The sequence below is a fragment of the Sprattus sprattus genome (assembly GCF_963457725.1).
Source record: "Sprattus sprattus genome assembly, chromosome: 13".
NCBI lineage: Eukaryota > Metazoa > Chordata > Actinopteri > Clupeiformes > Clupeidae > Sprattus > Sprattus sprattus.
The window spans coordinates 25,185,939-25,330,117 of record NC_137911.1 but is presented as its reverse complement, the minus strand read 5'-3'; the positions used below and the strand labels follow the sequence as shown (position 1 = coordinate 25,330,117).

General features: G+C 40.9%; 3 protein-coding genes and 1 pseudogene across 4 annotated transcripts; 1 reads left to right on the top strand and 3 right to left on the bottom strand.

Moving 5' to 3' along the window:
- Window positions 1-43,328: 43,328 nt before the first annotated feature.
- LOC308373900 (ladderlectin-like) lies at window positions 43,329-44,700 on the bottom strand (annotated as a pseudogene). Its single transcript has 5 exons — window positions 44,566-44,700; window positions 44,237-44,287; window positions 43,893-43,990; window positions 43,621-43,755; window positions 43,329-43,451 (listed from the first exon to the last, which is right to left on the bottom strand). The product of its transcript is annotated as a ladderlectin-like (transcript).
- A 45,352-nt stretch (window positions 44,701-90,052) lies between these two features.
- Window positions 90,053-103,094, bottom strand: marc1 (mitochondrial amidoxime reducing component 1; the record flags this gene model as incomplete). Its single annotated transcript, XM_080850253.1, has 13 exons — window positions 102,684-103,094; window positions 102,264-102,434; window positions 101,103-101,268; window positions 99,771-99,911; window positions 99,434-99,495; window positions 99,263-99,334; window positions 98,768-98,886; window positions 97,681-97,696; window positions 91,994-92,156; window positions 91,019-91,159; window positions 90,742-90,803; window positions 90,571-90,642; window positions 90,053-90,179 (listed from the first exon to the last, which is right to left on the bottom strand). Exons 1-13 carry the CDS (start codon window positions 102,932-102,934, stop codon window positions 90,053-90,055), a joined length of 1,563 nt encoding a protein of 520 aa, XP_080706379.1. The 5' UTR covers window positions 102,935-103,094.
- A 4,607-nt stretch (window positions 103,095-107,701) lies between these two features.
- tmem62 (transmembrane protein 62) lies at window positions 107,702-118,559 on the bottom strand (the record flags this gene model as incomplete). Its single annotated transcript, XM_080849714.1, has 14 exons — window positions 107,702-111,273; window positions 111,469-111,587; window positions 112,238-112,333; window positions 112,637-112,721; window positions 113,998-114,111; window positions 114,438-114,597; window positions 115,076-115,231; window positions 115,371-115,493; window positions 116,004-116,128; window positions 116,527-116,668; window positions 117,029-117,074; window positions 117,488-117,625; window positions 117,742-117,853; window positions 118,374-118,559. 14 exons carry the CDS (start codon window positions 118,557-118,559, stop codon window positions 110,953-110,955), a joined length of 1,923 nt encoding a protein of 640 aa, XP_080705840.1. The 3' UTR covers window positions 107,702-110,952.
- A 7,172-nt stretch (window positions 118,560-125,731) lies between these two features.
- On the top strand, window positions 125,732-139,410 carry ttbk2a (tau tubulin kinase 2a; the record flags this gene model as incomplete). Its single annotated transcript, XM_080849839.1, has 15 exons — window positions 125,732-125,800; window positions 127,021-127,168; window positions 128,979-129,052; window positions 129,538-129,678; window positions 129,845-129,949; window positions 130,255-130,320; window positions 130,488-130,580; window positions 132,177-132,302; window positions 132,586-132,743; window positions 133,238-133,460; window positions 133,755-133,963; window positions 134,377-134,899; window positions 136,554-136,967; window positions 137,721-138,628; window positions 138,981-139,410. The coding sequence occupies 15 exons, from the start codon at window positions 125,732-125,734 to the stop codon at window positions 139,408-139,410; spliced, it is 3,687 nt and encodes a 1,228-aa protein (XP_080705965.1).
- Between the last annotated feature and the right edge of the window lie 4,769 nt (window positions 139,411-144,179).

Sequence of the window (144,179 nt, the reverse complement as noted above, 5' to 3'; positions counted from 1 at the left end):
TTCACTGACACCTGCGCCAAATCCAAGGAACCTCTTCTCTCTGTCCCTCTCAATTTACCTGTAACTAGGAACATTAAGAAACCTTCCATTATCTACTTTTTTTTCTCTCCATCTCTCCATCTTTCTCTCTCACACTCAATCTCTCTTCTTCACTCCATTTTTATCTTCTTTTTTCAATATTTTCATTCTCTCTTTATCCAGAGCCACTCTTGTTCACTCTTCTTTCCTTCTTCCACTCTTCTTTCCTTCTTCCATTTGTCTTTCCTTCTTCCACTCTTCTTGCCTTTCTTTTTTCCTTCTTCCACACTTCTTTCCTTCTTCCACTTTTCTTTCCTTTCTTCAGTCTTCTTTCCTTCTTCCACTCTTCTTTCCTTCTTTCACTCTTCTTTCCTTTCTTCTTTCCTTCTTTCACTCTTCTTTCTTTTCTTCTTTCCTTCTTCCACTTTTCTTTCCTTCTTTCACTCTTTCCCTTTTCTTTCCTTCTTCCACTCTTCTTTCCTTTCTTATTTCCTTCTTTCACTCTTCTTTCTTTTCTTGTTCCTTTCTTAACTTTCATGCACTGGTATTTCCTTCAGGAAATGCATTTTGTAGTTTGAAACAAAAAAAATCCAAAACATTGTTGGTAAAATATATATGCCCATGGTTCCATAATCCGTCCATGATCATATTTTGTAAGTTGGTTGGTATAAATAAATTGACCCTTTGTACTTGACACATAAAAATTATGTTTTGAGCTTGGAGTGACGTTTCAGATATCATATGACACTTTGTGTAAGCAGTTTCAAATAAACACAAACACATTTTTAAACTGCAAAAATGATTTTTCCCAGCCTTGATATTTGAAGAAGGTAGTACACATGACACTTTTTTTTTGCCCTCAGCAGAATATACTATACTTATATATATACTATATTTCCAAATTATATCATAAGGTATTTGTTAACTCTGTAGGAGCTGATACCACAGAGGTCAAATACTACAGAGTGGCTGTAGTGAGTCTGGGGCTGCTGTGTGCTCTCCTACTGTCAGTCATGATATGGATGGGCACCAAATACACTGCAGAGAGAAACCAGCAACAGAGGTTCAGTTATGAAACACATGATACACAATATTTTGCAAGTTGGTTGGTATAAATAAACTGACCCTTTGTACTTAATACATAAAAATTAACTACTTGAGGCACAACAACATAGCAATCCAAACAACATCTACCTTTTGAACTGGTATATGTGTCTTGCATTTGCACTTTGAAGAGCAGTGCCTTTAGAATGTTCAATGTCTTCGTGATAATTTGCAAAAAGTGTTTTATGAAATTGAGAACTGAGTGAAAGGCTAGAAAAATAAGCTTAAAGTATAGCTAATAGTTTTGCACTTTGGTGTGAGGTTTTGCTCTTTGAGTGACACATTTCTGATATCGTATATGATGTAAACATTTTGTGTGTAAGTCATGAGAGGATATTCTAGCTAATACAGCCAGTTATCAAGCCAGTCAGCCTTGATTGTTTTTCCGATGGCAGGTGACAAAAGGCCATGGTTCCACACTCAGAATCACACAGACATATTGTATTAATCAGGTGCTGTGAGCAGCTGTATTGGGATGGTGGTTAATCACAAAACCATGTTTACTTTCACATCCTTGTGCTGATAACAAAAACTTGCCTGCAATAGTTGCTGCTGCTTTTCTAGTTGTTGTTACACAACAGATACATTAAGTTAACCGCAGTGAAGAATGTTGGATTGTTAAAGACAACATTTTCACTGCTACAAAAGAGAAGGCCTTCTTTGATATTTTAGTGTGAGGAACTGCCTCTGTTAGTTAGGCAACTGTGTTGGAATAGTTGGAATCTCCTGCAGAATGAAATACTAAATTACATTCAAGACACTGTGATCCCCTATTTAAATATTATTTCTATGTCTAATGAAAACAATATTATTCATACGGCTAGCCTTATTCAACCCCTTACTACACTCTAGTGTGATAAATCTGTACGTGGTAATGCTTCAGTCAGACTTTTTACTTTGGTGAATATGTGAATGCAGAATATTCTAGTGCATGTAGGTAGAAACCAAGTAGGTGGATAATTAGCCAACATTATAGCATCAAACATCAACAACCTTTTACCAGAATTATGGACTGTTCCCTTAAAGTACTCTATTATTTGTGCTTTATATATTGCAGCACATGTTTTTGCCATACTCTATTAAGTGTACTTTACTGTCACACTGTTACTCTACAAGGCATGAGTCTAAGAAAGATGGGAGTGTTTATCACAGATTTATCACACTAGAGTGTAGTAAGGGGTTGAATAAGGCTAGCCGTATGAATAATATTGTTTTCATTAGACATAGAAATAATATTTAAATAGGGGATCACAGTGTCTTGAATGTAATTTAGTATTTCATTCTGCAGGAGATTCCAACTATTTGTTCATTTGTATGTGTGTAGTTTTGTGATTTGTTTTAAATGAGACCTAAAGTTTCAGAAAACGGTTGTAAGTAATTGAAGAAAATGCACTAGAGCTGCTTGCTGAGGACCTGTGAGAGTTTCTGATGTTTTTTTTCGTATTGCACAGTTGTGCCCTGCGGCTGGCCACTTCTCTTTCTAGCTCGGTTGAAGCCACTTGGCACTGCTCCTTGAAGAATGTGTGGCAACGCACTCTAAAATTGCACTCGGGATTGCAAGTATATTTATTCAACAACAATCAGCTTGTCTTGGCATTTAAGACAGAGGCACGGACCCACTGTCAGAGAGAGAGCGCGCCCGGGCCCACTCCCAGACTGCAGCAGACAAGATAGAAGCAAAATCACAAGGTTTATATAGAAAGAAGTTAGTGTCTCTGACGCCAAAACCCCTTGTCAGCAGGGATAACCACGTGGTGGGTCTCTGACATCCAAAGTCATCTTACTTTACTTTTTGCAACGTAATGCATCAGCAAGGCAGAAAAGAAGGAATCCTAGTTCTTCTCATCATATGATAACCACACATACTTGATTCAAAGGTTAGTATACATATTTCCCTATCACTTTCAGTACCCTAAATGCCCTTGCATTTGTTGATTGTTGATTATATTTCAATTCATTCATTTTTCAATATAATCATCTTTTACAGTAAAGCACTAGAAATGCAGTTGACCCACAGTTATTTTGCTGATCACAGATAGTGTTGTGTTACTTCCTCTGTGAAAGTTGGGTGCACTGATATAAAAAGTGTAAAAGTGACAGACGATTCTATGTGGCCGTCAAATGTGATACAGTACAGACTGGTTAAAGTTTCATGAACGTACGAAAATATGATGAAAATGAGTCCAACAGGTGGTAACTTGAATGAAGACGAAGACATTTATGCCAATCAGAATGAATTTGTTTATGAAGACATTTATACTAATCCTGAAACCATCAGAGCTCAGACAGATGGTATTGACAGAAAAACACAAGGGGGAAAGCCCCCAGGTAAGTTTTTTTTTCCTGAAAATGAAACATTGTGCTGTCATGGTACTCTGTATTTCATAACTACTTACACACATTTTTTGGAACTAGGTCAAATTTATTCAAAACTTTATAAACGTTTTTGAAATGTAATTTTAGTGTCAAATGTAGACTGCAATATGTAAACACACATTTGCAGTACTGTAACTTTTTTGTTTTTGTTTTTCCAAAAACACTTCTGGGTCGAAGTGTTGCGCATAGACAGTGCACGTTTCACATAGCTAGTTCTAGTATATACAATATACAGAGGGGTTTACTTAAAATCATCATATACAGACAGCTGAACTGAGAACTAGGGTGCTGAGGGTTGTAGCAGTAACACTTTACAATGCCTTACAGATGGTCACTTGTAAGTGTTTAAAAGTGATTGTAAAACAGATTATACACAATACTTTGCACAATATAGGATATAGGAGGTGGGTAGGGTAAGCAACAGCTGTACTGAAATAAAAGTATTCTTACTTTATAATAATAGTGACTCACGAAGTAGTGAAAGTACTCATTAAAATGACTTGAGTAAGAGTAAAAATGTATCTCATAAAATGATACTTAAGTTGTGAGTAACTTCACGTGATGATATTTGTACACCTACTAGACATACTATGTATGATATTCAAATGTGGGGTCTTGCACAGTTGTCTAGTGAACACAATTTAACATATTGAATGAATGTAACATTTAAGTAAGTCACATTCCGAATGAACTGAAAAAAAAGGAAAATATTAAAATGATAAATTATAGGCTTTAGGGCTGGGTGACCCAAAAAGATAAATAAAAAACAATAACACCAAAATGTCACACAAATATTAACGCAAGCAACTAAAGCACATAAAGCTGTTTGACGCTTGTTGCTTGATGCTGTTAGACGAGGTATTGGTTAATGGTGTTGTCACTTTAAGATATTTTATTTAGGCTACGTTCTCATATTTTGACTTTATCAAGATGATAAATGAGAGGACTTCTCTGTGTGTGGTTGGGACATAGTCTTTGTCATAGTTTGTCATGTTGTCTTTGATCAACCAAAGAGGACACAGGTTACTCCTATGCTGGTCACCCTATACTGGCTCCCTATAGCTGCTTAAATTCAATTTAAATCCCTCACTCCGGCTCACAAGGACAGCCACTGGATCAGCACCTGACTATTTAAATGCTATGATACAGCTCGATTCCTCCTGTCAAGTGCCCTGGATCAATACAGCTGTGCCATTGACGCGAGAACAAGAGGCCAATGCAGCATCTACGAAGGCCTATATGTTAATGCAGTCGACGTTGTAGGCTAGAAGTGTGCGTCTGTGAATAGAAAATTATTTAACATAAAAGTAGCAAGACTTGTGTAGCTGTCACGGATGTCAGGATAGACATGGACTTAACGGTGATAGAGTTTATTACAAGTCAGCCAAAAACAGTTCACAGGCAAACGGCATCAGAAGGTAAACTGAACAGACTGGAGATAGCACTTAAACCGTACAAGGAACTAAGTAGCCCAAACAACGCTCAGATCATCCTTAGAATGAAGTTTATTCAGACTAAAAGGAGCAAACTTATAAACATGGGCTGATTTGAACCCCACTCCCTACTCAATACATGACAAACACATATGTCTGCCAATGAAGCTGCTTGCAGCTAGATATCTAGATAGCAATCTACACTTTTGCGAGGTAACTAACTATCTTGTTAAGGCCCGTGTGTCTCATATCATATGTAACGCATTTGTCGTGGTTTGCAAAACATAAACCTATGTCGTTTTTTTTTTTGCAATAATCTTGTTGCAACACTTCTGTCAAGCTGAAGTTCAGTTAAAGGTTAGTGATGCAATAAATAATGCCAGTCATGGTGCCCTGGTGTGCTCTGTCATTTCTGCTTATCATCAGCTTGCCTTATTCGTGAGCCTGTCGACGAAAAAAAAAAAACCGCTGAAAAAGGTTCTCCATAAGTGGCCTCGCAACAACTAGGTCTACATGGGGAATGGATAGATCTACTTAAAATAACTAATGATTATAAACCATGTGAAGGAGCCCATTGGTGGTCTGTTAGAATAATTTCATTATTTGAATGAACTCTATCTTACCCCCCTCTGTCAATATAGCCTCGCCAATTGTGAATAATAGCAATAATGGACTTCTTTCAACATTGAGCCTCCTAATTAGACCTAGGCTAATACTTGGAGACTATCTTAGGCCACTTTTATTTCGTAATAGGTGGTTGACGCACCTCCTTAACATGTAATAATGTTTATTGTTTGGGGAAAATAGTATGCAGAGAGAAGTTCGCAAAGAATTAGCTGGGAACAATGTCTTTGTCAAAAAGTCTGAAGAGGAAAGTTGACAACCAAAACAGCCTATGAAGGGAAATGGAAAGACCATTTTGCTTTCATCTTACCCGGTTTCACTAATGGAAAGCCCATGTGTCTCATATCATATATGTAACGAAGTTGTCGCGGTTTGCAAAACATAAACCTATGTATGTCTTTTTTTTTTCGCAAATAATCTTGTTGCAACACTTCTGTCGAGCTGAAGTTCGGTTAAAGATGAGTGATGAAATTAAGAATGCAAGTCATGGTGCCCTGGTGTTCATAGTCATTTCTGCTTACCATCAGCTTGCCTTATTCGTGAGCCTGTCGACTGGTGTAAAAAAAAAATGACTATGCTATGATCAGAACAATCTGACGGGCCAAAAAAACCCCGCTGGCGGGCCAGAATTGGCCAGGGGGGCGCCTGTTGCTGACCCATGCCCTACAAGTCATGATCAGATGAAAATGAATCGGGATAAGTTCAGGTATTGCACATCTTTAGCATACCACCCAAACATCCACTAGAATGCAGGAAATAACATAATAACACATATCTACTTAAAGAAACATTTCCTTGGGGTGGACCTTCAGCTTTGTCTTTGCTTTACAGAATGTAACCAATGTTGTCCATCTCCATTAGGCCGCCCCTATCGACGACTTTGGGCCCCACAAACAACCAGAGTACAGGACACAACATGGGTACAACGCCAAAGATATTTGAGCCACCAACTATTGTGGCGGCGTGCGCAGCTACATTTTGGTCACCCCGACAAAATCTCACTCCAGGGTTTTTTGAAAAGTTGGCAGCTCTGGTTAAGCTCTGGTTAAGATAACATCCCCAAACAGTTATAGTTAATGTCAACTAGTATTATGACCACTTCTAGTACATAACTAGTCTCTTCAACAAATGTGTTAATGTTAAAATCAAAATGTTAATGTTGATGTCAAAATGTTAATGTTACTGTCTGGAATTGCACACTGAGCTATTCCCTGGCAAACGCCAGCAAGTAGCCTACTTAAGATTGATACCTCGCCAGAGATGGAATAAAGAATACGAATAAATAATCTTTATAGGTTATTAGCTAGCGGGTAATATTATATACAGATCTTACCCAGCGGTGAAAGAACCTGACTAGTTTAAAAGGTTGTGCTGGTGGTATTTAATGAAGTAAAGTAAAGTACTCATATAAAAAAAAAACTTAAGTACAGTAACGAAGTATTTCTACTTCGTTACTATACAACACTGCCAAAAATACTTAAACCTTGGGATTTGGAGGAGCGGGACTCATTTCATTTTTTTTTTTTTTTTTTTACTTGCTGATGCATTATGTTGCAAAAAGCATAGTAAAATGAGCACGGACATCAGAGACCCACCACAAGGTAATCCCTGCTGACAAGAGGTTTACACAGTAGTGTGGTAAATCTAAAACACCCATCTTTGATAAATGCAAACGCACGTACACACAAACTGTGTATAAGTCAATATGTGGTCTATCAGTAAGATCTTTCACTTCCTGAGTATGTAAATGCAGCATATTCCAGTGTGAGGTGAATATAGCACATTTCAGTTTCGGTGTTCTCACAGTCCTCCTTCAGAACTTGTACATACAGTATGTTTTGCATCTTGAAAAGTGTTCCAAATATTCAATGTTCAATGGCATTTACACAATATTTTGTAAGTTGGTTGGTATAAATAAATTAGCCCTTTGTTCTTGATACATTAAGAAACACCTTCTTGGGTCACAGGAACATAACATCACAACCAATCTACCTTTTGAACCATTTTTTGTTTGCATTTGCATTTTGAAGGGTAGTGGCGTAAAAAAAATGCAGGCATATTGTCCATTGTCTGTGTAGTGTTTTGCAAAAAGTCCTTTATGATATTGAATGAGAACTGAGTGAAAGGTTGAGAATTAGCTTATAGTATAGCTTACAGTTTTGCAGAATAGGTGGAATTTCTTTTACCTTTGAGTGACACGTTTCAAATATCGTATGACATGTAAACATTTTGTGTGTAAGCAGTTAAACTGCTTTTTTGTAAATGTATCAAATGATTTGTTCATAGCTTTGATATTGGTGGAGTGTTGTAGGCCTACACATGACACGTATTTTCTACCCTCAGCAGAAAATACTAAGTGTTTTCCAAATGATTTCATGAGGTGTTTGTTAATTCTGTAGGAGCTGATACCACAGAGGTCAAATACTACAGAGTGGCTGTAGTGAGTCTGGGGCTGCTGTGTGCTCTACTACTGGTTGTCATCATATGGATGGTCATCAAACACACTGCAGAGAGAGACCAGCAACAAAGGAATATGGACCAACTGGAAATAAACAAAACCCAAGTGGACCAAGAAAATCATCGGATGACTTCAGAGAATAATGCTTTGATGAACAAAAACAGCATTTTGACAGCTGAGAAAAAGAAGCTGCAAAACACCGGTCGTGAGTATTTTAGTATAAGTGACTAACCTCTGTTGCGATTTGCCCAGATATGGCCATGTCTTTTTTTCTGAAAGACTTCTTGAATATGTGAAAACAGCATATTCTAGTGGGTAAACAAGTATAGTATATAGTATAACCATATAGGTAGATAATTAGACAACACTTTAACATCACATACTGTAGATACCAATTGCTAGAAGTGAACACTGACATCGACATTGACGATTATATAGTCATGGATGTGGTGGCTCAGTCACTTTTTATGTGCTATGTAGAAAGGTTAATTTTCTTTCAGCCTCTTCCATACTAGAAGCTATTTTTAATGATGTGTTTCTGTACATAGCATTTTGAAATGCTGTCTGCTGGAACATACAGGTCATTGTAGCACTGGAAATGCAAATGAAGCACTGGGCAATACTTCAGCCCACATGGTTTTAGAAAACAGAACAAAAATGAATTGGAGAAAGAGAAGGCCTGTTTTCTAATCAGTTCACTTTATCAATTTCAGCTTATTGCTCCTCACATTCATTCCTCTATCTGTCGGTAATGTGTGTGTGCTCAAAAATATTGGTCACACTTTATAGCTTTAAATAATAGAAACAATTCTCTCACTGCTCCTAGATTTTACTGGTCCAATATCAAATCATGTCAAATCAAACTTACGGCGCATTTCATACCAGGAGGCAACACAATGTGCCTCACAGAAGGAAAATGGGGGGAGGAGGGGGGTTACAAACACTTGTAAAGAGACACAGATTTCCCAGAGATAAATAAACGGATACATATTACAGCAAATAATAGGTGAGATTAAAGAAGTGTGTCTTAAGTGCACGTTTAAAGGTTTCCACTGTTCTAGCCATTAGAGTATTCCAAAGGCTAGGTAGCCTGGATACCAGCCTGAACTCCGCCCACAACATTTTTGGTCTGGGAGATTCAGTCTGGACTTGAGCTAGTTGGGAGAGATTCAAAGTCTCGGAAAAGTGATCTGAACAATCAAATTGTAAGGGCGGGCTTTATACGTTGATGGACAGATGACCAACCAACGCTTGAGTTGATTAGATAGATAGAATATACATTGAACAAAGATGGCGCCGTCTCGGGAGCTTAGTGGGACATATTTTATATGATTTAAGCTATTTACACGACTTTTTTTATGTCTACATTGACTCGGTTAGTTGTGTATGTGCAACACGAATGTTGCCGAGGATTGTAGGTCTTAACTGAAGCACTCTAGACCATTATTGATAGGTTATGCTAACGCGTAGACAAAAAAAACATTGAAACAAATGGTAGCTTCTAGCCTTGGGTGCTAATTATGTAACGTGAGCAGGCATATCTCAACAGATATTGACAGCGCATTCATTTTGAAAGAGGAACAGAGAAACGCGATCAAGGCATTTGTCGATTGCTAAGATGTTTTTGCCGTCCTTCCTACGGGATCAGGTAAAAGTTTAATCTATTAGATGGTAATACTACGTTGCTCTGATTTGTTCTAGGTATCCAATTCAGCGAAGAGGCATTTTCTTTCCTGGTTCGTTGAAACACGCCCCATAATCACAGCCCAATGGTTCAGTATCAGACTCATATTCTGACTAGAATAATGAGTATGACATCGTCAGGCTAAAGGCTAGGGGCATAGAAACTAAAAGCTGCTTCTCCATGTCTCTTTGTGATGGCTTTTGGAACTGTTAGGAGTACAGTGCCAGAAGACCTCAAGGATCTACTGGGTGTGTACCTTGTGAGCATGTCGGTTATATATTGAGGTGCATTACTATGGAGTGATTTGTAGACTAGTAGGAGAATCTTGAAATCTATTCTGAAACTAACTGGTAACCAGTGCAGTGATTTTAATACTTGTGCGATGTGCGCTCTCCGTCTTGTTTTTATGAGGTCTTGCGCTGCATTCTGTATTGTTTCTTATTGACTAATGGCTTTTTTTGGTAGACCAGACAAAAGCAAGCAACAAAAGTCTAGCCTGCTCGTGATAAAAGCGTACATCAGTCTTTCAATGACAGCCTGAGAGAGAAACGGTTGCACCTTAGCAATGTTTCTTAAGTCATAAAAATATGTTTTAATTATATTTTTAACATGGGTTTCAAAATTGAGATCTGAGTCAAATATGACACCTAGGTTTCTGGCCTGGTGTTTGGTGTTAAGTGCTTGTGTTTTTCAATGTGCAGGTAGTTTTTCTCTTTCTGCTTTTTCTGCTTTAAAATACCCTAATTATTACCATTGCAGGGATTCCTGATGGTTTGAGATGTTTTGGTTCCAGTATTTACTACATTTCAACCAGCCGGAAAACTTGGAGTGACAGCAGACAGCACTGCATGGATCTAGGGGGAGATCTGGTGATCATTGACAGTGAGGAGGAACAGGTGGGAGACAAACACACTTAGCCTAAAAAATACACATAGGGGAAATAGAAAAGAGAGATATTTGAATATTTGAGAGAGATACTTGAAAGACCATAGCAGCACAGTTTTGTTGTGTAGAAAACGAATCAGCTAAGAGCCACGTGTATGTCATTACCTGCATGATAACAGATTCCTTTTGGACCTGCCTTTTTTTTTACATGTTCATGGCAGAAATTTGTCTCAGGATTTAAGAACAGAGTTTGGATTGGTGCTATGGAGACAGAGGGAACCTGGAAATGGGTAGATGGGAAAGTCCTGGGTAATGCAGGGTAAGATCACTGGATCTCACTCCTCAAAGATATTGAATTTCAGTATAATGTTAAGATCTCCAGTCATGTTTTTGTAATTTGTGATTTCATTTCATGTTGAAATGTTATTCTGAAACCTTAACCATCAGCAGCCTAACAAAGCATGAGATATAGAGCATATTAATCTCTCTCATTTCAGGTACTGGAAGAAGGGAGAACCAAATGACGCGGGAGGAGAAGAAGACTGTATGGAGATCAGATTCCTGGGTGCCCCTCTGAATAATTGGAATGACGTCATTTGCAGTTTGTCAAATTTTTATATTTGTGAGAAAGCAATGTGATTTCAATTAAAAACATCTGTTTTTTGTATCAATCAGGTATTTTTGCTTAGGAGAAGCAGTATGAGACAGAAAAGAGATGATACATGTTTTCGCAAAAATCCACCATAATTGAGAAAAAGATATTCTAGCTACCCCACCCAAAACATCTTTCAACAGTCTTCTTGTCATTAGGTAGTTAAATGCACTTAATTGTGAAAGTTTTTTCCTCATCCCCAAACATCAAGGATGTCTTGAGAGAGAAGCAGAGGAGGTAATATTGAGATGTGTACATATTTAGTAAAAATGGAGCTTGATTTGAGACCCTGTTGAGATCTCTCCTTTAACACCATAGGAGAAATTTGGTCCATATAGAAGTATACATTTAAGCTCAAATGCCCTTCTCATTTCATTGCTGTCTAGGGTAAACTGAAATATCTCTTTTAAGATCTATTGACCTGCTGATATACAAACTCTCTTGTATCAATGATGCCAGACTACCCATGAATCTTTAACTGCTGGGTTCCATGTTAATTATGTGCTTTAAACAGTTTACATCAATGTTTTTTGAAAGCATAAAAGATGTCCCTGTACTCACTCACTTGCTTTTTCTGTTGTAGTTATTCTCAGACTGTCCACCAGATGACACAAATGTGCATCTAATGTAAAGATGACTTTAGGCCTACAATAATGACAGCAGAATGTAAAAAAATAAACGAAACAAATACAAAGATGTATTCTTTTCCATATTTGTTTTTGTCCATGCCGAGGAGCGACTACAGAGATGCTAAAGAGCTGCGGGTCGCTGACCCCTGGTTTAATCAAACACTTAACATAGCAATGTGATGTGTATATTACAGTTACAGTTAGTCATTTGACAGACACTGTTATTCAAAACAACATTATAAATGACCCTTCTCCCTGCAGTTTCACCTGCCGTAAATATCAGGTAAGTATCACTGGGGGAAAAGGGAAATGTTTTGTTTTCATTCAATTGCGTATTATGCATGGTATAGATGATGATTATGATGTTGTTAAAATGATAGGTCATTGACCAACACAATGATTTAGACATTACAAATCACCCACAGGAAATCCCCATACACATGAAAGGTGCATAAGAAAACCCATCAGTGGTCAAAACCCATTTATTTCCAACCCAATACCGGAATTTGTATGTTCATCAACACATCCGTCAATAGTGTAAAGGAACTCATGAATAAATAATGTGGAAGATCAAGCTAAAACTAATTTTCCTAAAAAAAAGAACCATAGTGGGTTAAACATTCATATTTGTGTTCATCACCACAAGTCACATTTAACAAACACAAAAATAAACCTGAATGTCATTCCCATTTCCAAGTGATCTGCCGCGCGGGGTTCTGGCGCTGGACGATGCTGGTGCACCTGGGCATGCTGGCGCTGCTAGTGACATGAAGCAGCAACAAAGAAGGAAATAAAAAGGAGAATGGAAAGACCTGACTGCTCGCCCTGCAGTAAACTCCTGTGAGTCGCTTTTAGCAAATGACAATGAGACTCACACTCATGGGTGGGGCTGGGGGAAGTGGGCCGCCCATTTCATGACATAGAGAAGTCCCATACGATTGACTCTACGTCAGCATCATCCTAACAAGGTTTTGGATGATTTTAAACAGTAGATGGTTTTTAGTGGCATCTAGTGGTGAGGTTCCACTCTTCCATTTATAAGCGTGTGAGAGTACCTAGTGGCCTAAGGGCACTAAAACACTTTTTGAAGAAACATAGCCATCAGTCTCCTCCTACACAATTAATTGTAGACATGGCAGATATAGTTTTAGCTTCCATCCCACCTCTTTGAAACAGGGACTGATAGTAACAGGAATCAGGATTTAGTTTATTAAACATATTCCATAGTCAATAATTATATCTCATCCTTAATGGTAATTGTAAGTGTAACCTAGTGGCAGGACTCTCAAGTGTCACGCATTGAGCGTGACAGTCACTCATTTCGGTCTTTAGTCACGCATTCCCGCCACACATCGTATTTCTCACGCTGAAAAAAAACCTCTAGGCTGTTTAATGTGCCGTAGCGCGCAAACATGACCTGGCCATGGAGGAATCAAGCACGTCTCCCCGAATCCCCTCGAGTTCTGCCGTGAGGTACACAATAGCCAATCAAAAAAATATGTATCTTTTTTATCTGGGTAAGATTTAATCCAGCAACCAATGGAAATAAAGCATCATGGAATGACTTGACTGCAGTTAGAGAATATTTCCCAGATAATTAGCAAAAGATTTTAATGAGTGTTTGTAGCCAACACAGTTTTAGGCTACAGTCTGCCTTTTTACTATAGCTTTGACTCCTAACTTCGAAGAAACAGTGAAGGTGATGGCTAGAACAAAAGGGAGAAAAGTCCAGGAGCAGCCACCTACAAGACCTCTTTTGATAGTGAATGGACCTGTAAATGGCCATTTATTACTGTAGGAAGCACCAGTTCATAATACTGGTGCTCTATCTGCCGCCAAGAGAACTCCTGTGCCCATCAAGGTGTGTGGGATGTCATAATTCTCTCTCTCTCTCTCTCTCTGAAATCGAATACATACTTTGTAATTGGTCGAATTGTCAGTGCCATGTGTCAAATCTTTCCTGCAAGTCTGAGCAATTATTATTAACAACAACAAAACACTCATAATAATATGGGGGGGGGGGTCTGGTCTGTGGGCATATGGAATACGGCGGGCCGGGGCGTGGTCGGGGGATGTGTCACTCTTGCCTGTCTTCAAAACTTGAGAGCCCTGTAGTGGTATTTAGGTCTTGGCTCTGGTTTGCGACTACGCCACCTGGTGACTTTCACACCAAGATATAGGTTAGGTGTAATTGTACCTTCTGTCAGAGACAAGTGGGTTCTCACCCAGGTAAGTTCCAGTGACGACAGCGACAAGGTATTTCCATATAAAATAACAGTGTTTATTAATACAAGGCTAAAATACAGAGGGAGAGGATGTGGCTGCCACCAGAATGGTAAGGGACACTGAAGGGGTCTATGGAGAGCAGCTGTTGCAGGGGGTTACCCGTCCTGAAAAAGGGAGTGAGACCGCCACACTACCCGTATTCATGGATCCTAGTGCCTACTCACACTTCCACACACACACACACACAACCACACGACACACGTAGGCACAGGCACTGCAAAAGGAATCACTGCAAATGGTGAGGTGCACATTACCACTCTAAATGAATGCAGTGCTGAAGAAGAGATCTGGGGACCCGCCCCGTGGAACAGTTGCAACTCTCTCTGTGGTGGGAGAGGGGATAATAATAAGAGTATAATAAAAGCAACACGCTAAACCTAGCTCACACCTAGGTTTACAGTAGGTCAAACAAACAAACACAAACAAAACAAAACCTACAAAAGGCAAAAGCTGAAATTAAACAATTAAACAATTCATTAACAAGAGCTACAGTTTACCTTTACCCGTCTTCCTATATATTACAGTGAGGTGTGCTCGCTCGTTGTGTTTGCACAACTTTCCTAAGGGTTAAAAAGAGCTGATCTCTGTAGAGACAGTTAGTGAAGAGACTAGGTGGAACTCCAGTAGCTCAGCCAAGTCTCGTTCTCTCCCTTGATGATCATCACTGAAAGATTAAAACCTGACCATTGATTTTTTTTCATCACTTTCACTGAGTCTCTGATAATTGGGATTGAAATAATACCCTTTAGGACTTCCGTACAGCCAATTCCTGAGAGTGAGGAGAATCTGCAGTGATGACCAAGACCGGGCCCTGAACAAGTTAAATTCTGCCCCGAGTGACAAAAAGAAAAAGGACCATTCTGTGATCTGCTGCACCACCTACACACCCACCCTAAAAACGACCATTCAACAACTATTTGACTTTTTCAATCAGTAAGCAGTAACCAATCCTATCCAACCTCCTATTTGGGATTTGTCACACCGACATCACCTTTAGAACCGATACATCAGCATCTGTGTTGCAATAATTTGCAAAAGTGTGAAAATTCAAACTTAAGGGAAAGGCAGAGAGTTATCTTATGATTGTGAAGAGCTGGTGAGGGGTGAGGGGTTTCTTTGAGTGTAGAGGAAGGGAGGCTTAAAGCATTTCACCATGACACACACTGTTGTACCCGCAGCCTCCCACTTCTCTTTCTAGCTCGGTTCATTTCAAACCTCTGCACATTTCTGTGAAGAACGTAGTTCACACATTTTGCAACACATTAACACACCCTGTTTCAAATTTTTTTTTTGTCCTGTATTCACAATTTTAATTAAAAAATGTGTACGAAATAAAAAGTATGTGAATACAATTTTCTTGCCTTGCCTTGGTTTCGCCACCATGTCAGGACCTGTCCAATGGTGAATTTAGCACTGAAGATAGCAAAGGGTCGACCAGGCCAATCAAAACAAACCACATGGCCTCTGTAAACAAGAGCACATGTCTAGGGGGCAGGGAGATGTCAGTGAGACATGGCTGGTACATGATCACAACCACCTCCAGTGTCTCATGAAGGAATCAATCTCCCTATAAGACGGGAAGCAGCAGAGACCACTTTGATTGCTCTGTGGTGGGAAGATTTAATGGCCACACCTCTATCCCCAGATCCAGTGGGGGACTGCCCGGTGTTCCGAAAGCCCAATATTCCGAAATCTCAATATTCCGAAAATGTGAACCCCTCCCCCCAGATAGCCTCCTTCCTTCTAAAACCTTCTGTACCCTGGTATCACCCCATAGGTGAACCCCTCACCCCACTGTATCCCCCTTCCTCTCACCTATAGGGTGTGGTCATCCCCTCCCCTATTGCATTCTACCTGACTGAAATGTATAAATACCAACGCATTCTGCTATCAGGTAGGCCTTTCTCTGAGCACCAGCGGAGAATGGTTTCCACGCCGAAATGAACTCCATAAACCTGACTTCAACTCTCAGGTCCCCTCTTCAACTTTAGCGTGCTCATTTAGATTCTATCAAAAGAAAATACATCAAAACAAAGTTGGCTACCTATCTGTCTGTGGCTGTCTGTGTGGCTCTTAGACAGAGTGTTGGTGAGTGTTCTAGCAGGAGGAACTGCCTACTGCTGCTCAGACGAGCATGTTCAAGTGGCAAGTTAAAATGACACACTGTTACAGTTTCTTTACAACTACTTACACACGTTCTCTAACATTAGGTCTCATTTTGTAAACCTCTACACGTATCTCCTGCAAAATGAAAACTGGATTAAATTCTAAAATCCCATTTTCAAAATCTAACTTTTGCATGAAATGGCAAAAACAACCATTCAACAACTATTTGACTTAGAACCTAATGGAAAGGCAGAGAGTTATCTTATGGTTGTGAAGAGCTGGTGAGTTGTTTGAGTGTAGAGGAGGAACAAAGGGAGGCTTATCCAGCCTCCTATTTGGGATTTGTCACACCGACATCACCTTTAGAACCGATACATCAGCATCTGTGTTGCAATAATTTGCAAAAGTGTGAAAATTCTAACTTTCTCATTTTCATTTCCATCTGTTTTTGCTCAATAGCAATCTCCTTCACCTCTGAAGCCAAATCAGTCGAACTTACTAAGGTGCTATCAGAAAAAATACTAAAAGTATAGTAAATACACTTATGAACTAACACTGGCGCCTTAGCACCAAGTACACAAAAAAGATGCAATTCTAGTGCAAAGTGAATATAGCACCTAATATTAATTATTTACAGCCTAAAATTAGAGGAACATATCCTCTCCTGCCTTAAGACTTCAGGTCATGTCTTGGCCAATGTCCAAACAATCAACGTATTAAACTTCATTCCATAAGTGACAGTATGTGACAGCACTATGACAGACAAAAGTGAATGAAAGATGCTAAAAATATCACTCAGCCTCATCATTTGCCAATAACCAGGTAAGTGGATAATTAGCCAACATTATAACATCAAACATCAACAAGCTTTTGGCAGAATCATGGACTGTTCCTTTAAAGTACTGTATTATTTGTGTGTTATATATTGCAGTGTATGTTTTTACCATCCTCTATGAAGTGTACTTTACTGTTACACTATAACTGTACAAGGCATAACCCTAAGAGAGATGGGAGTATTTTGTCACAGATTTATCACACTAGAGTCTAGTAAGGGGTTGAATAAGGCTAGCTGTTTAAATAGAGTTGTTTTCATTAGAGAGAGAAATTTGATTTTGATAGGGAATCACAGTGGGTTGATTGTAGTACTTCATTCAGCAGGAGATTCCAGCTATTTGTGCATTTAATGTGTGCAGTTTTGTGATTTGTTTTTAATGAGACCTATTGTTTCAGAAAACGTGGGTAAGCAGTTGATGAAAATGCACTAGAGCTGCTAGCTGACGACCTGTGAGGCGTCTTTCCTCTCTGCACAGCTGTGACCCGCAGTTTCCCGCTTCTCTTTCTAGCCCGGTTCAAGCCACTTCACACTGTTCTATGAAGAACGTTGTTCACACCTTTGTTAGTGTTACAATCCTCAGCACCCTTTATGCCCTGGTATTTGTCAATTGTTGCTTATATTTCAATTCATTCATATTTCAACATAATGATTTTTGCACTGGAAGCACTAGAAATGCAGTTGGCCCACATCTCTTTGCAAAAAATACTGTAACTTGTTGTTGATTTGCAGTGTCAATGCAGTGTTTCATTTAGCAGATGTAAGGTCAGAACATCAAGTTTTTTCTAATTTCTCACACAGAAAACCTTTACATCTGGCACAATTTCTGAAAGCTGCCACTCAAAGAGCACCACCAAAACCACACAAAATCGGCAAACTATCAGCCCTGAAAAAACATTACCAACTTCCTAAGAAAACAATCATATCTTGAATGTTTTTGCCTTTTGGAGGCACTGCAATTGCATGAGATGCGATGTTAACCTAATGAACCCAGGAAGATGTTCCAGCTTACACATATTTTTTTCCACCAGCTGTAGCATACTGACCACAGATAGTAGTTGTGTGACTTCCTCTTTGGTTGAACTGAAATAAAAATTGTAGAAGTGACAGTAGATTCTATGTTGCCATTAAATATGATACAGTGCAGGCTGGATGGATAGAGCTTCATGAAATATCGAAAATATGAGAAAAACAGGAGGTAACTTGAATGAAGATGAAGCAATTTATGCCAATCAGGAAACAATCGGAGCTCAGACAGATGGGTATGACAGAAAAAAACAAGAGGAAAAGCTCCAAGGTAAGAATTTTTCCTGAAAATGAAACATTGCGCTGACATGGTACTCTGTTTTTCACAACTGATTGTTTTCTGAAACTAGGTGTCTTTTTTTCGAAACTCTATAAACCCGAAATCTAATTTTAGTGTCAAATGTGGACTGCAATATGTAAACACACAATTACAGTACTTTTTAATTTTTTATTTAAACATCTGTGTTGCACATAGACAGCGCACCTTTTACAAAGCTAGTTATACAATGTACAATATACAGAAGAGTTTACTGAAAAACAACATATACAGACAACTGAAAAAAAATATTTTAACAAAAAAATGCAAGGCTGTTTAGGGTGCTGAGGATTGTAACAGTAGTACTTTACAATACACCTTACAACCACATCTGAAAGTGTTTGTACAAACAGATCATACACAATACTTTGCGGAATATAGGATGTAAAAACGTACTTTTCACAAAACTGCAGAAGTGGGGGTAAGCAACTCTACTAATAAATAAAAGTATTATACTCAAATATGGGGTTTTGCCCAATTGTCTAATAAACACAATCTAACATAGCCAACGGCACATTTAATTAAATCACATAACCAAATACAAATAATACTTCATAATTAATTATTGTAGGCTAAAGGGCTGCTGCTGGTCATTTGAGTGCCCCGAAAAAAGATAAATAAATAAAAAATAAACAGTTTTATTATAGTTATCAATGCTTATCTCTTAGCATATTTAATATGTTAACAATAACACAAACACAACTAAAGCAAATAAAAGGCCTATACCCTACAGGCTGTATAGGTATTCTCTTCTTTATCCAGTTGAAATTGCAAATACCATATTTTGCTTATCCTTAAATGCGTTGGTTACTTTGTATGTTTTAGCTGTTTGATGCTTGATTCTGTTTGATGGTATTGATTAATGGTGTATTGTCACCTTAAGATATTTGGTTTAGGCTACATTCTCATATTTTGACTTTTTACCAAAATGATAAATGGGAAGACTGTTTTAGCTCTATGTGATTGCGACATAGTCTTTTCATAGTTTGACATGTTGGGACATACTCTTGGGTCTTTGATCAACCAAAGAGGACACATGTAACTACTCTGCTGGTCACCCTTCACTGGCTCCATATAGCTGCTTGAATTAATTGAAATCCCTCATTCTGGCTCACAAGATCAGCCACTGGATCAGCAACTGCCTATTTAAATGTTATGATTAAGCTCCCCCCTCTTTGCTCCAATGATGAGCGTTGTTGTCTCTTCCGTCTCCCCGCAGCAAAAGATCGCTGTTGAAATTGTGTTTGTTAACGGTGACTCTGTATCCTGAGTCAGCCATTTTACTTATCCTGCAAAGAAGAGAGTCTCATTGCGTGAGAGATAAGCACATAGGTAAAAAAAAAAAAACTGTTTGTTGCCTTCCAAAGTAAAATGTGTATTATCAAGGTTTTTTGATTGTTGTGTCTGAACAGTTATAGACAAGTTTGATAAACATTTCACACATGTTTTAGTGCTTAAGTAAGCTACACTAAGAGTCTATATAGCTAGCATGATTTTAGCTCAAAACTGCTGGATGATGCATTTTTTCCAAAAATGTGGGATTGGGTTGATTTGTGCCAAATGGCCTGGGTTAAGTTGTGCCTGTGATCTGTGAAGAGAATTGCAGTCAATTTGGTCTTCATTTGAATTTTTTTTGTACTGAACATGTGCACATTTTAGTTGGAAGCATTACTGTCATGGCCTTGCTTTAAAGTCACTTTAAGTAAAAACTGGCACAACTCACCCCACTCTCCCCTACCACAAGTAATGCTATGTGCTAAAGTGACATCTCAAGCGGGATAACCTACATAGCCTTTTAACTGACTGATTCCCTATGAGTTATCACTCTAAGAATAAACCACACACTCACACAAACTTAAATGCTGGCAAGCGCATATACAAGGCTTGAAACATTCAATGTAGCCAGTACCATTTTCAGCTTTCTAACATTAGCTTAAAACAGCATAACAGAACATTTGCTAATCGCTAACAAGATACTAGCGGCGAAAACTAGCGAAACCTCTTGATATGTGCTTACTTTGACACTATGACAAACTAGTTTGTCAACAACTGTCCTAACACAGGCAAACATCAAACAAGTGCAACACAAGACGAAGCAAGGCGGCAAATAAGCTACTTAAACATAGCCTAGTAGGCCTACCTGCCTCTGAAAAAGGGACTCCTTGTAAACTGCCTCCATTTTTGTGTTCTCACAGTCCTCCTTCAGAACTTGTACATACAGTATGTTTTGCATTTTGAAAAGTGTTCCAAATATTCAATGTTTAATATCAAACAAAGAGATTTCAGATATGTTGTGTGTAAGCAACAGTAAGAGGTATAGCATCAAGAAAATCACAGTTTTTTACAACTGCTCACACACGTTTTCTGAAACTCTTTACACTCCTCTCTTTGTTAGGAATTTCTTTTGAGGTAATACTGTTACAGTGCACTTCATAGAGCAATCTAGCAAAACTGTTTACAATAGACTGAATATATGAGCACACAAATACAGTACTTCCAAATCATTTCAGTAATTATTCCTCAGTTCTCTGAATCAGAATTGACAGTGCACCTTTTGCATTTTCAGTGCTAAAATAATTCATGATGACAAACTGAAATATACAACTGTATTTAGTCAAAACACATAATGCAGGTAATTTAGGGTGCGTAGGGTTGTAACAGTGTGTTCAGTTATGAAACACATGATACACAATATTTTGTTTGTTGGTTGGTATAAATAAATTAACCCTTTGTACTTGATACATTAAAGGCCTACTTGGGTTATAGAAACACAACATCACAACCAATCTCTACCTTTTTATGGCACTATTTTGAAGGGTATTGCCATAAAAACTGCAGACTAGTGTTCGATGTCTGTGTAATATTTTGCAAAAAGTGTTTTATGATATTGAGAACTGAGTGAACAGCTGATAACAATTTTGCAGATTAGGTGTGAGGTTTTGCTCTTTGAGTGACATGTTTCAAATATCATATGACATGTAAACATGTTGTGTGTAAGCAGTTAAACTGATATTTTGTAAATCTATCAAAGTATTTGTTCATAGCATTGATATTGGTGGAGTGTTGTACACATGACACTTATTTTTTTACCCTCAGCAGAATATACTAAGTGATGAATGATTTCATAAAGTATTTTTTAACTCTGTAGGAGCTGATACCACAAAGGTCAAATACTACAGAGTGGCTGTAGTGAGCCTGGGGCTGCTGTGTGCTCTCCTACTGGCTGTCATTATATGGATGGGCACCAAATACACTGCAGAGAGAGACCAGCAAGTAATGAATATGGACCAACTGAAATTAACTAACTACAACTTGACCGAAGAGAAAGACCACTGCCAGGCAAGAAACACCAACCTTACTGCTGAGAAAATTTTTGTGATGGCTAAAATCAACACTCTAACTGCAGAGAAAGAGATGCTTCAAAACGCCTCTGGTGAGTATTACACAATAACTGACCTCTGCAGCTCAGATGAGCATTTAGAATAGTCGACCTTACAGTCTTTTTTCAAATACGTACACACCTTCTGTGTTTCATTTTTTAAACGCTCTACACACAAAAGGCAGAACAACTGATATCTCCTGCAACATGAAACATGCACTGGAACAAGAATCTCATGTTCAAAATAAAATGGCAAACACAGCTATTCATACAGTTAAAACATTTCAAAAATAAAGATTAAAGTGGTACATTTGGGAGAAAAAACTATCCATGATTAAAGTTGTAAACCTACGAGGTATAATAGACCGTCATATTCCTTTAGAACTGGTACATGTGTAGACTTTTGAAGGACAGCGCCATAAAATGGCACACAAGTTTTAAATGCGTTGTGTCTTTGGAAATATATCATGTTAGCTTTTTGTTGTTAGAAAATTTGTTTAGCAGAATAAGTTTGGTTCTTTGAGTGTCGGGTTTCAAAGATTGTGTCACATGGAAGATTTCTGTTAATAATCAGTTGTTAAAAAATGTGTTGTCCTCTTATTACTTAAAATACCCCAATACCGTAAATTCAGTACAATGCAATAAATACAGCAGAGAACTGGCTGGAGATCCGCATGGTGAACGAATGCCTGAAAATAAATGTTTGACCTTTTGCCTCTGCATAATAATGAAACACTGACACTTCAAGGTTGGAGGTGTTCCGATTCCAGTTGTTACTACATTTCAACCAGCCTGAAAACCTGGAGTGACAGCAGACAGCACTGCATGGATCTAGGGGGGGATCTGGTGATCATTGACAGTGAAGAGGAACAGGTGGGAGACAAACACACTTAGCCAAGAAATACATGGAGTGGATATAGAAAAGAGAGATAATTGAGTATTTGAGAGAGATACTTGAAAGACCATAGCAGCACAGTTCTGTTGTGTAGAAATCTAATCAGCTAAGAACCACGTTTACGTCCTTACCTGCATGATAACACATTTGTTTTAGACCTGACTGTTTGTTTACGTTCTTGGCAGAAATTAATCTCAGGATTTAAGAAGAGAGTTTGGATTGGTGCTATGAAGACAGACGGAGCCTGGAAATGGGTAGATGGCAAAGTCCTGGGTAATGCAGGGTAAGATCACTGGAACTCCCTCCTCAAAGATAATGAATTGCTGAATAATGTTAAGATCTCCAGTCATGTTTGTGTAATTTGTGATTTCTATTAAAAAATGATTTCTGAAACCTTTACCATCAGCAGCCTAACAGAGCATGAAATATACAGCATATGAATAAATCTCTTGCCTTGTATAATTTCAGGTACTGGGCTGAGGGAGAACCAAATGGCCTGCAAGGAGAAAACTGTGTAGAGATGATATATAAATTTGACCCTCTGAGAAGCTGGAATGACTACATTTGCAGTGAGAAAAAGATTTATATTTGTGAGAAAGCAATGTGATTTCAATTAAAAACATCTGTCCTTTTTTGAGTCTTCCCATAGGACGATTTTAGTTTTCAAAGATTTTGATAACTCATAAAAAAAATCTAGATGTGATTTCATTGTTGTTTCAAATTTGCCAAATCCCCAAACATCAAGGATGTCTAGAGAGAGAAACAGAGGAGGTAATATTGAGATGTCTAAATATTTCGTAAAAATGGAGCATGATTTGTGACCCTGTTGAAATCTCTCCTTTAACACCATAGGAGAAATTGGCTCCATATAGAAAAATAGATTTAAGCTTTAGTCTCCCTTTTCATCTCATTGCTGTGTAGGATAAACTAAGAGATCTCTTTTTAGATTTTGTCTTCTGAACGTGTTTCTAATTCTACTAGGATTTCTGTAATGGACATCTATTGACCTGCTGATATACAAACACCCTTGTATCAATGATGCCAGAATACCCATGAATCTTTAACTGCTGGGTTTCATGTGAATGATACCTTGTATTAATCAGGTGCTGTGAGCAGTTTTACAGAAATGTTTTTTGAACTCGAACCTACCTGTAGTCATTAACTTTTTTTATTAGTAGTTATTCTCAGAGTGTCCACCAGATGACGCAAAATGTGCATATAATGTAAGAATGAATTTAGGCATACAAAAGTGACAGCAAAATGTAAAAAAAAAAATGAATAAAACAAATAAAAACATTTATTCTTTTCCATATTCTTTGTCAATGCCGAGGAGCCACTAGAGAGGGGCTAAAGAGCTGCGGGTCGCTGACCCCTGGTTTAATCAAACACTTAACATAGCAAGTTGTCCACAGATGTGTACATTCAGTACACATTTAGTCATTTGACAGGTGCTGTTATTCAAAACAACAATGAGCCTTCTCCATGCAGTTTCACCTGCCGTACATATCAGATAAGATGCTGGGAAAAGAGGGAAATGTTTTGTTTTCATTTAAATGGGTATTATGCATGGTCACGATATACATGATTATGATGTTGTTGAAATGATAGGTCATTAAAATGATATAGACATCAAACAATTCACCCATTGGAAATCCCCACATCCTGTGTAGAGTGTGCATGTGTAGAGTGCTTAAAAAAAAAACATTTATTCACCATCACATGTTACAAAAACGGGAATTTGTATATTTGTGAATAAATCCACTTATGTGGAAGGTCATGTAAAACTATTTTTCCTAAATAAAGAACTACAGTGATCAAAACAAATCAGAATGTTTTCCATCACCACAAGTCACATTCAACAAACCCAAATCAAACCTAAATGTCGTTCCATACCTTTACGCATTACTATCAGAATTAAAACATTTCTAAACAGTGGCGAAAACAACAGCCTCCTATTCCAAATTTGATATCAAATCCATTAGACTGCCAATTGATTTCCAAGTGATCTGCCGTGCGGGGTTCTGGTGCTGGACGGTGCTGGTGCACCTGGGCATGCTGGCGCTGCTAGTGACATGGAGCAGCAAAAAAAGAAGAAAAGAAAAGGGAGAATGGAAAGACCTGACTGCTCGCCCTGCAGTAAACTCCTGTGAGTCGCCATCAGCAAATGACAATGAGACTCACACTCAGGGGTGGGGGCTGGGGGAAGTGGACCGCCCATTTCATGATATAGGGAAGTCCCATACGGTTGACTCTACGTCAGCATCAGCCTAACAAGGCTCAGGATGATTTTATACAGTAGATGGCTTGTTGAGCTATTTTCAACCCATAAAATGCACAAAATGAATTTCTTTTAACATTGACACACGCAATGATGTGTTTCATCACAGTAAAGTCATAGCAGTTAGTTTACAGTTCAAAACAACACATTTAAGGGTGCAGTTACACCTTAACTTGAACTGTGCTGTCCATTCATTCAGGGAGTTTCACATGATACTTTGAAAATTAAATGCAGAGTTGCTAATAGGAGTCACAAGATAACTTACTGAGCAGTTATCTTACTGTAAGGAAAAAGGCCTGAAGAATCAGTTTACTGATGAACACATATCCACCAGCATCACTCTTAAAGGTGAGGGAGTAGTTTTTAGTGGCATCTAGTGGTGAGGTTCCACTCTGTTATTTATAAGCGTGAGAAAGTACCTACTGTATGATGGCTGTCAAATGCCATAACAACGTGAAAAGCCCCATCTCAAGCCAGTTTTATGGTTTGTCCGTTCTGGGCCACTTACTAACTAAGCTAATAAATGGCCAACAATTCATAGTTACAGGTAATTTTATACACTAATGAAAACATAGGTTTGACGACTATATTCCATTTTCTAGTATCTACACACTGTACCGTTAATAAGTTAAGACTGTTCAAAGAGGTTTTGGAGAAGGGTAGCTAGAGGATTGTTTTCTCAATTATGTTGGATTTTTACAATAAAGTGTCTCATCTCATTTCTGTCTCAAACTGTTTTTCCTAAGCACAAATATGTTATTGATACAAAAGACAGATGTTTTTAATTGAACTCAAATTGCTTTCTCACAAATATAAAAATTTGACCAACTGCAAGGGCCGTCATTCCAGTTTCTCAGAGGGACATGAATCAAAAAGATCTCTGCACATCCATCTTTATATCCAGTACGATAGCCATTTGGTTCTCCCTCAGCCCAGTGCCTGAAATTAGACAAGGCAAGAGATTTATTCATATGCTGTACATTTCATGCTCTGTTAGGCGGCTCATGGTTAGGGTTTTTTGGTAATACATTTTTTACATGAAATCACAAATAACACAAACATGACTGGAGATCTTAACATTATTCAGCAATTCATTATCTTTGAGGAGTGAGTTCCAGTGATCTTACCCTGCATTACCCAGGACTTTGCCATCTACCCATTTCCAGGTTCTCTCTGTCTCCATAGCTCCAATCCAAGCTCTCTTCTTAAATCCTGAAACGAATATCTGCCAAGAACATGTAAACAAACAGTCAGGTCCAAAACAAATGTGTTATCATGCAGGTAAGGACATACACGTGGTTCTTTGCGGATTCGATTTCTACACAACCGAACTGTGCTGCTATGGTCTTTCACAAGTATCACTCTCAAATACTCAAATATCTCTCTTTTCTATTTCCCCTCTGTCTATTTTCTTGGCTAAGTGTGTTTGTCTCCCACCTGTTCCTCCTCACTGTCAATGATCACCAGATGCCCCCCTAGATCCATGCAGTGCTGTCTGCTGTCATCCCAGGTTTTACGGTTGGTTGAAATGTAGTAACAACTGGAATCGGAACAATTCCAACCTTGAGCTTTGTAGGTTCCTTATTTTCATTATTATGTGGAAGCAAAAAGTGAGATATTAATCAAGCATTCAATCACCCTGAGGATCTCATGCTAAGGTAAGTAAAAAATAAAAGAAGCTCTCTGATGTATGTATTGCATTGTACTGAATTCATGGTATTAGGGCATTTTAAGTACTTAGAGGACAACACATTTTTTAACAAAAGATTATAAACAGAAATCTTTCATGTGACACAATCTTTGAAACACGTCCCTCAAAGAACCAGACTAATTCTGTAAAACGAATTTGCTAAAAGCAAAAAGCTAATTTGCTATACTTTTGTTATACTTTTTGAATTTCCAATGATAATTTTGGAAAACACCTCACACAAGATTTATTTCCAAGGACACAACACATTTTAAACTTGGCACTTCATGGCACTGTCCTTAAAAAGTTTATACATGTACCAGTTCTAAATGAATATGACTGTGTATTATACCTCGTAAGTTTACAACTAAAATCGTGGAGGTATATGTAGGTATTTGTAAAAAGACTGTAAGGTCGGCTATTGTAAATGCTCATCTGAGCTGCAGAGGTCAGTTATTGTGGAATACTTACTACAGGCCTTTTGAAGTATCTCTTTCTCCGCCATCAAATCATTTTTCTCTGTAGTTAGTTTGATGTTTCTTGCCTGGAAGTAGTCTCTTTCTTGGGTTAGGTTGGTGTTTCTTAATTGCAGTTTGTCCATATTCCTTTGTTGCTGGTCTCTCTCTTTGGTTAGGTTGGTGTTTCTTAATTGCAGTTCGTCCATATTCCTTTGTTGCTGGTCCCTCTCTGCAGTTGGTTTGGAGACTATCCTTATAATGACAACCAGAAGGAGAGCACACAGCAGCCCCAGACTCACTACAGCCACTCTGTAGTATTTGATCTCTGTGGTATCAGCTCCTACAGAGTTAACAAATACTTAGTATATTCTACAGAAGGTAAAAATAGATAACACTCCACAAATATCAAGGCTATGAACAAATAATTTGATACAATTACAAAAATGTGTTGGTGTTTATTTGAAACTGCTTACACATTGTTTATGTGTCATACAATATCTGAAACTTTTCACTCAAGGAGCAAAACCTTACACCAAATCTGCAAAACTATAAGCGTATTACTTCACTCAGTTCTCAATTTCATGAAATACTTTTTGCAAAACATAACACAGACATTGAACACTCCGTCTGCATGTTTACGGCACTGCCCTTCAAAATGCAAATGCAAGACATGTATACCAGTTCCAAAAGAATGACATTGGTTTAAGGTTATGTTGCCATGACCCAAGTTGGTCTTTTTTATGTATTTGTTAAGGACAAAGGGTCAATTTATTTAAACCAACCAACTTCCAAAATAATGTGTATGATGTGTTTCATAACTTCATCACATTGTTACAACCCACAGCACCCTTTCTAGCACTGACACTGCAAAAGGTGCACTGTCAATGTTTCGGTACTGTACTGTATTTGTGTGTTCATATATTCAGTCTATTATAGAAAGTTTCGTCAGATTGTTCTATGAACCATAACTTCAAAAGTCATTCCTAACAAAGACATCAGTTTCATAAATCATGTAAAAGAAGTTGTAAAAAACAGACTACAATTACAGCGCAATGTTTCATTTTCAGGATAAAAAATACTTACCCAGGTGCTGTCCCGCTTGTTTTTTTCTGTCATTACCATCTGTCTGAGTTTTGATTGTTTCCGGATCAGTATAAATATCTTCATTTACGGTTTCATTAGTATTTGCATAAAGCTCTAACTGGTCTGTATTATTCATATTTGATGGCGACGAAGAATTCACTGCCTCCTTTATATCTCAGTGCAACCACCTGTAAAAGAGGAAGTCACACAAAACTTTCCGTAATCAGTAGGCTACAGCTGGTTTGAAAAAAAAAATGTGTAAGCTGGAACATCTTACTGGGCTCATTAAGTTAACATCACATCTCATGCAATTGCAGTGCCTCAAATAGGCACACACATTGAAGATCTGATTGTTGTCTTAGAAGGTTCGTAAATTCTTTCAAAACGTATTTTATGAAAGTGAAAACTAAATTCGGGCTGAGAATTAGCTGATAGTTCTGCAGATTTGGTGTGGTTTGGTTTTGCTCTTTGAGTGGTTATCTTTCACCCCTATTTATATCAGTACTCTTACATTCATCATATCTGTTATCAGCAAGCAGCTGGTTGGTTAAACAAATATGTATCTCCTGCTAAATGAAACACTGCATTCACACTGCAAATCATAAATGTATGTCCATTTACAAAAACATTTATTGATGAAATCACTAATTACATGGTTGTGTGGTAAATCTAAAACACCCTATCTTTGATAACAAGTGTCTTTTGTAGTTACAGAGCACTCCATAGAGCATTCTGGCAATCCAGCACTTCAACAAGTTACAGTATATTTTTTTCAAAGAACTGTGGGCCAACTGCATTTCTAGTGCTTCTAGTGCTTTACTGAAAAAGATCATTATATTGAAAATATGAATTCATTGAAAAATCCTGCTGATCCAATCTTGCCAAATGAAGTACTACATTCCAGACACTGTTATCTCCTATCAAAATCAAATTGTCTATCTATAACGGCAAACAATACTATTTTATACAGCTAGCCTTATTCAACCACTTACTAGACTCTAGTGTGATAAATCTGTGATAAAAACACTCCCATCTTTCTTAGGCTTATGCCTTGTAGAGTTACAGTGTAACAGTAAGGTGCACTTCATAGAGGATGGCAAAAACATTTACTGCAATATATAAAACACAAATATTACAGTACTTTAAAGGGTCAGTCCATGATTCTGGCAAAGGGTTGTATACTGTATGTTGAATATGATAATGTTGGCTCATCCACCTACTTGCTTATTGGCAGATTTCAAATCAGACACCTAAACTTTGAGGCTGAGTGAGTTTTTAGCATCTTTCATTCACTTTTGTCGGTTAGGTGCATCCAACTTTGTGGAACTGCAAAATAAAAAAAAAGCTGTTATACGTTGATTGCTTGGACATGGGCCAGGACGTACACAGAAATTCAAAGGCAAGAGGCTAATACACAGTTGCCTTACCAGCAGAGGCAGTTCCTCACACTACAATATCAAAGAAGGCCTTCTCTTTTGCAGCACTTTTTGAGACGTAACCTAAACTTCCCCAATCCTTATCACTGAGAAACACTCTCCTATTAATAAAAGGGAATATCACTGTCTGTAATCTATCACTACCGCAATCTTCTCTTTTTTACCTCTCTCCCCCACAGCTGGTCTTCTTCAACATCCCATTCAACTTTTACCTTTGCTGGAGCCTCCACCTGCGCTGCTATGGCAACTCCCTCATCTCGCACTTCTGCCGTTCGGGGTGCCGGAGCTGGACGATGCTGGTGCACCTGGGCATGCTGGCGCTGCTGCTGTGGCAGGCCTACTCCTGCTACTTCCTGCTGGAGGCGTACGGCGTGCTGGCTTTCTTCCTGTCGCCCGTACGCACCTGGGCGCTGCTGCTGGGCCTCCTGCTGGTGTACCGTGCTTGGAAGGGCCCCGTCCCCAACCTCCACAGCCACAGCAAAGCCAGCCTGGCCTCATGACCCTGTGTTCATGTGTCAGCCTATTAGGACAGTCTAGGTGTTGTAGTGTACAAATGGTGACTTTGTGATTGCTGTGTCATAACCTTTATGGATTGCTGTGATTCTATATGCACTGTTCACGTTTGGATTGCTGTGATCCTTTTCTTACATTCACCGTGTGGAATTGCACAGACTACTCTGCTCACACAGACTGCCTATGAGGGCTAGTTAATTGCTAAAATCATTTGCACCTGAACAATTATGAACGTGATCAAGGGGCGGAGAGTAGGCCTATAAAATGGCGGAGATGCCAACAGACTGGGTGCCCGGCTGGGACCCGCGGGACCGTGGCGGACGACGGAAGAGAGGAAAAGCACAGAAAAGGAAACGAAACGAAACGAAACGGGACGGAACGGACGGACAGACGGACGGGTGGAACGAGAAGAAAGGAAGAGCGGGCTGTCACGGAAGAAGCAGGCCAGAACATGCCATCACGGGGAGCTGTAGGCTTATTGGGATAATCAATGCTCAACGTTCCCGAGCCAAGGAACGTAAGCGTTTCTTCCTGTGTGTGTGTAGTTTGTATTGTTGCTGTGTACGTGGCTAAAGCGGAGTGTTGATCCCTTGCCCTGGTTTTCCGAGGTCTGCTGTTGCCGTTACCGGAACCGAATAAACGACACCGACGAAGAATTAAAGACACCACGGAGAACCAACGTTATAGACTTTCCAACGCTCACGATGTCCTGCGTAAAGGAAAGTATACTACCACCCTGATCCCAATGCAATGTGTATTAACCTGCCTGAGTCCTGATGACTTGTTTTTTTTTTACCTTGCTGCATGTGAAGGCCACGACTGACGTCACTGGGAGATCCCAGGGAAGCCCTTCGTCGGGACGGGGCGCCGCCCACGACGCCATACACTAAGCTCCACACCAAGATCGCGGCTGGGTGGACTACAACTAGTCCACTGCTGACCGACGGCTTGTGACTGACAACGTTGTGGAGATTGCTTGCAGTTAAAGCTGCTTTTAGAACAGAAATTATATTTAACATTTTTATCCAAATAAAGTATATATATTTATTATCTATCGTGTGGTACTTCTATGTCCTGGGCATTCCGCAATTGAAGGCGAGGGTCATACGGCTGACACATGCTAATGCTAACAGGCCGGTTTGGACTTTTGCATTCATTTGGGCTGCATCCTAACTTCCACAGTGATGATGATTTCTTTTGGTAGGATCAATATTATTTGAGGGTTTTTTCTTTCTCTACTGCTCTGTATCCTTCCCCTCCCCCTCACCCTGTCACGTTCAAGTTCAAGTGCATGTGCTTTATTTTTCACATAAAGGAACAGGTAGTGAAATGTAAAAAAGGTTCTACGCTCTACACTGTCCAAAAAGAAAAAGGAAATAATTGAATAAGGAAAGAATGCTGAATATAAAAACTAAGTAGTCTCACTGCCTGTGGGTAAAAACTCCTCCTTAGTCTCTCAGTCCTCGAATTGAGTCTGCAGAGGTTTCTACCCGACGGCAACAAGGTTAAGAGGCTGGCATTGGGGTGTGAGTCATCCCTCATGCTATTTCTTTCCCTCGACTCTACCCTCTTGTGGTAAATATCATGCATGGTGGGTAGGGACGCTATGATAGTCCGTTCGCCTGCACACCACCGTCTGTTGGTTAGCCTGGTCTTGGTCTACAGCTTCCGTACCATCCTGTGAGGACGCTCTCCACAGCTGAGGAGTAGAAGGTCCTCAGTATGGATGGGCAGACCTTAAACTTCCTCAGTCTCCGGAGTTCCTTCACACTATTGAGGAATTTATTGATTTAACATTGTTGTGACGGAAAATAAATGGGTCACTGATTGGTTATCCAGTGGGTGAATTGTTTAATGTCTACATCAGTGTGTATCATTTTAACAACATCATAATCATGTATATCGTGACCATGCATAATGCGCATTTAAATGAAAACAAAGCATTTCCCTCTTCCCCCAGTCTCTGTTACTTATCTGATATTTACGGCAGGTAAAACTGCATGGAGAGGGGGCATCTTCAGTGTAATTGAATAACAGTGTCTGTCAAATGACTTACTGTAACTGTTATATACGTACACATCTGTGGACAACTTGCTGTGAGTTTAGTGTTTGATTAGACCAGGGGTCAGCAACCCGCAGCTCTTTAGCCCCTCTCTAGTGGCTCCTCGGCATTGACAAAAACAAATATGGAAATGAATACATTTAAAAATGTGTTTTATTTATGTTTTTACATTTTGCTTACAGGCCTTAAGACATTTTTTACATAAGATGCACTTTTTGTGCCATCTGATGGACACTCTGGGAACAACCACTAATGAAAAAGCTATTTAGTGAATACAGGGATGTGCAAGTTAACATTTTCTTTGCTTTCAAAAATGATTTATGTAAACCTGCTCAAAGCACCTGATTCATAAAAGGCATCATTAACATGGAGCCCAGCAGTTAAAGATTCATGGGTAGTCTGGCTTCATTGATACAAGGGAGTTAATATATAAGCAGGTCCATCAAAGACATCCTAGTGCAATTAAAAACAATTAAGACAACACAATCTAAACAGAGATCTACTTATTATCTCCTCAGTTTACCCTAGACAGCAATGAGATGAAAAGGGAGATTAAAGCTCCTCAGATTTATACATGAACCTCCTCTGGTGTTACAGGAGAGCTCTCAACAGGGTCACAAATCATGCTCAATTTTTACCAAATATTTAATATAATGTATAATTTCTCCATATAACCTCCTCTGTTTCTCTCTCAAGACGTCCTTGAGATTGGGCATGAGGCACACATTTTCACAATGAAGTGCATTTAACTAGCCTATGACAAGAAGTCTGTTCAAAGATGTTTTGGAGAGGGTCTTGATCTTTTGTCAATTATGGTATATTTTTACAATGCATTTCTGTCTCAAACTGTTTCTCCCAAGCACAAATATCTGACATTAGACAACAATGATATCACATCTACGTTTCCTGAACTATCAAAATCTTCTCAAACTAAAATTATCCTATGAGAAGACTCGAAAAATCACAGATGTTTTTAAACGAAATCACATTGCTTTCTCACAAATATATATTTTGTCCGCACTGCAAGTGACGTCATTCCAGTTTTTCCAAGGGCCACCCTGAAGCTGGATCTCTACACAGCCTTCTTCTCCTCCCACGTCATTTGGTTCATCCTGAGCCCAGTACCTGAAATTAGACAAGGCAGGAGATTTATTCATATGCTGTGTATTAGATGTTTTGTTAGGCTGCTTATGGTTAAGGTTTCAGAATACAATTTTTACATGAAATTACACAAACATGACTGGAGATCTTAACAGTATACAGCAATTGAGGAGTGAGTTCCAGTGACCTTACCCTGCATTACCCATGACTTTGCCATCTACCCATTTCCAGGCTCCATCTGTCTGTCCAAACTCTCTTCTTTAATCCTGAGAACAATTTCTGCCATGAACAGGTAAACAAACAGTCAGGTCCAAAACGAATCTGTTGTCATGCAGGTAAGGACATACACGTGGTTCTTAGCTGATTAGTTTTCTACACAACAAAACTGTGCTGCTATGGTCTTTTGAGTATCTCTCTCAAATACTCAAATATCTCTGTTTTCTATTTCCCTTCTGTGTATTTTTTGGCTGAGTGTGTTTGTCTCCCACCTGTTCCTCCTCACTGTCAATGATCACCAGATCCCCCCCTAGATCCATGCAGTGCTGTCTGCTGTCACTCCAGGTTTTCAGGTTGGTTGAAATGTAGTAACAACTGGAATCGGAACACCTCCAACCTTGAGGTGTCAGAGTTACATTATTATGTGGACGCAAAAAGAGACACATTTATTTTTATTGCTATTCTCACTTTGTACTCTCATATAAGGGATTCATGCATGCATCCACCCTGAGGATCTCCTGCTAAGGAAAGTTAAAATATGCTCACTGCTGTGTTTATTGCATTGTACTGAATTCATGGTATAAGGATATTTTAAGTACTTAGAGGATAACACATTTTTTTAACAAATGATTATAAACAGAAATCTCACATGTGACACAATCTTTGAAACCCGTCCCTCAAAGAACCAAACTTATTCTGTAAAGCGAATTTGCTAACACCAAAAAGAAAATTTGCTGTGTTATAATCAATTTTTTTGAATTTCCAATGATCATGTTGGTTAACACTTCAGACATGATTTATTTCCAAAGAGTCAACGCATTTAAACCTTGTGTACCATGTCATGGCACTGCCCTTCAAAATTGTATACATGTACCAGTTCTAAAGGAATATGACGGTGTATTATATCTCGTAAGTTTACAACTATTATTGTAGATAGTTTTTTCTCTTAAATGAACCACTTTAATCTTCATTATTGAAAAATTCTAACTGTATAGTTGTGTCTGCCATTTGATTTTGAAAATGAGATTCTAGTTGTCAGTGCAGTGTTTCATGTTGCAGGAGATACAGTATGAGTTGTTCTGCCTTTTGTGTGTAGAGCTTGAAAAATGAAACACAGAAGGTGTGTACGTATTTGAAAAAAGACCGTAAGGTTGGTATATTCTAAATGCTCATCTGAGCTGCAAAGGTCAGTTATTGTGTAATACTCACCAGAGGCCTTTTGAAGCATCTCTTTCTCTGCAGATAAAATTGTGTTTTTCGTCATCAAATCATTTTTCTCTGCAGTTAGGTTGGTGTTTCTTGACTGGAAGTGGTCTCTCTCTTGGGTCAGGTTGTTGTTAGTTATTTGCAGTTGGTCCATATACCTCTGTTGCTGTTCTCTCTCTTTGCTTAGGTTGGTGTTTCTTGCCTGGAGTTGGTCTCTTTCTTGGGTCAGGTTGTTGTTATTTAATTGCAGTTGGTCCATATTCCTTTGTAGCTGGTCTCTCTCTTTGGTTAGGTTGGAGTTTCTTCCCTGGAAGTGGTCTCTTTCTTGGGTCAGGTTGTTGTTAGTTAATTGTAGTTGGTCCATATTACTCTGTTGCTGAATTCTCTCTTTGGTTAGGTTGGTGTTTCTTGCCTGGAGTTGGTCTCTTTCTTGGGTCAGGTTGTTAGTTAATTGCAGTTGGTCCATATTCCTCTGTTGCTGGTCTCTCTCTTTGGTTAGGTTGATGTTTCTTGCCTGGAAGTGGTCTCTTTCTTGGGTCAGGTTGTTGTTAGTTGATTGCAGTTGGTCCATATTCCTCTGTTGCTGGTCTCTCTCTTTGGTTAGGTTGGTGTTTCTTGCCTGGAGTTGGTCTCTTTCTTGGGTCAGGTTGTTGTAAGTTAATTGCAGTTGGTCCATATTCCTCTGCTGCTGGTCTCTCTCTTTGGTTAGGTTGGTGGTTCTTGACTGGAAGTGGTCTCTTTCTTGGGTCAGGTTGTTGTTAGTTAATTGCAGTTGGTCCATTTTCCTCTGTTGCTGGTCTCTCTCTTTGGTTAGGTTGTTTTTTTCTGCTTGGACGTGGTCTCTTTCTTGGGTCAGGTTGTTGTTATTTAATTGCAGTTGGTCAATATTCCTCTGTTGCTGGTCTCTCTCTTTGGTTAGGTTGTTTTTTTCTGCTTGGAAGTGGTCTCTTTCTTGTGTCAGGTTGTTGTTAGTTATTTGCAGTTGGTCCATATACCTCTGTTGCTGGTCTCTCTCTTTGGTTAGGTTGGTGTTTCTTGCCTGGAGTTGGTCTCTTTCTTGGGTTAGGTTGTTGTTAGTGAATTGTGGTTGGTCCACATTCCTCTGTTGGTATCTCTCTTTGGTTAGGTTGGTGTTTCTTGCCTGGAAGTGGTCTCTTTCTTGGGTCAGGTTGTTGTTAGTTAATTGCAGTTGGTCCATATTACTCTGTTGCTGGTCTCTCTCTGCAGTGTATTTGGTGCTCATTCCTATAATGACTGCCAGTAAGAGAACACACAGCAGCCCCAGACTCACTACAGCCACTCTGTAGTATTTGACCTCTGTGGTATCAGCTCCTACAGAGTTAAAAAAATACCTTTTGAAATTATTTGGAAAATTATAGTAGATTCTTATAGTTTACTATATTTTAGTATAATTAGTATATTCTGCTGAGGCTAAAAAATAACTGTCATGTGTACAACACTCCACAAATATCAAGGAAATGAACAAATCATTTGAAACATGACATATGAAACCAGAATCGTGTCACTCAAAGAGTAAAACCTCACACCAAAGTGCAAAACTATTAGCAATACTATAAGTTTAATTTTAGCATTTTACTCAGTTCTTCAGAACAGGGGCGTCCCTCTCTACTTTCAAGAAGCTCTTGAAGACCCAACTCTTCAGAAAGCACCTCCCTTCCTAACTGGCACCTTGGCTTAACTTGCACTTAAGCAGTGACAGTCCCGCACTTCTTTTGTCGTTTTCTATTTCTTGAAAAAAAAAAGCAGTATTTATTGTTACACCAGGTTGTATTGCTCTAAGCTTGACTGTTCTCTCCCTTGTACGTCGCTTTGGACAAAAGTGTCTGCTAAATGACTAAATGTAATGTAAATGTTCTCAATTTCATAACGCACTTTTTTGCACAACATTACACAGACATTGAACACTAGTCTGCATTTTTAAGGCACCGCTCTTCAAAATGCCAATGCAAGACACATATACCAGTTCCAAAGGTAGACGTTGTTTGTAATGTTATGTTGTTGTTGTGACCCAAGTAGTTCATTTTTATGTATCAAGTACAAAGGGTCAGTTTATTTATACCAACCAAATTACAAAATATTGCATATCATGTGTTTTATAACTGAACACACTGTTACCACCCTCAGCACCCTAAACAACCTGCATTTATGTGTTGAATAAATACAGTTGTATATTTGTTATAATGAACATTTTTAGCAAAAAAAAAACAATGAAACTGCAGAAGGTGCACTGTTAATATGTCACAGAACTGAAAAATAATAAATTAAATTTGTTAGAAGTATTGTATTTGTGTTTTCATTTATTCAGTCTTTTGTAAACAGTTTTGTCAGATTGCTCTATGAAGTGCACTGCAACACCATGACCTCAAAAGGCATTCCTAACAAAGACAGGAGTGTTAGAATGATCAGTTTCAGAAAACGTATGTGAGCAGTTGTAAAAAACTGTTAAATAAAAATGTTTTCTTGATGCCATACCTCTGTTATTTTCTCACTGTTGCCTACACACAACATTTCTAAAACGTGATTCAGAGAGCAAAAACACACACCAAATCTGCGAGATAATTGTTTGCCTAACAATTCGTTTTCAATTTCATACAGCTGCTCTGGCAAAACATCACACACATGATTTCCATTACAGTAAGCAGACATTGATTATTGAATGCAACACATAGCTACTGCTGAAAGGACTGTGAAAACACCGAAATGGAGGCTGTTAACAGGGAGTCTCTTTTTCAGCTTCTTTTATGTCAAAATGTGTACACGCACAGCTTCTAGCCTACAACGTCCACTGCATAAACATATAGGCCTCCCTAGATGCTGCATTGGCCTCTGGTTCGTATGTCAACGGAGCAGTATTGATCCAGGGCACTTGGCAGTGGAAATCTATAGAAGTCAGTCAATCCCAAACCATGTGTGCCCCTTAAATACCTGTGTGGAAATCAGCGGATAAATGGCCACCTGGGTGTGTGCATATCATGGCAATGAATCAAGACTTGGCAAGAAACGTCCATGTTAAGCTAATGTTAGAAAGCTGAAGATAGTACTGGCTACATAGAATGTTACAAGCCAAGTATATGGGGCAAAAAGCTAACGTTACCAAACATTTAAGTTTGTGAGTGTGTGGTTAATTTAAAGGCTATGTGTAGGTTCTCCTGCTTGAGATGTCACTTTAGCACACATGGCTTGTGGTACTCCTAAATTCAAGAAAGCTACAGCTCAATTTTGTTTAGTGCAATATTTAATGTACATTCGTTTGTTGTAGCTTATAGGGTTCATATCACTCCAACTATGTTATGGTTATAGTATTTAGAAGTAGCTTTTGTCCAAAGCAACGTCCAAAACATTAAAAACAAACATTAGTAAACAGATGAATATAAAAATAACAACAACAAAAAAATACTTATTAGACGGACGCTAGTTAAAGAGGTGAGATTTTTAGCACTTTTGAAGTATACCAAGGATAGTACTGCTACAACCCTCAGCACGCTAAAAGGCCTTGCATTTATGTGTTGAAAACATATTCAGTTCTCTGTATATGTCTTTCAGCAAACTCTTCTGTATACAGTATTGTACATTGTAGAACTAGCTATGCAAAAGGTGCACTGTGTACGTGCAACACTTTGGCCCAGACATTAAAAGAAAAAGTACAGTAGGCCTATAATTGTGTGTTTAAATATTGCAGTCGACATTTTACACCAATTTCGAAAAAATGCTTTTAGTTTAGTTTCAGAAAAAGTGTATAAGCCGTTAAAAACTGTAATAAGCCGTATAAAACTGTAAACAGAGTACCATGTTTCATTTTCAGGAGAAAAAAGACTTACTGTACCTGGGAGCTTTCCCCCTTCGTGTTTTCTCTCTGTCTGAACTGTGAATGTTTCCATATTAGAATACATGTCTTCATCAACTGCAGTTTCATTCATAATTTCATTGAGCTTCATCTGGTCTGGACTATTCATATGGCAACATAGAATCACTCACACACTTATATACCTCAGTGCAAACACGTGTAACAGAGGAAGTCACACAACACTATCCGTTATCAGTAGGTTTAAAACTGGTTGGTTAAAATATGTGTAAGCTAGAACATCTTCCTGGGCTCATTGACATGTAAAGATTTTTTGTTTAAGCAAACATTTTTTGTTTCTGACTGTCCAGATATCACATTCAGAGATATTTCATCCCTAACAGCCAGTGGTGGGTAGTAACGCGTTACAAGGTTATTTTTCGGGTAACGAGTACTTTTTGCGTTCCTTTATAAAGTCTGCACTTTTACTCTTACTTGAGTAAATATTTGAACTAGAATTCTACTCTTTACTCAGTTACATTTCCATTGTGTTTTCATTCAAATGAGTATTGTGATAAAAAGTACACATATCTTTGTTTACTGGAATACAAGCATAGCCTACACGGCAACCAGAGGGTAGAAACGGAGAGGTCAGTTAGCTATGCGTTATCGACGCGCCCTCCACAGGTTGCAACATTGTTGTCATTTCATAGCGGCGCAGGAGACAACTTCAGGTCGACCGTTACTACTATAACTTTAATCGCCGCCACTATGGATGAGAAGATGGATGAAGCTGGCGTTACTACTGGTCCTCCTGACAGTCCTGGGGCAGCCCCCACTCCAATGTAATAATATTTTTGCAACTCACCGTCAGCATCATGTTTATTTACTTGGCTAGATTGCAAATGGCAGCTAAGTTATAGCCTACTGTCAGAATTGCTAACACGAATAGGTCAAAATGTGTAAAATGGCATCTTTTTTCTCTAACCGGGATGATCTTGTAAATAACAATGCTTTTGCAGTCAGAAAGAGAGAGAGAGGGCATTTCCCTCCATGAGAAAGAATGAGATCTCCTACATGGTCAATATTTTTAATGGCCTACTGTTATTTTCTATGAGATCTATGAGATGTGTAATGAAAAAAAACATACATGATACAATGAAGCAACTTGTGAAGAAATGTGTCAAGAGTGCATTTCTTTCTGACTTACTCACGTTATGTTTTTCATTGATCCAAACACTCCAACACAAAAAAGTAACTTGTAATTTGAGTAACTTTTAAACAGAGTACTTTTTTACTCTTACTCGAGTAAGTTTTCCAATTGGAATATTTACTTTTACTCAAGTCGATTTTGAAGGAGGTAATTGTACTTTTACTTGAGTACCAATTTTCAGTACTCTACCCAACACTGCTAACAGCACATCATAATCACTTTCACACATTTTCTGAAACTTTTCTGAAATGTTCCTGTTTTTTTTTTGTTTTTTTTTTCAAAACTCTGCATCCGAACCTAAAAAACTGCACACATGCAAAATGCTGAACCCAGGCATTACATCTCCTGCTAAATGGAACACTGCATTCACACTTCAAATAATGAATGTATGTCCATTGGCAAACACAACTTTTGATGATATCACTAATTACACAGTAGTGTGGTATATCTCATCCATCTTTGATAAGCACGTGCCTTTTGCAGTTAGTGTTACAGAGCACTCCATAGAGCATTTTGGCAATACAGTACGTCAACAAGTTAGATCATTTTTTCCACAAAGAACTGTGGGCCAACTGCATTTCTAGTGCTTTACTGAAAAATATTATATTGAAATATTAATTAATTGAAATATAATCAATCAACAAATGCAGTGCTGAGGGTTATAACAGTAACAAAGTGCACATCAAAAAGGATGGCAAAAACATGTACTGCAATATATATCAAACAAATAATACAGTACTTTTAAGGAACATATTGCATTCACATATTAAGGAAGTGAATGTGCCTAACTAGCAGAAGTAGTTTCTCAAACTAAAATATCAAACGTAATACAGTCAGGGACTTCAGGCGACACAAAAGATGTAAGAGGGATGAAAGTTTATTATGAAAGCCAAAGTCAAGGGAAAAGGGAAACAACTGGGACAATACAATGGAAACAGGATTCTAACGCAGAAAGATCAATAGTACAAAACGGGGAAGCACAAAAGATCAGATTTAGCAAAGGGGAACAAAACACAGAAATTAAACACTTTATCGAAGGGCAAAACAACAGATCACTTGAGGCAGGAGCGCTGCAAGGAAGTATAGGGCGCAGGGGTGAGCGAGGGAACAGAAGAACAGAACAACTAGGGAGTTGCGAAATGGCAGTATGGTCGATAAGGGAATACACTGGTCTGAAGCTGGCGCGATAGGGAACGGGAGAACAAAACGACCTTGGAGTTGCGAAATGGTGGATATGGGTAGTGATGGCGAAATGAAGCTTCATGAAACCTTGAAGCTTTCCAGCCAGGACTGTTGAAAAGTGGTTCTTTACTCGAAGCTTCAAATGCACTCTAGGGACTCCTGCTGGTGAGTGGTGCAGGTGAATGGTGAATTGGGGCTCCCTCACTCCCCCAGTAGGCCTATAAGGAGGCTATTATTATTAGCAGCTATTATCATAATAAAAATTTGTGTTATTATTGCCATCATTAAGGTACTATTATTATTATGGGCCTCTTGTGATCTTTTTCAAAAATCATGCAGGTCTGTCAATGTGAGACAGGAGCCTGCTTTGTCTTGCAAAGGTCCTCAATTCTTGAGTAAACGAAGACCTTACTTCATTCTATTTATTTTAGGACATCACAGTGCCTCGTAGAATCATGACAATAGATGTGAACGTAATTGTTAGATACAAATATTCTCAGATTTTTTATTATTTTAATTATGTATATCTGAGGATGTCTGTAGAATTGATGTGAACGCCATCACCATCGCTTCTCACAAATTTAGCCCTCAAGAACAATCTGGCTGATTTACCACTGCTATTTAACGTTCTTAAATTCTGGTCCAAGTTAAGAACGAATCCCAGATGAGATAACTTTCATTATTATACGGCTCTTCAGAACGTTCCAAAAAGTACCGTTGATTTGAATGGGCCATTCCTACGTCATACCCATACATTAATTCCTGCTAACAGACCTCTGCCAAAGATAATCACCGCTGTCATTGGCAACGGGTTTTGTACTTCTAATTCACATCTTTCATATCATTCCGCCAGAAGTCCAGTCATTTTAACGCAACAGTAGAGAGTAATTTGAAGTCAGCAAGTAATGGGTTGCTATGCAACACCTGAAACTTCAAAGTTCTATTTGCTTGAAGAACTATTTATTTCTAAACGGGACACATGAAACGGCACCTAAATCATTAAAAAGAGATATGTTGGAGGAATGTCTTCTATCGTTTTTGGCAAGTACCCGTATAAAAAGCGGGATAATGTAGACATGTAGTCTGATATCACTGCAGCTGAAGACAACTTTGTTTAATTTCTGTGTTTAATTTCTGTGTTTTGTTCCCCTTTGCTAAATCTGATCTTTTGTGCTTCCCCGTTTTGTACTATTGATCTTTCTGCGTTAGAATCCTGTTTCCATTCTACAAAAATAATTCCCTTCGGTACAAAACAACACCCTCCGCTGCCCGTCGGGGTGTTGTTCGCCCCGTCGGGAATTATTTTTGTAGAATGACCTCCGGACAATACATTATCCCTTACTGAATGCCAGAACAGACAGACATGTAGTCTGATATCACTGCAGCTGAAGACAACTTTCATTATATTGGGAGGAAATTCTCTTAATTATTGACCTGTCCTACTGTCCTACTTTGTTTTGTTTGGGTGAAAAGGAGAATGAAGCCCTTGGTGTCCCACTTCCTCTGAGTTAACATCCCCAGGTTTGTCTCTAAACATGCCTCTGGATCTGGGTATCAAGTGATAGACAGGAACATTGTTTAAGGTCTGCCAACGGTCTTTATGTATTAAAGATGCGTTTCTTCTTGTTTTCTCCTTTTTAAGCCTTTTTCATTATATAATGTGTCTATGTCTGTGTTTTAAAGCGGATATTGCACTATAACTGAAGGAACGGCCCTCAACAGGGTATTTCAGGTTTGTGCCAGTTTTCTGTCTCATGACCTTCAGCTGGAGGACACCTGAGACATGGCCATGCAGTAGCCCACCTCTGAGACTCTTTAAATGCCCATGCCCTGACACCACTGCAAGCTACAGAATGCAACATTCCAGACATGATTAATGATAAACATGTTCATCATTTTATTTACATAGTACAATTTTAACATGATGCATAAGGTGCTTTGCATGGGGAATTATGCAGATTGCTAAAATAGAAAGAATACCAGACTTTGAAGGAAAATAAACATTAGTACAAAAAATTAAGTCACCAAAGGAAATAAAATAAAGAAATCGATGGAAAAACAATCAAAGACTGTAAAAACATTAAATATCAAAGGATACTGATAAAGATATAAAATCTCTGATTTAAAAAAAGGAAAATGACAATTAAAAGATGTCAAAATATATATACAACATATACAGCTGCCATGTCAATAAGTGAAAATATGAAACTGAAATAACTCTTCTTGCACAGATGGATGGTAATGCATGTGAACAGGGCACATCGTTCCAACCCAGACCTCCTTCAGAGAGGGCATAAAATACACCAGCACACTACGTCACAAAGTGAATTTTTACGCACTACTTCTCAGAAATACAGTATTTGGCTGATATGAGCAGCTTGAATTAACTTAATGTAATTCACCTCCATAGTTCATCTGTAGACAACGATCAGCACCATTTGAAGGTTGGCCTGGGCTCCAGTGGAGGAATGATCCAAATCGGGATCCATCACTCCAAAACCAGATTCCTTCCTGCACAGAAGAAGAGAAACCAGAGGTCAGACCTCCTCATTATCGCCACCTGCTGGTGAATCCAGCCTTGTCTAGAAGGGCCTAGTCTAGAAGGACAAATTATGTAAATTGTCATGTGTGCAGAATCAATAAGATCATGTTACTGATTGAGCACAATAATAAGCCTGACCTGCTTGGCCTCTGAGCCACCAATCCAAGTCAACGGCGTACCATTAGTGATTGTCACTATTAGTCCTTCGATAAAATAATATTCTGAAAGACTGTGGACAGACGCCAGATTACCTCCCTGCAGTAAACAGAAGCGCTGGGGAAAGAAATACAAATAATAGAAAAAGGGTAATAAGAAAAGTTACAACATATTTGCTCACTTATTTTTTGTATTTGTTCACAAATGAAACCGTTGCATGCATTTGACTAATTGTTTGTTTATTGTGAACCAACCTCTGCCTCTGCCCATGTCCTTGGAGTGTCGATAAACCTGAAGCAGCGTTCACCGTATTGTTGCCAACCCACGTGACATTTGGGGGTCCGTGAGTAAACTAGTTAAAAAATTTGAAAAGCTGAAATGTCTAGCTTATATTTTTAATCTTTCTGTGACAAACAGAAAAAGTTACATATGACATTGGCTACCATCGGCTACCTGGTGCTTGGGCTTTGTTTTTAACCTTCAGCCCAAACTGGAATTTGTGCAACTACTCATAGATATTATACACGACTCACATGAAAAATCAAGGATCTGACTGACAACAGGATAAGGAAGCAGAGAAAAAGAAATATTTGTTTACCCTGAACATGGGGAGAATCATCAGTCCTGTTCTCTGAAGGGATAGTGAGCTCTGGAATTACAACCACAGTTAAAATAAACGTCACTAGAATGAGTCTGTATTGTAGTATTGAGAGTATTAATCATAGAATTTCCCTATTCTGTGGTTGGAATTTATATGTAGCCTAGGCAACATGGTATATTACAAATAGTGGTAGAGATGAGAAAATACTATATTATCAGTGTCATATTATCATACTTTTGTATAGTCTATTACAATGATTAGTCCTCATGCACAAATGCTAAAATGTGCAAAGTGCTGAGAAGTGCAGATGTTTTTTTTTTTTTTACCTGAAGCACATACGAGACCCAGAGAGAGGAGTAAAATGAATGTCATAGTCTTCATGGTGCCGGCTTCCTTGGAAAATGTAGTCCTCTGTGTACTTTAGTTTGGAGTAATGAGTTGCCTGTTGTAGTTGAGAGCATTATTTTATTATTTTATGGTGAAATGTGGGCAGTCTGATGATATGCATCATAAACAGCTTGTGAATTGTTATCTCAAAGTTTTATTGAACAAGGAACAGGCACGTGCATACAGATAGGCCCCACATGCTGCTCAAGCACCTGCCCTCTGACCTTTGACCTTTGAGCTGAATTTGATATCAAAGTTAGCCTATATGTCAGCTCTTTCTTGTGGAGCACTCATGAAGCTGTAGCCATAGGCTAATTATGCTTTGACATGTCAAGGAGTTGTTCGGCTTCATTGATAGACTATGGGTTATTATTAAAGGTGCCTTAACCTATAGGTCTACTACACTTGATTGAACCTTTATGTTGATTCTTATGTTATCTTTCTTTATTAGTATGAGCAAGTGTGTGTGTGTCTAAGAATGGATGAGTGACACTATGGCTGTAGGTGTTTTTACCCCACATAGAGGACACCTGAACAAACCTGAGAGGCTGAAGGTGGAGCCCAAGGGGAAAAGGCCTTACAGTTTTTTACAATTGCTAAAACACTAAAACCCATTGGCTGAACAAAGTTCTAAGTTGCCTGAACTCATGTAGCTAATTGGGCAGTCTGTTGTCAATACCTTAAACTATTTTACAGGGTAAAACACAATTTGCAGATCTCACTTAGACTTTTCAGCAAAACTCTTAAAACATTCTCAGTCTCAAAACACATTCTGCATTCCAATGCACATGTCATCCATACTGGTAAACACAAGTGGCAACAATCAAATACAAAGAGAGAACAAATGTCATTGATTAAACACAACCACTCAAAATTGATTTAACTTGTATCAAATGATGTGACACAACCAATATGAGCCAGTTTAGGGAGCAAACAGGTTGTTGAAGGTGTGAAGGAGAAAGTCTGAGAATGAATAGAAGAAACAATGTGAGGGGAGGAGGACAAGTAAACACCACGTTGACTCCTTTGATTTGTGTCCCTTTTACTGTGGTAGTGTATACTGTAGTAGGCCTACAGTGCATTGTAGGCTGTATAAGGACAATAACAAGTTGTATGGCCCTGAACATTGTGCTTTCTATTTGGTACAGTAACAGTACTGATTGCTCAATAGATTTTGACTGGTTGCAGGTTCATATCAACAAAGAACAAGAGTGAGTTGTGAGTAGTGAGATGCAGGGTACAGTACTATAGGGGTACAAGAAGGAGAAAGAACCAACACAAATTAGAGCAAAGCAGAGTAGTAATTTCTGATACATTAGTATAGATACTATGAGAAAAAATGTTTTCATTCATCAAAAGTCAAAGATACATAAATATGATATTTGTTTTGAGGTAAAAAAAAATGTACTTCTCCCTGAGAACTATATGTTTTGAACAATGTGTTTTCTATTTTTTGGTGTATTGTTTACTGACTGCTTGAAAGTGTATATCATTTTGAACACTTTGTTTAAGATTTGAGAGCAGTGTTTGATTTTGAGCACAGGTAAAACTGTTTTGAGGCGAAAGTTTCATTTTGCAAGAGGATTCAGAGGTTTTGTAAATAGTGCTTGAAGATGAGGTTTTGTGTTTAGAGTTTAGAGAAAATGAGTGACTGTTTCAAGAATGTGTTTTAGCAATTGTAAAAAACTGTAAAAGCAAGGAGCCACAGCATCTGGGCGTGGCTGAGGAGGGCAACAGTTTTTTGACCGTGTGCCAGGACGTTAACAAAGGAGAACTGTGCCTTACGAAAGACTCTTTAGTTTATTATCTTTATTTTACTTGCTACAACTTGTAATCCACATTTCTGCAATAAACGGTCAAAGGGACCAACTGAAGTCACCTCTACTTCTCATCTTTTCTACACACGTCAGAACTAAATCCAACTCAGCCACCAGTAGTAGTAGTAAAAAAGGGGTATTGCTGCTACAGAGAGATTGAATGAATGATTGATTGATTGATTGATTGATTGGATTAAAAGTTTACATAGTCCTACACATATACTTGATAACAATGCAAACATTGTTAGACTCAGAGTCAACTCAACTTTCTACAGTAAGTGAAATAGGATGAGTGATTAAGATAAATCACCAGCCTTATCTTGTGTAGGTCCGCCATGGGCTGCCCAAAGAGCTGCAGCACATCTCACACACGCACACGCACACGCACACGCACACGCACACGCACACGCACCTGTTGAGCTCTGGGGAATCTGGAAGCCAAGTCAACACCTTCAACTCTCAACCATTACTGAACCATTTTGTGTAGTGTTCAAGTTCAAGTTCAAGTGTTTTTTATTTGTCACATACAATACATTGAAGTGAAATGTAAAAGGGTATATGCTCCACACTGTGCAAAAATAAATCATATATAAAATTAATTGATTAATTTATGAAGATAAAATTAAAAATGAAAATAAAATGTAAAAATAACTCTAATAAAAATAAGGTGTTGAAATTTGAATTTGTGTGACGGGGTGCCTTATCCTGCTGAAAGAGGCCACCGTCATCAGGGAACACCGTTGCCATGAGGGGTGTACACGGTCTGCAACAATGTTTAGGTAGGTGGCGCGTGTCCGAGCAACAGCCACATGAAGACCAGGACCCAAGGTTTCTCGGCAGAACATCACACTGTCTCGTAGCCCACCTCTGAGACTCTTTCAATGCCCTGACACCACTGCACGCTACAGAATGCACAGATCCGGACACGTTTAATGATAAACATGTTCATAATTTTATTTACATAGCACATGTGTAACATGATGGGAAATAAAATCTTGAAAAAAACATTTTAAATGTCAATTCAAAGATGCCAAAATATTTGAGATGCATTGTCAATACATTTCTGCTAGCCGGATACCACAACTGCCATGGCAACCAGTGGAAATATTAAACTGAAATCACTCCTCTTGCACAGACTGATGGACGTGTCACTGAACAAGGATAATCATTCCAACGCAGATCTCCTTCAGAGAGGGCATACAATAAACCAGAACACAACATCACAAAGAGAAGTTTTACACAGTACTTCACAGAAATAGTGGGCTGATATGAGCAACTTTAATTAACTTAATGTAATTCACCTCCAAAGTTCATCTCTAGACACTGTTGACTAGTGCCACCAGCTGGTTCGCCTGGGCTCCAGTGGAGAAATGCTCCAAAGCGGGATCCGTCACTCCAAAACCAGATTCCATCCTGCACAGAAGGAGAGAAACCAGAGGTCAGCCCTCCTCATTATCGACCACCTGCTGGTGAATCTAGCCTAGTCTAGAAGGGCGTCTGTATGACAAAGGATGTACATTTTCATGTGTGCAGAGCCAATGAGATCATGTCACTGATTGAGGACAAGAATAAGCCTGACCTGCTGGGCATCTGAACCACCAATCCAAGTCAACGGCGTACCGTTAGTGATTGTCACTATTAGTCCTTCGATAAAATAATATTCTGAAAGACTGTGGACAGACGCCAGATTACCTCCCTGCAGTAAACAGAAGCGCTGGGGAAAGAAATTAAAAATAATAGAAGAAAGGGAAATAAGGAAAGTTACAACATATTTGCAGACTTATTTTTGCTATCTGTTCACAAATGAAAAGGTTTCATGCATTTGACTGATTGTTTGTTTATTGTGAACCAACCTCTGCCTCTGCCCATGTCCTTGGAGTGTCGATAAACCTGAAGCAGCGTTCACCGTATTGTTGCCAACCCACGTGACATTTGGGGTTTCGTGAGTAAACTAGGGTTCGAAAAATGTAAAAGCTGAAATGTCTAGCTTGCATTTTTAGAAACAGAAAAAGTAAACAGAAAAGTTTACATATCACATTAGCCAACATCGGATACCTTGTGCTGGGACCATCATAAATATTATACATGACACACACGAAAAAAATAAATCCTTTTGTGATGAAACAAGGATCATACTGACAACAGGGTTAGGAGGCAGAGAGAAAGAAATATATTTTTACCCTGATCATCAGTCCTGTTCTCTGAAGGGATAATGAGCTCTGGAATTACAACCACAGTTCGGGTTAAAACACATGTCTCTAGAATGAGTCAGTATGGTAGAGAGTTGTAATCATAGAATTTCCCTATTCTGTGGTTGGAATTTATATGTAGTCTAGGCAACATGGTATATTAAGTTCAAGTTCAAGTTTATTTATATAGCACATTTCATATTCATCATTACAACCAATGGTAGAGATGAGGAAATACAATATTATCATATTATCATACTATTCTATACCATAGTCTATCACAACGATTAGTGCTCATTAACAAATGCTAAAATGTGAAAAGTGCAGACAAGTGCAGATGTTATTTTTTTTTACCTGAAGCACATACGAGACCCAGAGAGAGGAGTAAAATCATTAAGCTGAATGTCACAGTCTTCATGGTGCTGCCTTCCTTGGAAAATAAGTCGGTGTATTTAAGTTTGGAGTCATGAGTTGACTGCTGGAGTTTAGAGCATTATTTTATATGGTGAAATGTGGGCAGTCTGATGATATGCATCATAAACAGCTTGTGAATTGATAACGTTATCTCAAAGTTTGATTTAACAAGGAACAGGCACGTGCATACAGATAGGCCCCACATGCTGCTCCAGCACCTGCCCTCTGACCTTTACCTGATTTTTCTGTTTGTATTCCTTCATGCCTCACCTGAATTGTATGTCAAAAAAAATCTGTTAGCTCTTTCTTGTGGAGCACTCATAAAGCTGAAGCCATAGGCTGATAGTTATGCTCTGACATGTCAATATGTTCAGCTTTTTCCACCCCTTCATTGATAGACTATGGGTTATTATTAAATGTGCCTTAACTTTAACTCATAGGCCTACTTAAAATTATAGATAGATAAATTGATAGATAGATAGAAAGAGAGCGAGGGGGAAAAAAGAAAGAAATATACATGTAGCTGGATAGATAGACAGATTTAAGTTTCAAGTGTATTGTCATAGGCTTGATAGAAATGGAAAGTCCAACACCTTCAACTCCCAAATCATTTTTGAACAATTTTTGCAGTGTGGCAGGGGCGCCTTATCCTGCTGAAAGAGGCCACTATCATCAGGGAACACAGTTGCCATGAGGGGTGTACACGGTCTGCAACAATGTTTAGGTAGGTGGCACGTGTCCAAGCAACAGCCACATTAAGACCAGGACCCAAGGTTTCTCAGCAGAACTCAGCTTGCCTTCTTCACATAGTGCATCCTGCTGCCATCTCTTTCCCAGGTACAGTGCTGGCCATCCGTGATATCCGTGTCCGATCAGTGGTGTAGTGGTCCCTGGAGAAGCGGGTATACTCTTAACATTGCAATTTTAAGCAGCCCATACAGCACAGGATAAACGCCCTGTTTTGATAAGTGGGTATACACAACGCTGACTGAAAATAAGTTGGTATACTCCTTATACCTGCGTATACCCTGGACTACACCACTGCGTCTGATATAAAGAACCCAGACTCTCACCCAGTCATCACAATTTGGCCCTTGTCAAAGTCACTCATACCCTTTTGTTAGCATATTTGTCCTGATTCCAACACCTCTGTTCACTTGACTGTATAATATATCCCACCCCTTCACATGTGCCATTGTACCAAGATAATCAATGTTATTCACATGTCAGTGGTTGTAGTGTTGTGCTGATTGGTGTAAAAATATTTATTGTGTTTTCTTGCACGTCTTTTTTTTATTGCCCGCTATTCCGCGGCCATGTCACAGCATCATATAATTAACATTTACTGATAAGGTGGCCTACACAACAAGGAAATACACACGAAATAAGGAAACTTTTGTGCCCACGTCTGATGATTATTCTTGAAATGATTAACCAAGAGATGCCACTCATATCGTGGCACCCTGTTCCATCAACTGTAGTGTAGCGAGTGAGAGGAGAAGGAAGTGCGTTAACTGATGGTAAAAGATTTTAAAGTAATCTAAAGTATGTTACAGCCTAAGCTCTGTTTTAGGAAGAAACCACTGTACCTGTCGCCTAACAAACTACCAGCACTGTTCCTTACAAGAGTAACAGCAGGGTACAAATAACTCATACCTCCAGTCCTTCAGCGGTGATCAGTCTTATCAGTCTCATTGGAAGGTTCTTTGGCACTATGTGTGTCACGTGTGAGATCAAACACATCAGACATCAGCGCACATCAGACAGACAGTATATGGGCATGTGTGTTGTGTGTGAGACACACATGCACACATGGGGATGGCAGAATGGACAGCCTCACGTGGCCATCAATATGCACAGCACTGTCGCTAGATTCCCTCCTTGCAGCAAACAGAAGCCTAAATGCACTATCAAGACAATAAATAGAAATAAAATTAATGGTATATAATATTTATTTATCAAATACAACTACAAGAATGACCTCAAACTTCATATTTAATCATGTTCTGCTGTGCTTTAAACTGTCACTTGAGAATGTATTGTGAATACGGCTTTATTGACTCTCAAATATGGACTAGTTTAAACAAAAGTGTTTTTTTTTTTTTTGCAGTTTTTTTTTGCAGTTTGTATATATGTATAAGTCTCACAAGTCTTAAGTGAGGGTTAGAGTGCTGTAGGTGTAGCTCTGGATTCCCTCTGCTCTTAAGGGGCTTCAAAGCCACAATTTCAACCAGTTGTCTCCAGACCGTTGTGTTCGCCCATCAGCAAGTGCCAAGTTCAGGTCATGAGTCTAGTCTGAGCCTCAGAGGTCACAGTATCTGTGGCCCTTCCAGCAAGTCAACAAAACATTCAAAAGCTTTCAAATAAAAATATGACTTTCAAGTCCCCCTCAGGACACTTGAATATGGCGGCGCTTTTGAGACATGAGGGGCATACCTCACTTCCTGAGTTCAACTACAAATTAAGAAGCGAATGACAGGTCAAAGGTCAGTGCTGGGGCCTCCAGGATGTCCATGTGACGGGCAGGGAAGAGAGACAAAGGAGGGAAGGCATGAAGAGGGAGGGCCGGGCAGAACACATGTGTTTGTTTTGAATTTGATAAATAAATATTATATACCATTAATTTTATTTGTATTTATTGTCTTGATAGTGCATTTAGGCTTCTGTTTGCTGCAAGGAGGAAATCTGGCGACTGTGCTGTGCATATTGATGGCCACGTGAGGCTGTTCATTTCTGCCATCCCCATGTGTGCAGTGAGCAGCATTCACCAGCAGGTGGCGATAAGGCAGTCCTGACTAATGTGCTTTTTGAAAACTAGCCGCACGATGCCCGCTGACAGGTAAGGCCAAAGCTGGGAATAGGTACAATTCGCATGCGCGAGAGTCGCCATTCGCTTCACGCGAATCAGGCACAATTCGCTTTAAGCGATTTGGCACTCCGCGAGTGGGCGAGACTCGACACTTTGTGAATGAAGCGCGCTTCACTTGACGCGATCTGAATTGCACAGAGACGGGCGCATATGAGACATATAGGCTACGTTGTTGACAAATCTCACAAAGACACGCGATCTGAATTGCACAGAGACGGGCGCATATGAGACATAGGCCTATAGGCTACGTTGTTGACAATTCTCACAAGGACACGCGATCTGAATTGCACAGAGACGGGCGCATATGAGACATATACGTTGTTGACTCACAAAGACAAAACAAATAGCTACACGTAGCCTATACACGTTGTTGAGACTCTTATTAAAGATTTTACTCATTCTCGTGGTTGAAAGTCGGTAACAAAACAGAGACAAATAGCTACGTTCAAGCAATGTCATTTCATGTCATTTATTTCAAAAACAAACAATCAGAGTGTAAGAGCTCTGGTTCCGAGACACAAAAAAGCCAGGAACCAGGTCTGATGGCCCATCAACCTAAACAATAGGCCAGGAGCCGCCTTGATGGTTCTAACCTGGTGCTGTGTAAACTACCTTGTGGGTGTTGAATTGGTATTTTTTTTGTTCAGCCACTTAACATTTTATAGTGTATTCATATCTATTTATGTCATATCATGCCTCATGACTCTTACCTCATATTCATTGTACTTAACTTATATATCTTATCATGTCTTACCTCATTCATAACCTCGATTGCTACCTTCACCTGTACCTGTATCATATCTGCACTAATGACCAACTATTGCTGCCAATGTTACTACTGCTCATACCCCATATATCTTGTACTGTCATATCATACTGTATACATCCCATCTATTTATTTTTATATTACCACTATGCAGAATACTCTGCACTCTTCTGCTATGGTTCTTCTGGTTAGATTCCGTTGCATTGTACTTATATCATATCATGACTCTTACCTCATATTCATTGTACTTATATCTTATCATGTCTCTTACCTCATTCATAGCTTCTATTGCTACCTGTACCTTCAGTGACATCTTCAACCTCTCCCTCAGCCTCTCTGTACTCCCCACCTGCTTCAAGAGGACCACCATCATCCCTGTGCCTAAGAACACCAAGGCCACCAGCATGAATGACTATCGCCCGATAGCACTGACCTCTGTCATCATGAAGTGCTTCAAGCGGCTGGTCAAATCATTAATCTGCTCCTCACTGCCACCCACCCTGGACCCTATGCAGTTAGCATATCGATCCAACAGGTCTACAGACGACGCCATCGCCCTGACAGTGCACACCGCCCTCTCCCACCTGGAAAAGGGGAACTCGTATGTGAGGATGCTGTTCATTGACTACAGTTCGGCATTCAACACCATCATCCCCTCCAGACTCGTCTCTAAGCTTGTGGACCTGGGACTAAACAGCTCCCTCTGCAAATGGATTCTACAGCTTCCTGACGGGGAGGCCACAGGTGGTGAGACTCGGTGACCGCACGTCAGCCACAATGATCACAAACACTGGCGCCCCCCAGGGCTGTGTGCTTAGCCCTCTCCTGTTCTCCTTGTTCACTCACGACTGTGCGGCAATGCACAGCTCTAACCTCATCGTGAAGTTTGCTGATGACACAACCATCGTAGGCCTCATCACTAACAATGATGAGTCAGCCTACAGAGAGGAGGTTGACACCCTAACAACTTGGTGTCAGGTAAATAACCTCTCTCTCAACATCAGTAAAACGAAGGAGATGATTGTTGACTTTAGGAGACGGCAGGGGGTGGAGCATACACCCCTACACATCAACGGATCTGAAGTGGAAAAGGTCAGCTGCTTCAAGTTCCTCAGGATCATCAGCAATGATCTCACGTGGTCTGCCCGCACTGACAAGGTGGTCAAAGCTGCCCGAAAACGCCTCTTCTTCCTGAGGAGACTCAGGAAGTTTGGCATGAATCCAGACATCCTCACCAACTTCTATAGATGCGCTATAGAAAGCATCTTGACTGTTAGCATCTCAGTGGTTTTGAAGCTGCACAGCCATGGACCGTAAGGCCCTACGCAGTGTGGTCAGACCCGTTGAGTTCATCATCGGCAGGAAACTCCCATCCCTTCAGGACATCTACCTTAAAAGATGCCTCCGAAGAGCTGGCAGGATCCTAAAAGACTGTCATCACCCATCCTTCAGACTGTTCACCCTGCTGCCTTCTGGTAGGCGGTTCCGAAGTATCCGGTCTCGCACCCGCAGACTGGAGAACAGTTTCTACCCTAAGGCCATCAGACTCCTAAATGAACAATAATGCACTCCTCACTTTGCACTCGCCACTTTACTCTTCACTGGCTCACTTTTACTGCTGTTTGCACTACTTTCTCAGTCCAGCTCATGTTCAGATTAGCTCATGTAGGTTGTTTATCTGTTTAGTATCTGTTTAATATGTGTATTTATGTTTAGTATCTATGGTAGTGTGGTATGGTGTCCTGTCCTAAGCATTTCAGTGCCCAGTCCAACTCTGTGTATCTGACAAAAAAAGAGTTGACTTGACTTGACTTGTACCTGTATCATATCTGCGCTAATGACCAACTATTGCTGCCAATGTTACAACTGCTCATACCCCATTTATCTTGCGCTGTCATATCATACTGAGTACAAATGCTATACAATACATAATCTGTAAGGTTGTGAGTGTGCAGTGGTAATGTAAGTTGATATTGATTATGTTTTTATTCAGTTACACACAGTAACAACAAACAAGTTCAACACAAATAATAATACATTCAAAGTGACTGAAAAGGCACAAGCTGAAGCATAATGCTTGTATTTAAGCCTGTCCTGTTTGACCAATTTAAGCTACCCATCAACATATGCATTTATTTTATTTTTTTACAAGTAATACATGTAATGGAAATAAAAACACAAACAAAAGAATTGCCTCCAAAAAGTTAGTCACAAGAAGAGCAATGAAGCAAGATCCCAAATAAACAGCACAAAATCCTGCATACATTATGGACACTTGTAGCCCTCAAAAATGGCTTTAGCTACCATCCCTTTGAAAACAAAAAATGTCTTACACTTTCTTAAGATTATGTTAGCATCATTCCATAATGAAATTCCAACAACAGATATACATCTCCTTTTAATATATTTTTTGGCATTTGGTACACTAAATTTACAGACATCTCTGAGATTATATTTTGTCTCTTGAAATGAGAAAAACGTTTGTATGCTGACTAGGAGTTGGTTTGATTAAGCTCGATACATTATTTGCATTATTTTATAATATACCAGATCATTCAATTTCATAACAAATGATTTCATAAACAATGGGTTAGTGGGTGCATAATAATCAACCTTATTTATTATCCTTATGGCTCGTTTTTGTAAAATAATGATTTCATTGACAGTTGTTTTATATGTCAATCCCCAGACTTCCACACAATATGATATGTAGGGAAGTATAAGTGAACAGTAAATAAAATGTAAGGCCTTATAGTTTAACATGCTTCTTGATTTGTACAAAATTGCTATCTATCGTCTTAGAGATCTTTCCTTTGATATAATAAACATGTGGTTTCCATGTTAATTTATGGTCAATGACCACTCCTAGAAATGTTATCTCGGTCACTCGTTCAGCATCACTTATTTTTAATTGAATGTCCTTACCTATTTCCTTTTCGATTTCCAAAGACCATGAATTCGTTTTTTATTTTTCTATTGAGTGACAATCTATTAACAACAAACCAGGTTTTGAGGATTTCTAAATCTCTTTCAATAGAAGTCAACAGTTGCTGTAAATGATTACCCGAACAGTATAGCTAGCCTACATGTTTGTATCAGTTGGATTCGTAGAACGTAATCAATTACATTGCTTGACCGTGTGGCTATTTGTCTCTGTTTTGTTATTGTTGTTGTTACCGACCACGAGAGTGTGTAAGATCTTTAATAAAAGTCTCAACAACGTTTATAGGTTACGTGTAGCTATTTGTTTTGTCTTTGAATGAGTTGTCGTCTTTATAGTTCGCGTCCTAAGTGAAGCGCGCTTCATTCACAAAGTGGCGACTCTCGCCCACTCGAATTGTGCCTGATTCGCGTGAAGCAAAAATGGCGACTCTCACACAGGCGAATTGTACCCGTTCGCATACAAGACCTTAGCTCCGCTGGTCTGTGGGCATACGGCGAGGGCGGGGCGAGTGGAATGGGGGCGGGTCGGGGATATGTCACTCTTGACTGGCTTCAAAACTTGAGAGCCCTGCAGATTCCATAGGTTGACGTGAACGCATTCGCAAGTCAAACTTATATCTTTGCACCATCTCACTTGGTCTAGGATTGAAGTGCTCCTGCATTACTTGTTTTAACTGATCAAATGTTTTCGCAGATGGCTTATCTGGACTCACCAGGTTTCTCATGAGCTTGTACGTCGCTGGACCGACCACACTGATTAGGATAGCCCTCTGTTTCTCTCCATCATCGATCCCATTAGCTTCAAAAAACTGATCGAGAACTTCGCAGTACTCTTCCCAAGTCTGCTCATTTAAGTATCAAAAGTTGACAGGGTGCCTATCATCATCGTAGTCATTTTTACGTTTTGCTCGTTAACTCCAGTCCAATAGCACTTTGAAAGTTCCTATCGTCTGCCACCTCCGGTCATCCAGACGTATCCGACTTTAATCAAGCACTTTTCTCCTCCATCCATTATCCCCGTCGCCAAAATGTGATAACTTAGCTCTCAGTCACAAATGATTCACTCCAAATGATCATGTTCAGTATTTAATTTAAGAAGCAAAGAGGTTGTAGGTAGCACATACATTAGGTTATATCAGTACTTGATCTGGTATCAATCTCCTGACCTCCAGGTTAACTATGTCCTCCTAATGGAGTGGGGACGGTATTGCAATAGTATTTATATGAACCAGATAATCAGGATACCACAAAGTCAATGGGATCAATTTTGCGTGAGGTTAGATCCCATCATCATCATTTGGCCTATTTGTCGAATACATTGGTTAATAAAAGTATCAACTTCAGCCAGAAAAGTTATTCGTAGCTCTAAAGGTTTGAAAACCAATACATGAGCCTATTTATATTCATGCATTGGTGAGGCAAGATTATGTAACGTATTACCTTTTAGTACAACACCCCCGGCTCCCAACTGAAACTCGACACTTATCTACCTTTACTTTCACTTGCTCAGGAATTCATCCTTTTCTTACGGACCGAGTGCCTCTCAGGGTAAGTCTTTCAAGTAAAATGTCTTGTGTAGCCTATAGTTTTCTTAGAGTTACTGCCTATCAATATTGTAAATCATTCAGATAGGCTTACATAACAATACCATCTGTTAAGGAGATTATGTTTCTTACACAAAGTGTTTACGTTCCAATGGCAAATGTGAGGGTAGGAGTGAGCAAATTCCCCAGTAGGCTACTAGACCGGTTTCACCTCAGTTTATAAATCATAACGACGGATACGTTGGGTTATTCTTTTAGTTTATAATTAATATGCAATCCATTTAAAATCATTGGCATGAGGAAGTATGGTTTAGCCTATAAATCAGGGTTAAGTTAATTTATAATATATATCTGCATTCATTAAAGCATTGTTTTATGTTATTTAAAGTAACACTATGCAACAATTTGACACTTTTTGAGGTATGGTTTTATTGTCAACTCGTTTTGGTTCCATCCTCAAATTCATTTTGACAGCATACAGTCATTTGAAGGACAGATATCTGTGTCTTTCCCACTAGCTATCCAGGATATGCCCTATGTAGTTCTGTGTTTTGGGCTGGAACACCTCCCAAAAATGGAAGAAAAGATTTCACAGAATGACATCGCCAGCTATATTCCTAAAAGACACCAGTTAGTGTATTGGCAAGCTTCTATCAGTGTCAACTGGGCTGTTGGTGGTGTTTGCAAGGTTTTTGCATGTTTTTTGGTTAGATTTGGAACAGAGCTCCTTATTGCTGCTTTAGCTGAAAGCTACAGGTTGAACTTTTGTATAAGATACAGTGGGTATCTACTTCTGTCAGAAAAGTTGTATGTGGATCTTAAGGTTTGAGCATCAATACATAAGCCTATAAACCTACATGCATTGATTAGGCTAGATTACCTTTTAGTTTAACACTTCCAATTGAAATTCGACACTCGACTACCATTACTTTCACTTCAGTGCCCAGGAATTAATCTTTCCTCTCACGGACCTAGTGCCTGTCAGAGTAAGTCTTTGAAGTAAAATGCCTTGTGTAGCCTATAGTTTTGGTGGAATTACTGCCTATCAATATTGTAAATCATTGAGATAGGCCTACATAACTACATACTTGGTGGGAAAATCCCTACATATAATGAGCTTAATTTTCATATCTAAGCATAACTCTTACAATCGCTTACAGGTTAAACAGGTAAAACAAGTTGTGTTGACTGACGCAAATGTATGGAACTTTTTAACTGCTCCGTGCGCCACATACTGGAAAAACTTATTTGATTCTGTTTTACTTTAGACGCTCCATTTTATGTTCATTTGGAAGACTGCTTAAGTTGAAGACAAAGGTAAGTTGACGAAAGATCTATAAAACATCAGCATGCATCATTAGGAGCCGTTTAAAACTATTTACTACTTTTGCCCGGACATGTCCTCTTTTTGAGACCTAAAAAATGCATCCGGCAGGGATTCAAGGTCTTTCACAAACTAGTTTTTACACCCTTTCCCCGCTCACTTCCACTCCCTCTACGATGTGCGATCAAAAATGAAAAAAATCATATAATGCACGATCATTTTAGAATTGAGACACTTCAAAACCGAAGGAGACTACTGCACTCCAAAAAAAAATGAAGGAAGAAAGGAATACGTGAAGAACGGTTAACGTGAAGACACGTGAGGACAACTGCAGCTAGCTAGACGTGCAAGCTAACCTAGCCTAAGGTACTGGAGGCGCTAAAAGAAAATACTTTTAAAAAAGTAAAAAAAATAAAATGGCACTAGTAAACACAGTCGTACTGCCAGCCTTTGATGTCGAGAGAGATCCAAGTTCCGTGGGACCACACTGGACTAAATGGATGCAAAGGTTTGATAATTACATTAATGTAGATGCTAGACAGAAAGCATTGCTCCTCTTGTGGAGATGTTTATTCTGTTCAGAAAAAAAAGAAGTGATGTAATGTTCATAAGTGACGTATGGCATGACCCCCTACAGGCAAGCACAGGTTTGGTGTTCAAGCAGAGCACAGCCCGCGAGTAGGTGAACAGTATGGATGTATGCTTGCCTCCAAGATATCAGTGAACTACATCTTTCTTAACACTCGGTCTGGTCATTGACTCACACAACGAGACCATCACAATGACAACTCACCCATGACCTCAACTCAGTATGATCTCATTAGCCGGCGGTGCTACTGTCTCTTCTAGGTGTGTTTGTCTCTGTGTGTGTGTAGTGTGTCTGTTTCGGTGTGCATGTGTTCCAAGTGACTCATGTGTGTGGCGCCAGCGGACAAACAGGCGAATGTCTCAAGTGAGAAAAATAGCTGTATTTTATGCGTTTAGTGTACGATTATTTCCCACAAATTACTTTCATTTTTAGCCTTTGGTACGATACAATATCAAGCACATGAACTGCAAGGACATTCATGCCTACTTGATGAGTATTCGTCGACTCTCAGGGAAGATTCAATCTTCTGAAAAATATGCATCAGGAGGACTGAAAAGTGTCTAGTGTAATGGACAACTTTCAATTATTAGTGTGCTTGCCCGAAGGGAAGCACAGTATTGTTCTTCATAAGTTTTCTTTATTTATTCTCCCCGTTTTTCTTGCAGCTAACTACTCCTCGCCCGATTGAGATAGAGACGCCGTTCAAACACCGAAACGTCCGGCCCGATCCGGTGCAACCTGCTATATCTTTTCGTGGCAGTACTCCTTGTCACTCCTTTTTTATTCCTCTTTTTTTTCATCCCCTTTTTCCCCCATAGACTTGCATGGCAGAACTGTGGGGCATTATGACATCATAATAGGCTCATTAAACTGGCTTGCACCTGTGCTTCACTGACACCTGCGCCAAGGAACCTATTCTCTCTGTTCCTCTCCATTCAACTGTATAACTAGGAATATTAAGAGACACCTTCCATAGGGCTCTACAGTGCGAGTATTTCACTCGCATAAATAGGTACGTGCGAACTTGAAAAACTTGTATTCCCACTACCGTAACGTTAGCTATCCTAGCTGTGTTAAGCAGTGCTATCCTAGCTGTGTTAAGCAGCTGTAATATCTGAGTACGGGGCTAAAGGCTAACTAACACTACGTAACGGGAGTATCCACTGGCAGTTTCAGCTAGCCGTAACGGGGGATCATTTTCCTTAATTCAAGATGTGAAGTAAACCTGTGAAGTAATTCATGAATTTAGTTGTGTGAATATAGTGAGCTAAGGCTTGTATTCCTACTACGGTAACGTGAGCTATCCTATCTGTACGGGGCTATGCAAAAGTAGCTTACACTGAAAGAATAGTTAACTTGTTAGCTCACCAGTTTATTATGTTGCTAATGTGGTTGGAGAGGATTAAGCGTGACCGATAGCGTGAGTTAACATTAACCCGTGTCCTGGAAGTAATGATTCATGAGAGACCTTGAATCATTAGGTTAACTGAAAAACGTTTGAGGATGTACCTGGACACAGCGTAGCTGTTGTAGTGTGCTCAGTTTTCGAAAACTAGACTGAAACTAAGAAGGATAGCTATGACTAAATGTGACTAAAATAGCTGCCAAAATGAACACTGAGATAGGGGACCCCTTAATCTGTAATTCATGGTTGCTAGCTCTAATCAGATGTACTAACTAGGCTTATAAGAGAAAACTAACTTTTTATGCCATCGAACACCAATAACTAGAACTTATTTGACAGACTATAAACCAATGTGATACACGTGCTCTCTAGCTATACAGTAAAAGTGTTGCTTACGTTAGATACTAGACCTACAGTCTAACTCTAACTGCATTAAGTCTAACATATAGGCCTATCTTACAATAAACTTTAAGTAAAGCTGGCTATGTAACCGCATTCATTCCAATATTGTTGCAGAGATGTTTCCTTTTACCAAGATAACAATTTCAACAATTCACTTAGCTCAGTAAGTCAGTATAACGAAACTCTGGAACTATTATGACCAAATGTAACACACTAGACCCTTTCACAATAAACAAGCAAACAAACAAACAAACAAAAACAGAACAACAAAGATACCCTCATATGTCTAAACTTCAGTGGAGCCAAAATATAATGGTTGAGCTTGGTTGCTTGCTAAAATATATTGGAAGAAAGCCCCACTACACTGATTGAGTAGATGTAAATACATGTTAATTCATAGGCACTTGTTCTCTCTGTCACAGAGCAAGCACACTCTCGCAGTTCGTTCACGAAACGCATTCTAGTTATTTCTGTAATCATTATTGCTTTAATATATGGACAAACATTGAAAATAAAGAATTACTTGAGTTATCTTCTGAAAGTTCTTTAAGAACCACTGTAAGCCACAGAAGCACTTGACTCATTTTTATTTATTTTTTTACATTTGCACTTTGTTTTAATGTTAGAAATTTAAAGATTCAGTGGAAAAGTTTAGTACAAAGTAGGCCTATACTGGTAACTATTGCATAGTGCCAAAAGCCTACTGAGGCAGTATTGTTCCTGCACATTAGTGTTCTTAAGGCTCAATAAATAAATGATCATACTGTATAGCCTATGGACACACTTCATCTGTGACATTTGTATGCATTCACATTGTCACATGGCTATACACTACCCATCCATCCCACCCCCCACCCACACGGCCAACACCGCTGGAGTGTACCTCTTTTTCAAAAACTCAAATCTGGTCACCCTAAAATAACAATCCCCTCTGTTTAGGAGATTATGTTTATTATGACTGCCGCGCGAGAGCATACCATATAGGTTTAGTCGGAGTTTTTTATTTTTTATTATTATGTTTACCAATTTTCTGTCAACGATTCCCGGGACACTGAAACACCGGGGTGCACGAAATCTGGTGGGCATATAGCCCCACTAGATAAGCGTGGAACCATTGATTTTCGTTTTGGTCCGTTGCACCCCGTTGGACTGGAGCCCTTTTAAAGATGGTGGGGCGATTCAATTTTCTGTAAAGTCGAAAACCGTAGGGCTTAGGATGACCACATTTTTTTTGTATGTTGGTCTTAAGAGGCCACGTCAACCATTCCACTACCACTTATTTCATGTATAGCGCCACCTAGTTACGAATGAAAAAGCAAAAATGGAGTGTTGTAAAAAATGTTAACTGTAAGTTGACAAGGTCATAACTGCACGAAATCGGAGTTGTTGGATCATTATGACACCTTCTGACTGCACGTTAAGTTTCATGGAATTCCATTCACGGGGGGGGGGGGGGGGGGGCATGCAATACATTGATTTATATGGTTGTACACCAACTGACCTGTAGGTGGCGCAACACAGTTTTCTTCAAATATCCCGAGAACCGTAGGGCCTTGGAGGGCCAAATTGTTCTTGTATGTTTGTGTTAAGGGGCCATGTCAACCCATACCATAACCAGACATTACATGTATAGCGCCACTTAGCTAAAAATGTAAAAGCAAAAATGAGGTGTTTTAATCGCGTAAGTCAAAGTGCTCGAAAAATTACCTAATTTGCCAGGGACATCAAGCCTGTAACCGTCCATCTTCGGTAGAGTTTTTGTCCATGGATGGAGCAAAATGGCTCTGTAGCGCCTCCTAGAACATTGCAAAAACCTTGTGCATTGGGGTTATTTTGGCGTAGCTTGACGGAATTCGGTACACGTCTTCATCATGCTTGAACGTACCAAAAAGTCTCTTGACGCCATGGTGGCAGGTCCACAGAAAGTCGGCCATTTTGAGTGGAAGATGCGTTTTGACGGGGTTTGCACACCTCGCATCTGATCGAACTCCTCCGACAGATTTAATGGTAACGCCTTGAAATGTGGTCCGGCTACTCTTCAGCAATGTGCGACTAAAAGTTATATAAGATTTTCTCATTAGTCGGAAGGTGTGGGCGTGGCAGACCCTCAAAATTTGCCAACTTGCCAGTGCTTACCACAAAACACAAAGTCTCTTATAACTCTTGCGTACATTGTTTGATCCAGAGAAAATGTCTTAGGGTGGACGCTGGATCCGGCCCGAACGCCTACATATGCCTGACTGATATCACCTATAGCGCCAGCTGTTGGTGGTTGGAAACTTCACTTTGTTTCCACACCTCTTTATGTGACATGTTTTAACAAACTACATTGCAAAAGAAAAATATACCAAAACAATCCACAGCAAAGTAGTACACAAAACTTTACATAACCAAATCATCAAAATATATCACAAATAATTCCTTTAATACATAAAAATGAAACACAAACCAATTTACACACAAAACACATAAAAACACACAAACACAATGACAACCATGACTCATTCTGTGCCAAAACCTACTGAACAGTTCGGCGGTCATATTTTGTAACGCTTTGCGTTTCGTCTAGTTAAACAAAGTGTTTGCATTCCAACGGAAATTTTGAGTGTGAGAGTGAGCAATTTCCACAGTAGGAGACTAGACCGGTTTCTCCTCAGTTTATAAATCATAACAACGGATAAATTGGGTTATTCTTTTAGTTTATAATTCGTAGACAAACCATAAAAAATCGTTGCCATGATGAAAAATGGTTTAGCCTATAAATTATTTACTATACATATTAGCGTTAATAAAAGCATTGCTTTTTTTGTTATTTAATTCATAGCTATGGGTAAAACTGACCCATTGAGCTTTTGTATAAGATTCCGCGAGACGCCCCCCTAGGCAGATGTTATTGTTGAGAGAAGACGCAATCAAATTGTTTCCACGTAGGCTTAAAATTATTTTAGAAATACAATAGCCTAAACCTTTTTCGAACCGTTCGTGGAATATGGTGAGAGTGTAGTAAAACGGTACAGAAACAAAATACAGTGAAACAGGTCATTCGTTTCTCAATCTCAGACTACTTTTAAGATCAATGTCCTTTGCATGTAGGCCTCTCCCATAAAACTGAACACCTGCACCTGGCGTTGATAGGCCTACATGATACACACACCTAGCCTGGCCATTACCAGCCTGTGACTCCACTTCTTTCCGTCAGTCAGTCTGGCAAAACCCCATGCATTTTCGTTTCCAAGATGGGCGGGTGCTTAGCTTGAGGTTTAAAATCATCGGAGTTCCATTAACCAATCAGCAACGTTTGGTAAGCATTCGGTCTCCCCACTCTCCATTACTAACAGGGCCATCTGGTAGATTAAACTCTTCCCAAAGCCAGTTGGGAAAAGAGCTATGACGTCCTTTCCAATCATAAAACTTACAAGACAATCCTCTTGTTCTCCTTTTAATTTTCTGATGTTCTCGAGAGTTGAGACAATGCTGGTAAACTACAAACTCCGCTGGACTACATGCACCTCGGCAAGGCGAGTTTTGCGTCACAGCTCTGAACTGTTTGCTGATTGTAGGGTGAAGCCTGGAAACGATGTTAGGCGGGGCTGGGCCAGACTATGTATGAGCTTGAAATCAAATCGGAAAGAAGTGGAGTCACAGGCTGGTAATGGCCAGGCTAGGTGTGTGTATCATGTAGGCCTATCAACGCCAGGTGCAGGTGTTCAGTTTTATGGGACAGCTAACTTCGATACGTTTTCAACATTTGCAACTTTCAACATTTCAGCTATAGTGAATCCTCAACCTTATACCACATATCAATTTAAGTAGGCCTAATTCAATTATAATCTCTTTGAATTACTTTGAAATATTAGAGACCAGGGAGAGGCTTAATTTTTTCTGTGTAAAATGTCTTTCAAGTGAGCAGGGAGAAGCACACAACTTACTGCAGAGCAGATTGAAATGAGAAGCTTCAGCTATGAGTGTCCGCATTCCCTTATCCTCAGGTGAGTGCTGTCCTATTATTTAACATTTAACATCCTTTTACCCTTTCATTACCCTATTTTAAAATATATCTAGTATGGATACACACACACACACACACACATATATATATAACCTGTCCTTTTTATTCAGATGAAGGACACCATCTCCCTGCGCTGCGGATTGTGCTGATAGGGGGTAGAGAGCTAGGAGGGATTGAAGCGAGTGGGAAAACATCTTCAGGAAACACAATCCTAGGGCGGGATGATAGTCCTTTTCACAAGAGAACTTCCAAATCATTTAAGAGTGAGGGCCAAAGGTTTGGGAGACACATCACTGTAGTTGACACACCTGGATGGTGGTGGCATTATGCTCTTGATGAGACCCCAAAGCATGATCAGATTGAGTTTCTGAATGGAGCAGCTTTATGTTCTCCTGGGCCACATGCCTTTCTGCTTGTCATTCCAGTGGACAGGGCTTTTCCTGACCTTTACAGGTTTTCACTGGAGGAGCACCTAGCACTTCTCAAAGGAAATGTCTGGAAATACACCCTTGTGTTGTTCAGTTCAAATGGCCCTTATAGGAAAGATGATTTAGAGAGGCACCTTAGGGATTGGCCAGCCCTGCTGTGGGTTCTTGAGAAATGTCAGCGCAGGTACCATATCCTTGACAATACAAACAAAAGTGATGAGTCTCAGGTCCTGGCACTGTTAGCTAAAATAGATGAGATGGTAACATTGAACAAGCAGTGCTATGAGCCTGGTGAGAATGCCGTCCATTTGGAACAATGGAGGAGAACACTTAAAGAAGCAGCTGAGGAAAGGATCACGGCAGTGGAAACACAAAGGGCTAGACACCAGGCATTGCACAACGGTAAGGGAAACAATCTTTATCTTTTTATCTTTGTCTCGTACTTTTCTTGTGACTGTAAGAAATATGGTCAGTAAGGAAATAAATTACAAAGAGTGATACATTGATAAAGTACATGTGTCCTGAGCACTGGCACCACTTAAATATTACTTAAACATTACATTTAATGAAAGTTTTCTGAAGTTATTATGATAAATCATGCAGATCATGTGGAAAGGTATGTTGCTGAAATGTTTATGATGCTCTTTTAACATTAGAAGACATGTTTGGAGATCAGCTTGGCGCCCTAAAAGAGAGAAGAATCGTTACCCTTGGAGCGCGATATGCAGCGGGGAGTTCATCGGGCAACACCATCCTTGGAAGAGAAGCATTTGTTGAGGGTGGAAAGAGAACAGCCCGATGCGCAATCCAGCAGGGTGTGGTTGCAGGAAGACATGTCACAGTGGTCGACACACCTGGGTGGGTTCACAATAGCCCTTCATGTGACACCTCCATTATGGACAAACTGGAGATGAAGCTCAGCGTGTCCCTCTGTCCTCCTGGACCACATGTGATTCTTTTGACTGTTCCTTTTGCAACAGCATTCAACAAGCCTTACTGCCAAGCTGTGAGGGAACACATGATGCTCTTCGGTGAAGATGTCTGGAGACACACAATTGTTCTGTTCACAAGAGGAGATTGGCTTGGAGATACCACAGCTGAGAAATGCATTGAAAGTGAAGGGGAGGACCTGAAGTGGCTCCTTGAGAAGTGTGGAAACAGATATCACGTGTTTAACAACAAGAACAGAGACGATGACACCCAAGTTAAAGAGCTTATGGAGAAGATAGACGAGTTGGTAGCCATCAACAGCAGCACTTTTTACGAGATGGATCGTGATGTTGTACTGGAAAATGCTGAAAAGAAGATATTAGTAGAGGAAAATGCTGGAAAACTCAAAGCAAAAACACAAAAAATCAGAGCAACTCTAAAGGCATTCAATAGTGGTAAGCATTGTTGTATTTAAATGCTTTTCCTGAATGATACACCCCTACCCTTAAGCTAAAGATTCACCAGAAGTTTACAAGTTCCATTTTTAAAAGTGTGAAACTATTATGTATATTTTGAGAGTTGTGGATTCAAACAACCCAGCAAACATACCCTTTGGATTTCCCACAGAGGCCACAACATGTTTTTGACATGGGGGCCACATAGAATCACTACAGGAGCTAATGATTTTGGGGAACCCTTAGTAATCCCACATGGTATGGACAACCTATGGTATGCCTTCAGTGGCAAATATGGGCAAGTAGCAGTAAGGACCCAAAAGGGCTAACCCATAATGGGCCTTTAAAGTATTGTATTCTAGAGATAGGATGAGGTTCAAAACCAGATGTTTTCTCAATGCATTTTGCTTCCTCACCCACCTGATGATTGGGTCTAGCATTTAGGGGCAGCTATGAGTGTAAAACCAGTCTTATACACAAGCAAGAAAGAGACAGTCATCAGCTCACTACATGTTCCTGTGCGGTCAAGTGAAATATAGATATCCAAGCCAATAATTGGTAAAAAATAAAAATAAAAAAACACACTTTTACAGAAATAAAAACCTGCACACTTCTGCATTTGCATATTATGGAAAATGGAAGTTTATGTTATTATATGGCAAGTAAGAGCGTTCTGATTGGCTAATAAGTAGTCAAGCGAGCCGCGTATTGCCATCCTCACCGGTCAATATGGATCCATATTGCACTCTGACGACATTTTAAAGATGAGCGAAAGGGAATAAGTCTGAGTTTCACTATCCAGACGAAAATGAAAACAGCCATGAGGAAATTCACTAGTAGCGAAGATTTGTTGTTGAAAGTGATGATGAAGACTAGAAGCTATAGTTTGAATCACTTGTGTTGTTACTTACTGTAAATTAAAGCCATTTTGGCTGAGCTGTGTTGTCCGTTTTCTATTGAAGTTTCTTCTTGAAGTTAGCAAGGAATTGGTTACGCAACACCTGGAACATCCTTTTGTAACAAAACTATTGGGAGTATAGAGCTAATATTTGGGACTATTAACAAGTGTATGAACAACCTTAAATTTTATCAGCCAAATTTGAGACGGTCGAGTGGGAGCCATTGTCCCACTTGACATGGAATGACTCAATTATTCTGTGTTTTTGCATTTTCTTTTAGGTCAGAATCACAGTTTTTCTGAGCCAACACTTGTTCTTCTTGGTGTGAAACAAGCAGGGAAAAGCTCAGCTGGTAATGTCATTCTCAAGAGTTATGCATTTAGGTCTAGCCTCACCAAGGTGATTTGTAATAACAATATTTCTTTTTAAATATTATAACTGTGTATTCACTTTTTTATTTATTGTAACTGTGAAATTTTAATTTCCCTACAGGGATTCCAAAAACGTCATGGCACCACAAAATCTCTCCTGCATCAGACACAAGCTTTTAACAAGCACGTCACAGTGGTTGATACACCGGGCTGGAGTACATCACTCGCTGATGCATCCCCTTCTGTGGAACAGGAGATTGCACGCGGCGTGTCCATGATCTCCCCAGGTCCACATGGCTTCCTTTTGGTTGTTCCAGCAAACAGGCCATTCACAGAGGAAGACAGAAAAGTCACGTCTACGTACATGAGCATCATCGGTAAGAGTGTGTGGAGACACACCATAGTTGTTTTCACCCAGGGAGACTGGCTTGGAGACAGAACAGTTGAGGAGTACATTGAGAGTGAAGGTGACAATCTTCGGTGGCTGGTAGAGAAATGTGGGAACAGGTATCAGGTTCTGAGCTGCTGGGATGATGTCTCAAGCTCTCGTGCCAGTGAGCTGTTGGAGAAGGTAAATGAGATGATGGTTAGAAACAGAGGAAAACCGTTCTGTCGTGAGGGAAAGCAGGCGTCAGTCTCTAAGTGGTTTCCTTGGAGAAAGACTCTGACAGAGGATGAATGGATCAAGCGAGAGGATGATCTCATAGAGAGAATGCTGAAAGTTGTGGTTGCAGAACCAGATACAAAGCCAGCAGAGATGAGAGATGGAAGCCTTGACATCGGCCCTTTCCCAAACAGTAAGTTGAACCTATTCTTGTGTAGCTGCCTTGGTTCTTCGTTCTCTTTATTATTGTAATAGACACACTGCTTTACTTACTTGCTCTACTTGTGGAAAGTTTGATTGTAAAATGTGCATTTCCTTGCCTGAAAGACCTGTGTGCCCCAGTTAGAGGGAAATAGATGAGAATGATGATACTGACACAGAGGGACAATTTTGTTAAGTTGTTGGGTGAGAATTTAACTATAAGACCGACTCTGACAGTGCCAGATATCAAATGTAAAAACTGGGCATGGTTGATGTCCAGTGTAAATGTAGAATTTGCCATGTCCATACCACACATGCATTATGAACTAAGGACCCATTTCCTCATATCTTTCTCTTAACATGAGCAAGTCTGCATTTATCACTGCCATGACAATAGTTAACTATATGTTTTGTATTGTATTGCATATTACTACATTGCACATCAAAGTACAAGTTTTTATACTGCTGTTTACACCTGATGTTGTAAAATGTTTTGCATGAACACACTCTTGTTGACTTGAATTATTTGACCATGTTTTAGTGAGTGGAGAAACCCCTTCAGAATTTGGCATGTCAGTCAGCCTTGGACCGGTAAAGGTGGCCCAGTGGAGATCGAGGTATTTGAATTATGCTGCGTCATCTGGTTTTCATACCATGGATACAGATCAGAGTGTCAGAGGAGCTGATGCCATGAGTGAACTGGAGTATAACGTGGCAGAGCAAACAGAACATCAGAAGCTTCTAAAGGATGTTCCCAACAGAACCTTCACCAGAAGTCCTCAAGATATGAGTCAACAGAGAAGATATTCCTTATAAGTATCTCTCAGCAGAGGTGTGATATTTATCTGATTTTGTCCATATTCATTAAGAACTGAGGGTGCTGTATCTGTGCACAATACTGTATGTACATAATCACTAGTGTATGCAGGTTGATCTTTAGTTAGAGGACTGCATATTTGTAACCAAAATGGAAATAGGGACATGCTTGTCATACATGCTAGCAGTTCACAACTCTTTTTTTACCCCTGTAATTCGTTTTTTCGTTATGCATTTAGGAAGCATGGATTATTTCTAAAAATGACTTTAGTGAAGACTAATGAAGACATTGATTTTTGCATGAATCCATATTAGTGACTTTAACATTTCTGAGTAGGAAACGTGTCAGTTAACTTTCCAGTTTCTGCATCTGTGCACCAGGCAGGTGAATTCCTTAAGACTGTAATCGTTACATGTAACACCTTTGACTCTCTCATGTTCCATTCCATTGGCTCTCTCTTCATGTTGGTCAGGTCAGCATGGTCCCTTAGTTTTCCTTCTTTTAAAACTATAACTATGCACTGTTGTTCAGTGAGGATAGTTTGGGTCCTGGTCACCCCAATATTTAGGTGGGGTGTAGACATTGGGATGCTGTATCAACCAAGAAGAGTGTGGAATGTTTTTGTATTATTTTGTATAGCCTAAGAGCCCTAGCCTTTCTCTATAGAAGTGTTCATAATGTATTTAAATATAGGTTGAATAGGATATGATGGCTTCAATCAGGTTAGGTTTCCTTCCTCTGTTGCTTTACACAGGTGTTGATTTGGATAATTTCCAATGGAATGTAACTTTCCAATATGGTAGAGCGTTTAAAAGCCCCTGTTGCAGCAGAGAGGAGGTACAGGCAAGGTTTTTTTGTGTGTGTGAGGGAACAGCTATGTGCTTTTTCTGCATCATATTTGTGCTTATGAACCTTCATTATACAGTTGGGTTGAAAAACAACATTTAAAAACACAACATGTGAAGATTTGGATGTCAATTGACTGTAAAATATCCTGCTCAGATTGAGGAATAAAGACACAGTTTGCTTCCTTCTGGATCTTTCTGTATTGTGAAACCATGAATTTCTTACCAGGACACGTCATACACAGCTCTACATATCACAGGATTGAATTGTTTCTTAAGTGAAGGTGAACAGTTCTCCCACTATATTTCACTATTACCATTACATTATGACTAGCATGTTGATCGTCAGCATGTCGGCTCTGGAGCAGTCACAAGCTAGATGAGCTTGTTCCATAGCAGCGAGGACATTCTCATGCACACACTCATGTGCCTCAACCTCACAGCCAACTTTACTTCCTGTATTTCATATCTTATTTCACAATTCTTAAGACCACGGGAGATAACTAATGGAGCTAATAGGTCCAGCTTTGGGCTTCTTTGCGTTAGATCTTCACGGTGAAGAAATCCGCTCCATCATCATATATAATCCTTATAACGTGCACCTTTTCTGTTGTGAGCACACAGCTCCTGATCTGTTCAGAATGCATGTGCATGCCAAAAGCACACGTTACTAACAGCAGGAGTGAATATGAAATCACAAGCTGGTTCGTGAGACCTTACAGCTCTTGTTACCTCATGTAGCTGGTCAAGTGCAAAATAGATTAAATGTAATGATTGAAACACTAATCCCATTCTGTGGTCATACAAAACTAAAAAGAAACAATGCATTATGTACTTGAAATGATGTACTATATCCATGATAACGAAATAATGATGTGGAGTCAGTACATCCTGAAAAGACACACACACTCCCAAGTCCTTGATTAACAATAAATGAATGGTATGTATAGCGTCTCCAGTCACTCAAAGTTTATTACTCTATGAGCAGTGCAACAAAGAAAAACACACACACACACACAGACTTCCCCATTAAAAACATACCACTGATGTGCAACATGTCTTTATCAGATATTTCCATCCCGAACCCTGAACCCCATCACCCAGGTGAGGCAAGCATAAGTGCCACAGGGCGTTCACTGAGAACCTTCCAGAACTGCCACGCCGTCACCTGACACTCACACACTGGTTGGTGCATTTACACACCAACACACAAATAGTCACACACACACAGGATGGGGGAGAAACGAAGGGTGTAAAATAACTCAGTCACCCTGGCAGAGGTGAAAGCCAATCGGGACGGAGGCTGGTGATCATTGGGCATGGGTGGGCAAGGTGAGGATGGCAGCCAACTGGCGCTGCCACCGCCCGTCCTCACTTGCCGATCCTCCCAGTCCTGCTGGCACAGCGGGCAGCGGTTGTTCTGTTTCACCCACAGGGACCCAGCAGCAGTTGTGGAAAGAGTGGTTGCACTTGCCCCAGACCACCGGAGACAGACAGACAGACAGAGAGATATAAAATCCAAATAAACTCAAATCAAACAGCCAGTATACCAACACTGAAGATCAATTGATCTAATATTACAATAAACATATTCAATCCAGACCCTGATTCGGTCATATAACAATTTATGATACATACACACACACACACATCATAAACGTATACACCCACATTTTTCTGTATTATTACTTCTACCATCAGCCCTTCGACACTGAATGGTGACTGAAGTAGAAGATGTTTTCTTTCCAGAATACTATGTGTATCAAACAGAAAAAGATGAATTCAAGAGTAGCCTACAAGGTTTTACATCACATATTGCACTCAACCATGGAAGTTTGATGAAATGTGTACAGCACAAAATACTGTCATACAAAAAGCACATCAAAACAAAAATTATGTTTAACCTACACTTACAACACATACGGTAAGAAAAAAAAAGCAACGCTGGAGTTTAAGTAGTTGTCGTCCTCACTCTCCTGCTCATCCTTGCTGGTTTTGAGCCCGATGTTCATAGACCCTCGACCACCACGCACCCTTGCTCATCTTACTCCTCTTCCTCTTCCTCGAGCAGGCAGTTGCCCTTGGTTGTTTCCCTGGCCAGGTGCTTCCATGTTCATAAATTGTACTGAACTTGGTCAAGTCATTTGCCAGCTAACTAAACTTACTATGAGATTGGTGATCGGATGTGTGAAACTCCCCCTTGATAAGTGAAGTTAGTTGCACCTGAAAATTAAGCTCCTAGAGATCCAAATTACAGTATGTTTTTTGTTTATGGTAGGCTATTATGTGCCTGAAAGATTTTGACAGGTGGGTGAACTATTGTGCAGGTGATGATGCACACAAGTAAATTATACGAACATGTTTTGCAGAGAACAACACTTGATTGAGAAGTGCCCAGTGGTTTTGAGGTTTGCACGTGTTGTTTTGAGAATGTCATTTCTGTTTGGTGACAAAACAGAAGTTATTGTCTTTGGAAAAGTAAGTGACAGACACCAGGTCAGTGTCTTAACACCAAAGGACTAAAACCAAAGGCCATTGTTAAAAATGTGGGTGTCATTCTAGATAGTGACCTGTCATTCAATCAACATATAAAATCCATCTCTAAATCAGCCTTTTACCATTTAAAAAACATTTCAAAACTAAGAGGTTTCATGTCACAGGCTGATCTTGAAAAACTTGTCCATGCATTCATTTCCAGCAGAATTGACTATTGTAATAGTCTTTTCACTGGACTCCCCAAAAAGCATATCAAAAAGCTCCAGCTAATACAAAATGCGGCTGCTAGAGTTCTTACCAAAACCAGGAGAACAGAACATATAACTCCAATACTGAAATCTCTTCACTGGCTTCCAGTTAGCCACAGAATTGATTTTAAAGTGATGCTTCTTGTTTTTAAGTCCATGCATGGGTTTGGACCTTTATATTTTAAGGACATGCTCCAGCCGTATGTACCTCCCAGACCCCTCCGATCCCAGGATAGAATCTTGTTAATGGCCCCTACTGTTAAAACTAAACAAGGTCAAGCAGCCTTCAGTTATTATGCAGTAAAACTTTGGAATCTTCTACCAGACCACATCAAAACTGCCCCCACCATAGACAGTTTCAAGACAAGACTTAAAACAAATCTATTCTCTTTAGCCTATATGTGAAATTCTCTATTTATTACAGTATGCTGCTTCTTAGTGCTTATCATAATGTCTTTTACCTGCAATTTATTGATTTTAATGTTTTATTTATTTTCTTTCAATTTTCATTGAGTTTTAATAGGCCTACGTGAATTATTTTTACTTTTTATGTCATAATTATTTTTATTTTTTATTTAAGTTTCTTTGACTGTGTTTCAATTTAAATTGTATTACTGTTTATTTATGTAAAGCACATTGAATTGCATAGTGTACGAAATGTGCTATATAAATAAATTTGCCTTGCCTTGCCTTTGGTGAATTGAGCCAAAGCGTTAGTTATATGTTATTTTTTCGGTAAATGTTACTTGTTATCCGTATGACATCTACTGCGTAGATGACGATGCTGGCCAAGTCTTAAGAATTTTGCTGTGCTGAAGCAATTAGGTGCATGCAACAATAAACACTTTGACTTTGCCAAAGCAATTGACACTGTAACAGGAGCCACGCTGCTGTTGATTGGTGGAGCTAAATCGTTCAGGACTTTGGCTAACGATTCCAAGGAATTGATCCACTGGAAACCGGTTCTCGATTCCCATCCCTTATTTCACAGTTGGTTGAAGTGAAATGTGCCACCTCTTCTTAATTCAGGAACGGACTAGGCCTAAATGTGTTACACCACCCGTTACATCAACCGATGTTATTTACCTTGCAATCAATTGAATCGCAGAATGCTGACCTGAAGTTTCATTTAACTGTAAGTACACCCGGGAATTGTTGGCTGGAATGCAGGAATGTAAAAAAAAAAAAAAGTGTGGTAAGTATAGTCTTTTCATCATTGTTCCATCTCACTGTCGCGATATAGTTTGGGTGACTTACAGCAGTTTAGGCTTCAATTTTCGACGAGGTTTGTTGGGTTCCGTCAAATTGAATGAATATTTTAGCAAGATATAACTTGAGCTTGAGCTTGAGCTTCTCGACTTGAGAAATACAAGATGGCTTCGGCTAATTGCTCGTCTCGGTCCGCCCGTATACCGAGGAGGATGTCATGGTAGGTGAAATGTTAGGGAGTTAAATGTTTACCATAGTTAGCTGTTTAATTGCATAGTATCTCTGATAAATGACTGTAAGATGCGTCAGTTCAACCATCCTACGCTAGGCTTTTATTAATGCATGGTTTGGTGAAACGGACATTCTTGTCATATTGTAGCCTAGGCCGACACATGTGGCCTAGCAGGGCAGCCTTCTCCGCTGTTCCGCTTTATTCACGTGACCTCTATTTATCTAGGCTACATAGTTGGAAGTTGTTGACTTATTATTGTGACAATAATGTAGATTTATATTGAGTTTGGTTGTAGGCTGCAAGCGTAATATTTGGAATTTGTGTCGGCTAACAGATTGCAGGTAGGCTATAGGCTATGTCGCCTTGTCAAATTAAGTTCCCGATAAGCAAGTCATTGTGAACAGGTAAGTAGGCTACAACTCTCTCTCTCTCTCTCTCTTGGTCAAAGAGCCTTAAAACGGCAAATATAAGATGTTTCATGCATTGAAACTGATTGGTTGAACGAAGGTGATTACACTGTGTGTTGCCTTATTGAAACGAATTATGAAAATGTTCTTAGTTTTGTGTCTTCCCAAGTTTTAACGGCAAGTTTGTATGTTGAGCCACTGAAGCAAATCACTTTAATCTAGCAGGTAAAATAGCCTACAGTATTGGTACGGTGCATTATTCCTTTGGTTGTTAAATATTGCTTAGTAATGTAGGCAGGTAGTCTAATGTTCGAAATAGTCAGATCACATTTGACTGATTATTGTGGCTGTTGGCCACTTCATATTGTGATGAAGTGTTTGAGAGGCATGGCCCACTTCTGCCTCTGCATTTTGTGCGTGTTTCGCTTCACGACGGCCATTTTGAATGGACTTGAATTGCGACCAAAATTACAAGTCGCGGGTTTTGGGGGACACGTTTGCAAGCTAGCAAGATCATTGTGTACTGTTGTTGGTGAAAACTACGGTAGGTAAATCAGAAATAACTCAAACGTGTTCATTAAATACAGTTAATTGAAGTAGGGCTATCTGTTGTGTGCCTTTAATGTGCAACGGCTGGTTTAATCTTCACATATGGCAAAACTAGTCCTCTCTTCGTCAAAATATCGGTTAGAGTAGGATTTTGCATCTTTGTATTCTCAATTTTAGAACAGTAGTCCGTTTGTATTGCTCAAAGCAGGATATAAATGCCCAGAATTATGTAATTGTAAATAGCTACTGAGAAGCAAGGATTTGAAGGTGTTTTGGTAATCAAAACTCTTCAAAATGAGTTGAACATGGGGCTAGACACCTTTTTTATTTTTTTTGTTACTTTTAGGCCTATTTCCACTAACATTGACATGGCATAGTATTTGATCAAGTTTACATCGTCTTGTCCTAGTTGTTATACAGCGTTCTGCCACTTGGTGGAGTAAAGCACTACGTTTAACACGTGAAATTTAAAACAATTTAGCCTCATAGTGCCATGTTCTGTGTTTAGCGCGTCTGTGTTTCGAAGCCGAGTATACCATTTCAAAAAAATTGAAAGGAAGATGTGTCTAAATTAAACTGCATGGTGTTTTCCTAATTCTCGAATATGATTGGTTGATCCGATGATTTTATGGTAATAACTTCCGACACAGACGTGATCAACACAAAAATGGTCCTGGTGTGTTAATCATTTGGCGGTGACATTGCTAAACATGATGATTCAACGTAGAAAGCATTTAAGTTGTGAGCTACTGCGAAATTACGGTATGTTTCATGCCACCCCTCCTCGTGAAATACGCGTCGTGGAACTATATAGCTTGCCTGTGCTGATCTTCGGTATCGCTTCTCGGCCTTTTGGCTAAGATCAAGTGTAGTATCTGTTCTTATCAGTTTAATATCTGATACGTCCCCTACCCGGGGACCATATATTAAATTGATTTTTGGAACTGGGAGATGGAATAGGGGCTTGCTCCGTCCACTCCACGCATCGACCTGGTATTGCAGTACCTCCAGGAACGGTGCACTTCCCACCCGGGAAGAACATATTTGTGAATGACAATAGCGATGTAACACAGTGATTTAAAAGGCGTTAAGTGAGCTATGGTAGTTGATGCAGTATTCAGCGTTGCCAGTATGATGAAGAGACGTTGAAGTATTTCTGTATGTAACCGAGAAGACTACGGTTTATGGAAATTCTATAGTAATCCATAACGGGTAGAAATTGTTGTCAAAATAAGTTACTTTGAAATGTCAGGAATGAGTAGATAATTTCGTAGGTCTCCGAATGAGCTAGTGCGAGATTGATACTGAGCTGGTATGTTTGTAGCCTGCGTTTTCTTGGGTTTGCCTATTGTAAGGATGATTTGAGCTTGACGTACGTGCTATGTTTTAGAACCGCAACTACTTGAAGCATGGAATATTGACGGTTTGTAGTAGATGATGCCAGTCGGAATGTGAAAATGGTTAACTTAAGTTACTTTGAAAGGTCAGGGACGACTGTCATGTTGAGTGCTCATGTTCTAATGTATTTAATGACTACCGAATCAGCTGAGGGATTTGCCAAAACTCCGTTTAAAAAGGCTGTTTTCGTAGCAAAGTTTAGATGGGAAGTTTGGTCTGAAAGCGTCCACACTCGATGGGCACACTCATTGTAAAAAGCAATGTTGAAGTTTGCGTCATGTCATGGACGTGTGTATAATGAACGATTATTCGACAAGTTATGTTTGTATGATGTAAGTTTCAGAACCCCGTATACTGGTGGTAAGAACGTTACACAATTATTGTTTGTGGTAAATGGTGCCAGTCGGAATGCTAAAAGGGTTGCACCGGAAACTGTTTGGGGTCTTCCCGAGTAAAACTAAAATGTTTGTTAAATTGTTCTCTACAACATTATTCAAAATAAAGTTCCATGGTGCAAATGCAGAAATCTGACAGACCGGTTTACACAATTTGAACATTTCATCGAACAAATGCGCGGGCATTTGAATGTTCGTAATGACGACCAAGCTGGGTGCTATTCTGGCAGACTATCAAATGAAAACACTAAACGCTGGCTTTGAACAAACTATCCTTACCGAAATTATGTCCGAGCATGAAACGTTGTTGTTGTACCATTGTCTTGTAATCCCATTTCGCATGTATTGTAGGTACTGAAGGTAAATGTAGGCAAATACTTCGAGTTGTTTACTCGTATTGGCTATAGGGATGCTGGCATGCCTGGTTCCATGATGCACCACAATGAAAAGCAAAAGAGATTTATCTTAAATAAACGATATGAACTGAACAGAACCTTTTTATTCTTACATTATCATATTGCTTATTGTCAGAACATTACAGACCAATATTTGGTTGAAAACGTTTTCGTAGTCATACCATTATGGTGAAATGTATAGCATTGAATCAGGTCCCATCGGTCGCCCATACCAACTCATACTTACCTGGCAAGGGAGATACCATGATCAAGAAGGTGGTTCACCCATGGCGAGGCTCAGCCATTGCACTCACGGCTGTGCTGACCTATGCGAATTCCCCAAATGTGGGAATCTCGATTGCATAATTTCTGGTAGTGGGGGACTGCGTTCGCGCTCTCCCCTGATATTGTGTTCAATAATAATGATGTGTGACCGGTGTACTGAGCTATTGATGGACATAAGGCAAGCAGGGGATGCATTTACATTTAGTCATTTGGCAGACGCTTTTGTCCAAAGCGACGTACAAGGGAGAGAAGTCAAGCTACGAGCAATGGATGCAAAACAGATATGAAATCGTTCACTCCGAATGATGTTTCTTGTACATGACTGTAGAATAGGATGGTTAAGTAATATAATGCTTAATTGTGTACAGTGCAGTCTATCATGGTTGGCTGACCTGTGCTGGACTTCCATCTTATGTTTTGAGAATCCTCTTTTGGTGCAGTGGTGAATAAATATAACAGGGGGGTCGGTAGACTTTCAGAACTGTCTGCAGATCCTACTTATAGAAATGGGGAAGACAAGTCTACAGTCAGAAAATCGATAATTTTACTTCCAACTTGTTGTATCATAGGTGGTGTTTACTGCTTTTTATTCAACACAAATATTGTAAGTGCTGACATTATCTGGATGTGTGAGCTTGCCCATTTCTTTGTTTTTATCTTTATTGAGACCAACAGGTTTCAAACATAGTAGGATACTTTTCCTTTTACATAATTTCTCTTATGATTTACAGGTGCCTGATATATAGGAAAAACAAAACACAATATAAAGGACAGAAAACCAAATACAAAAATATAACTACAAGGATTTTTCATCTGTGTCACTACCTCATATCAATTTCAGTTTTCTTTCCAGGCCCATTTTTATTTTATTTATTTTTACAATAAGAACAGTTCAAAAAAGGGGGAGTTTCACTATGCCTCTCTGAGAGAGATTAAATAGAAGGAAAAAGGACAAATACAGCCAAACAAAAAAAAATGCTTCATACAAAATCTGCTCTTAAGCCTATACTGTTCAATATACCCAGTCCATTTAGACCATATCCTAGAGAATGTCAGTCTGAATTCTGAGGGAGTAGGTTCACTTTTCCATTTTATATATATCATGAACCACCTCCAACCATTCTCCTATGGTAGGAGAGTCTTGTCTTAACCACCTTCTTGAGATTGCTTTTTTGCTTGCCACCAGAAGTATAAGTAACAACATTTTATTTCTGTAATCCCATGAGTCAAATGAGATGTTTCCTGGTGTTATAAAAAATCTGGACATTTTTCCAGCTATATTTTCGCCAAGTATTTGAGGATGTTGTTCCCCATTGTAATCTGTATAAGCATTCCCAATCTTCTTCAGATATTAGAAAACCACCTTCCTTTTCCCTTAGAGCGCATGAGTGTCAACACTCACTTTTCATTTTTTTGCGCTACCGTAGACTCTACTTAAGTGAATGGGGGTGAGACTTGACATGGTGTATTCGATCTTGAATTGGTCAAGAGTAGTTAGAAAATCAATAATTTGACATCCTATTTGTTGAATTGTCTTTCGTAGATGGTGATCAAGAACTGCTTTTTATTCAACACAAAAATGCTTTACAATTTGTCTTGAAGTGTAACTGTACTGATTACAATAAACTAAATATTAAAACCATACCTGTGTGAGAATGCTCTATTGGTAGGCTGATTAAAGATGGTTTAATATTTATATTGCTGTATGTGCAAAATTATCTTATGTCATTGTCCTAAATAGGTACACATCCTTACAGTTTACTGGCAAGTGATCTGGTACTTTGTCTGTCTTTTCTGACTTACTTGTAGCATGCATGAAATGGGTAACCCCAAGAAAAAACAACACGGCAGTATTTATAGACAATAATGTGTCATTGTGAAAATGATAAAGAATTTTTAAGTCCTGAAAACTATTTACAATACACTGCTACACACACAGCTCACTCCTCCAAGCTGTCAACACCAGAGGTGAATTGTTCGTAGCTGTCGTACACTCGGTTGTCCAGGCGTTTTCATGGGGACCTCATTCATTTTTTTATGTCGACCTTCAAGATGGTGCCCCTCTCAGGACTGGTGCAAGACCCTCGAGGCGAGCGCAACCACAGCAGTTTCAGAAGCGTGTACACCAGCCTGCTGTGCGGAGCACTGATGTCTTGTTGCGCTTGTTGCGCTTGTGCGTAGCGTTTGGTTATCTTCACCCTCTGTGCCACAGCAGCATCAACAAGATCATCCGTCTTGGTGCAGCAGTAGAGGGTGTTGCCCCAGTGTACCAATGCGGTAAGTTGAAATATGTTCATACTATTTTTGTTTGCATATTATTGTTTTTGCAAAAATGTATCATTGCACTGTGTTTCCTTCTAGCAGTCACACAGCTACTCACCATGGCCGGAGGGTGAACCGTGGTGGTTCGCTGGTGAGCGTTAGACGAGGCAGGACGGCATCCAGCACATCACAATATGTCTCCACGACACTCTGGTTCCCCTCATCAGCCTCATCTGCATCGAGCTGCCCAGGCTGAACCACCTCTTCTACTGGATCAGGTCTACCGTTAGATAGATAGATAGATACTTTATTTATCCTGTGGGGAAATTCTGGTATCTTACAGCTCCCTCTCATATTTACAATAATTACAAACAATACAGACAATATGATGCATGTCCTGCAGAAAGAAGGGCCCAAACTCACCTGTGCTCTGGCTGAACAAGTCCTCCAAGCCGAGCAGCTCGTCAGAAGGCCCATCGGCAGGGGCCATCTCCCTCACCGGTTCCCTGGCGGCTGCTGACGGCGAGTGCTGAGGCAGTCAACCAGCAGTGCCGAGTAGATTTTGTGGTGCCCTCTTTTGCAACCATACACAGCATCGAGCTCCTGTCTTGAGGTCCACCGTGCAATGCCTGTAACTGCTTTCTCCTCCCTAGGTGTTAATGATGGCACAGAATCTTTCTGCTCCACTCTGAGCTCATGCCTGTAAAGTTTGTGTCCACTTTCCACCAGACCTGCTTGATCTACCCAGTCTCATTCATGGCTGAGGGATACCCTCCGAAAACACAGCACTACAATCTCAGAGCAGCTGAGAGACAGTGGCACAAAATCTGCAGCACTGGACGATCTTGCAGACACTGCTGGCCTCCTTCTCATCCAGCATCAATGACCAGATCAACGGTGCAACTGACACTCGGAAACTATTCTCCACCTTCAACCTTTATTCTCCTCCTCCCCTAGCTACCAACCTCACTGCTGATACCTTTGCTTCCTTTTTCACAGAGAAAGTGGCAGCCATCAGGAAGCAATTCAACCAACTAGTGAGGTCTCCAAAATCCGGAGAAAAACAGGTAGCAGTCCTACTACATGCACGTTGGACCCCATCCCATCCAACATATCACCTGCCGTCTTACGGGCAATCACACAGGTGATTAATGCTTCATTTAATTCTGAAACATGTCCTTCTCTATTCAAAGTGGCTTGGGTAACACCACTGCTCAAGAAGCCGTCTCTCTCAATCCCACTCAGGTGGAAAACTTGCACGTAAACTAGTACTTAACTTGCACTTAAAGCAGTTACATTCCTGCACTTCTTTTTCTATTTCAGTATTTATTGGTACACTAGGTCTCTATTGCTTGTAGCTGGCCTTCTTTCCCTTGCACGTCGCTTTGGACAAAAACGTCTGATAAATGTATCAGGTAAACATAATGGGGCTGTGTTGCAGTGGGGACCTGATCGTCAAAATAAAAGGTATTAGAATAATTACATGTGTTGATTTGCTATAAGTATACAGACCACAGTTGTTGTACCTAGAATCATGTTTTGGACTTTTGTGGAAGCCTTCTGTTCCAGAACAGAGGATGTTGCTTCCAGGCAGACATTTATAGAAGGGCACGCTCACGTTGGTGATGTTTGTGGTGCGTGATGCCCTACACGTGTGCATGTCTGGTGTCACATGTGCATGTCTGGTGGATCCTGGATGCATTCCAGGTTTCGCTGCTGCACTTGTCAAGAGGCTCACTCCTCTCAAGCAAACAAAAATTATTATTTTGGCATGTGTACATGCATAGTAATAAATATTCAACTGTAATGGAATAACTTTTAACATAGGTGAAGTGAGTTAAAACCTGGTGGTGGTAGCCAGACTTGTAGAGGTGCACATTACTTCCTGTACCACACACACCGATCACCTCAATGACAATGCAGGGAGTACCTTCACACTCCAACCGGGCGCCACACAAAGAAGTTGTGGGGTTGACCAAGCACCACTGACGTAGCAGGGAGGTTCTGGTGGGTAAAACCACATGCGGCCTGATTTCATCACCCGTTGCCTCTTGAGCAGACCAGTGATGCCCTTGTACTTATGCACAGGGGTGAGCAGCCCTCTCTTTCTGTGTCCTCTTTGAGCCAGGACTCGTCGATAGATAGGATGCTATTGGGGTCTAGCGCATTTAGTCCTGAATGTTATGGGTCTAAAGCAGACCTGGGCAAAGTGCGGACCCAGGGCCATTTGCGGCCCCTTGGCTGTCCCCGACTGGCCCGTGGAGGTCAATGGTAAATTAGGAATCATTTTGGAATCTTTATACTCTAAAGTCTACTGTCACAAAATTGTTGTCAGCCATATCATTGACCACATGGTACCATGTCACTGAATAAAATAAATGTAGTGATTTTTAAAGGGACTATTCTCCTTTACTATAGCAGTAGTGTATTTAGTCTGTTATGGTGTGAGATGTAGTGCACCAACTAAAATGTTATTGTGATGTGAAATACCATCCGCAGAGTCAGGAATTTTGATGTATAAGAAAAGGGGAGTTTCAGATGGTCTTTTTGTAAATGTTGTGTGTGTCTGTATAAATATTGCTGCATTGTCTGTCCTTCTCATATCCATTGTGTGTGTTTTTTTTCCAAATAGCTAAATTTATTGCAGCATAGTTTGTGTATGATGTCTTTTGCTTCACTCACTTGAAGCTAATCATTGCAGTTGCATGAACAGTTGGGTTGGTGCAAAAACGATGGACTTTACAAGTCACATCCCAAAATGAAAACATAACGTATAACCTAAAAAAGTAGGGATTTTTCTTTTTTCAAAGTGGTAGTGCACCCCTCATCAGTGTAGTCCTACATCTTTTCAACTTAATATGAATGAAACTCGGTACACAAATTGACTTATGATGGTTTTCCATAACACATGTACAGTAACATGTAAGTAGTGTGCCGTAAAATTTGCTGTGTTTGTGTGTGGTCGTTTGCCCTATTTGGCCTCTTACTGCATGAAGAGGAAGTGCTGTTGGAGAGAATGTTTGGCCTTGGGAGTCTAAAGTTTAGGGTTAAAGGCAGCAACATTATTTTTTCCTTTTATAGGGACATTACCAAATAATCGATTTTCGACTGCTGCCCAAGTGTGGAATAAAAGTTGGGCGACAGATCATGGATTCTACCCGCCACCAGATGCATGCATATGTAACAGGAGTGTGCTCTCCCTCTTATCTGTGTTGTGTGGAAATTAACTTGCGCCATAACCTGCTCTGGGTCTTGTTGCATTTTTTGCAGCCTCTCTCTGATTTAAGAGGAAAGAAAGAATACAGATCAGGCTCCTTTGCCACTGGATGGGAACAATTTGTGTGACACCCTCTGCCCCTGTACTTCCGTATCCCAGAGGCATGCAACGAGCTTGAGAGGGGAAACCATAGACATCATATAGGTGTCTAACCCTATTTGATGTCTATGGGGGAAACATCTTTAGTGCGGAAGTTGAGGGAAAACGCCCATCAGTCTGTAAGATTTAGGCCTGTCCAAATTATCTTTCCTTGGCCTAATTGTTTACTGCAATGCGAGTGAGGATCAGTTTTGCTGTAATACCACTTTTCTCCGCTGGGTGGTGGGGGAGTCGCGGTAACTCAAATTAAACATTTAAATCTGAAAGCAAAGCCCTTTCCAGAGCCCATGATGTAATGTTTGTGATAGATACACTTAAATTAATATTTATGATGAACTTTCCATGGGGGGGGAATTCACATTAACGTTTAGTTATATATTCGTACCAGATTGGTTGAGGGGATGCCTCGTGTAACGTCTCATCCAAAGCATGTTCTTTATGGACGAAACGTAGTGATAGAGGGACTTTCAAACGCTGCATGTAATGGAATGTGAAAAGAACAAATTGTTGGATATGCTGGTTAGGAGAAATTAGAGTTTTCCTGATTACCCTTATCGTGAAGATTACGACGGAGAAAGTGGTCGTTCACGTTTCTTTCCGACTGGTATCGCTTCTCGGCCTTTTGGCTAAGATCAAGTGTAGTATCTGTTCTTATCAGTTTAATATCTGATACGTCCCCTACCCGGGGACCATATATTAAATTGATTTTTGGAACTGGGAGATGGAATAGGGGCTTGCTCCGTCCACTCCACGCATCGACCTGGTATTGCAGTACCTCCAGGAACGGTGCACTCCCACCCAGGGAGAAAAATCATGTGAAAAGGAAATTTATCGATCAGTAAGCTGTGAGCGTGGAACTAGAGAAAGGGTTCGAAACCGGTTGCACTTATGCCTCAACTTCTACGCTTCCGAACTTTTAGGCAAAGCCGTTGTCTTCCTGGATAATTACTTTGACTACAACTTTTCTCCGGTTAACTGACAGTACAAAAATCGACAGACTACTATAAACTGAATCACAACAAACCGCAAATATTTCATTATATAGGGTGGTCGTTTTGAAGTCGAGAACATTTGGCGCTTCAACCTTGACTGCTAATTTTGCTCGCTGGCAGGCTATCTACCGTCTGTCAAAAGGCTTAAAACAATAGAATATTTATTGTTTAATACAAGCGCCTAGTGATCCAATGATGCCTCATTTTAGCAATTTGCTCATGCAGAATGTAGGCTATTGATTTTCATCTGTAGCAATATTGCGTAGACTAAACAATTATGTTTGTCAGACCGTTTGAAATGTGAGTCGAAGCCACCAACATCTTTTATCTTGGGTTGTGTGAGACGCCAAGTGTGAGTAAATGGCTGGATAACTTCGGTTTTAACCTGAAGGACCCAGTGCTATACTCAAAATGAAAGCAACATTATGTAACAATTTTGCCCTAAAATAACTTTCAAAAATAATTTTGGCGGTATACTGAGAAATTATTTTGAGATTGGTTGTAGTCCCACACCTAAAAACACGTCATGCTGTTTTAGGATAACATCATGGGACCCTGCCTCCATGAAACGGTTTGGCAGATAGTTGTTGACTGTCTTACTCAAATTCTCTATATGTGGATGGGCAAATTACACCTTGTTAATCGTTTGCTTTTCATCTTGAGTTTAGATATTTGTAGGTCTGTTTCTTCCTGACTGTGTACTTAAAATATTGCAAAAAATATAAGCACTGTCAATAAATACATTGTGTTAACTCCAGTGGTTAAACTGTCTTATGCATATGGCATAGCAATCAGATTAATGGGGAAATGCGTTGTAAACACCTGAAATAAGTCATGAGAATTGTATAGATTTCACAAAGCAAGATACTGTATTTAACATGTTAGAGAAGATGTACCTGGCCTGTTTTCTGTCAAGAGCCCTGCCAAATAAATACTTTTCATTTTTTGATTTTTCATTTTGTGCAGTCTTCAAAAGTGACTTGTACTTCATTGCACATGCCATTTTTAACGTGTTGTGTGTCCACTGAAAATAAACAGGACTGCAACAGTTTCTATCAATTTTTTGTTTATTGGCTGTGCAAATGCAAATAATTGTCTTTAGGACAGAAAAGTGGTACTTTAAAAAAATATCAAAACTTAACACACACATAGGAATTAACTACATGCATTACAAACTAAAATAAATGACAAGTGTAAAGTGCAGTGCAGTAAAACAAAGCAAAGCACAGCGCATGGTTACTGCATCCTCTTGGATGCCTCAATCCCAGATTTGCTGCACTGCGAAGGCCTATTGACATCAACTTGAATGACCTGCCCCCTGTAATTTACGCCTGCTTTGTTCTGCACAATTTCTGTGAGGCCAGTAAGGAGACTGTGGATGAACAATCTGTATTGGGAATAATACATGGTGACTGAATCGCAGCCTCTTTCGAAATGACAAGTTTCCTTCTTACAACATTATTTCAGATGGCTGTTGTGGGCTGTTGTTCAGCAGCAGTGTTCTGGACTGGGGTCTTGGCTTTGATCCCGTCTTCACACCATAGGCCAGAGGGCAACCCACAACACCCAAAGGTTGTCTACATCAGGGGCACTGAAAATATACCTGGGGGGGGGGGGCACCTTTGTTTTGACAATGGCTCTTGAAGTGCTTCTCATCGACATGCATTGACAAGTCTCACACTTTACAAACTGTCCTATTGAGATGACGGTTTGGACAGATAATGGCTCTGCAATGGCTCAACCTTTGAGCAACAGTACACACTCCGGTTAATTACGTGACAATTGTTAAGAATGAGTTAGAGACCTTGCCTCAACATGACAACACAGGAGGTGGAAATATATGATGCACTAAGTAATGCTGTCAATCTTTTTTCCCATGGCCCTCACTGTCAGTAAATGGGACAGGATGCTGATGTAGGCTACCCTTGTCTGTCAGCCTCTTGAATTTTCTTGTTTTCAGTTGAGGGCATCTGCAAGACCCTTTACGTGGAGATAATGTTAACAAATGGTTACATACAATTGCAATCACTGTGCAGTGTGTTGTCACACATATATAAAAAAAAGCCTTCTACTTCCTAAATGTCTTGCTACTAATTTCACCTAAAATAAACACTGGAAGATATCTGCATGCCAGAGTACAAGTCGTGTGAAGTAGCCCAGAAATACTAAAATCTTTCTCTTTTCTAATACTGAAGATGTAACCTGCTGCTGTGGTTGCTATGGGTCTTGGAGACGGGCAGGTCGCCGAAGTGTCTAGGTGGTGGGCAGGTGCCTGATTGGCTAATTCTTGATGGCTCCTGAACTCTGAAGCCAATCTTGAAATGGTTTTCTGATTTGCCCATTCTTGGTCATTTTCTGTAACGGATGGATACGTGATTGAATGCAATTACCAAGCTTGTCATAATTGATTGATATCGCACGACGTTGTTTTTTTTTTGTACATTTGCATTGTAACCGAAACATTTGGATAAAACGGGTGAGTAGCCTACACAGCGTTGTGGATTACCAAGAAGACGCAGGCACCATTGCCATTTCCATGGAGTTAATGATATACTTCTCGAAGAGGTGCCAGTAGTGAAACTTTACTTGTGAGACTGGACTGGTCTTTGCTCCTTGTGGGTGTTTTAGAAGGAGAGTGATTTAAGCCTACTTTCAGTTAGACGGAATTGCGACTATAAAGAAAGTTGTGCACTATTTATAAATCCAAAGGCCAAATATTGTCTGCTTCTTCCGCCTCCATTTTATGTTTCCCATTCTCAGGTCGGGGACTTATTTCCGAAAATCTCCGATTACTTATTAGGCATGTGACGGGGAAATGTCCACGATTTTCTACTTTTTTTGAGATAGCCTATACTTACTGTAGGCTATAGGCTACCCCCCTATGTCTCTGCTATGGCTCTGTCTAGTGCAATTACAGCTTCCATCCACTGGGTGAAGACGATTAACTTGTTGCCATATTCAGTAGGCTACCCACATCTCTTAACTTATTTTTGTATCGGTAAAATTTTGGTTTTGGTATAGGCTACTGGACAAAACTTCAGTTTGTCCTTCCGCTGATATCTGATTTAAATTGAATTTGCGCCTCCAAAATATGTAGGAAATAGAAGACCACGACCTAGTATTTCCCCAGGCTTGCACTTCGGTGAGATGCATCTTGTTATACAAGACGTTGTATATATTATCTGTAAACATTAGAAACTATTGTAAACTGTCAAATGTAGATGTACCCGTTTTGTGCACTTCATCCTGGTCACAGGCAGGAACCATCGTTCGGAATTGGATGCGAGGGTTCGTCGGAAGGTTTTAGAGCTGCATCAAACACGGGGCTTTTCCCGTCGTAGTTGTAGTTATTTGGAAATGACATCTTTCAGAATACAAACCTGCGTCTATTTACTCACTATTTAAACAATTTAAACGTTTTTCATAAATGCGATCGTTAGAAACGTCCCAGCCTTTTACAGGCTCGCCTATTAAGACAGTTGCTGGACAGTTGCTGAATGTAAACAACATACTAGCTCGACCGCGATCTGATCCTCATGACAACTTTTAAATGCATAATTAACAGTGTGCTACATGTGTTGATATAGCAATTGTCAGTTATCTGTTAGTGCGTTTAGGTGTACAAATAGAGATGTATCCTTACTTGTATTGTTCTGGGCGATTTACTTTTTTTCTTTAAGCTTTAAGCTAAGATGATCAAATGGGTTGCATTGTGGGTAGTGCATGGCTGATGGTACACTCTTATAATTTTGTGGTCTGTTTAACGTCTTATTTCCAGCACAATATGATTTATGTATGGTCCAGATAACATCCATTAAGTGCTTGTGAATATACGTACAACTAAACACTTCAAGCGGTAAAACAGTCATTGTACCACCATCTGGGTGAAATGTATGGCATTTAGTGTGGTACTCTCGCTTATCTAGAACAACTCATACTTACCTGGCAGGGGAGATACCGTGATCAAGAAGGCGGTTCACCCTTGGCGAGGCTCGGCCATTGCACAACCGGCCGTTGCTGACCCGAGCGAATTTCTCAAATGCAGAAATCTCGACTGCATAATTTGTGGTAGTTGGGGACTGCGTTCGCGCTATCCCCTGACTTTATGGTCAAAGAAAGAAAGTGAGCCACAGGGACAATTATATAAACATTCAAACAGTTTAGATTTCACGAGCAGGTAGCTAGTCTTGCTACTTTATTGATGACAGGCAACAATTATACACAAGAAACGGAAAATACTTAGAAGGCATCTAAACTAAACACAGCAAGTTAACAACCAAGAATCAGAGCAACAACAGATTTCAGCACAGCTGGCTAATAAATGTTAACGTTAGCTAGTTCGTCTTCTCTGATAAGTCCAATTTCACAGTAGGTGCAAGACTCTGTGGCTTATAGGCCTCTCCAGGTCTCCGTCTAACCATCAGACGACCATGTGTTGGGCAAAGCTGAAAATTGGACTCATCAGAGAAGACGAACTAGGAGACCTTCCAGTCCGCTTTGGTTCAATCCTTATGGTCTTTTACAAACCTCAGCCAGGCAAAGTACAACGTTGTCCCCGAAGAAAAACTTGCTTCCTTTTGCTCTGACAATGTTCCCCAACTCTGAGAAGTGTTTTTTCCAGCAGGGCAATGCTCCATGCCACACAGCCAGGCCAGTAAAGGTGTGGATGGAGTATCACCAGATCAGGACCCTGTCATGGCCAGCCCAATTTCGAGACCTGAATCCCATAAAAAAAACTCTGAAATGTGATCAAGAGGAAGATGGATGGTCACAAGCCATGAAAAGAAGCCGAGCTGCTTGAATTCTTGCGCCAGGAGTAGCATAAAGTCACCCAACGGCAATGTGAAAGACTGGTGGAGAGCATGCCAAGACACATGAAAGTTGTGATTTTAAATCAAGGTTATTCCACCAAATATTGATTTCTGAACTCTTCCTAAGTTAAAGCATTAGTATTGTGTAGTTTAAAAATGAATATGAGCTTGTTTTCTTTGCATTATTCGAGATCTGAAGACACTGCATATTTTTTGCTATTTTGACCCATTGTCATTTTTCTGCAAATAAATGATCTAAATGACAATATTTTTATTTGAAATTTGGTAGGAATGTTGCCAGTAGGTTATAGAATAAAACTAAAATGTACATTTTACTTTAACACATACCAATAAATAGTAAAACCAGAGAAACTGATAATTTTGAAGTGGTCTCTTAATTTTTTCCGCGGCTGTATTTACTGAGAAAAATGGTGACGTGTTCAATACTTATTTTACCCGCTGTAAGTGAAAACACAAGGCACATGATAACCATTGACACTGACATGTTCAAAGTAGGACTAATCTAATAGTGCACACATTTATGATTCATTTAGTAGCTTATCTTGTAGACAGGCTCGCCAACATGAAGGATCCCAGTCTGTTTGACAATGTAGTACTGTCCAAACAGAGGTGCTGTTTTATATATACTCTTCTGTGATGGGTCGCACTGACGGTAACTGGAGATGGAAAAAAAAATAAGAAAAAACATGATGTGTGAATGCCACTCCTTTCTATCATTAAGCTGAAAAAGCTAAATACAGTAGTATAGTATATTTTCCATCAGAGAGAGTGACAACAAGGGATTCTTAAAGCATTTTAGCCAGTAAGGCATCCCAGCAAACATATTCCTGAAAACATTCTTTGGCTCTAAAAAACAAATTAGTCCAGAAGGGTCTTTAACTTACTTTGCCTAAAACAGGCAAAACTGCACAGTAACTCATGTCACTAACTATGGGCTTCATCTGTGGCCACCACCAGGATGCTTTTACACATACAGTGGGTGTCATGACACGCACAAAATATACACTTCACTCTAGGCGCATGCCTCTCTAGTCTAGTTTAGTTTACCTTTTGAGTGTGTCCAACGGCTCCTTCCTGGTCATGATTCCAGTTTCAGGGTCCACTGTGGTGAAAATGCACCTGTTTTCAGAGCACGTGCACATGTTTAGTCATGAGTGCAGACAGTCTTTGAACTGTGGCTCAGAAATGAGAGAAAGGCCATACTACTACTCAAGCTACCTTCCACATGCCATGGTCCGCTTTATCCTCACACTCCCAATCTGGAGTTCATCCCAGGAATCCTTAAAAAAAAAAAGTATGGTGATTATGCAGAAAAAATATTTTTTTTTGTATTTTATTTTCACTCAGCAATAAAAAAAATAAAACATTTACACTTTTAAAAACATCCAACACTAAATCAGTAATACTCTAAGACTTACACTTTTAACAACTTTAAACACCTAATCGGTAAAATAATACATGACGTGTCATCCTCAGTGTACACTGGGTGCCATACCTCACAGAAGGCCTCACAGTCAGTAACAACAATGTTGGGACGGAATCGAGACACAGTGACATCCTTATCCAGCCTGCTGCTCAGATCCTTCACAGACGCTTCAGACAGCAGCATCACGGCTGCACCGCCAGGGTATGCCACCTGCATCAATCAGTGTCATTCAGATGAAACATATAGCATATAACAATCTAAATCTAAAATATGTGGTGAAAATGAGTATAGCAATTTAGTATAAATATATAAGAAGTTACCTGCTTTCTGGAAATTTTGCTTTCCAATCTAAATGCAATTTGTTGTTTGATAGCTATATAATCTGGATATAGACAAAGTTACCAACAAAAGTAATTGTGACAATGTTGCTACCAGAATTGACATTCTACATTTATGCGCCAAAACTAGAATTTACCTTTGGTTATTGGACCCAAAAGATCCTTTGACATTACCAAGATCAGCCAATCCAGTTATTGCCAATCTAAGTGTAACATTTAAAGCTCATGTCAGCCAACAACTAAGATAGCCAATGGGTATTCAGCTGGCTGCAATCTGCCACCTCACCACTAGATGACACTAAATCCTGCACACCGCACCTTTAAATAAAAAAGTACTTTGTACTTGATAAGGAAAGCTGATTATTGATTAACTTTACACGATGAAAGAAAGAGCACACTGTGCTCTCTGATAAAGTGCCACCGCAGTTATATGCCTATGGACCCTGGTATGGCAATGGCACGAAGGCGATTCTCCATATTAAAAGTCATTGTAGCGCCCCAATTTTTTTTAAGCTGTTATTTTAAGGTTAAACTGCTTATTCTAACCCTAATCCTGAAGTATAATTGTTGCATACTGGGGCTTTAACTTTACACCATAAAAGAAAGAACACATTGTGCTCTCTGCCACCGTAGGAGCCACCTTTGTACCATTACAGTGCTACGACTTGAAAGGAGTCAGAAGTGATAACTTATATAAAGGGGGCTCAAGCTTGGCAGGAAAGGGTGACTCTACCTTCACACGCTTCCTGGGCTTCATCTCTGGCTCGTAGTGGACCATACGGAAAGTCTTGCCTGCAGCAAGGTAACGCGTGAGCCAGAGAGATACCTCGTCCCCACAGTCTCTCCCTTGGATGTCAGCGCTGAACACCCTGCAGGATAGAAAAGGAGCCCCTGATTCATTCAATCCCCTGATTCTGGTTACTGCTTGAGATGCTCTTCACATAGGTTAGCTGTGAATAGGACAATAAAAATAGATACAAACATGAGATACATACAGTAGGTTAGCTGTGATTTGGAGACTATAAGTAGATACAAACAAAAGATACATAAGTTAGCTGTGAATAGGAGACAATGAGAAGATACAAACATAAGATACATAGGTTAGCTGTAATAGGAGACCTGATGAAATTGTACATCTTACCAAAATAGAAGCTTGCCTCCATGATGTTAAATCTTGGATTGCTAACAACTTCCTGCTCCTCAACTCTGATAAGACTGAGGTTATGCTTGTAGGCCCCGATCAACTGAGAACTACACTATCTACCCACACTCAATGGCTTCCCAACACCCAACACTAACATCAAAAACCTTGGTGTAACTTTCAACCAAGACCTCCTACTTGACTCACACTTAAAACAGATCTCAAAGACATCATGTTTTCATTTACGCAATATTGCCAAAATTAGAAAGGTCCTATCCCTCCAAGAAGATGCAGAAAAACTAATCCACGCATTAATTATTTCCCGCTGCTCTCCTGTCCGGATGCAGCATCAACACAATAAAGAGCCTCCAACTTATACAGAATGCTGCTGCTCGCACACTCACCAGAACTTAAAAATATGAACACATCTCACCGGTACTCGCCTCTTTGCATTGGCTTCCCGTCAAAAGTAGAATCGATTTCAAAGTACTCCTGCTAACATATAAAGCCCTAAACGACCTGGCTCCAAACTACCTCAAGGAATTAGTCGTCCCTTATTGCCCTTGAAGGCTGCGCCGTTCCCAGAGTGCAGGCCTCCTGGTAATTCAAAGAATATCAAAACCCACAATAGGAGGCAGAGCCTTTAGCTACCGAGCCCCCCTCCTCTGTAACAATCTCCCTGCCTCCATCCGAGATGCAGACACCGTGCCTATATTCAAATCAAGGCTAAAGACATTCCTCTTCGTGCATCCTATAGCCAAAAGTAATTGCATCGACAAACCCATCACCTGCTATGCCAGCCACCCAGACATATCCGAACACAAATAATGTTCTACGGCATGTCGTTCAGCATACGGCGCGTGTTGCGACTATCCCCAGCCAAATGGGCACTCTGCCCTGCAACCCTAACAAAGCCTACGACTAACATCTCCACATATACCAAACCAAACAAAATGCTCAATGCCAGTAAAACTAAAACACATGTAAAGACATGCAATACCCCCCTCACCAACAAAACTGGGCTATAGACAGCGTATGTTGTACCGTGGCCAGGAGCCGACTCAATCACTCATGTGCTAGCTCGAAAAAAGAAAGTGTGCTGATAGCTTCTTTTTGAGTGTGGTTTGGGTTGATTGATTTGTCGCTTCCTGTGTACAGCATATGGCGCGTGTTGCGACTGTCACATATACATTATTGCCACCACTGAAATGTTTCTCTGTCTCCCCTACATCCCTTACCCCTGTAACAGTAACCCTATGAGTACAGTAAACTGGTCTTGCCTGTATCATGTATTTACCATCGGATGTCTGTATACATACTATGTCCAGCGACCAAATCCTAGCTGTGTCCAACCCCTGTTGTTTCCCTCCCCCTTCCCACCTTCCTAACTCCACCCGACCGACCTCAAACAGTTGGTTCCCCCCTTATGTGCCGTGGTTCTGCTTAAGGTTTCTTCCTGCCTAACAGGGAGTTTTTTTCTTGCCCCTGTTGCCATTGTGCATGCACTAAGGGGTATTAGGCTCTGGGCTCTGTTAAGCGCCTGGAGGCAATTGTATTGTTATGGCGCTATATAAATAAAATTGAATTGAATTGAATTGAGACTATAAGTAGATAAAAAAAACGTCCAGACATCTGCAATTTTCCAAATTGAGGTAGATGAGCATTTTGCGTCAGGTAATATTAGTTATGGAGAATATATTAAAACTGTAGTGGAGGCTGTGTTCACACTTAATCTCTTAAACTGACCCAATCATATTTTAGCTGCATCAGACCTGGCTCTTAATTGATGTTAGGTGAGGCAAAAGAGATTTTGAGTGATTTTGAAAGGACATCATGGGCCCTTTAGTTTGACGGCGTAAACAGCTGGCGTAAACACACATGCACACACACAAACACACACATTCACACACACACACACACACACACACACATTCACACACGCACACACAGTGTTGGACTACAATGGACATGCTGCAGAGCCAGCGCTAAAGGTGGGGTGAAAAGCACTATGCAGGCAGAAGTTATTTGTCGAATGTTTTGGTTTAAGCCGATCAATTGCATTGTCAAGCAACCCCTTTAAACTGAATTTGTCAGACAAGCTTAAAATGTAATCATTGTTTATTGTATATTTGGATCACCTTGTCAGACATGTTTTTCAATGCCCTACATTGTTATTCTGTTAATCAGGATGTGTGATTTTGAGTCTGTAAAAAAAGCGTTTTGCTCACTTAGATTCCATGAAAATCAGTTATTATACTATACGTTATTTTTGTTGCGATCAATGTAACCCAACTCACATCCATTCTAGACATTTCATTAAGGCAAAACGTCCAAACATGTACAACGTGTGATAAATATTCAATTTAATCATCTTAATTCGTCTGATAGAACACATTCACAACGTCAGAGGTTGATACTGAAATCAAAAATGTATGGCTAAGGCTAGTCTTTGCTGAAAGACAATCTGGCATCTGTTGCTGTTTGACTTGTGAGAGCTGAAGAGGTCAATTTAAATCAAGGCGGTTTCAGCCATCAAGCTAGAGTCATATATATAGGCTATTTGATCCACCTCTTAATACATCTTACCATCTTGAAATTATATATTTTTTTAGTGCTTTGTTTTTAAGCAGACGTAGAGAAAATGCTCTTATTAACAACCTTAACAGCAGACATCCAAGCAGGTCATTGAAACATGAACACAGCTGAGCTGAAACTATGAAATGTAATGTAGTAGCCTATTACTCCTCTAAAGATCAGAAGGGATTATTTTACATGGAATATAAAGAAACTGAGACACTGACTGAATATTAACCGTCTGATTGATAGATTCTAGCTAATCTATCACCTGAGATTACTAATCTTAGGTTGTGTGTTCCATTAGTTCATGAAGATGTTGTTCTAAATCTAACACCAACATATTCATCTTACACACCAGGTTCATGGCCACTGTGAAGACAAATGAATCTCCAACCTTACCTACAGTTAATAATGTTATTGTTAGTCTGAACTCTTAGTTCCTCCATATCAGGGGCGTTAAGGCATAGGTCACCTCCCTCAGCCGTCATTGTCACCAACACCAGGCGAGGCTGCTGTAGCCCAGTCACCATCCGTCCGTCCTCGGTGGTTACGACCCAGTGTCTACAACATCAACAGGGACACTTTGGTATACCCTTAACGCACACCAATCACCTCACATCGTTGTTCACCCAAAACAAACTCGTATGGATGGATGAATATTTAGATGGTTTAATTGACTGAAAATATTTAGAAAATGATTTTAATGACATCGTGATTAAGATTAAGTTGTACAAGTGTTTGTGGCTATTTTTAAATCACTGTTCGATTTAAACTGTGAATGCAAGACTGGTTAACACACCGGTCACGGAGTTTTCCATATTTCAGACCCATTCGCAGACATTCGGCTGTAGCCACCTGCAGTCCTTTCCCGGATTTTAGGGGGTAAAGGACAAGCTGTGAAACAACGCCAACCTGAGTTAACTTTTTCGGTTTCCGTATGTACTTGTACCCGAGCCCCAATCCAAGCAGTGCAACACCCGCCCCGATCGTGTAGAGCACGGCTTTTCTGTTTTGCTCAAACGCTTTTAAAACTGTTTCTTTAAGTTCCATGCTTTAAAATGTGAGATCCTATAACTCCTGAACACGAAGGAGTAACTTTTATTACCGAATGCCCAACTCCGTATAACTGAACAAAATAGGTTGGTCTTGGGTAACCAATGAAATAAAGGATTGCTACATGCCGCCGTTAAAGGCATAGTAGCCTACAATTATTTTGCATTGTCAGCACACTGGTCTTCTGACAGTGAGCAGGTCAATTAGTTTTGGCCAATGTTCAAAATCTATCCCTCCTCGACATAACTACCATTAAACCGTTAAGTAATTTACGTCCTCATCACATTGTGACCTTACTGCTATGCTGAGATGCATATTGAATGCATGATTGTTGTTCATGTTGTTGAGTGATAAAGACTGTGTTGTGCTCTAAGTACTTAAAATCACCTAATACCATGAATTCAATACAATGCAATAAACCTAGCAAAGAGCATTTTTTTTTAATTCCTTGGCAGGAGATCCTCAGGGTGGATGAATTTGCGAATCTTAAATATGAGAGTACAAAGTGAGAATTGCAATGAATATAAATATCACTTTTTGCTTCAACATGATAATGAAACTTTGACACCTCAAGGTAGGAGGTGCTCCGATTCCAGTTGTTACTACATTTCAACCTGCCTGAAAACCTGGAGTGACAGCAGACAGCACTGCATGGATCCACGAAAATACACAGAGGGGAAATAGAAAAGAGAGATATTTGAGTATTTGAGAGAGATACTCAAAAGACCATAGGAGCACAGTTCTGTTGTGTAGAAAACGTATCAGCTAAGAACCACATGTATGACCTTACCTGAATGACAACAGATTAGTGTTGGACCTGTCTGTTTGTTTACATGTTCATGGCAGAAATTCATCTCAGGATTTAAGAAGAGAGTTTGGATTGGTGCTGTGAAGACAGAGGGAGCCTGGAAATGGGTAGATGGCAAAGTCCTGGGTAATGCAGGGTAAGATCACTGGAACTCACTCCTCAAAGATATTGAATTGCTGTATACTGTTAAGATCTCCAGTCATGTTGTGTAATTTCATTTACATTTTTTATTCTGAAACCTTAAGCATAAGCAGCCTAACAAAACATGAAATAAACAGCATATACCTGTCTAATTTCAGGTCCTGGGATGAGGGTGAACCAAATGACGTGGGAGGAGAAGACTGTGTAGAGGTCCAACTTCAGGGTGGCCCTTGGGGAAACTGTAATGACGTCACTTGCAGTGCGGAGAAAATATATACTTGTGAAAAAGCGATGCGATTTCAATTAAAAACATCTGTGTCTTCCCACAGGATAATTTTAGTTTTCACAGAGTTTGATAGCTCAGGAAACGTTAATGTGATCTCATTGTTGTTTAATGTGAGATATTAGTCCTTAGGAGAAACAGTTTGAGACAGAAATGAGATGAGGCTTTTTATTGTATCCACCATAATTGACAAAAAGATCCTCTAGCTACCCTTCTCCAAAACCTCTTTGAACAGTCTTCTTGTCATAGGCTAGTTAAATGCACTTAATTGTGAAAATGTGTGCCTCATGCCCAACCTCAAGGATGGCCTGAGAGAGAAACAGAGGAGGTTATATTGAAAAATGATAAATTATATTAAATATTTGGTAAAAATAGAGCATGATTTGTGACCCTGTCAAGATCTCTCCTGTAACACCAAAGGAGAAATTTGGTCCATATAGAAATCTGAGGAGCAGGGGATTTAAGCTTTAATCTCCCTTTTCATCTCATTGCTGTCTAGGACTAAACTCAGGAGAAAATAAGTAGATCTCTGTTTAGATTGTGTTGTCTTAATGGTTTTTAATTGCACCAGGATTTCTGTAATTGACATAGTCTTTGTCATGTTGGGACATAGCCTTGGTCTTTGATCAACCAAAGAGGACACATGTAACTCCTATGCTGGTCACCCTATACTGGCTCCCTATAGCTGCTTAAATTCAATTTAAATCCCTCACTCTCTGCCGTCAGCAGTACGGCAATCTAGAGTATAGTCTAGATGAGGCCTTCTGTGAGGTATGGCACCCAGTGTACACTGAGGATGACACGTCATATAATATTTTACCGATTAGGTGTTTAAAGTTGTTAAAAGTGTAAGTCTTAGAGTATTACTGATTTAGTGTTTGATGTTGTTAATAGTGTAAATGTTAGAACAATTTCTTGATTTTTTTTTTTATTGCTGAGTGAAAATAGAATACATTTCATCTAGAGTATAGTCATTCCTAATGAATGGGAAAGGTTTTAAGCAAAAGAGTTTAATTTTGGCCATTAGATTCATTCAGAGGACATCTTACAGATAGTGAGATGTTATGGGTATCTAGTAACTGAGGGATTAATAGTTTAGGGTTGAACTGTCCCTTTATTTAGATGAAGCTCACCCAAAAATACATTACAGAGGAAAATGCATTGTGCCCTTGGATAACACAATCAAGTAATCAGCAACTAACTTGCTGTGGGAAATAATTTAGTTTATGTTCTTTCTCTTTGCAAGAAAGAAAATGATAGCATGCTCTACAATGTGCTAGTACCCATGAAAACTCTTAGACAGAGTGGTCATTAGTGAACAACTTGATTAAACTAAATTAAATCACCCTCATCAGGTCATCAGAGTCAATAAGTCATACAGTAAGTGAAAACACAAGGCACATGATTACTATTGACACTGACATGTTCAAAGTAGGACTAATCTAATAGTGTACACATTTATGATTATTTTAGTAGCTTATCTTGTAGACAGGCTCGCCAACATGAAGGATCCCAGTCTGTTTGACGATGTAGTACTGTCCAAACAGAGGTGCTGTTTTATATATATTCTTCTGTGAGGGGTCGCACTGACGGTAACTGGAGATGAAAAAAAAATGATGTGTGAATGCCACTCTTTCTATCATTAAGCTGAAAAAAACAGTAGTATAGTATATTTTCCATCAGAGAGTGTGACAACAAGGGATTCTTGAAGCATTTTAGCCAGTAAGGTATCCCAGCAAACATATTCCTGAAAACATTATTTGGCTCTACAAAACAAATTAGTCCAGAAGGTTCTTTAACTTACTTTGCCTAAAACAGGCAAAACTTCTGTGCGACAGCACAGTAACTCATGTCACTAACTATGGGATTCATCTGTGGCCAATGGTGACCCACCACCAGGATGCTTTTACACATACAGTAGGTGTCATGACATGCACAAAATATACTACAGGCACATGCCTCTCTTGTTTACCTTTTGAGTGTGTCCAACGGCTCCTTCCTGTTGATGATTCCAGTTTCAGGGTCCACTGTGGTGAAAATGCACCTGTTTTCAGAGCACGTGCACATGTTTAGTCATGAGTGCAGACAGTCTTTGAAGTGTGGCTGAGAAATGAGAGAAAGGCCATACTACTACTCAAGCTACCTTCCACATGCCATGACCCGCTTTATCCTCACACTCCCAATCTGGAGTTCATCCCAGGAATCCTAAAAAAAAAAAATGCAGATTATGCAGAAAACATTTTTTGTTTTTTTTATTCTATTTTCACTCAGCAATAAAAAAAAAATCAAGAATTTGTTCTAACATTTACACTATTAACAACATCAAACACTAAATCAGTAATACTCTAAGACTTACACTTTTAACAACATCAAACACTAAATCAGTAATACTCTAAGACTTACACTTTTAACAACATTAAACACCTAATCGGTAAAATATTACATGACGTGTCATCCTCATTGTACACTGGGTGCCATACCTCACAGAAGGCCTCACAGTCAGTAACAACAATGTTGGGACGGAATCGAGACACAGTGACATCCTTATCCAGCCTGCTGCTCAGATCCTTCACAGACGCTTCAGACAGCAGCATCACGGCTGCAGTGTCAGGATATGCCACCTGGTGGTGGTGAAAATGAGTATAGCAATATGGTATGAAGATCGAAATGACGATACAGTCTTCAAGTTAAGCATCTAAGCAAGTTAAGTCATCTTCCACGTAGGCCGCCATGTTGCGTCGCCATGTTTCTACAGTAACCCAGAATGGACTACACTGGTTCTCTCACTGGCTTTCATGTATTTACATTGTTCAAGTGGCAGCTTGAATTTGGAGGTGACAGTCAAAGGAAAATTAAGAAGAGTCAGTGGTTGCTGGTGCTAGCTGACCATTTTGTGTAGTGAAGTTTGAGAGCCCAAAGTTTTCACGTATTTAGCACAAGAAAATGGAAGGGAGCATGAATCCTCATTGTCAAAGAAATTAAGTTTTGTGGCCTTTAACAGATGGAATCGCTAATAAAGGACAAATGTTTTCAGATTAATGTTGAAGTTGCCTGCAGGAAATTTAGCCTACCAATCTAAATGCAATTTGTTGTTTGATAGCTATAGCTATAATCTGGATATAGACATAGTTACCAACAAAAGTAATTGTGACAATGTTGCTACCAGAATTGACATTCTACATTTATGCGCCCAAACTAGAATTTACCTTTGGTAATTGGACCCAAAAGATCCTTTGACATTACCAAGATCAGCCTACAGCTGCTAAAAGTTATTACCAATATAAGTGTTACATTTAAAGCTCACGTCAGCCAACAACTAAAATAGCCAATGTTCACAATTTACAATTAATGGACCCATAGTTTTACAGACTAAATAAAAATAACTAAATCCAATTTATCTCAAGTAAACTCATCACTTGACACACAATGGCTACTTGATGCAGTCGTAGAAGATAATATAAATTTGGAAGTACCTACTGGCACCTGATGGACACCGTATATTCTCCTACACACTTGGAAACAAAGGGGTATGGGAAGGGTATGCAGCTGGTTGCAATCTGCCTCCTCACCACTAGATGACACTAAATCCTACACACTGCACCTTTAAAATAAAAAGTACTTTGTACTTGATAAGGAAAGGTGATTATTGTTTAACTTTCCACCATAAAAGAAAGAGCGCACTGTGCTCTCTGATAATGTGCCACCGCAGGAGCCACCTTTGTACCATAACAGTGCTACGACTTGAAAGGAGTCAGAAGTAATAACCTATATAAGTTATAAGATGTTAAAAGGGGGCTCAAGCTTGGCTCTACCTCCTCATCTGCAGGGAAGGGTGACTCGATCTTCACACTCATCCTGGGCTTCATCTCTGGCTCGTAGTGGACCATACGGAAAGTCTTGCCTGCAGCAAGGTAACGCGTGAGCCAGCGAGATACCTCGTCCCCACAGTCTCTCCCTTGGATGTCAGCGCTGAACACCCTGGAGGATAGAAAATGAACCCTGATTCATTCAATCCCCTGATTCTGGTTACTGCTTGAGATGCTCTTCACATAGGTTAGCTGTGATTTGGAGACTATAAGTAGATATAAACATATGATGAATATATAGCATTGTAAAGCAACCCCTTTAAACTGAATTTGTCAGACAAGCTTAAAAAGTAATCATTGTTTATTGTTTATTTGGATCCCCTTGTGATTTTGAGTCTGTAAAAAAAGTGTTTTGCTCACTTAGATTCCACGACAAGCTATATGTTATTTTTGTTTGCGAACCCAACTCACATCCATTCTAGAAATTTCATTAAGCCTAGAACGTAAAACGTCGAAACATGCAAAACATGTAATACATATTCAATTGAATCATCTAAATTCATCTGATGGAACACATTCACAACTTCAGATGTTGTTATTGAAATCAAAAATGTATGGCAAAGGCTAGTCTTTGCTGAAAGACAATCTGGCATCTGCTGATGTGTGACTTGTGAGAGCTGAAGAGGTCAATTGAAATCAAGGCCGTTTCAGCCATCAAGCTAGAGTCCTATGTATTTCATACACCTCTTAATACATCTCAATACTTCTTGCCATCTTGAAATAATGTGTTTTTTAGTGCTTTGTTTTTAAATGCTCTAATTAACAACCTTAACAGCAGACATCCAAGCAGGTCAATGAAACATGAACACACCTGAGCTGAAAATATGAAATGTAATGCAGTAGCCTATTACTCCTCTAAAGATCAGAAGGGATTATTTTACATGGAATATAAAGAAACTGAGACACTGACTGAATATTAACCCTCTGGCAGCGTTCTTACTTGGCACTGATTAATAGATTCTAGCTAATGTATCACCTGAGATTACAAGCTTCGGTTGTGTGTTCCATTAGTTTATGAAGTATGTTGTTCTAAATCTAATACCAACATATTCATCTTACACACCAGGTTCATGGCCACTGTGAATACAAATGAATCTCCAACCTTACCTACAGTTCATAATGTTATTGTGAGGCTGACCCAGAGGAACTCTTAGTTCCTCCATATCAGGGGCGTTAAGGCATAGGTCACCTCCCTCAGCCGTCATTGTCAACAACACCAGGCGAGGCTCCTGTCGCCCAGTCACCATCTGTCCGTCCTCGGTGGTTACGAGCCAGTGCCTATAACATCAACAGGGGAACTTAAATGGTATACCAATAGTACCATTAACGCACACCAATCACCTCACACCTTTGTTCACTGAAACAAACTCATATGGATGAATATTTAGATGGATCAGTTGGCTGTTATAAAATATTCAGAAAATGGTTTTAATGACATCGTGATTAAGATTAAGTTTTACAAGTGTTCGTGGCTATTTTGAAATCCCTGTTGGATTTAAACTGTAATTGCAAAACTGGTTAACACACCGGTCACGGAGTTCTCCATATTTCAGACCCATTCGCAGACATTCTGCTGTAGCCACTTGTAGTCCTTTCCCGGATTTTAGGGGGTGAAGGATAAGCTGTGAAACAACGCCAACCTGAGTTAACTTTTTCGGTTTCCGTATGTACTTGTATCCGAGACCCAATCCAAGTAGTGCAACACCCGCCCCGATCGTGTAGAGCACGGCTTTTCTGTTTTGCTCAAAGGCCTTTAACACTGTTTCTTTGAGTTCCATGCTTTAAAATGTGAGATCCTATAGCTCCTGAACTCTAAGGAGTAACTTTGTTTTAACCAAATGCCCAACTCCGTATAACTGAACAAAATGGGTTGATCTTGGGTAACCAATGAAATAAAGGATTGTTACATGGCGCCGCCGTTAAAGGCATAGTACAATTATTTTTGCATTCTCAGCTCACAGGTCTTCTGACAGTGAGCAGGTAAATTAGTTTTTAGGTGGTGGGCTGGACCATAGATATCTTAGATAAAGGCTAGATGGATTATGGCGGACTCTTGAATGTCCGCACAGGAGGCCATTTTGAGGACAGTATGCTTCCGGTAGGGATCAGTGGTACGTTAGGTAACGTCAGTGATCTTCACAGTCGTTTACACTCTTATCTCGCGGAAATTTTGACGGATTTACATATGACTTGATTTACAATCGTCATTACCTTGGTAATAATTCTGGATGCTTGAACATGTTGAAATGTGCAGCTTAATTGTGTATCACGGCTATTGTGTATCAGTCTTTTTACATCAATTGGCGAGTAATTGTTCTTTCTTTTCAATATAACTTAAGTTGCACATAATAAAGCTGAAGTTGCACATGATTTCCAATCGGGTTGGTTTGTTAAACATCTTACATTATGATTTCGACAGGAAATTGCTGACTATTGCCAATGAAGATGCCAGAATTTTGTACAACCTGCTCTATTGAACACTCCCTTGAAACGAGACCTGTCAGAGACCTGTCAATGTTATTTTCATATGAAAACCCATGTTTATAATTCTTCATAAGTATGAAGTGCCATAAGAAATATCTTACGTTTATAACAAACCAACCCGTTTGAAAATCGGTTGAAAATTGAGCAAGTTCTGGTTACTTAAAAAGTACCACTACCAACACAATGTTAAGGGGGAGTGAGCTATACTGTCCTCAAAATGGCCGAAATGTGCGGACATTCGGCTCCGTCGGCCAGAAACGCAGGCAGGATATCTAGCCTTTATCTAAGATATCTATGGGCTGGACCCCCGAATTGTGCATTTAATACTTACCGTCCAGCTGTGAAGCCCATTTTTTAAGGATGGATTCATAAAAATACACCAAACTGTATTTGCTTTGTTTCCACCTTCGTTTCGTGCACATTTGGCGAACATATCGTTGTAAAGTCTCTGTTTTTTGATCGGGCGAATTTTCAGGGCAACTATTTGAGACCGTGCGTTTCAATGAGAACAAGACGTAAGCAACCTCGGGTGTCGCTGTCTGGAGGGGAGATTGCAACTGGAGTGACATATTTTAGATAAGGCACATTATATATAATGTGTAATACATTATTACTGAATGTTAAAACACCATTTTCTCTACTTTAAGTCTTGGAGTAGGTGATGTTGCCTCATCTTTGCGTTTCCAATCATTTTCTATGGTTAAAAAGTCAATGACTTTCTAATGTATGATAATGCAAATTAAGTTCCCATTTAATAAATAAATTCATTTTGTCAAGTGAGTAGTACAATTTTCAAATATAAGTTGGTCAAAGTTCCTGCAGTGTGCCCATTCATGGCTGAACCTGCAACCCTGCAAAGAGGGAAGTGGCCAGAAATGCCCCAGAGGCTTTAAATCTGGAATAAGACCAGGAATTGCCAGCTAATATGGCAATAGGATACCACCGCAAATGCTACATGCTGTTCACCAATGAAGCACACATTGAAAGAGCACGAAAGGGAAAGAAAAGGCAGCCAAGGACAGTGAAGGTTTGTACTCAGAGTATGATTTCCTTTTCGCCTGTATTATATGAGGTCTGTGTACCCAACAGGGTTTGAGCAAGTAACTCAAGACATTGACATGACAGAGAAATGGTGTAGATGAAACTCCTTAATTACTGAGACATTAAGGTCCATGGCTTCCACACTGACACCTGCTTGAACCTCTTCTTAGCAATCTTCAGTGATTGTGTGAAATATTTAAGGCCAAACGCCCTTGACAGGCTGGTGCCACATAACCTTAATAGAAGTGACCCCTGAATAAAGCAAGGCACGGACAGTGATGACTGTTATTGGATTTTATTCAGATAATTTCCAAGATACAATAAATGAACATTATTAAAAAGAAACAGTATCTCGAAACCAATGTCTTACAAAGGGAACATGCAGTATTCCTTCCTTGTGTGACGTTGATTCGCAAGTAAATAAAAGAACAGTCCACTGGCTATATGACAATAAGTCAAATTAAGCCAGGTTAACAAGATGTGGCTTTTCATGGTCACAGGTCCACTGGCTCTGCTTGATCACCTCAGGGTGGAGGTTTCTGGATTTCCCCACTCAGCTGCAATGTTTTTGTTCCTGAACGTAAAGGACTTTGTTAAAATATACTATAATATAGCAGGGGATTACAACAGGGGTGAGGAACAATTCATTTTAAATGTCATTTCAATTTTTTTATAAAGCCCCAAGGGCCGTACTATGGATACAAAAGGATTTTCCCCCAGCACTTTAGGCCTATATTTAACGTGGTCACGTTTACAACAGACCCCACCTTCACTAGATCCCCTGAAAATAACTTCGTTGTATTGCAACTGCAATTTCAAACGTTGCTTTACAAACCATGTCATATTACATGTGAAACTGCATCACAGTAAATGCATTATGTTGGCATGAGTTTGTTGTCTACATGTTGTCTGTGTTGCCATGTGGTTTACTCCCAGCTGGTTGCCTCATATGCATGAAAAAAAATAAACAATTAAAATATGAAATAGCCTACCGAGAGGAAGTGGCATATATTGCACCAGTCAGATGGACAAAGGATCTGATGGATGTCATGTGGGGTCTTGTAGCCTAAGATGCTACCTGTAGAGATATTATTTGACATAAGTTAGTTCACAGAAGTGCTACGCAGTTGTCAATGTTTAAATTGTCTGACTGTTGTAATTAAGCTCGTCGTTTGGACTAACGGGAGGAGAGACTTTGTCGGAGAAAATTGTTCAGTAGACGCCTATGGCCATGTTCATATGAGGAGAGGGGATCTCGCTTCACGTCTATTGTAATCAATGTTTCACACCCTATACTGACGAAATTAACAACATTAATTAAAAAATTGCGTTCGCAGATTAACGCACGGTGTTTTTGCGCATTTTCCGTGGTATTTATCAAGCCAGATCTGCGCTGGGCAAACTGTGCTTACTCCGCCCTGATTTACTAAAATTGATTTGCAACGCATCTTAATCTGCGCCTTTGCCATGCGCACATTAACGCACAGTGTTTCCCCGCATTTTCCGTGATATTTATCAAGCCAGATACGCGCTGGGCAATCATTATTTAGCGCACCGTTAAAAGACTGGAGAACTTGCCAGCAAGTTACTGCCACCATGGAGATTCGAGGAAGAAAAAACTAAGGTTCAGCGAATAGATAGCGAGATAGATATATTGGTTCACGTTCGCTCAATCACTGAACCTGATTCAATGGGTTATATTGTTGTTTTGGCCGCCATCACCTACAGCGAGATGTTTAAAAGAACACAATCTTAAATAATATGCTATTGGTGGCATTAATGCATAAACTGTTTATTATAACAATATATATGTGTACATGGCGAGATTAATACGTTCTACAAGGGACATGGGTTCACTACAATATATCCCCACTGAAACAAATACATTTACCAAGTAGCCAGGCCTCTCCAAAATCACCGTTGTGTGGTCATGGACAGACCACTACAACGTAAGTTATGGTCATGTTGGCATCACATATGACCTCGGACATTCATTCTTGTGGATCGCTTAACTGAAATGCGCTTCCTGGTTAAGACGTGCTTTTATGAGGCGGAGAATTAGCCGGCAAATCAGAGAAGTGCGCTCACCAGACAGTTTAATAAATACCCCGCAATACATCATTAGGCGCACTCCTCCCATTAAATAGCGCTTCACGCCTACGTTACCACCCACGTTTCCGAACCATCCCACCTGTTTGCAGGTACACACCCTCAAAGCTTTAATATGCGACTCTACTCAAATGCGCCCCCTTAGTAAATACCGTTTTATGTTTACGACCGCTATTTTACGCCAGAAATGGGCGCAATCCTGTTAGTAAATCAGGCCCTAAGTTATTTGCTCATTGGTAGTTTTGCTCAGAGTGAACACCAGATGGAGAAAATGTGCATATAATGTAAATATGACTGACTTTAGGCCTACAAGTGATCAAAATGTAAAACAATAAATTAAACAAACATAAAAAACTGTATAGTCATTTCCATATTTGTTTTTGTCAATGCCAATGAGCGACTAGAGAGGGGCTAAAGAGCTCTAGGTCGCTGACCCCTGGTCTAATCAAACACTGAACAGACGGCAAGTTGTCCATACATTACAGTTACAGTTAGTCATTTGACATACGCTGTTATTCAAAACTACACTGAAGATGACCCTTCTCCATGCAGTTTCCCCCTCCGTAAATATCAGATAAGTAGAAGAGACTGTGGAAAGAGCAAAATGTTAGGTTTTCATTTAAAGGGGTTTTATGCACGGACAAAATATAGATTATGATGCGAAAGTGATGGGTCATTAAAAAGACCAACACTGATATAGACGTCCCATTTACCAACTAAAAATCCCCATACACAGGAAAGGTGCATAAGAAAACCCATCAGTGGTCAAAACCCATTTATTTTCAGTCACAATAATAAATTATAAAAACATGAATTTGTATTTTCATCAAAACATCCACCAACAGTATAAACCTAAAGGAACTGACAAGAATACATATTGTGGAAGATCTAGCCAATACATAATTTTCAATAAAGAAAAATAAAAACTTTCATTAAAACTATAGTTGGTAAAACATTCATATTTATTTTCATCACCACAAGACACATTTAACAAACACAAATAAAACCTGAAAGTCATTCCATGCGCATGATACGTATTACTATCATGAATTAAAATATTTCTAAAAAAGTGAAAGAACAACAGCCTCCTATTCCAAATTTGATTGATTTCAAATCCATGAGACTGCCAATAGCTTACCAAGTGACAGCATCTACATTCCTGAGACAGCAGAAATGCCAGCTGAAAAGACTGACATGAAACAGCAAAAAAAAATAAAAAGAATGAAAAGACCTGACTGCTCACCCTGCTTCAGGGGAGACAATGCTTCTCTGGGCTTACTCTGGCTACGTGTCACCAGGTGAAGGCTGGAAAACATAGGTTCTTTTCAAAATGGAGGGAGATCCTTTGTTTGAATGCCCATTCTCTCCTGCCTCCTAGTAGTGCATTATTCTCACGATTAATTCAAAGCAATGCCAACCAAAGCTTTTAAAAGATTTTTTTTTTGTTTTTTGAAATCAGCATAAAACAAGTTTGCTACATTATTGTCCACAGGTCACACCCATAAAGAAAACAACCGACACTTGCATCGTTTGAATCTGTTCAACTATTGTTGCTGTGAAGTAGAAAAAAGATGAATGTTCCGTAGGGTAGATCACGGAAGGACCGTTTGGGTTAGGATGCCACCCTGTAGGGAGTGAATAAAGTGTAACCTCACCCCCAGCTCTACGTGTAACTCCACTCACTACGTAATTTGGAAAAATGCTTAAAAGTGGGCAACAGGCCGATAGGGGAAAGGCGTAAACTCCTGTGAGTCGCCATCAGCAAATGACAATGAGGCTCACACTCACGGGTGGGGGCTGGGGGGAGTGGGCCGCCCATTTCATGACATAGAGAAGTCCCATACGGTTGACTCTACGTCAGCATCAGCCTTAAAAGGTTCAGGATGATTTTAAACAGTAGATGGCGTGTTGAGCCATTTTCAACCCATAAAATGCAGATTTTTATACAAATGTAAATTTTGTCAATATCAACAGACGCAATGATACAGTACAGTCATATCATTTAGTTTATAACACATTTAAGGGTGCAGTTACACTTTAACTTGAATTTTGCTGTCCATAGTCATTAAATTGATCTTGGTAATTTAAAATAATGCATTTATTATTTTATGATTTTTCAGGGACTTTCACTTTAAACCTTGAAAATTAAATGTAGAGCTGCCACTGGAAATCCCTAAGCAATTACTTATTAAGTAAGACCTGAATAATTACTTTACTGATGAACATATCCACCAACAAAATTCTTAAAAGTGAGGGTGTAGTTTTTAGTGCCATCAAGTGGTGAGGCTGTTGAATTGCACCCAGCTGAATACCATTCCCTTTACAAGTGTGTAAGTACCTACAGTAGTGTCTATCAAATGTCATAACAACGTGAAAAGCCCCATCTCATGCCAGTGTTATGGTTTGTCCATTCTGGGCCCCTGTAGAAACATGGCGATGCAACAAGGCGGACTCCCTGTAAGAGGACGCGCTCCCTATGTAGACACGAGGGCTACTTCTAAGGTAACTAAAGCACAACAATTCATAGTAACATGTAATTATACACTAATAAAAACATAGTTTTTACTATTATATTCCATTTCTAGTAATAGATGCTACTAAAAACTACACACTGTACCTTTACTAGTTAATGTGTCTCCCCTAAAGAAAGGTCTCAGAATAGGAACGCTAAACTAGCATAAGTCTTTACCCCACGCCAATCTCACGGCACATGGCAATGTCTTTGCTAAGGGAGAAACACTAGGGAATAAAACATCAATACCCTCATAACCAATTGGCTCAAAAATACAGAAACACTGCAAATTCACCAAAGACGTGTTCTTCAATTGACCCTTCCGCGACCACTCCCCAAAACGGTAACTGATCAATCATAGCATAGCAACGGTTACTAAGCTCGGGACCTCAGTCAAGCGAGCCATTTTGATGAATGGAAGTCAATGAGAGAGACGTCTGCTCGAGAAGAGAAAATGAAACGTTGTGCTTATGGAGTGTGTAATTCTGACAGTCGATATCCAAAAAGGCTGGAGGGAGGGGTAACATTTTATCCCTTCCCGAAACCCAAGACCCAGAGAGAGAAATACCTGCTGTGGATCAAACAATGTAGACGACCCCCCCCATCAGCTGAATGTCAGCAACGTAAACAGAAGCACCTACTTTGTTCCAAGAAGCTATGTCGCTAAAATCTGCCCACTGCATCGAAAACGTGAGAAAACCCTTGCTTAAAATACGATTCAGTTTTACCACCTTACATGTTTGCGTAGCGGCGACTGTGTAGATAATAGAACAAATAAACAAAGCTGGAATGAACCTGTTAGCCTTAGCATTTGTCTGTCTACAAACACGGCATGTAATGTCGTGGTTGTAGCCTATATCAGCATATTGCAGACCTTTTGCCTGCTTCGATCTGAGATCTTGCTGTTTTTCCAAAAAATGCTTATGATTTCTTTGGGTAGAGCTGAAATTGACACGGTTGAAAACATGTTGCCACCCCATTCATACCAATGCTGAGAACCTGGGAAACGTGAATGCTTGACTGATATACCAAACGTTGCTAAGGGGGGCGGAGTTTGGGGAAGGGTCAATTGGCAAACATTGTCACACACGTACATGATAAAGCCCAATATATGCTGGAATATTTAACCCAATTTCTGCTGATTCAAGAAACGCATAAGAATGACAATGTAAGTCTGACTGACACTGAAAGTCAGAGAAGTGTGTGTTGGGAGAGATTGTCAGAGGTGTTGATTGTAAGTGGAGTTGGTTGGCAGTGTTGGCCATGCGTTGGCACCAGGTACAAGTCCGACCGGCCGGACTAATGGCATTGGTTAGGACAGGGGGAGTAAATCAGCTAACCATTGTTTTAGAGAGGTATGATTTGTCGACGTGACAGCTAAGCCTACACTAACCTAACCCTGGAATCATCAAAAATGATTGACCTCAGCTCAACAGACTGAGACCACAGTAGTACAGGACCCAGTCACAGTACAAATAATTGTCAGGGACGACAGAGAAGGAGAAAAAGAAAAAAATGATTGGCACCTGAACATCTGAAATAATAGTGATCCTTCCAAAAAAAAACATCATTACTGTGGAGGTTAGGATGTTGCTCGAATGAATGCAGTCCAAGTCCAAACCGGCCTGTTAGCATTAGCATGACTCAGGGTCAGGAGTCCAGGCTGGCTTTGCTGTGGCTGTGGAGGTTGGGGACGGGGCCCTTCCAAGCACGGTACACCAGCAGGAGGCCCAGCAGCAGCGCCCAGGTGCGTACGGGCGACAGGAAGAAAGCCAGCACGCCGTACGCCTCCAGCAGGAAGTAGCAGGAGTAGGCCTGCCACAGCAGCAGCGCCAGCATGCCCAGGTGCACCAGCATCGTCCAGCTCCGGCACCCCGAACGGCAGAAGTGCGAGCTGAGGGAGTTGCCACGAGAGCGCAGGTGGAGGCTCCAGCAAAGGTAGAAGTTGAGAGGGATGTTGAAGAAGACCAGCTTTGGGAGAAAAAGGTAAAAAAGAGAAGATTGTGGTAGTGATAGATTAAAAGCAGGAAACAAGTGTCTACATAATCTTCTAAAAGAGGTTTATCCCATGATATGTTCACATACTAGGTTTGAGGTTACTGTATCTACTTTATGGTATTGTATTACGCATGACAGACAGCTAAATGACCTACAAGACTTTCTCACCTGGAAAAATCCAACAACGTAGGTAAGGCTGCCCTGTAGGAAGTGTCCGTCAACAAACACTCCAAACGCAAAACAAGCACCACTGTGTCCGTCAATCACCTCACCGATGAACCAGGGACCTGAAAATAGGACCAGAGACAATATGTCGTCAGACAACACAATAAAGCTGTGTTGTCAAAAAAGACAAGAATAACAGACAACTCATAAGGCAGCTATTTGAGAGAGATTCCAGTCAGAACTGAAGTATTATGATCCATACATATTAATGTCTTATTATTCTACTCACATGCCTTCATGTTCCTTAGAATAAGAGGTAGGTTAAGTAGATATCTATGCGCTCCTGAATGTGCCTTTTCTGTCTCTGTGTTTCTAAATAATAAGGATTGGGATGTTTTGGGTACGACTCAAAGGCCATAGTGTGTAATCTGAGCTCTGTCATTAATACCCCTCTCCTGTTAGACTTAATACTTATACTGAGGCTTTCTCTGTTCTAGTCAGAGAAGCTGTTGAATCTTTATGCAAAGCCATGCTCTCTCTCCCTCAAAAGGCATCATTAAAAATAAAACCTGTTGAGTGAACAAACACACTTTTGTTTGACCAAATCCACCTTTATGACAGCGGCTTCAAAGAGACAAGCCGTCTGTGGACGGAGATTCCCTAGAGCAGTGAGTCTCATAAAAGGGTTCTCTCTTATCCGCTTTGATTTGCACTTGATTAATCTCAGACAGTTTTTGGCCCACATGGGCACCTGTAGTCCCAGCACACTCACCTAGTGCTGTGCATAGGTTGAAGAGGAGCAGAGAGTAAAAGAACAGGTCTGTTTTGCTGACGAGGTGCAGAGATGTGTATACCGGAGATAAAAAACCTGAGGATAACAAATACCGCAGAGATAAAGTGATTAAAACATGGGTGCCTACCACATATCCCCTTCTCATTTCTCAAGTCTAGGGGCTTTGTTTCTCAGAAAGCCTTGTTGTAAGGTAGCTTTGTTATTTACATATACCTGCAGAATAGTGAACATGCACTGAGATGGAGCGAATACTGGTTGTAAAGAGAAACATGCCACAGTGTTCAGATTATAATACATGGAAGCATAGTTCCTTCATTTGGATTGTGGAGGTGTTGTACACGTGGCTTGTAGTCACTGATTACTTGGTTGCGGCCTCACCTCTGCACACTGGAACGCGCTGGAATCTGCACACCACGAGAAGACCAACATTGAGCAACACAAGAGTCAGGAATCCAACACGTCCCTACAAGGACAAATAAGCACACAAACAATCTCACTGGTGGAGTCATGATGGGATACCCTAGCTAATACAGCCAGTCAGCCTTGATTGTTTTCCTGTTGGCATGTGGCAAAAGACAGTGTGGGACAACACTGGCCATTTTTCCACACTCAGACCTGAATTCAACTCACATTGACAGCTTCCATTACTTTTCCTATACAGTATGGGTTTACTCAAGGCTTTCCTTCCATGGCACTGGATATGGCATCATTAAAGGACCAGCATGCACTGAATATGGCATCATTAAAAGACCAGTATGTGATACATTTACTGAACTAAATCATAAAATGAACATGATCGACCACAGGCCTTCAAAGATGCTGCAACAAAGCGTAGAGTAAAATATCCGTGCAAATTCAAGCACCCCAAATACTTTGATATACCCAAGCCACACCCTTGGAAGTCCATATTCTTCAAGTAATGGTATCAGATTTTAACCCTAGAAAGTTTGAAGGAGCTAGCTTAAATAATCTCTAGTAATAGCAATTTGAAAATGGCTCTTCAGAAAACGCTCAAAAAGCGTCTTAAGTTAGTACAGGCACCCCCTCCCTCCTAAAACATCTTTTTGTGACAAAACTGTTGGAAGAGAGTGTATATTTGGGACTCTACCTATTGAGAGGTGTATGAACAACCTTACATTTTTTCAGCCAAATCTGAGACTGTCGAGTGGGGACATTTCTTCAAATTGGTACGTTTGGCGTGGAATGACTCTTATGCGTTATCTGTTCCATTGAGCAATATGTTATCATTATTGGGGCCTGGAAAGAAGTAACTCAAACTCCAGTGTGTAGCCTTATTTTCAGAACAGTGGGCTTGTTTTCATGATAACAGGCTTAGCTTCCGCTAACATACATACCTAGCCAGCCATGCATCTTGCAGACACTGACAGAGTATAAAAAATTCAGCTAATCTACTTATATTGTAGGACTCGTCGTCGCCTGCCATTGTGAAAGTTTAATGTTGAACTCGTCTTGTGCTGCTATGTACAGTAGGTTTAGTGTTCTCAACCTGGCAACCTGTGTGAGCTTCGTGTCTGGGGAAGAGGGGGAGGGAAGAGACACTATCCCAAGGTTCTGAATTTGGAAAGCACACCAATTGTAAATGCTTGGTGTCCGGACTCGGACTACAGATAACTCCTTTAAGTATACACTGTCGTTGGAAAGCAAGTTTGTGCTTTGACAAATGGCTGTGATTGTGACTAGGTAGCAAACTGGTTCTTGTAATGCAGCAAAGGTCTTACCAGGATGTAGTGGTCAGTGAGAAGAATAAAAGACTGGAAAAAGCCAAAACTGGGCGTCAGGTCTTCCTCCAGGGTGAACTGCTGCTCTTGAACCTTCACACGCTCTGCTGCATCCTAACACACAGCACAGGCAAGCTTTACGGAAACAGTCTGTGAGCAAGTGTTGCCCTAGATTCAACAGCCAAAGAATCAGCAATGTTAATAGAGGAGCCTGCACAATTTTTCACTCACATTTACTTCTTCATCAAATGAGGTATACTGTATGTTCCCCCAAGGCCATTGTTCTTGTAAATAGCCCAAATAAATCATTGCAGGACTTTGCATACCAGACACTTAAAAACCCAAATCCCTCAAAGGCATCAAGAACAAAACCTTTATTCAGATGAATGTATCTAACTAATCAGGGGATAAAGAATGTAAATCTGAGAGACATTTTCTACCTCAACCATCACGGATATTGTGTGTAAGCCGCTGCTGAAGACGGAGGGGTCCCAGGGCACCACATAGAGCGGACCCCCAACTGGGTAAGCTATCCCCCAGGGAGTGCCATCGATAGTGACGTGCACCTCCCTAATGGGGGCCACAGAAAACGCCAGGATCCTGCAGGGGCCACAGAGTACATGACGGTACATGTGAGTAGGATGCAATACGATAGAGCAAAACCACATAAGGCAGGGGTCTCAAACTCGCCAATTCCGGCCCCCCAAGCAATTTTATCAGGCCCGCCAAGTTCGATTGATTTAAAAAAAAGAAAAAGTTCAATTGATTTAAATGGGCCACCCCAACGTTAACCATAAAATCTGGCCCCCCAATGACTAGACTGGACACTCATCTGCCCCTGGGTAATTTGAGTTTGAGACCCCTGACATAAGGGGACTAAACAAGGAACAAGGGGTAAAAACACATCTAGCTTGGTGAAGACTGAACATTAATGACAGTGAGTTTTATTGTGCTGCCAAAGGCAACATTTGAGCGTGCTGTGAGATACATAACTGTGTAGTATGATGTTATATGAGGTAATGAAGTCTGGCCGTGCAGAGAGTGAAGGGTAAAAGAGAGACACACACAGAGGAAACACCTGATGTGTGTGGAGCTCCGAATTCGGTCCAGAGGCTCAACCCCCGGGTTCATGTAGAGCGCCTCCTTCGGGTTGGTGATGAGTACTGCAGGCCACTCATCAAACTTCACGTCTGCAAAACTCAGCAGGTCATGATCAAAAGCCAGCACGCGATACCTAACACAAAAAGATGAAAGAAGGATTCCGCCAATCAGACCTTTTGTTGACTATCAATATTTTGGAGATTAAGGCGAACCCGGTGAACCTCTTTCTTAACTGAGTGGTTTGAAAGACTGAATAGTATCATAATAACCACCTCCGGTTTTCCATCCAGTCCGCGAGTTCAAGCTCCAGTGTGCCAGAGGCATGCCTGCTGTGCAGGACTGGCATCAGTCCCCCCAGAGTATGTAGGTGCCCGCACAGGTATGCCACAGCCGAACTACAGGGAGGGTACAGAACACAGTGTAACCAGTGGGAACTAGCAGCAGGGTGTGATGTACACAGCTGCAATCTTTTGTCTCTGGTCATAAAACTGAGATCAGCTCATCATGTAGGGGTTTCATTTACATGTGCCATCAAGGGTAATGTGATCACATATAGTATTCAACTTTTTACAGACTTTTGAGACCAGAAGTAATCCAGCTTGTGAAACCAATGTAACATTATAGCAGAGGTTTTAATGCAATCCATATGACTAGTTGGAGTTGACCTTGATTGACTGGTTAACCAACTGACTGCCTGACTGACTGACTTACTTACTGAATAAGGTGATGTTCAGTGAACAATTAGAAAGACTGAACTTGGATTTTAACAGACCGTCTGTAAAGTTTTTGTAGGCGGACTTTTCAAATAAAGTTTTACCGATGAACTGAACGATTTTCAATTAAAAGAAAAGCCTCCTTTCAGTCTTTCTCAGTAAGTGAATGCAAACTGTATTGCGTGTTGTCACCTCATCAAGTCCCTGATGCCTGGGGAGGATGAGATGATAGTGGAGGTGGTGTAGTGGCCAAACCAGATGGTCTGGTTGCTGCTATGGCTCTCTGCTCGAAATGTCGCCAGCTGCTTCATTTGGCCCTGACAGAATGGTTACAGATTGCATATTCTTCAACAGGCACCAGAAAAATACATTTTAATTGAATTAAAACATATAAATTAATTTCCAATTCCCCAATCAATAATTGAATCTAGGCATACATAATTCACTAAGAGTGGAACAGGAATCTCACTCCTTGACATTATCTAGGCTTTCCTGAAAAACCTGAGACAGCATAACATTTTTCCATGTACAGAATGGAATAGCTTTTGAGCTTCTCACAATATCTCCTTTCAAAGAGTCAATGTATCGGTGCTCAATTACAGCCTTCCTACGTGAATCGAAATAAAATAAAAAATATTTTTAAAAAACCTACATCTGTAGCATAATGTCCATCACACACTTAACAAGTAGATCATGTATCTTAGTAGTTCCATACTTCACCAAGAATGCCAAAGAAATTATAGGGTCTCTTGGGTCCAGGAGTGAGGGTAGCATCTGCACAGATGAAGGAGTAGTTGCCAAATGGAGCCCTGTGGACGTAGTGGAATGACCCCACTTTCTGTATGGCCGAGTACTTTCTAAGAAAGTAGAACAGTAAGCAGTGTTAGCAAATCACACACAGAGAAAAACACAGCAATACAAAGAAGCTTCCCATCATATTGGTCTAGATAGAATAACAGAATTCAGGTTTTGAACAGAGTTACAGGACTAAGCAATTACCCGTTCAAAAGCTATTTGCCATTCAAATGGAAACAACAAACCACATTAAGCTCTAGCCCATTTTCAGCTAATGTTACTCTGATTGCCCCACGAGAAATCCGATTAAAATCCAAGTTATGTGTGTAATAATCTAATGTAACGTCTCAAATGGAGTCTATGGACATCCCCTGATAATACAAAAATGGTAGGAAGTGATGCAGGGAAGAGTCTCCACTGACCTGTAGTAATTGTTTACACTCTCCAGAGAAATAATGTTAAAAGCATCTGCAGAGAACAGGATAGGTTGGAGAAATAAGCAGTGAGGTAATCTTTTCATTACATTACGTAATTCAGTAGGCAATCTCCGTACTTGAGAAAGTTAGTGACAGTGTACAATAAAGGCAGTATAATCTCCTCCTCATCCAAGTTATGAACATCTACCCATAGTATCTTATCAGTTAATATGTGAGATTTGGCCTTTGTCCACTAGAGCAGCTGAATATATGCGGGGCTGATATGGCGCTATTTGCTCCCTGTTGTATACCATTTGCTGAGAAACGCGTACAACTAAATGACAGATTTCTGAGCCGGTAGCAAGAGTGTAACTCGTGAATGTTTAATACATCATTATTACCGCTTCCCAATAAACACACTGCAATTACAACCGTGGCTATCGTGAGTAAATGACAGGCATTCACCATGGTTTCCTCGAATGTCAATCCATTTGGTGCGTTCCAGAACATGCGACCTCTTCAAAACATTGTGGTAAGCTTGCCACTCTACTTCATGCTGGAGGGAACCCACTTTACTTTCTGTCTTCGCGTCTGTTAGATCACCTAGTAAATGAATGAATATCAAACATTAAGCGATTTATCTAAATTCTGGATAATGTTCAAAGGCCACTTCACATAAAAGTCCATATAAAGGGCTACAAAGGAAAGTTGACCCCTACCTGTTGCCAGCACAATAGCAGGTTTTATTACGTCAATAGTCTCAGTGCAAAACTTCTCAAAATCCGGAACGCGGCGTGGGTCACGGAAGCGACTGATATGAATGTCGGAAACCTGTGTGAGTGAGCAGAAATCAGGTTCCATCCAAGACAACAAACAATGTCACAAACTTCCATGTCGGTTGACTCATTTAAGGCAAAGGCACAAGCATATTGCGCACAGCGAGACCAATATGACACAATGTATCCACTGACCGGTGTCAGGTGTCCTAACTGGCTGTCAGTTACTACATTCGGCCAGGCGATGACAACTGTATTAAAGGTTTCTGCAATGCCTGGTTAAACTTTAAACAAAAGTTTGAAAAAAAAACAAATCTTGTCCAAAGTCACCCTGACACTCACTGCACTTCATACAGCTAAAAGTACCCACCCGTTTAACCCACGTGTAACAGCTTTTCCCCACTGATTGGTAATATACAGCCAAGTTAATTCCCGTTCGTTCATTTTAGAGTAGGCTACAGTAGGCTAGTGTATACAGTTGGGGCGGCAAACAAGAACGCCACCTGTCACACAAGCGAGCTAACCCAGCTTGTCATGTTACTTGACCTAAGACAAACGCTGTATTAGCAACTCACCTGTACAAACCAAAATATGTTATTCAGTTCACTACCCGGATATGGAGGCCCGGTGGTCTTAGCAACATTGACCTGACCCAAACTCCGCTTGAGGTGTAAAGTCGTGTCATAGCTGTCCATCACCCAGGAAGCAAGGGACGCTAACAGCAATCCGAATACAACCAAGACAACAAACAGCCTAAGCATTTTGTTGCAAAGAGAAGCGAACCGATGGCTCTAGTGACTTTGCAAGGACAGAATTGCTCTGTAAAATCCGCAACTGGTGAAATCACGGACTCAGTAAACACGTGTGTCCAGACAAGACATTGACCGAGGTCTTTACCGCTGTATCGACTAACTGACTCATTGCAAATTTCAAGTAAATTCCAGCCCTATTCTACTAATGCCCCTTTCAGAAAATGGAACAGGGAAGAGGAGAGTGTGACTGGATAGGTCAGCATTGACATACGTCATCACATAGATCGACTCACTGCGTAAGGGCGCGTTCAGGATGCCTACCTGGGCCCTACAACGAAGGCGAGAGTTGCCATCTGAAGACACGGATGATTCATCACCTATAGTGACTTCCACGGTGCCATCACCATGCCTACCATTAATTAAAACACCTATAATTTTGAAAAAAGAACTTTCCCAGTGCAGGTGGTACATACAGAAGCGATTTCTTTTTAAATTGTCTTGAAAATGTAGGAGAAGGTATTTGAATGAATTACATGAGATCCACACAAAGTTTCCATTTCCATGTGTGCTTCGATTAAATCACATTGACACATTAACACATAAGCCTACATCTAATGCATTATGGTCGGCAGTAGAAACAATACATTGTGAAAGTAGTTATGTCACGACTGAGATACAGTTGAAAAGATACAGCCAAGTGTTTTTTGGAATGCTTAGTCGACGTAGATAGTGTGCATAGACAACATTTTCATACGAATGGAACCTCATACACAGGAGTTGGCACACAGGAATCGGATAGCCTGTTTGCTTTAACTACTGCGTTTTAAATATAACAGTCAATACATAATGAGGTCGTCTACGAATGTTTACAATTGCGAAACATTATTACAACCACATTATAAATATGATTGTTATGGAAAATCGTCCTAAACGAGTGGTTGGAGCGGGTAAAATGAGGGACGTGAATCGCATAGAAATAGTGAATCGTACGAGTGCGCGTTCATGAGACTTGCTGTTGCGAGGGTGGATAGTATCGTGTACGAGCGCGCAGGCAGGTAGTTCTGGAGAGTAATCACGTCACGGGTCCGCAGCAAGCATCGAGATGCTGTGAGGACAAGGAGACGAAGATAGGGACGCATTTTAAACCCACACATAGGCGATTAATTCAAATGCCAGAACATGCTGCGGTAAAACGGAGATTGACTCCACTCCATATTGAAAACGATCCGCTATGGCGTTACGATCGATTTTAGAGTCCCGAATCATACACTCATAGGGGGATTTAAACCATCCAGCGTCTTCTGCATCAAGAACTGAGCAACGAAGGTAAGGATAGCTTGCAAGGATTCGCTGAGTGTTCTGTGCATACGAATGAATGTATGAGACTAGGAGAAGTTGGCGTAATGTTAACGGACAGCGCTATAATAAAATACTGATATTTTTCACGATAATAATGTTTAGCATCAGTATTAGAAAAGCGGAAGACAACGTTGGTCCGTGTGTTTCAGGCGAGAGTCAACGCACATTCCTACATCTGCTGTGTAGCAACCATAGGCATAATGTCCATGGTAGCAACGCAACGCATATCAGCTCAACAAGCGGACACAATCGACTAGTCAAACCACACTCGCCAGCTAGTTATCTTTTCCAGTACACATAACGACCATCTTTCAAAAATGGAGTTTAGACTCCACTCCGCAAGGTTAACGGTTAAGTTAAACAAATAAAGAATGATGACCAGCTTTAATTGCGTAACGGTAATCTGAAGCAGAAGATGGCTAGTATGATCTCTTGCTAGCTTAAAGCTAACATTAGCCTATCGCTAGTGTTGCCTACTTGTCAATTGCTAGCAAGGTCCAGAAAGATCAGCGTTGACATCCCTGATAACGTTTAGTTCCTAGGACAGGGTGGACACAGTCCGATTGTCTCTAATGTAGCGACAGTAATAGTAAATAGTAATCATTAATTACTATTAAGAACAGTGAGTTACCCAACGTTTACGTTTTTTGGTAATTATTATGCCATGCCTTCAACACTATCCTGCTCACTTTAATGTCAATTAGATTAATTCCGCCAAATGCTAGTTTATGATGATAATGTCCCAGACTCAGTATTGTTTGTTATCTCAGCAACCAATGTACTCACTGACGACTATGGATGTTGCTATGCAATGGTAAACTAGTCTGAAGTCCAAGTGTGTCTGTCTCCATGGTACAGAATGTCAACCAAAACGCCCTGAATGAGTTACATTCGACAAGGCCACACATGGAAGAGGGACTGAGGCACGAGCTTAACCTCACTTTGTGTTAACACATAAAGTGTGCGCACACACGCATTCCCGAGTGACAGTGGTACAGCATACAACTTTAGGTTGCTTTTTTTACTCTTGTTTTCAGGAAGGTCTGAAATCTTTTCATGTTTTTCATCTTTTCATTTTTTGACTAAGAGGAGTGTGCTTGAATGGGAAGCTATCGCTAGATTTGGTAGGTGCTGTTCCAATTTAACTTCCAGATAGAAGAGTCTAAAATGAGTGGATCCACACCACACTCAGGACCAGAGCCATTTCATATTCAGCTTTTGTATGGTGTTCATGAAATCTTAATGTGCCGTTATAAAGCCGTTACATCAGCTTTAGACATGTCATTATTGTAAAGGAATCAAAGTTGCATTCTGAGACTTGAACTAAATGAAAGATGTTTTCGGCATCACAGGAAATTACATACAAAAGGTAAACTAAAGGAAGAGTTTCTTGCCCTTTATGTCTTCACTGGGACAGCTGACAAATCATAACATACATAGGGCATAGCAGTGAAGTGAGTTGAAGGAATGAGTAAAAGTTCACCTGAGGTGTCTCATAGACATTTGAGGCTGTGCTTTTTTAACTACAGTAATGAGTGCTGTTGTTACGTGGTATTGTGATTGTTATAGGATGCTTTGATACAGGATACATGCTGTGTAATAATCAATAATTTGTGGTTACTCATCCATGTCGTAATGATATCTTGAATGTCGGTCAATAAGGCCCTAAAACACTCTCAATAAAATAAATCTGTCCAACTAAGATAACCTTGTAGTCAGCAAGAGCACCGAGAGAGAGATGTACCTTAACATTTATGACCTCTTACAAAATGCTGAGTGCTGGCGTGTCTTTCTATTACGTTTTGCCGGTTTCGTGGAATGTCGATGCCTCAGCTGACTCAATGTGCTCGCTCCCTCCATCACTGTCATTAGGCAGTCTTTCCAATGCCGAACAGTTCTGCTCCTACTGCACTTCCATCTACACCAGTCACACACTCAGCCTGGAGTGACACAGACCTGCATGTCTTAGTCATCCTAGTTAGCTCATGCATTACTGTGCCACAACAAATGTCATTTGTTTGTTCGGACTGAAATACTCTTCTTTTGGTGATGACATTAGCATGCTGCTAACTGCAAGCTTACAGTGGTGTAGGACAGCTTGTCTGTTGTAGGGTGAAGTTGTCACTGTGCCGTGATGATGTAAGTGCATCGCAGTCTTAAGTCTGGTGTACTGTTGTGTTGTCAGAGAGCCCAAGGAGTTCAGTCAGGCTTCACAGATAAAGAGTTGAGCTGCTGAGGGGGGATAGAGGGATAGAGGCAAGAGAGTAGATAGGGAGAAGGGAAAGAGAGAGAGGCAAGAGAGAGAGAGGGATAGAGGCAAGAGAGTAGAGAGGGAGAAGGGAGAGAGAGAGAGAAAGGCAAGAGAGAGAGAGGGAAGAGAGAGACTTGAGTTGAGCTGCTGTTGTGTAAGACTTCATCTTTTCTCTCAAGGAGGGTTTCCCAATGCAGATTCCAGTGATCACAAGCACTGTATGTTTGTAGCGTCCTTTTTTCTCTACCACACCTCACTGGACTCATTAAATCATAAAACCTTCCAAAGAAAGGAGAAAGGAATCTTGTACAGTTGAAAACACCTGCTGCTAGGCTATACTACTACATTTGCTGTGGTATTTGTGTTCTAATCTTCACGAAATGTTGGGCCAGCATGCAAAAGCAGGATAGGTTCTCTCCATGACTTTTAAAGTTCGGTTGTTTAATTTCCTCATTTCCTTGTTTTCTTTTATATATACATATGTCATGTGTCACATTAAGCTTTGTCTGAGCCCACTTCTTAAGAAAAACTCATTATTGCTTTTATAAAACATAAAAAATAGTAGGCTAAATCCAAACATATAGCCTTAGAACACAAACTTCTTAATATAGGCTACATACGATCATTATGGTTGAAATAGGCAAGCCTATTTCTGTAATAAGCCTTAATAACATAACATTGTGATGCCACTTTCAACTGTCAGAGGTTTCTGTGGAGCCCCTAAAGTCCCATAAGGTGATATTTTGTTCCCACAAGATAATAACAAGATAATATCACATAGGACTAGGACTCACAACAGGACTTTAGGGGTTCTATAGGTTTCCAAGTTTCAGTTGCAAGATAATACTTCCTGAACCATTCACTTTACGTTCATCCAGTTGTGCTTCTCGCTTACGATAGTAAGAATTACTGTATAGTGGTGTAAAGGGAACAGGAATTCACAGTCAAAAACATGAACATTTCCAAAGACAGCTCCAGCCAGGGACAGGCCACCAAAAGGGGGGACGTCTGGTCACCCTAGTATATGGCATCCTTAAACACACTGGGAAGACATACGGCATTAGGGTTTAAACATCGGTGTGTCAAGTAAACCTTTACTACTTCTTAACCATTTTCTGCAAATAGTTAACCTGTATCTTTGATCATTTTAAGCTTTTAAACCATTTAAACATTGTATTAATGCCATGCTCCTTTTGCCCAGCCATGTTTCTTTTCACATCTGCAACTTAGTTGACGGCGTAGGAAAATCAGCTCATAACCAAGGGCAATCAGAAGGGTAATCTGGGCTATTGATGTCTGGTGGTTCCTCCCTACAGATTGCATCTTAGTTTTTAGTTTGCCTATCTTGACTCAGGGGAAAGGGGGGGGGGGGGGGGGGGGGGGTGGTCAGTGCACTCTGCCTGGCCTGATTTTGCACTTACACATATCTCAAGTATACCCACACAGAGCTCCTATTCAGGAAGAAGAATGCTAGCTATAGTGCCAGTGGAAGAACAGTGTCTGTAGATGGAGTATTGGAGGCGTCTTGGAAGGTCTGTAAATATGCTGACTTGTTTGGTGAACATGTTATAACAGAGTTACTACGAGAGACATTCCACTCCTTTTGATTACTAGACTGTGGATATGTAAGAGGACATCTCTGCGAAATAATGTATCTTTTTCTGTAATGCTTCTTAAATTAAAGATGCATTATGGAGTTTTGGTCTGATAGCTACCCAAAAACCATACAACACCTTGCAGTCACCACCAACAGCGCAGTTGGCACTGAAAAAAGCCTGCTGAAATGCGTCTTTTGGCAATATTGTTGGTGATGCCGTGTCGTGATTGCTTTTTTACATTATTGCACGGTGTTTCAACCCAAACCCCAGGACTACATAGTGCAAAGCATGGCCGGCTAATCGGAACAATAGGTGTGTTTACCTGTCCTTCACATGAGCTTATTCCATCAGTTTTCATTTTAAGATTTAATTTAATTTGCATCTGTGGTTGGGCAGTTGTTATATTAGATAGGTTGCTGGCTATGTGGACTTGTAGGCTATGTGGAGGGGATTGGCTGCTGTGGGAAGTCCCCAACCAATAGCAAGGATTTTAACATATTTTCCTGTGTAAAAGGCTCATAAAAATATACCATCTATACCGTCATCGAGTTTTGACTTTATATTCTGCTAGGATTGTCTTTTGATTAAATTGCTTGGTTCTAACAAGTTTGTGTCAACTCACAGTTACATTTTAAAATATATTATTCTGTTTCTGTGACAGTGTTTATAGGATAAAGAGATGCCCTTTGATTTAGAGGCTTTTGCCTTATATGAGTCTTGCTTGCTAATGTGGCAGTAATAGTTGAATAAACTCAGTTGATTGACATCTACAACTACATATAGCTGTGGCACAATTATTTTGTCATTCTTTATATGTTGTAACGAATGGTATAGTTTGTGATGGAAAAGTGCATTTGAAGGTTAATAGTGTAGTGAAAGAACTGTTTGGTGTAAGGTATGTTTTTGAAAATTAAGCTAGGTGCCCTAAACATTCTGGTTGGCATCACAAATGAAAAGTTGTTTTCATGGACGCTCTTTAATCAACCACAAAAATTTCAGTCTAGGTGATAATCCTGCCATGCCTTCAACACTGTCCTGCTTTTACTTTAATGTTAATTAGATACATTCTGCCAAATGCCAGTTTATGATATATCCCAGACTCAGTCATGTTTGTAATTATTGTCAGGAAACCTAAGAAAAAGGCTGCCCCATTTGCCAACTATTTTGCAGTGCACAGTAAGGAGATGTGCGAATCCCCATGGTCTGGTGGAAGTTAAAAGTAGATGCTTATGTTTATTTACAGTGATTTAGCCTGCTGGTAAGCATGGTTGGTGTATGAATTCGTCTGTGTGTGTCTGTGTCTGTGTGTGTGTGTGTGTGTGTGTGTGTGTGTGTGTGTGTGTGTGTGTGTGTGTGTGTGTGTGTGTGTGTGTGTGTGTGTGTGTGTGTGTGTGTGTGTGTGTGTGTGTGTGTGTGTGTGTGTGTGTGTGTGTGTGTATGTGTGATGGATTTGGAGAGTGAGATGGAGAGAGGGAGAGCACCAGCTAGATGCAGGAATAAGGCGTGGCAGCACAGCTGCAGTCAGCACACTCGATACAGCTCCTGGATAAAAAGGGGTTGGCTTTCACTCCTCTGCCAACTCCCCCACTTCCATACACATTCATTTTTCCCAGGGTTCTCATACTGTATCTGTGTCATTTGTGATGATGGGTTCTTTAGACATTGGTTTGTGTAGTCTAGGCTCAGATATATGACTGTTAAAATTCCATGTTTAAATTTGTTTGAAATCCCTCTCTTCAGTTCCTAAAGTCTGGAAAGGGGATCAGCATACCTGTCATTACTAGTTACTAAGGGAGACACCTTTGTTTCTTTCTCTCTTTCTGTCTCTCTCTTTTTCTCTCTCTCCCTCTCTCTCTCTCTCTCTCTCCCTCTTTCTCTTTCTCTTTCTCTCAGGCCTAGATCAGGCCCTGATGCCTGGCTTAACTGCAGGTGGACTCTGCTAGAGGAAAGCACTCGGAGGCTCCAGAGGCAGGATGAGCGGCGGCACGGAACAGACTGACATCCTGACCCCGGCCATCTTGGTCAAGGAGCGATGGAAAGTGGTGGGTCATCACAGCCCTGCTCTGCTCTCATCTACTTGCTTTTTTTTTCTCTCTCTCTTAACTTCTCTCCATTACTCTTGTTCTGTTCTTTTCGATGTTCGCCCTTTGATCAGGCATTCACAAATCCTTGTCGGGGTCAAGCTGAGCTGTGTGAAGTAGCTAGTTAAGGGCAGTACTGCACTCCTTTACAAGTGCCCTTCAGCTCAGCTCTCCAAAGGAACGACACAAAGCTGCGGTGACAGTGTTACCACACACACTTTGCCCCGCTCTGTGCGTTTGAACGAGAAGTGATGGCTGTTCTTCATCCTTTCCCGGTCTTTAAATCTTGCTCACTCTCATCTCTGTCCCTCTAATCCTCACTCATGAAGCGCTGATTGAAGTTATGAGGAGGGCTCGTAGATTAAAGAGTTTCTCTTCGCTTTCACTGACCACCACACCCCCACCCACCCACACACACACACACCCCTCCCCTCCCACACACACACACACAAATGCCAGATGCATGAAAGTTGGCCCTCTCCCCTACAAGCTTTTCCTCAGGGATCAGGGATATTTCAGAGTCTGCATCCCAGTTGTCTCGGTGTCTGCAGTGTCAGGGGCTTATTGTATCAGTGTCAGTGTGCTGCTATTTTCAGCAGCCTGAGCTATTTACGGGCTTGTTAGTGTTTGGTATGGAGGCCGCGACTCTCCACCCAGTGCCCACAGAGCCAGCCTCAAAGGGTCCTTGTCAGCCTGTGCGTGGGGGAGGGGAGGGGGGCACATAAGGTAAGGGCTGTAGTGCCATGCTGCTGCCACCCTCGCGTGGAGCCCTGTTACGTAACCAGTGCCACTCATCCTGATGCAACCGCTGAGAGAGAAAGAGGGAAAGAGAGAAGAGAGAAAATGGACGGGGGGAGAGAGAGAGAGGGAGCAGGGGAATACAGACACATACAACGTGGAGAGGAGAAAGATGGGGAGTGAGAGAGGCAGACAGGGAGAGGCGGACAAAGCGAGCCACAAAAGCATTTTCTGACAAGGTTTCTCCAAGGTTGCAAAAAAAGAAATTGTGCATTTGAGTTTAAGAACGTCTCGAGTGGAAACGTTACATAATCACTGTGACTTGAAACGTCATAACCAGATCCCATTCAGGTCGCAGCACTAATGTGGAGTCTGCTCTTGCCTCGACATCAAGGCGAATGAACTAACTGCTCTTGCCCCTCCTCCCTGCTCCTCCTCCACAGCTGAAAAAGATCGGAGGTGGGGGCTTCGGAGAGATCTACGAGGCCCTGGACCTGCTGACCAGAAGCAGCGTGGCTCTCAAGGTGGAGTCAGCCCAGCAGCCCAAGCAGGTGTTGAAGATGGAGGTGGCCGTGCTGAAGAAACTGCAGGGTAAAGCTGCCTTTTGTCCCCCCCCCCCCCCGATCCATGTTCTTGAATGGGTAATTAGGAACTGCCCCCCCCCCCCCCCCCCCCTCTGATCCATGTTCTTGAATGGGTAATTAGGAACTGCTCCCCCCCCCAAACCCCGCCCCCCGGGTTATTAACAGGATTATAGCCCCAGCTGCCAATATTCTGTGCCCATTGTCACGGTTCTCCCCTGCCTGTAGAGCTGGAATGCAGTTATTGCAGAACAACATAGGGTGGTAAAGAAGATACTGGATGCCACCATATGAGATGCATGTAATGAAAATAAAATGTTTTTCCGTTAGTTAGATGTGGTACCAGTGCATGTTCTGTATATCAAATTTCACAGGTAGAGATCAAGTACAATCATCAGTGGTCATAGTACTCAAATTAAGTTGTTCTTTCATGGAGCTCCTATTGAGGTTGGGGTCTGACGCTGCCAAGAGCATAGATGAGGATACAGTTACATGGAAGACCTCTGTTGTTGGCGGGGGAGATGGAGAAATGGGGTGGGGGAGTAGGGAAAGAGAGAGGGGATTGGGAAACAGGAGACAAGCTACCATGGGTAGGAAGGTCAAGTGAATCAAGATTTAGAGTTCTGTGATGGCTGAATGCTGCTCAGCAGAGCTGAAAGGGCAGTGCTGTGCCTGGTCAGATTCTGGGTGCAGCCGCTGGCTCTCACTGAACTCAGCAAACGGTAACTCTTGTTGGATGGAAGTGCCAACCGAAGTTCCAGTTTTCCACTCCCTCTCACAGCAGACCTTTAAGGGGAAGGAATATAATCTGACAGTTTTGCTGGTGCAGGCTTTTTTCGAGCTTAATACCTAGAATGTAAGTGCCTTTGATGGCTGACATGCTTGATAGAATCCATTGCATGGTTTCAGGCCCAGATCGGCTTAGCATGCTTGAAGAGGCGCATTATAGAAGCCATTGTTTGCTATTTTGTATCTGCCATCTTTTAAAAACACCCCCCTGTCTCAAACATTGTTCTCCAGCCAGTTTCCTAGTTGTCAAGGTGCTCTGTCTGCTTCAGTCTGGGGGGGGGGGGGGGGGGCTGTGGTATATGTTGTTAATTTGTTTGAATTCCCTCTCTTCAGTTCCTAAAGTCTGGAAAGGTGATCAGCATACCTGTCATTCCTAGTTACTAAGGGAGACATCTTTGTTTCTTTTCTCTCTCTGTCTCTCTCTTTTTCTCTCTCTCTCTCTCTCTCTCCCTCTTTCTTTTTCTCTTTCTCTCCATTTATCTATCTATCTCTCTGTCTTCCTTTCTAGCCCATCCGTTCCCTAATTTTGCATCCTCCTCCTGTATTTCTTCTTCCCTGTCCGACAGTAAAAATCAATGTGCCTGGATCATGTTACTGTGGCCCTCTGGCTGACAGGCCGGCCGCTTCCTGTTAAGGCCTAGGGGATAACATGAAACCCATCACCCCATCACTCACCTCAGTACCACTCCCTTATCCCTGTGCACAAGCCCACATCAGTTCAGCCAACGGCAGGTTTTGTCTGTGATCTTTATCAGTGAAAAACCTGTCCTGTCAATTGAATTATTGTACATAAAGCATACATGATCAGGTGACTAGTTCCTTAATTTCTGCCCTTGACTTAACATAGGGCCGCGGGGCATAAAATCTGCCTATCTGCCATCCGATGGGAGAGCTCAGAATATTATGAACATTTGCGCGTGAAATCAGTCCCACTGGATCTTGTAGGACAGCACCAAACACCTCTAAGTGCTGATCTCCTAGGCTTTGTTTGAGGCTAGCTTTCACTGTGTGAACCTTGGCTTTGTTCACAGGGAAAAACCATGTTTGTCGCTTTGTGGGTTGTGGTCGCAATGATCGCTTCAACTACGTGGTGATGGAGCTTCAGGTATGAGCCAGTTACTCCCTCTGTCCTGTCCTGTTATGTGTGTGTGTGTGTGTCTGTGAGAGTGTGTGAGTGTGAGTGTGTGTGTGAGTGTGTGTGTGAGTGTGTGTGTGAGTGTGAGTGTAAGTGTGAGTGTGAGTGTGTGTGTGTGTGTTTGTGTGTGTGTTTGTGTGTGTGTGTGTGTGTGTGTGTGTGTGTGTGTGTGTGTGTGTGTGTGTGTGTGTGTGTGTGTACTCGCACACATGCCTCGGTTACATATATCTGCACCGGTAATTCCTGTTTTCATGTTTGCATGAGTAATTTATTGATAAATTAATTTGATAATTTAATTTGGTCAGATTTGTTCTGTCTGGATTGCCATGATATTAAGACATTGAGCAAACTAAACCCTAGCTTAACTGAAGAAGTCACAGAATGTCAAAGGTAGCAGTGACCTGACCTCTGAACTCTGTTTTGGTTTCTGCCATGTTTGCCCTCGGGCGGGTCAGGGTCGGAACCTGGCGGACCTCCGGCGCAGCATGAGCCGCGGCACGTTCAGCGTCAGCACCACGCTGCGGCTAGGCCGGCAGATGCTCGACGCCATCGAGAGCATCCACTCTGTCGGCTTCCTGCACCGCGACATCAAACCGGTGAGACGCAGCCTCTGTGTGTGTGTGTGTGTGTGTGTGTGTGTGTTTGGTCGTACACGTGTTTGCATAAGTGCGTGCACTTTATTTGCTGGCTAAGAAGATTAATTTCTATCTGATATTGCTTGAATGACTTTCTTACTGTCTCTTTTACCCACCTTGTTTTCAGTCTAACTTTGCCATGGGCCGCTTCCCCAGCACATGCCGCACGTGCTACATGTTGGACTTTGGCCTGGCCCGCCAGTTCACCAACTCATGCCAGGAGGTCCGACCGGTAAGTAAACCCAAATATGTGTGTGTGTGTGTGTGTGTGTGTGTGTGTGTGTGTGTGTGTGTGTGTGTGTGTGTGTGTGTGTGTCTTTGTGTGTGTGTGTGTGTGTGTGTGTGTGTGTATACCAGTGGAAGGCCAGTTAGTATTCAGTTAACATATCTGATGCAAGACCAGATGGGTGTGTATCCTTTACATTTTACTTTGTTAATGACATGAGACCATGCATTTCTGATGATCTCCTATCCAAGAACCAATAGTGTGGTGCATTTGTGTTGAGTAATATATGCCATATTCTTTAATTTTTTCAGCCTCGACCAATGGCAGGATTTCGGGGCACTGTACGGTATGCTTCAGTCAATGCACACAAAAACAAGGTGAGGACTTTTAAGTTCAGCTTCTCCTGACATTCTTTATATCTGCTTTGCCTTTTTTATTTCATTTATTGTTTTCCTAGTATTTACCCAGACCCTTTGTGATTTTCACAATATTATAGTACTTTTATGAACTCAATTATAACATCATGCATGTTTTTATTTTACAGGAGATGGGGCGGCACGATGACTTGTGGTCCCTGTTCTACATGCTGGTGGAGTTTCTTGTGGGCCAGCTACCATGGAGGAAGATCAAAGACAAGGTAACATCCCCCTTTTTACAACTGATGCATTTCAATCTGGTGCATGGAGAACGTAGTTTATCAGAATCTGTGGCCCACTGGGAATAAAGCTGATAGACTGTACAAGATGTATAAGGAATTTGCATTAGTACAGGTTTGGACATATATTATACAATATAATAAGGAATATGAACTGGATAACAGGCGGGAAAATAACAGATGTTCAGTCCAGAACACAAAAAAAGAGTAAGAGTAAAATAAGAAGGAAAGAGGAACATATAGAAAGAATCTTTGAGAAACACAATGGATCTACTGTATGCTTAGGAGCAGTGGCGGCTCGTCCATAAGGGCGATTGGGGCGACGCACAGCCTATGGGAAAAGGAAGAAAATAAAAAAATTAAAAAAATTAAAAATGATAATTCCTGATGTATAAATTCAATTGCACGACTACATGTAAATGTAAATTTCATATTTTTTTTCTGTCGGATTCTACCACTAGACCGTCTGATATGCCTCTGTATGTCTTTGTCGAATCAGGTAACAGTCATTCAGTCAGCCTAGAGTCGTGATTCAAATGGCCCCGCCCCTTCAGGGCGATCTTGGACGAAATGAAAATCGCCCCAGACCTCTCCCATTGACTCCCATGTTAAATGCGTTTTTTTCACAAAACAGAGCTCTCAATGCATTCTCTATGGCTTCCGGGAGGGCTTGCCCCTCCAAGTCTAGTCATAAGTAAGCGACGCAAAAGCCTATGGTAAAATGCAATGAGGACGTCACACAGCTTCGACAAAGGCATTTCAAGATGGCACCTGTTCAGCACAACAACTCATCCGCTCTTTGACAGAAACTTCTTTTTAGTCAGCGTAATATTGAAGATAAATTGACCAAAAAACCCTAGACCAAAAGTATCCATTCAACAGTTTTCTACAAAGGGAGGGAAATTGGAACAAAAGAAAATCGCGGTCGTGAAGTGGCTAACGCGGTCTGTATCTATATACCACTGTCACTTTTCATAGGTTTCACAGTGTGAACTAACTTTAAATAATGTTTTATGTGATGACTTATTTTGCTTTTGTAAGCCAATACTTTCAAGATCAGTCAATAAATATCGTTGGTTTTGACGTAAGGTGCCCCCTTCTTTATGTTGTTAGTGGACATATCATGTGTCCTGTTCAGCTAGGTTACATCATACAACATTTGAGACGTGTGGATAATGAAAAAGTGGGATCATTTAATGTGGAGCCACATCATGCTTATGAAGGCTCCTGAATGTAACCTTCTTCCATAGCGTTCCACTTGTATCTTGCTACTCTAGCTATGTAGAAAGAGGGGAGATATTACTGTTGGTTGCTGCCAATAGTGGACAAAAAGGTTTTGCTGTATGAGTAAATCGGATAACTTAATGTACCTACTGAATAGGTCGCCTTAATCATTATCAAAAAAATTGCCCCCCCTGAGAATTTTTTCAGGAGCCGCCACTGCTTAGGAGTAACAGGATAGACAAATTGTAAGAGGGACTGTGGCGCTGTTTTTCTTGATTTGTTATGAATATGGGAGGTTTGTTATGAATATGGCAGATTTGGTGTGAATATGGCTGTGTGCATGTGTCATTTCAGGAACAGGTTGGGAAGCTGAAGGACACCTATGACAACCGGCTCATGCTGAAGCACCTGCCAGCCGAGTTCACCATCTTCCTGGAGCACATCAGTACACTAGACTACTTCACTAAACCAGACTACGAGGTAATGGCGGTGTGTGTTTGTATGTGTGTGTGCAGTGTTCCACTTCGACAGAGAGATTGTACAGTTGAGTGGCCTGAGATTGACAAGATTAACAAATTTAAATTAAAAAAAATCAAATTCAGTGTCAGTTCTGGGGCCATCAAGGCCACAGATAGTTCCCCTTCCATCAAGGCTTCACTTGTCCAGGGAGCCCAGCACACTAAGCACAGCATTTTGTGTGCGCTTGCTGTCAACAAACGGAGCCAAGGGACATAAGCCTTAAGCAGAACATTTTGTGTTCCAGCTGCTGATGTCGGTGTTTGAGAACAGCATGAAGACGTACGCGGTTGTGGAGAACGACCCGTACGACTGGGAGAGGATCAACACAGACAGCTCTCAGACCACCAACACCACTAATGCCACACCCCAACACCATACACGACTCACCCCGGCACACATGGGGTCTGGCACAAACCGCATTCAATATATTTCAATACAGTTAATGACAGGATTATGAGGTTCCATCTAATACTGTTGTATAATATGTAGTGTTGCTAATATTGTTATGTTCTCATGGTGCGTTTATACAGTACAAATAGTATTTACTGGCTCATAATTGGCACTCTCACACATGTAATATTGTTTTACAGCAAAGGTTTTTTTTTAATATCCACCCTTCTTCTTTTTACTTAACAAATAACCTCCCTACGGAACAATATTATACATCATATGCTGTACTATACTGCATTGTGCAGTATGCACACTGTATTATGTAGTATGCTTCATGCTGGACCATGATCAAGGCTCAGTGCATTATTGAAGTGTGGCGAGTGCATGACTGTCCAGTGATAGCTGAAAGTCAGCCTCATCTATTTTTCAGTAGCCATTTCTCAGTTATGCGTCTGTTAGTCAGCCTGATGTAATGGACCTTCCCATGTGCCCCTTGGTTCCTGTAGCATGGCTAATGCCTCGCTGCTCCCCGGGGAACTCCTGAAGGACCTCCTCAAGGAGAACACAGATGAGCCGCTACAGGATGAGCAGCTCAGCGACGGGGATAACAACCCCCCTCTCCTGGACCGATACCCCGGTTCCCCCGGCCAGCCCACCAACCAGCAGGAGCCCGATGTGTGGGAGGAACTGGACCGCAACTGCAACCACCTCCGGCCAACTGCGCTTAAGGTCACCACCTCTGAGAGACACCGCAGGGATTAGTATTGTGATATTAATAAATCATAAAAGATTTTTTTAAATTATCTCTAAAATAACCAGCTCTAGTAAGTGCAGCTTCACTATGCTGTTAATGTTAGTCACCTTTAGGATAACGATATACCAAAAAGCATTGTATTGGTTACGGTTTTGTTATTTCATTATTAATTATTGGCATATTGTGATAGGGCCTTCGGTTGAGACAACCATTTATACAAGCAGGCAATATGATCATCAATAATATCATCAATATCATAAATTTTTCAGACTGGCAAAGAGGACGAGCAAAACCAGAACCAGGGCAATCTGAGTCAGCAGACAGTGCCCAGTCTGGCCTCTCCGGTGAAGATCCGCTCAGACGCCAGCCCCTCAGATGCGCCTCTGCTGAGGAAACTGCGGAACCTCCACAGCCTGGACCTGGATAAGAGGCTGACCCTGGAGCCCAAACCCAGCACAGAACGCTTCCTGGAGGCCTGGTGAGAACAGATCTGGGGTCAACCCTTACGTGCCCCACACAGCTTACCATAGTCTTCCAAACCAAACACCATGTCAAAGCGTCATTTAGTTATCCGTACTTATCATTCAAAGAACTGAGGATTAATGACACCCTGCCCCTACACATTTGATAGTTTATTGTTTAGTTACAGTAAATAGAGAATTCATTTAAGTTCAACTAGCTCATTTTGACAAATGTTCCATTTACAAGTTCTCAGTAAATGTATGATGTTGATAGGGATGGTCAAACGGCCAAACATGACCGGAAGTTAGTTGTGCAGTAATCACACATGAGCTCTCCCTTACATTGTTTCTTTAGTGGCACCTATTAATTTGATGTTGAGCTTATTTGTGAAACAGACTTACTATAACGTTTCAAAATACATCTTCTCAGCGAAGCGAAGCAGGAGGCTGGTAACACGACAGACAAACCGTCGGGCCACAGCCTAGGCCTCGCTGTGCTCAGCAATGGCGGCCCTGCCGACCGCTTCTGGCACTACGACGAGGAGGTCTCGGCCAAGCGTGGGTCCCCGGGGTCGCCCGCCGGGCATGGCGAGGGTGCCGCCAGCAGCAGCTTCGTAGCCCTGAACCTGAGCCTGGGCCGCGGGGACGCCAACTCGCACGACTGGGTGATGGTGGACGCGCCCTCCAACCTGCAGGAGCGTGGCAGCATCAGCGGGGGCCTGGCCACGGGGGCAAAGGTCACCATCAGCCCCTCCGAGGGAGAGGTGGACGAGCTGGAGGTCCTGCAGCCCCGTCAGGAGAGTCCTGCTCAAGGCGCTGGGGACGGTCCTACAGACGGAGCGGGGGAGCCCAGGGCCGATCAGCAGGAGCTAAGCGTGGAGACGGCGAGCACCATGCCCCCCGTAACGCCCACCAGCCCAGCCAATGGCCTGCCAGAGGAGGCGCTCTCACAGGTAAGCACTTGGGAGATCAGGGGGTCATATGCTCTGGATATACTACAGCGTACAGGGTCATGCACTTAAGTTTGGGTCATGTTTGATTTTTAAATAGGCTTTTTTTGGATTCATGTATGCTGCCGCAATCATCTCCAACCAGACCTGCTTTTTTAGGTGTTCCTCTTAGTTGCCTTGCATATGCATCAGAGCTCATTATGAGAATAGTTTCATTTGAAGTCTGCCATGATGCTCATTGTTCTACACATGTTATTAAGTTAAGTTGCTACGAACACAAAAGACCTTTTAACTGCATAGCTTTAACGGACGCGAAGGTTGTTTGGGTGTTTTGATCCAGAAAAAATTGTTTTGGGATGCACAATCTAGTGAATTAATGTTCAGAAAAGCATATAAGTTATTATACTATAGTAATTATATTAATTACTGGGAATACTCTACCCAATATTCATGGGAACACTGTAGATAACAAAGACCTTCTTTATATCTGTGAGTGAGAGTTGTAGGGAGATATCAGGTGTTAGCCAGCCTTGACCTAAAGCTCATCATGTCAGCAACCTGATCTCCAGTTCTCTCTGCCAAGGCAGTGTTGCTCAGGTCATAGCCCTCTGAGGGCTCAGAGCAGGGTTTCTTAACCTCCAGACAGACTCCCCTTTCAGCTAGATGTCAGGGCAGGTTTTGGTCACTCGTTTAGGGAAGGAAACAAGGACTGAGTTGGTTTTGGTCAGATTTAGGGAAGGAAACCAGGACTAGTTTGGTTTTGGTCAGATTTAGGGAAGGAAACAAGGACTAGTTTGGTTTTGGTTACTCATATAGGGAAGGACACAAGGACTGAGTTGGTTTTGGTCAGATTTAGGGAAGGAAACAAGGACTGAGTTGGTTTTGGTCAGATGTAGGGAAGGAAACGAGGACTAGTTTGGTTATGGTTACTTATATAGGTAGGGAAACAAGGACTGAGTTAGTTTAGGTCAGATATAGAGAAAGAAACAAATATTGTTTTGGTTTTGGTCACTCACGTTGAGAAGAATGCAAGGACAGACAGGCTATTTATTTACTGGAACCTACGATGTTTCCTCCCCAACTTCCGAATGTCCCTTCTCCTTTGGTCCTTCCTCTCTCCACCTTACATTTCACTCCCCCCCTCCCCTCCTCCCTTCCTCCCCCCTCCCCTCCTCCCCCCGCCCCTCCCCTCTCTCTCTCTGGCCTTCTTTTCTTTTACCCTTCCCTGTCACTGGCATACTTTCTGTTATCCATCTGCTGCACAAAATTCTGCCTTTGGCATGTCCTCATGGTCCCTCTTTGCATGGTCGCACTCCGCTCCCATCTTCCCCTACCTCTCCATCCCTTTTCTCTTTTCTTTTCTCTTTGCTTTCATTCTCTCTCATGTCTCTCTCTCTTTCCTCTCTTACCCTCTCATCCCTGGTGATCCACTTTTTTCTCCCTCTCTTACCTCTCTCTGTGCTCTTTTCTCTCCCTCTTCCCTCTCTCCTCTCCTCCTCCTCTACACTTGCGTCTCATCTCTCTCCCTCTTTCCTCTCTCCTCTTCTCCTCTACACTTGTGTCTCAACTTTCCCTCATCCCTCTCTCCTCTCCTCCTCTACACGTGTGTCTCATCTCTCTCCCTCCATCTCTCCACCTCTCTCCCTCATGCTTGTAGTTCCCCACCTCTCCCCCGTCTCCGTTGGAGGAGGCTGTGGTGCAGCATCCATGCGGGCCCCTTCCTCATCCCCAGCGCTCCCCCAGCCCCCACCCCACGCTGTCCGACCCGCTGCGCCGACGACCATGCGTCCCCCGCGGGGCCGGACTGTGCCGGAGCCGCTCTGTCGACCCGCCGCACTTCCGCCACAACCACAACCACCACCACCACCACCAGCAGCTCCAGCCCCACCACCAGCACCCTTCCTCCTGCTCCTCCTCTTCCTCCGCCTCGCTCCTCCCGCCGTCTCCCGGCACATCCTCGGGCCACGGCCTACGCTCGCCGGGCCACCGCAAACTCCCCGCCATCCCGGCGGGCGCTTCCACCAGCAAGATCCCTTCCGTCATACGCATCACCCGCGCACAGCTCCAGCAGGTGAATAACCCCCCCTGGTACCATCTCCCACCCCCACCCCCACCTGTCACTGTCCCCTGCCATACCAGCTCTTGCTTTTGAGTTGCTAGTCCAGCACACTTTGCACATGGCTTTCATCATTTTTGGTTTGAGCTCGTTTCTTGCCAAGTTTTTATTTTAGTTTTTTGTTTTTTGGTGGTGTTCTGCTTTTTCTCCTTGAATTGGGTATATGTTTGTGCAGTTACTTTTGTGTCGTTAACTTAATAGCCAGTGAATCTCAGTTCTACTATTTATAGAACTGAGTTGTATCATGAGGTCATGAACTGTTGGCATGTAGTGGACCTTCCAGCCTGCATTTTCTTGTCTGTGGTGGTGTTCTTGTGCTGGTCCTCCCTCACATCAGTAATTACCTGATTCTTGCAGGAGATTTGATGTCTTGTGAGCAGGTAATGTACTTACTTAGTGGGGCTGTGGGACTTACAGCATTACCAGGCTGTCATCTGACTCATTGTCAGAGTTCTGAACCGCATCCTGATATGTTCTAACTCCCACAGATGCTTGAAGAGCAGCAAATATAGACATGGATATAAAATGCCTCCATGTCACTTTCTCTTTCTAACTGTAATTTCTCACATACTTCCTTTTCTCTATCCTACTCTTTATTTAATTTATTGAATGCATTTATTTTGTCGCTCTCATACTCTCTCTCTCTCTCTCTGTCTGTCTGTCTTTCTCTCCTTCTCTCCCCCTGTCAATATCTGTCATTTTCCATAGCTCAATGCTCAGCGTTTAGCCACACACTCCTCCCCGCCTGCCTCCAACACTTCCCCTCACTGCCCCCCGGTGGACAAAAATGAGAATGGCAACAATTCAGCACAGGATCGCCCTGCCACCCCATCCACGCCACCCACCCCTCAGGAGCGCTGCCCGCGGTCTGACTGTTCTACTCCTGAGGGGGACCCCCCACCCAATGAGGATCCATCTCCTCCCCGAGGCGCCGGCTCCATGCCCAGCCTCGTATCTCCACGCTCCTCACCCCAACCGCCCTGCAGTCCCGTGGCACCCAATGGACACTTTTCACCCCCACCCATGAATGCTGAAGACGGGGTGTCAGAGGAGGCACACCTCCGGGTGGATGCCGACACAGGCACCCCACCGACCCACGAGCAGCAGCAGGTGCAGCAGCAGGAGGAGACGCCCCCGGAGGAGGCGGAGAGGAGCCGCAGCTCCCTGATCCCCCGGCCCAAGCTCAGCCGCATCCCTGTTCTGGAGCCCGGCAGCCTGCTCCTGACCAGCCCCACCTCCGCCACCACCCCCACGGGCTCGGCCAAGCAGAAGCTCCTGCTGAAGAAGGCCCACAAACACCACCAGGGGGCGCCCCTGCTGTCTCCCTCTCTCTCTCTGCGTTGCATCGCACCACAGCCGGCCTCCTCCTCCTCCCCGGCCACCGCCGACCACTCCCAGGACGAGGAGTCCCTGCAGGGGGGTGTGACGGTGTCGGACCGCCAGGGCGATGAGGCTCCGTCCCTCTCGTCTTCATCCGGTCCGCTGTCCCGGAAGAGCCGGATCCCACGGCCGGTGCGCTCGGAGGGGTCTCCTGCGGCTCCCGAGACCCGCTCTTCCCAGTTCATGCCACGCCCACCGGCAGGGAAACCACCCAGCCGCCCCAGCATAGATGGCCGGTAAGAGCACTGAGAACCCCCTGTTCTCTCCTGCCAGAGGGTTTCTGTTCTGTCTCCTGTGTAATCTGATAATCATAGAAATTGTTAACGTGATCATCAATTTGCTGTCTGAAAGCAAATGCATCATTGGTAGAATGTACTTTTGTAGCTAGCGAAATTAGATTTGACAGATCTTTTTGTTCTTGTCTTTATTTCAATCTGACTTTTTCCTCCCCTCACTGTCCATTCTTGTATTTATCTTACGTCCTTTGATTGTCTTCCTTTCTTCCCTCTCCCATCACTGCTCCCTCTCTCTCTCTCTCTCCCTCCCTCTCCCTCTCTCTCTCTCTCTCTCTCTCTCTCCCCCCCTTAGTCTTCGGCGGTACCGTATCCGTGCAGGCAGTGGTGGCGACTCGGAGCTCCTGAGCTGCCTGGCCCATCTGATGCAGGGCAACGTGGGCATGTCTCCGACTGGCCGCCTGCTCCGCTCCTGCTCCCCCCACCTGGGCCGCTCGTCCCCGCGCCTGATGTCCGGCGCCCACCCGCACCACCGCAGCTCCAGTGCCTCGCCCCGCTCCGCCTCCTCGCTGCAGCGCTCCGCCTCCTCCTCGCCCCCCTCCCGCCCGGGCCGCAGCCGCTCCCCGCCCAGCCACTCCAGCAGCGCTTCTCCCCCGGGTCCTAACGCCCACCGGGCACACCTCCAGCCGCGCCATCTCCACGGCTACCTCACCCAGAGGGGCAAGGCCGGCTGCGGGCACGTGCACAGCCGCGAGGTGAAGTGCTCCAGCAAGCTGAGCAGATAGTCATCAGCCTCTGTAGACCTGGGGAGACCATCTGAGCGCTAATCTTGTGTGTGTGTGTGTGTGTGCGTGTGTGTGTGTGTGTGGGCGCTTTCAAATCCTTTGAGATCATGCAAGAATGACTGTGATCTCAGGTGAAGAACCGATGCCTTCGGTGTGTTGAACATATTTGATTTGACTGTGCCAGTTCAGTTCGATCATATGCAGAGAGTGTTTAGAACTGTTTTCAAAACGTGGAATCAAAGACTGTGCCAGTGTGTGTGTGTGTGTGTGTGTGTGTGTGTGTGTGTGTGTGTGTGTGTGTGTGTGTGTGTGTGTGTGTGTGTGTGTGTGTGTGTGTGTGTGTGCGCTGGACAAGGCCAATGAAGCGTTTGTACTGTAGGAGAAGCACTACTGTCAGGCGAGCGGAGCAGATGAGGTCAGGGGTCAGGGGCGGGGCTTGCAGGAGAGGGTTACTCCATATCACCCTGAGGGGGTTTTTGCTAGAAAAAGGAATTTAACTTAACACCTCAAAACAGGCAACACTTCCTCTGAATGAGACAATAAGAAACACTTTAAAGCCTCAGATATAGGTTAGTATAGAGGGGATCTCTGGGTCCCCTGCTCTTGTGATCGTAGCCTCCTTGCCATTGATGCTTCAGGCTTTTGATGCCATTCAGTGCTGTGATCAGCACTAGCATATTGTATTTGTTAGTATTTAATTCTCATAGAATGATTGTGTGATTACTGGTCTCCCTTCTTTCCTGTATTTAACATAGAACCGTTATATTTCTATGTTTAGAACATAAGCGTAAGTCTGTACAAATATGCGTCATCAGTACATTCTATACAAATGCAGTATGTGAAGATTTCTGACAGCTGGTCTAGAGACACAAGCTGCTGAAAATGAATCATGTGTGCTGTTAAGATATCCTAAAGAACCTTCAAAGAAAGTGTTGCCTAAAATGTTTTCACACTAATTAAGTTATAAGTTCTACCTTATGTACAATATTCTCTCCAGCGTTTAGATTTATTGCAGATATGTTTTGTCAGCCATGTGTCTACTAGACTGAACTCCCAAAAGAACAAAGACTTCCTGTGAAGATCTCCTCGGTTCACCTTTGTCTCGCATACCTTACCAGACTGCTCAGCGTGCTCACCTGCATTCCGGTTGCATTGTTTTTATTGTTTACGTTGCGGAAATTATTCTTTTCCTCTTTGACTCGTCCAATATGAACACTAGCACGCATTTCATATGGTTCGTAAAAGCATGTGGCAATGCAGTAATGGCCGTGCATCACAAGCATGGTGGTGCATGGCTGTCAGTATGTGTACGAATGTATAATGTGGAGCTCACACTAATTGTATGTATGTGTGTATGCAGATATGTTTATCAAGAAAAGCACGCACAACTTGTGTATGAAGGTGTGTGCGTGTGTGTGCGTGTGCGTGTGCGTGTGTGTGTGTGTGTGTGTGTGTGAATTGTTTGGAGTTGGTCATCTCTTGATCTGTTAGTTTATAGTATTTATTCAGAAGTATTTATCAATTGTCCTGTGCACAACAAGCATTAGTCGAAGCAGTGGCAGGTTCACTGACAGACAGACACTGGCTTCTGGTTCGCCTTTTTTATTGATTCCTTGGAATTCTTTAATTCTTTCCTCTATTCTTTCTTTTTCTGTCTACCCCCCCCCCCCTAACTAGCCACCTTGATACCAACACTTAGCATGGGGTTGTGGTTGTGTACGCTCTCACGGAGGGACGTGGAGCCCTGACTTCCTTAACAAGATGAGGGAAAACAAAGCAGACGCTAAAACAATCAGATGAGTGTTTACACAAGTTGAATTTGTGCCTGGGGCATCAGTTTAGGGGATGAGATTGCGCTCTACCCTACTGTCTCAAACCAGACGAAATCAAGTTGTAACCTATTTTTTTTGTACATAAGAATTTATGTAGGAAGTTAAGGCTGGCGCGGACACTGCTCAAGACTGAAACACACAGACAAGGTTGCTCCCCCAAGTGTCTACTCACATGCTCGCTCGCTGCACACTTCCTTGTCATCACTCTTGCTAAAACACCACTAGGATTGCCTTCGTGTAGATGTGCTGATTTAGTTGATGCTTTTATCTAGAGCGTCTCACAGAGTAGGATTAGGTACACTTTTTGTCTTTACTTGCACTCCCTAGTAATTGACCCTGTGACCTTTAGATTGCTGTCACCACGCTATAAGAATTGAGCCGTAGCGTAGGAACACATTTGTGTTAATATGCGTGTGTAGTTGCTTTGTATCCCATGTTTTCCTGACATACCGTATAACAGGGCAGTTGAATTACATGCAGTAGATTATCTGTGTGTCTCACAAAATGAGACAAGATAACATGGCATTTAGTAAGCATTTAGTAATATTATACAAACCAAATGGACACCTAGTGTGAGGAATGTTTTGAAGCAGTTTTGAAAAGGACCTTGGTAAGTTACCAGAGGATGAGGCTATACTTCCTCAACAGACCAGACCAGAGTAACATTAACATTAAATGCTAAACCTTGAGCAGCGGTATGAATGAATTTTACAGTGAAGACCTAAGACAAAAGTGACTAAACATTTAGTCAATTTTAACTGACATCACTACAAAATGGATGATTTGTCTCATCTGTCCCTTTAAGCTACAGGGGCCAAATGTTGTGACCGCAAGCTCAAACACTGAAAAGGAATGGCCATTGCATTCAGATACTACTTGCAAGATGCAACATTGTAATGGAAAGGGAAGGGGAAAGTTCTGTCCTGTACAAACATGCACTATGTTACATTGTTGCTGGGTACTGAAATTCAGCAAGCACCTTTGCTGCTAAATACTATTGAGATTTAACTGCAGTTGGCAGCTGCCATTTTTAAATCATATCCCCCTGGGATTTGTTTGATTTTAGAGCGTTGGATTGTGTGATTGAAACCGTTCAAGAGTTTCTACACTTTGCATCACTTGAAGTGTATTCTCTGAAGTTAACGCTACATGTTACCTATAGTAGATATGGGTAGTTTAAAATACCACGGAAGAAAATGAGATGGATAAGGTCAATTTTTTTTTTTTTTTTAAGTTTCATTTCAGAATTATCTGAGGGGCCAATATCACTGAACACAATATTGTCTCAAAGTGTTGTATTATATATTTCTATTTATTTATTGTTATCTATTTTATTTATTTTATTTGAGTGTTGGTGCAGGTTTTTGTCATGAAGGTTAGATGTTTGCCAAAACAGTATCACAAACAACTAAGTCTAAACTCTCAAGCACTCTCAAGCACTCTAATTTCTATTTGCTGTCCCTTCACCTTAACACAAAACCCCCCAACCAAATACATAATATCTCAATGTTGTTCTCCCCCTCTGCCTGAAAGACGCTGTAAGGTAACTTCTAGCCCTGCCAATTGCATGCACTACAGGGAGCAAAGCTATGATCAAGCCTGTAAGATTCTCAGTCGCAGAGGATGGTCCTCTCAGATTCTTGAGGCAAACCTCATACTAAACACTAACTTCACCTATATTACATAACATCCTCCAGCTCTCACGCGGAGTCAGTTTGAATTGATTAGATGCCCAGACAAAATGTTTAAGCTCATTAAAGAGTAGGTTTATTTTATAGGCTAGATTTATAGACCAATATCTGACACATTTGTCTACACAGGCAGAGCCATGCTTTATTAAGGCCTCTGTTTTATCCAGAATATAATTAACATATGTATATGACTAGTGCATACACTTCGAAGTGAAATGTTCGGATAGCTCAAATGCAGTATTTTGAAAAACATTTTTATGAAACTTCTTAGTCTGTGGACCAATTAGGATTGCTATCTCCAATATCAATATTCCGGACAGAACTAGCCCAGTTGGTCTGTGGCCTTAATGTATGAACTTGTGCCTGCACCCATCTGCAGTCCTAGAAAAAGGGGTTATTTGTAAAAACCAATGTGGCTCTCAGTTCTTTGGTTCTCTTCATAATCCCTTGAGGAACTTCAGGCAGAAAAATATTTTCAACAAGAAAACTTTGAGGGAACCCTTTCTTCACAGTAAGCAAGTGAAAAGGTCCCTTTGGACTGCAAAGGGATTTCAAGTAGAGTCTAGTAAGAGTTATATAATGGAGGTCAAACTGAAATACCTTTAGTCTCTGAAGAGGCTGTAGGTGACGGTGCTGCACTATGATGGAGGGTGTGCATCTACATATGAAACATAAACCACAGGAGATGGGGTGCACCACAATCGTTTACGGTTTTGTAAAGAAAAAAGCACTTACGCCCTTACCATGGAAGGGTGGTGCATCACTGCTTTCTAATCGTCTCCCTATGTCACGATTTCATGGTAAAAGTGCCTGTTCCAGCGTAGCGTCATTTGTGTGAAAGAGACTGGAATATGAACAGGTTATAGATAGAGCTTTTAGAATCAGTGATCACTGATGTTGGCTTAACATTGTAAGAGGACAAGGTTACTAATTGAGACTAAATTGATGATGGCCGCCGGAATGAAATGCTCCCCCCTCAGTTTGTTCATGTAATTACACTCAAGTAAATTCAACTGACAAAAAAAGGCTTTCCATTCCCATCGATCTGAATTGATTTTCAACAGTATCTCCAAATTCACTTGACTTTTATGACTGGACTTACCTGGTATGACAGATCTTACACCAACAATTTCCACACTTGATGGTGTTTCCCAAATTCACCTGGCCTAAAGACCTACCCACAACAGAGTCCATTATTTGTTAGTATTTTGCCATAGTTTGATTTTGAGAAAGACACAACACATAC